Raw genomic sequence first — 144,179 nt, 5'->3', positions numbered from 1 at the left:
TTCCTCCATTCTGCTGCTGCACAGACATAAACATGACATTCATTTCTATAGACTCTCTCTCTGTGTCTCTCAGATCCACAGCAGCTCAAAACAACTAAGCATCCGAGTTTGTCAGCTAGCTTCTTTGTTCTCCCAAATGCTCGCCTTTTCCAAGAAATCGAGGCCGTCTGTTTAATAGCAGAACTCGACTTGTCACATGCGCAGATCTTCTCCTGTGGACCATCACATCAGATAGAATGAGATGACGTGATACCAGAATAGAATGTCGCAAAGCAGAGAAAAGCCCTTACTTGGCAGGGGGACACAATGCTCATTCATTCTATTGATAGTTCTAAATGAAGGCGGCATCACAGATTAAGCTTCCTGGGTTAGAATTACACCTAGTCTGTCTGTGTGCATTTTGCAAGTGGACTTTTTTCCACGGGTAGAAAAACTTCAGATGTAATTATGGACTCTGACCTAAGCTTTAAATCGCATATTAACCATAGATAGATAGATAGATAGATAGATAGATAGATAGATAGATAGATAGATAGATAGATAGATAGATAGATAGATAGATAGATAGATAGATAGATACTTTATTAATCCCAAGGGGAAATTCACATACTCCAGCAGCAGCATACTGATAAAGAAAATATTAAAGCGTGATAACAATGCAGGTATACAGACAGACAATAACTTTGAATAATGTTAACGTTTACCCCCTCCGGGTGGTATTGAAGAGTCGCATCGTGTGGGGGAGGAACGATCTCCTCAGTCTGTCTCTGTCTGGAGATGACACTGTTTAGTGGATGCAGTGGATTCTCCATTAGATGCAGTGGATTCTCCATTATTGACAGAAGCCTGCTCAGCGGCCGTCGCTCTGCCACAGATGTTAAACTGTCCAGCTCCATGCCAACAATAGAGCCTGCCTTCCTCACCAATCCAATCCAATTTATCATCCAGCTGCACTCCCAGGAATTTATAGGTTTGCACCCTCTGCACACAGTCACCTCTGATGATCACGGGGTCCATGAGGGGCCTGGTCCTCCTAAAATCCACCACCAGCTCCTTGGTTTTGCTGGTGTTCAGGTGTAGGTGGTTTGAGTAGCACCATTTAACAAAGTCCTTGATGAGGTTCCTATACTCCTCCTCCTGCCCACTCCTGATGCAGCCCCTGATAGCAGTGTCGTCAGCGAACTTTTGCACGTGGCAAGACTCCGAGTTGTATTGGAAGTCCAATGTATGTAGGCTGAACAGGACCCTAGAAAGTACAGTCCCCTGTGGCGCTCCTGTGTTGCTGACCACAATGTCAGACCTGCAGTTCCCGAGACGCACATACTGAGGTCTGTCTGTAGGATAGTCCACGATCCATGCAACCAGGTATGAATCTACTCCCATCTCTGTCAGCTTGTCCCTAAGGAGCAGAGGTTGGATGGTGTTGAAGGCACTAGAGAAGTCCAGAAACATAATTCTTACAGCACCACTGCCTCTGTCCAAGTGGGAGAGGGATCGGTGAGCATGTAGATGATGGCATCCTCCGCTCCCACCTTCTCCTGGTATGCGAACTGCAGAGGGTTGAGGGCGTGACGGACCTGTGGCCTCAGGTGGTGAAGCAGCAGCCGCTCCATGTTCTTCATCACATGCAACGTCAGAGTGACAGGCCGGAAGTCATTCAGCTCACTAGGATGTGATACCTTTGGGACTGGGGTGATGCAAGATGTTTTCCAAAGCCTCAGGACTCTCCCCTGTCCCAGGCTCAGGTTGAGTGGCTCACTGTAGAGGACTCCTCGGCCCTTAGCAGTCATGGCAATACTCCATTCGGACCCACTGCTTTGCTGGCACAAAGTCTCCACAGCTCTCTGCTTATCTGGGCTGCTGTAATTGACTCAAGCACACGCAGGTTAGGTGCATTGCCGATTCTAAATTGTCCCTAGTGTATGCTTGGTGTGTGTACCCTGCGGTGACTGGCGCCCTGCCCAGGGTTTGTTTCCTGCCTTGTGCCCTGTGTTGACTGGGATTGGCTCCAGCAGACCCCCGTAACCTTGTAGTTAGGATATAGTGGGTTGGAGAATGGATGGATGGATGGATACTACTAATGGTATATAAAGTCTTAAACAACCTTGCTCCTTTGTATATTTTGGAGTGTATGTCACCCTACATTCCATGTTACAACCTTTCTTCTCCATCTTAACTGGAGTTTTTTTCATTCTTTCTGGCCACCTGACCTTATCATTGGACTCACATCTACAGGTTTAAAAAAAGAAAAGAAAAACTAATTCAATATTTAAGGAGTATACTTCTCTATACTTCTCTTTTTTGTCCAGATGTGGACAAATTTGTTGGTCCCTTTACAACCCATTGAAAAAGTGCTGCATGCCTTCTGGAAAGTGATTACACGAAAAGCAATTGTCCCACGTATACCTGCATGATTTTGAGATGAGATCAAGTAAAGCAAAGCAAGAGTGAAAGAGATAAAGTATTGCTTACTCTACAAAGAGTGGCCTGGACACCAGAAAAGCTCATAAATAATTGGATTAGACACGTCACACATCACACATGTCTCTAATTGTGCAATCAGTCACTCAGCCTGTTTAAATGGAGAACAGTATTCACCACTGATATTTGGTATCACTGTGTGTCCCACAGGGAACATGGACCAGAGAAAGTGAAGGAGAGAATTGTCTGAGGAGATCAGTAAGATAATTATAGACAAGCATATTAAAGGCAAAGGCTGTAAGACCATCTCCAAGCAGTTTGATATTCCTGTGACAACAGTTACAAATATTATTAAGAAGTCCAAGATCCATGGGACTGTAGCCAACCTCCCTGGAAGCAGCTATGTCTGTTGCTACAAGTGGGCTTATTTTATGGATTAAAACTCCCACACCTCTGGTTTTCTTAGTACAGCTAGAATGAAAGATTTAACTGATCTGATTTCTTTTCAGTCCAAGCTGGTGCTTACATGTTAGGTAAGTGTCCTGTAAGAATACTATAATAATACTAATGATACTAAAAACTAAGTAAAAGCAGTAAGTTATTTTAAATTCAGTTTTAACACAAATTGTATATCTTTATTATGTTGTGATTGATACGCTATTCGATAAATTGACACAATTTTGGGGATAACATAAATAAGAGAAATAATAAATTTCTCTCTTTCCCTTCTCTTCCTGTCCATCTGCCCCTCCCCATCTAACCACTCTAAGTGAGGCTAAGACCGAACATCACAGAGACATAGTCCTCTGACATGACAACAGACAGCACATGCCCAAAACTCAAAGAATCCCTCCTGAAATAAAGAGTAAGCCAAGATATCAGCAGTTAGTCCTCAAATCTTCATAATAATACAGTCCAGGAAGAAGAAACCTAAGGTAAGATATGAAACAGTCTCTTAAAAAAAGTGTATTTAGTGTATTTAATGATATTCGAAAAGTTATATGGTAGTCAATTTTCAGGTTCTACTGTACATACATGAAGTTTGCATATTCTCCCCATATGTCTATGGACCAACTCTCGGTGCTGCAGTTTTCCCCCACAGTCCAAAGAGATGCAGGTTAGGTGGTCCAATGAAGCTAAATTGACCCTTGTGTGAGTAAGCGCATGTGTGATCCCCCTGTAATGGACTGGCACCCTTTCCAGGTGTTGTTACTGCTTTGATCCCTAATATTGCCAGGAAAGGCTGTAGCTTTCCCATGAGCCTCTCCTGGATAAGCGGGTTGGGAAGATGGATAGATATACTTGTTAATATATATTATACAGGGGGTCCTCGGGTTACGACACAGTTCTGTTCCTACAACAGTGATGTAACCCTAATTCTGGTGTAAGTCGAAACACACCCTAGCCTAAGTCACTTACCTATCCTAACACAGTTGTAAAAATCATAATCTAGAACACAAAAACAAGTAAGCCACAGAAAAAGGAAAATGACATAAATATACTGTACTGTACACTGTACTGTAGTAACAGAAAAAATGACAAAAAATGAGTGTAAAAAAAATTCCTTACCTTTATTCCTTCTGATCTCTTTACAATGTCTAATTTCACTTCCATCGTGATGGGTTTTCTCTTCTTCGAAGCACTAGCATCTGAAGACTCTGACTTTCGTTTAGGAGCCACGATAAGGGCCACAAAGTCGCCAAACAAAGCCACACAAACGGACCACTTCCTCCGCATGCAATAAAACTAGTTTGCCAACTCCCTCACTCATACGCTTCGTTACTGCGTATTCTTCCGCTGCGCGCAACCAAACTAATTTACCCTCGTAGTCTGTAAGTACAACGCTAACAGCATAAGCTGAAACACTCATGTCTCAATTTTGTTAAGTTTTTATGGGAGTGAGTGTTGTAAACTCAAAACGTTGTATGTCGAGACATTGTAACCCGAGGACTCCCTGTATACTTTATATATAGTTTGTTTATATCTGTTATGTTTTCATTGTATACTTTTTTATAGTGTTATCTAAAAGTAGCTGAAATGAAAGTAATTTGATGTAGATACAAAAACATGCACATGCATATACAAGCATGTGCGTATAAACATACAACACGTTGTGTATTCTCCCTTTCTATTAATTAATGCCTACACGTGAACTTAATCAAGCATAACTATAAGTACTGAATGTATTCTCACAATTGTATGCTATATTACTCTGTAAATATGCTATCATTGTTATATCAAATCCCAGTAAAGGAATGAAAAAGAAATGAAAATATTACTAAGATATTTAGATAAGAAGAAAAACAGTTGTATAAAACTTGACTGTGGAATAAACTGTGGAATAGTCCATAGAGTACTTGCATTTAAATTACATTTTAGTGATACTGCTGGAAATTGCCTAATGGATGTGTGTATATATACATGCATGTTTAAATAAATTATATATCTCAAAAACCACTCATGCAAAAATTTTGCAAATCAGAAGTCCTGGCCCCATGACTAAACAGAGTAGACTGCACAAATCCCAGTTAAATTAAAGAATTAGTTATCTCTGGACATAAGTCAAATGATTTTTTGAAGGATTTGGGGGTAAGCACTGGCCCAGGAATAAGAAACCTGGAGCCTGTGACAAGACAAACACAAAGCAACATGTTTAAAGAAAATAGGTCAATTTTTATCTTAAGTTATTATTGTACATATTGTACATCTTGACATTCAGGGTGGATATCACAGAAATTGTTCTCAGGTGTTCTGTCCTCACTGGGATGTGGTCGGCCAGCAGCTGTACACAACAGAAACAGATACATCATTTTCAGATGAAAATTGTAACATTAAGTAATGAAAATCAAAATTGGAATATCCACAGGCATATAAACAAAGAGACACACATAAAGGCACCAATCGACTTTTCTTGACTTATGAACATTGTAGAATCAGAATCTGAACCTAACTCAATAATTAATTTTTGGCCCAATCACCAGATTTCCACTTGCATGGGAGTAAAAGAAAATAAAGAAAAAAGTGTGGAATGGGGACAAACACATTTTATATTAAAAATTGCGCAAGTTATAAGCACAAGAACTAAATCAAGCTCTCTCACATTGCTGGGATTCTTCTTTGCAATCCACAGACACAACTTTACTCCTCATTTTGTGTTTTAAAGATTGTTGGAATCAATCTTTTTAGCTCTTGTTTAGCTTCATATGGAAAGGTAAAGATATAGGATTGGCTGTCAACCATTACTTTGGGTTTACCTGGAAAAAGAAGACCATATTTGATTTCATCCCCACATATTGGATGTTTGATGCTGTAAAATGCAGCCTGTTTTGCAGCATTTGTAGCAGAGAAATCTAAAAATAGACAGATTCATCAGTTGTTGATCTCCTTTTGTCTGAAGTGAATTATCAAGTTTTCTTTATCCTGTACTTTATCAGATCTAACTATGTTCAATTTCACACTGGCAATAGGCTGTTAGGACCTCAGTGTCAACTTTAAATTGCTCTCCAAATAGTTTAGAATTATGCTCATCATAAACAATGGAAAAAACAAAAACATCAGTTTAAGAAAAAGGAAGACCCTTCCTTTATTATCCAGATTATAGGATAATAATTGTCATCATTTAAATTCCTAAAGCAATCAGAATCACATGCTTTGTGCTTACAGTCCCTACTTTATAATGTCAGAGACAAAGTTTAATGCTGATTGACTGAATGTGCTACAATAGTCCTAGTACAACAGCTCTGATGTTGTTTCAGGATGAACAAACACCCAACAATCCCATATGGACAGAGTGGAAATGACAGGGGGAAAAATAGATCAAGCAATCAGGAGATAATTAGGCAATTTCTTATCTAAAATACAGAAACAGGTCAGAACCAAAAAAAACAAATCAAATCAACCAAAAAAACAAAAACAGAAACCAAACTTGTAATCAAAAAGTAAACAAAACCCTGACTTCCTAAAGAGACTTTTGTTTTACTTAACATTGTGAAAAGATTTTTACACTAAATGCATAATCCTGACAACTACAGTACAGAGAATGTGCCACCATCTTAAATAGTCACAATACAATCATATATCACATGACTTCCGTTTCAAGTAAAACTCACAAAGGTAATAACTGCTATAATTGCAATGACTGCACAGGGTGGCAGTAAGATGGAATCAGGAACAGAATACAATAGTAACAATGAGCCAAGGTCGAGACTGGGAGGATGAGATTCAAATAAACAACGGCCAGGATGTGAGTCAAAATCGTAAACTGAGAGATGTAGCATCAAAAAGAAGAATATTTCATGTAGCCTTAGTAAAAATCCATCCATTATCCAACCCGCTATATCCTAACTACAGGGTCACAGGAGCCAGCCCACTGCAGGGCACACACACACACACACAGCGGACGATTTAGAATTACCAATGCACCTAACCTGCGTGTCTTTGGACTGTGGGAGGAAACCGGAGCACCCAGAGGAAACCCACAGGGACACAGAGAGAACATTCAAACTCCACGCAGGGAGGACCCGGGAAGCGAACCCGGGGCTCCTAACTGCGAGGCAGCAGCGCTACCACTGCACCACCATGCCGCCCCTTAGTAACAATGCAAGACGTAAATCAAAATCAAAGAACAGAAAACAATTTGTAGACAGAGAGATATTTAACAATGATGGCACTATAATTTGAATTTTGGATTAGTTGTAAACTTGGACAGTAAAGGAGTGTATAACACTGGCCTTTATATCATTTTAATTACGCCATGCTTCACACACTCCCAGACATTTTGCCTAACAACAGCCTGACAACCCTGCATTACAAACAGCAAACAATGGTGGTGTCAATACTAAAATCAAAATGGTGCCTCAGTTAGACATTGTGACCTGTGGGGGGGTGTCACTGCACCCTCACCCCAAACCAAATGGCACCACCACAAGTCCAGGATTTGAATAATAATGTATTTTAGCAAATACCTACAAACAGGTTATTCTCAAGTGCACACACATAAGCACAATTCCTTCTCCTTTCTCTTGCTTCCTCTCCTTCATCCTCTCCTTCCACTCTTCCAGGTTAGCTTTGTCCTCCCAAATCTGACTCTCCAAATGGATGTGAGGTGACTCCTTTCTTATAAGACCAAGGACTACCTTTGGTGCCAGGGTGGAGCTCCTTTTTGGGAGCACCCTCTGGTGGCTCCCAGGGACCCCTGGCAAGGTTGTCCTTTGAGACTTCAGGTCCCATGAAACCCTACGGCATACAAATCAGGAGCCAAGCAGGAAAGTATTGTCACCTCCCCTGTTGGGGAATAAATGGTCCCAGTTCATCCACTATATCCCTACTGCTCTGACTGAGATAGGAATCATTAGCCATCCCGGCTGGGTTGCTTCTTTCATTATGGCCTCCTGGCAGGGTAAGACAACACTCTCCAACTCAGTCAGGACAGCGATCCTTCATTGTTGCAACTCACAATGTAGTTCAAAATGAAAATGTCCTAAATAAAAAAAGTGTCCACACTATAAAATTCTTTGACCTGTAAAAACCCCAAAATTTTAAAAGGCCAAGAAAAAAGCTGCAAAAAATAAATAAGCAAAAATAAAAAACAAACTTGAGATTATCATGACAACAACAATATGAAATCCATCCATCCATCCATTTTCCAACACGCTGAATCCAAACACAGGGTCACGGGGGTCTGCTGGAGCCAATCCCAGCCAACACAGGGCACAAGGCAGGAACCAATCCTGGGCAGGGTGCCAAACCACCACAGACAATATGAAATGAACTCGGAAACATAAGAAAATTACAAAATCCTAGGGATTTGTTTTGCTTTTCTATTTTTACAGTTGAGCTTTGCTTGTTAGCACATTTTGCATTTTTTTTATTTTTGCAGCACAGGTTTTGACACTTATGCTTCATCATTTCTATTTTCAGCATCAAGGCACTCATTTAAGCTCATTACAGTTCATCGACAATGGCTTGCATTTGACTGCAAAAAGTCGTTTAGGTGAAACAAGACTTTGCATACTTTTCATAAGGCTTTCGTACTAGTTTTCCTTTAACATATATTTTAATTCAGTTATTGTTGAGCCCGGGATTTTCCCCTGAATGGGGTTTAAATTCTTCTTTAATGTCTGTTTTGTTCAAACTTGATTCTTTCATTTACAGTATGTCAATAGTGCTATTTACTTAATTTCTGTGTATCTGTGCATCTTTTGTTATTTTCCATGTGTTTTGTGGATGGTTCCCCAAGAGGCATCACTGCCAGGGACTGTCCTCAGCCCTATTAAGGTTTTCCACAATTCCTGGCAGTTCATTCAAATGTACCAGGGAGTCAGTGAGTGTTTCTGTTTATGTTTATTGTGTTTTCTGGATTTTTGACTTTGCCTTGGATTACTACATTGGAACTGTCCTCTATGTCTTTTTGGGCTACACTGAGCTTCATGTTATTTAAGAGCATTTTCATTAAGAATAAATCTTTAATTTTATAAGGATTTTACATGGCCCCCTGTGTTACTAGCCGCGTTTTATTGGTGGATTTCCCCCTCTAGTGGGAATTTTTGGAACTGTTCAGGACGTCCATACTTAGGCACTCTTTAATGGCATTACAAAATGAACTGGTGCAGGGTTCAGGGTGAATTACAGTTTTTGAAAGAATCTTTAGTGAAGGTGCATGGATATTTCCGAAACCACTGTGAAGCCCTGAACACTGTCTTGCTCCCAATTGTTCGCTTGATCATGCTTATTTCACTTAATGGTAATGGAGAACAAATTGTTCGAACCCTCAGTATTTCTGGCAAGGATCAGTGACCTAGAAGATGACACATTTTTTGATTTGGATAATGATGTTGCTATGACCCGGAGTAATATACAGTACCTTTTAGAAAGAAAAAAGCTGACATAAAGTCCACCTGGCTATCTGCACTGCTGTGGCTAAACTAAGAAGCACCACCACCTGTGGCTGCAGACAACCAGCCACCCCTTGAGGAGGCACTTATGTTATGTTTCAGCCAGGGTTCCCAACCTGACTAGGGTTTTGTTTTGCTCAATTTTGATTCTTTTGTTTATGTTAATATTGTTCTTTAGCTAGTTTCTGTCTATCAGTTTATCTTTTGTTAACTTCCATGTGCTTTGTTGGGGGTTCCCCAAGAGCAGCGGTTCTCAAACTGTGGGGAAACTGTAGGTTCACAACCATAGTCAGCCGATGGTTCATGCAGGGAACAGTCACTGCTTATTTGCTGTGTCTGCATGTATTAAAGTGGTAGCTCCCATTTGACTAAAGACCCTGACTGTGCCTGTTTGAGTAAAATAAAGTTGGTTTTCCTAAAGCCTTTGAACTCAGCATATATATATATATATATATATATATATATATATATATATATATATATATATATATATATATATATATATATATATATATATATATATATATATATATATACATACATGATCACTGTAAATAAAATACTGTCTATAAAATTTGCATTTGTAAGAAGTATTATATGGTGTGTTGTTGCATTTCTCACTCAAACGTACACTGGGAGAGCATGCAAACTCCTGACAAATAATAAGCTAGGAGTCAAACCCAGGTCCTGAGAAATCGTAAAGCAGTGGAGGTATGCATGCTGGCACTGAGCACAGCTCACATTATCCATCCATTCATTTTCCAAACTGCTGAATCCAAACGCAGGGTCACGCTGGAGCCAATCCCAGGGCACAAGGCAGGAACCAATCCCAGGCAGGGTGCCAACCCACCGCAGGACACACACAAACACACCAAGCACACACTAGGGCCAATTTAGAATCGCCAGTCCACCTAACCTGCATGTCTTTGGACTGTGGGAGGAAACCGGAGCGCCCGGAGGAAACCCACGCACACACGGAGAGAACATGCAAACTCCACGCAGGGAGGACCCGGGAAGCGAAACCAGGTCCCCAGGTCTCCCAACTGCGAGGCAGCAGCGCTACCCACTGCGCCACCGTGCCGCCCCCAGCTCACATTATATATTCATTTATTTATTTATTAGTGTAATTTTAACATAACTGTAAAAAAGAGTGCATCATCTCCAGATAGTGCCATCAGACTTGAGTGGCCAGGCTAGCACAGCTGTTTGAAGTTATTTTTATCGTTCCTCTCAGTGGCTCAACACTCTGAACTCTAGAGAGTCGAAGGTTTGGGAAGAGACGTACGGCACAATCTGGCAGACTGCCACTTTTTACTAAACGCTTTTTTTTTCCTGAAGAGGAAGAGGAGGCAATGTGATTCCAACAGAGGCCGCCTCAGGAGACATGAAGGCAACAGTCAGATACCCAGTCTGACAGCAAGCTGTATTGAAACAGTTCAACAACACCACACCATTTCAAGCGAAAAAAACTTTGTGTAGAATGCTTTTGTCAGAGTGAGTAAAATTAAACATTATTAAAACAATCTTGGTGCCATTCTGCTGCACTGATTCATCCTATGTTGGAAATTAATTTGAGTTTGAAATAAAGCCATTCTGCACCTTTCAGTTTCTTGGTGTGATTTTGTTAGAGAACAGTGGTAGCGCTGCTGCCTCGCAGTTAGGAGACCCGGGTTCGCTTCCCGGGTCCACCCTGCGTGGAGTTTGCATGTTCTCCCCGTGTCTGCGTGGGTTTCCTCCGGGCGCTCCGGTTTCCTCCCACAGTCCAAAGACATGTGGATTGGTGATTCTAAATTGGCCCTAGCGTGTGCTTGGTGTGTGGGTGTGTTTGTGTGTGTCCTGCGGTGGGTTGGCACCCTGCCCGGGATTGGTTCCATGCCTTGTGCCCTGTGTTGGCTGGGATTGGCTCCAGCAGAACCCCGTGACCCTGTGTTCGGATTCAGCGGGTTGGAAAATGGATGGATGGATGGACTTTGTGCACGCATTCAAAAACATGACTAAATGTGAACTGAATTTGCACAAGCAGCAGTGGCAGATGCGGCGCCCTAAACCGCTGTGAAATTGCTATTCCAGATTCTTCTTAATGTTGCTTCATGAAAGATGAGGTTTTAATTATGGATGATGAAGCAAAGAAGCGAGGGCCAATTGCATGTTGTGATCCGCATAAATTCAACACATCTGTCAGTTCTGAATTGCCAGCTTGGTGCGTTTGTCACTAGCAGGGCAGTCAGATAATTAGTGTCACTCTGCTTAATCGGAGAATGGCAATCGTGAGACCCCCGCCGACAGTTTATTCCAGTGCCAAGTCAATGACTCTTCAAATGAAAATGATATTGATTCTAATTGCACATTCAGACTTGAAAGTATTCTTATTTCCATGCCCATTTCAATACTCAGGGTGCACACTAGTTAGTGCTGCTACCTCACAGCTCACACTTCCAAGAGACTGAGGTTGTATCATGGCATGACCACTGTGTGTGTATCTTGGGTCAAATCAGTTCATCTTTGTATGGCAATCACTGAGGGCAGATCAGTGTGTTCACAGTAAAAATATAAAATCCAGATTACTAATTATATAATACACACAAATAAAGATACATACTACTTTAAACACACAGCAAAACAAAGCAAATCCAAACTATCCATCCATCCATTATCCAACCTGCTATATCCTAATTACAGGGTCACAGGGGTCTGCTGGAGCCAATCTCAGCCAACACAGGGCGCAAGGCAGGAAACAAACCCTGGGCAGGGCGCCAGCCCACCGCAGGGTGCATACACACACACACACCCACTCACCAATAAAGGATTGTCAATGTACCTAACCTGCATGTCTTTGGACTGTGGGAGGAAACCCACGCAGACACAGGGAGAACTTGCAAACTCCACGCAGGGAGGACCCGGGAAGCAAACCCGGGTCTCCTAACTGCAAGGCAGCAGCGCTACCCACTGCGCCCACCGTGTCGCCAGATCCAAACTAAATTACTTTATATTAATGTTTTGTAAAATGCTCAGTATAGGCTGGGCACGATTTTGTCCTTGGAACCCCTATAGGTTTGCTTTTTTATATCCAGCAGGTGTTTTTATTTTCCTTTCCTCTTGAGCCATCTGACTATAGCATCAGACTTATCATTATAATTATTATAATCATTATTATGGGGAAGCTTTCATTTATGTTTCCTACCTGCATCACAGTACAAAGCACAAGTACAATTAATAAGCACAGCACACGGCACTTTGTCTCTTCTCTCTATTCAGTCTCTTCTGCCTCCACTCCTCTTCCCGCAAGCTTTGTCCTCCACCTTCTGACTCTGACTCCCAATGCAGAATGAGGCAGCTCCGTTAACTGAGCATCCAGAAATGCTCCGTGGCAGTAGTCCTGAAGAGAAGGGCTCCATCGTTCCACATGCACCTTCTGGCGGTGGCCACAGGCTTCAACAGGGTTTCAGCTTCCATGCGCCAAACCCATGGCACCATAGCAAGCTAGGGGGACTTCCCTCTGTCATCTCGGGGGAAGTATTGCCCCATGCTAGCTCTTTTTCCCAGTCCTTCGGGTGAAAGTCCTGGCTGTCTGTTATAGCTAATAGGAATTTAAGTCATGCTTACAGTAAGTGTTTCTCATTTTCAATTGCATATTTGTTTATTTAAATTGTGAAAGTTCGTATTTAATTATTTATTTTTCTGTTATTGAACTGTTTTCTTTTACTTCTTGTAAAGCATTTTGAGCTACATTTTCAGTGTGAAAACCTGCTGTACAAATAAATTTTGTTGTTTAACATAAATGGACTTTACCAGTGTATGCCCATTTACATTACTTTTGAGCAGGGAAAAATGGTAGAAATCACAAAAATTGTACAAAAACTTGATCAAAAGAGACAATAAAATAGATAACAGGAGCAAAAAAGAATTTTCCTAAAAGTAATCCAAAGCAAACAAGTCCCATAATGAAATGCACTAAAATAAATCGATAACTGCAAAATAAGTCAAGAATCAGAGCAAAACATCCAAGAAAACACAAAAAGTTACGAGACCCACCAAAATCTACCAGAGTGCATTCAGACACTCCTACGAAAGTGTAAGGGAACTTCACATCCCCACATGCCTTTATTGGCTGGGGGCAGTCCCTTAACAGTGATGGAAGGGTCCCCATCTCTTGGAGATCTACCCACAAAATAATAAGGTATGTCTGAGAACATAATTTCACAGACAGAAATACATAATTAGACAAATAATATAAATACATAACCCATAATATCATTAATTATAGGATTAAAAAGGAAAAAGGACATAAAAAAGAACTTTAAATATAAGGCAGAGGAGGAACCCTGGCCTAAATGTAACAGAAGGGGTGCTCAGAAGGAGAAATGAACAGCTATGGAAGGCCATTATCAGTAATGAAAGGGTGAGGCTAACAGCCTTTCAGTTTGATTCTTAAAAAGATGAAAGCTATGCTTGCATGCTGTTACTGTGTTCCTTTGTGAATGTAATGAGAACTCACCAAATTAAATCTGCTGTCAGTGAAATGGAGAAGGTCTTTGGCACAGTACTTCAATGCTGTCCAGACTTCACAGACCCCATTACAAAAAATAAAGTATGTGTACAACTTTGTTCTGCTTGGGTGACCTCTCATTTCTTGTCTCCTGTCTGCTCCCTCACTTTTATTTGCACTCATGTTGCTCATCCAGGCCTGTTGGCTTTATTCTGTGTTGTCCATTGTAGTTCAAGACCAACGCTGTATGACTAGATACAAAGGTCCATGGCAACAATGTTGAGGTGCTAGTGTTTGCCCAAGTGTAATTACCAATCTCTCTCACCCTTGATAAAGTTGCCAGGAATCATAGGTGAAGGCTTATGGAGGCAAGAGTATGGCAGAAGAACACATAGATCACATGTAGCTGACACAGAGCTTTGCACTCTTGCCTATATGGCTCTTGGTTAAGCTACTGCACTGCAACAATTTATTTCTTGTACAGTCCAAAATCACACAAGGAGTGCCACAATGGGCTTTAACAGGCCCTTTATTTTGAGAGCGCACCAGTCTTGATTCCCTAAGATGACAAGATAAAACTCCCAAAAAAAAACATTGTAGGGGGAAAAAAATGGAAGAAATCTTGGGAAAGGCAATTCAGAGAGAGACCACTTTCCAGGCAGGCTGTGCGTACAATAGGCTTTTTAAAAATGGGGTAAATACAGTACAATACACAAAACAGAACACAAGTAATTCTCTTCACAGATCTAGATGGCCAATCTGTCATTGCAACCTCAGGAATACAATACAATAGTTCAATAATAATAGCACAAGCTACAAAGCAAAATGCAAGAACAGATTATATTACATAAGGGGATTCAGATTTGTTCAGAGTCCTGGAGTCCTATTGTACACAATCTGACCTGAAGGGGTACTCCTGAACCAGTCCTGAACCCAGAATAGGTACCTTGGAGCGAAAAGTAATCCAACAATGCCATTATATTAACAAAATTATAACACAAGAAAGGGATAAAAACAGAAAGACGACACAAGAATTGAACCCCTATTTAAACAACTAGGATTCTTAACACACTTACTCAATACAGAGGCAACACAAAACACAAACTCATACTTTTTAACCTTACCTTTCATGTCTCATCCTTTCCCAAGATTTCTTCCATTTTTTTCCATAATAGGGTATTTTGGGAGTTTTTCTTTGTCTTCTTGGGGACTCAAGGCTGGGGGGCTGTCAAAAGTCAGGGCCTGTTAAAGCCCATTGCGGCACTTCTTGCATGATTTTGGGCTATACAAAAATAAATTGTATTGTGTTGTATCCTCCCTACCCCACTCTCATCTCCAAGTTTAACTGCAGACATACTCATGTTTGAACCCCCTCCCAGGCATATTCAACAAAGGACTTTCAGAACCTTGAGAACTCACAGGCCTATCCTTCTACAGTCTACCCCAGTAGCATCATTTGTCCCTGCAATCCAGAGCCCCAGTGTAAACTGTCCAGGGGACCATAGATTGTTTGCCTACTCCAATAGATAGGAAGGGAACAAGCATAACCTACAGGGCAACCATGCTGGCACCTGTCATACTGGGCAACTTCTGCATCATCAATTTGCACCCCCACTGCCCTTCCATTATCCTACCACCCCATGACTTCCATATAATCATGGAGCATAAGGGAGACAGCAGCTGTGTTTCATTGGCAGGGCTACAAGAGTTGCCAGTACCAGCATACAACTCACCATGTTGTCTTAAGACCCAAATCCCATTCTGGAGAGAGTAAAAAACCTGCAGTCCCAGTCCTGACCATTTAATTGCTCACAGCCATTAAAACAGATGATGACAATAACAGTATGACAACAACTGAGAAGAAGAATAAAACAGAGTCAGCATCACATACATTTATCAATCATTTAAAAATACAGTATTTTATAGCAGTAAGGCATCTGTTTTCACAAAAGATGAAAGAATTAATGTTATCAAAGCTGGGAGATACCTTCTGGAAGCCTGTGAAAGAAATGAAGTCACCGATCTTGGATAACAAATTGCGGAAGCTGCATTACTTTCCTGTACAAATAATGTAGTACTAGGGTGTTGTACCGTCTTAGCCATTATGAATGTAGAGAAAAGCCAAGCAAAATGACACCTTTTATTGGCTAACTAAAAAGATTACAATATGCAAGCTTTCGAGGCAACTCAGGCCCCTTCTTCAGGCTAGAAGGGGCCTGGGTTGCCTCTAAAGCTTGCATATTGTAATCTTTTTAGTTAGCCAATAAAAGGTGTCATTTTGCTTGGCTTTTCTGTACAAATAATAGTATTTTGTCCTGAACACTGGAACACCTGACCTCTGCCCCTCATACTCCAGCACCAAATCTGCATTTCCATCTCTGTAAAACACAAAAAATGAACATTAAGAAAAAAAAAACACAACTGCAGAAACTACAAGATGAAGAAATGTCAAAGGCCATGATGGTCTTCTTACAAACCCACACAACACAACATGAAAGACTTTTACCATTCAATACATCAGCGACATGTTGCATCAGCATATTTTAAAAAGTATATTTCTCAAAGATATTTTCTCATGTTATAAGATTAGGACATAAAGATCCACTGAGATCTATTTAGTTTTATTAGGCTTATCGATATACAGTACATGTTGTAGAGCTTAGTAGTTTACCACTAATACATCATACCAGTGAATTAGTGCCCTGATACTGCAATGAAAGTGAACTGAAAATAAAATTGAATACACACCCTAAATGCAAAATTAGTCAAAGTATGTACTAAAATGATCTCGGGGTTAATTTGAGGATCAAAGCATTTTTACAAACCTTATAAATTCTATGAAGTGTTCATATAATAATGCTACATGCTTAAATAAGACATAAAAAGGTAAGTTCTTAAAAGATGTGCCCACTTCCCTGCCAGCCTTAATTGCACCTTGAATGTAGCCCTTTCCAAATGAGATCGACTTGATAAGCACGACCTTCACAGACTGAACTCACTTATTTAGGATCCATCTACTCTGTAATTAGACAATGCAAGTGTCTTCTGACAAGAACTATAGTTTTTAATAGAATGCTTACAGCTCTTACAGTCCAATTAATCAATATGACAGTTTTCATCCAGTAGGCAGAGTGCCTAGGCTAGCACGCCTTAATTACTTATATTTTAATTTTCTGCAGAATGGTTCAATTACAGACTCTCATATCTTTTATGCTCTACTGGAGCATCACAGCTCCTGCAGGTCTTATTTCTTTCTCTGTTTATAACAGTAGGCATCAGGTACTGCACCTTTCTAACTACAGAAAATATTGTCACCTACAAAGGTTTGCTTCAATCACAGCTTAGTTCGATCATAATATTCTGGATATTGAAATTTGTGGCTTAGAGGGGCTTTTATCTTTTAATCAGCATGGATAATCTAGTAACACTTTAGAACAGAGCCTTTAAGAGCTAAGTTTAGTGTATCTGTTGCGAGGTAATACAAAGATTTTAAGGTCTTACAACAATGACAACAACAATTTATTTTTTAAATAACCAAAAATCACACAAGGAGTGCCGCAATGAGCTTTAACAGGCCTTGTTTTTTGACAGTTAGTGATTAATAGATGCACTAGTGGCAGCCATATTCTGAACTGTCATTGGCACTTTGCACATCTTGCTAAGATCAAACAAAGCATTTCTAAAGGTATTGTTACATAGTGGATACCCCTAAGCAACTCCAGTTAATGGAAGAAATCATACTTTTTGTGTTACGATGCCATTTCATATTTCACTTTTCTTTATCTTTTCTTGGCAATTTTTTAGCTTTTTCATAGCCTAGGTGAGATTTTGATAGTGACATTAGTTTTTTGTTTTGACATTTCTTTGCCTTTATTAAAATAATATTGTGCTGTTTTTGTTTTCCTATAGATACATATAAACATTTAGATAGATAGATAGATAGATAGATAGATAGATAGATAGATAGATAGATAGATAGATAGATAGATAGATAGATAGATAGATAGATAGATAGATAGATAGATAGATAGATAGATAGATAGATAGATAGATAGATAGATAGATAGATACTTTATTAATCCCAAGGGGAAATTCACAATTTTGTTTATGTTTCCTGTGAAAAGGCCTGGAATTGCTTGGGGTGCGAATCTTTGGAATGACAGGATAAAAGGTTGTCACAAATGCCTTGTCTCTATTCAAGATTGTGGATATTCTGTTTAAATGTTGGTTTGTTTTTTTTTGTAAAGAACCAGGAGAAAGCCATAAACCAGAGACATGCCAAGATTGGAAACCAGAAATCAAACTGATTTTACATCAGAACAAGGGCAAAGTAAGAATTAGATGAGAGTTCAGAAAAATAAATCTTAAGCTAGCACTAAAGAAACAAGTGCATATATTTTAACAGTGTTTATCCAATTTCAGATACAGTGTAAAAGACGCATTGAATTATATATGGTGACATCAATGATATCACCCACACCACAACCCCGGAGAATTCTGGAATCCATCTCTGTCATAAACATCAACACTTTTGCCAGAATATGCCAGTGTCCTCAAGAAAAACAAAATGGGATTGAGGCATAATGGTAAAAATAAGCAACTTTCTCAGGAAGGCTTGAATGATAAAATAAATGTCAAAAATAAATTCTGTTGGTATTAAATAATACATAAAAAATGTATAAATTGATCCAAACATGCTAAGGAGGTGCCAGTTCAATTACACAAAGTAAATCAATTAAAACAGCATGTAACTCCAAATACTTTAGTGCCTTAAAATGCTTTAGTTTCTTTGTTTTATGGTTAAGGATGTTCTTTCACATACATTAAAACATTAATTTTTGATTGACATTTACAGTTTGATAAAAGATTATTGAATTCCTGGTTTCAGATCTTGGAGTTCTTAATCCTTCTGATCCATGTCATTGCTCACTGCTAGTTTTTATCCCGAGCAATACAAATGTTTCCTCACTGCACATGGATCCATATTGGCTATGTGTAGCTACTGTATATGTAGGTGTATGCTGTTCCCATGTTTGCTTGGGTTTCCTCCTGAAGTCCATTCTGGCAAGTTTACTGGACATTCTAAATTGATGTGGCTTGTATGGTGTATCTGTCACCATAAACACCAGACACAACTTGGGAAAACATAGAGTTTATTCCAACAAAGGCTTTTTTACTATTTATTGTACCTTCTCCAGTAGGAAAATATTTCAGAAGATAGTTTACAAATTCAATGAAGCTACTGAAACTCAACTTTTTCCTTTTTCTCCTATCCAAGTGAGTGTTATCCTCATCAAATTCTGACTCCAGCTTGTTGGAGTTCTTTTTCAAGCTGGACCTGAGAGTACTTTCAAGAAGCCGTTTTGTGTCAGATAGAACGTTTATATGAGTCCAGCACTCCCCTCAAGCAGCACCCAATAACTTCATCAGGTCTACAATTCCCAATCAGCACTTTAGGTGTTCAAACAGAAATTAAGCCAAAGTGATTTTGCTGTTTGGTGCATGGGTGGTACACATGGCTTCTGGAGACAGTCCTCCACTGTCTGTCCATTATGTTGGCTTACCATTTGGAAAAGGGAACACTAAACATCCCAGGGTGAATTCCAGTCCAGTTGCATTATTTATCATATTGTTCTATGTATTTCCCATACTGGCATTTTATTGTTCTCTCTCTCCTGCTTGGAATTCCTTTCTTCAATAATAGAATCTGGGTCTTTGTGTCATTGTGGATAAAACAGGCTCCACAAATGGCTTAATGTAAGAGGAGAATAGATCCACAAAAAAACTGGACAACACAAGGGCTGCCACCCAGTCCATTCACTGTGCATGTAAAGTTTGTACATTTTATCACTGTTGTTTTTTACCTAATATCCTAAATATCACCTAATATTCATATGTTGTGTTAATCAGCAATTCTAAATTGGCCTTGTATGAATGAATGTGGGTGTGTGCATGACTCTATTCTGTGATGGACTGTCAAGAGTAACATTTGAAGAGTGTCAATGATTTAATGAGGGGGTTTAGTTGGATATTTCAAAAGTAATTGTTCAGTCCAGCAGGGAAATGTTTTACCACATTTGTGTTTTTTTGGTATTTTGTTCTGATTATTTTTTGGTTATTTTGCAATGTTAATGTTAGGCTGTTGTTATTTTCATATAATGTGCTTTGGTGTTCAAGTTATGTTATTTTAGTTTATGTTAGTTCTATAAGTTTAGTTTCTTGTTCTTTGTAGGTTGAGCCTTGGGGGCAGAGTTTGATTTTTTCATTCTATGTGAGCATTTTGTTCAGATTTTTTTACACTTATCCTGTTGCAAGAATTGATTTTGGGCATTGTGGGCTTATTTTGTTTGCTTTGGTTTGCCTTTAAAAGTAGGGTGCCTTAGAAATAGAGTGAGAAGCACAGACATCTGAGAGAGACTAGGAGTATAGCCATTTTCCTCTGCATCGAGAGGAACCAATTCAGGTGGTTCAGGCACCTGATACAGATGGCTCCCAGTCACCTCCCTTTGGAGCTTTTACAGGCATAACCAGTTAGGAGGAGACCCTGGGAAAGACCTAGGGCATGCTGGGAGGACTATACCAGATGGCCTGAGAACACCTTGGGATTTCACAGCTTGACTTGGTAAGTGTGGCTTGGGAAAGAGACATATGGGCTTCACTGCCAAGACTGTTGCCTCTGCAACCAGGTACCGGATAAGCAGTAGAAAATAAATGATTGAAGAAATGTTTTGGCTTTTTAGCTAGACCTTTTGAAATTCATTTTTTATTTTATTTTGCTCTTAATGAATATATTTTTATGACAAAATCTTCATTAAAATGAAGATAAAGTTGGGAGGCAATGCCTCATTTTATATTTTGAGAACCATCAAGACTCACAGGAGAAACTAATACTTGTTAGTGGAACAGTCAAGTTTTTCGAACTTTTTAATAGTAAAAAGTACAGGATGGTATCTCCCAGTTCACAATTCTGCCGAGGGGTAAGAGCATATCAAAGTGTTTCATGGAGTAAAAATAAAATGATAAGGCATTTTCATATAAATCAGTAGAGAAGACCTGGTCTAGTACTGAAAAATCCATGCTTGACTACTCCATCCCCCAACTGCTGTTTCGATTTTGAGTTACCCCACTAGTTGCATTTCTACTGTTTAATCTTTTAACTTACTAGGTGTGTAAGTGCGTGCTGTAAAAACCCAGAGGTCCTAGAAACTATTGAAATCTTCTGAAAAAAAACCTGAAATGTAGAGATGCCAGGTAATTGAAAGGAACTACTCTGGGCATCTCTCTCCTAGGAGGATTTGTTTTGCCAACGTGCTTGCATTGTTTATGCATTAGCGGCGGGAGGAAAAGTAAAAGGGATACCGTTTTGCTGATGTTAGCGGCTAAGCAACTTTGTCTTTCTTCGAGGTTTCGTTTAGCTGATGTGCTGTCCTCGCTTGTGTTATTAGTGGTTAAGTGAGTTTTCTGTTTCCTCTGAGGTGGAGCCCTTACCCCGACTCCACCTCTCATTTCTGGGCCAGACAGACACACACAGTTCCATGCGTAGACGTTTATATATAAGACAAGGGTTTTAACATAGATGCCACTATAAAGGAGTGAGCTAAAATAAACTGGAACATTAAATTTGCTTTTAGATACCCTTGTGCTTTCTTAACATTTTTGTTGGTCACTATTTGCAGTTGAAGTTCTGATGTAAAAATACACATTACTTGATAAAAATGCTTATGGTGTCAGTAACAAAACCTTAAGGAGGTACACACTATATTATAAACAGAGCAGCACCCCACTGGAGGAAGACACATTGATCAGTTCACATTAGACAGCATAATTTCACTTTTGCTATTATTTAAATTAATGAGTAAAACATTTTTATTATTTTAATGCAGTTTCTTTCTCGGACTGTCTGCCATTTTAAAGACAGAAGATGTGTGAAATAATGCCACAAGGAATAAATCTGTTTTTAGAAGTTTTTTTACATAAACATTGCTAATTTAAGTATAAGTATGAAGATCTTTGCCAACTGTAGCCATGGTTACCATGTCTATGACGTCAACTTAAATCTCAGTGGAGAATGAAAGTGATTTTTTCTTCTACCAGTTTTCCAGAAATGTCAGGCTTTGCTTAGAAGTAAGATTGTAGATCTTTTTATAACTTCCAATCATACTGATGAAAAATGTCTAAAAGCTGAAGCTGAATATGCGAAGAGGAGAAGAGAAGACAAGATTACTAAAATAGCATTTGTGAAAGCTTAAGGAAGTGCATGTATGCTGACTAGCTGAGAGTCTAAGGAAACTGAAATGCTATACATCATTAAAACTCTTGCCTAAATCTGAATAACGATAGCATATTTGAAAAAGCTACATCTATTATATGCACTTCGGTGAGAATTGTGCCACCTACTGTGTTGGTCCTAAAATTAGTAACAATTATTCCCCCGCTCTGTAGACAGTACAAATCACTAAATCTATCTATTATTGAAACCATTTAATCCAGGTTAGGGTCACTAGAAATAGAACCAATCCTAGCAGCATTGCACATGGACAGGGTGCCATTATATACTGTAGTAGTGAACATTCACGCACAAATCCACTCTTCTTTATATTGCCATACTCTCTCTTGCGTCTTCTTTGAACCTTTGCCTGACTGGGTTTACTGCCCCCTATTGTCCCCCACATTCCTGCAATGGCATACATGGAATATCTCTTTTGGAGAATCTGCTTGTCCCTTTTCTTGGAGGTTTCATGCAGTAATTACCTGTGTCACTTCACCCCCTGTTGACCTTTTGTCAACCAGGAACTTTTTCACAAGGCAATATCTAAGGACTGAGTGAGGAAAAAACAATTCACAAATTGAAATAAATGATGTCCAGTAACTTTAACTTTAGTCATACCAGAAGAAAATGCATTGGAGTTTCTTCCATTTCCAAACTCATGTCTGTTCTTAATTTTGAAAAATACCGCACTGTAGTTTTGTTGTACTTTGAACTTTAACACGTTAAATACTTTCAATATATATTTATCTACTCTATAAACATAAAGATTAGCGAAATTGCGCAATGATTTCATGTGATGTTTTCATGCAACGCTCATTTTTCTTCAAAACTGTACGTCATGTAGTGTACAGCTATATAATATGTTTTTTTCTTCTTCATTAGGAAAATACAACAATGATACTCTCGTGTCATTACAACCAATTTACCAGTGGACCGATAGTGAGCGAAGCTGGCTATCGAGCAGAGGCTGGGCCTCAGTAGGAGGCCATACTCCCCAGTCCAATTATAATATTAAAAAATATTTCAAAATAAACATGTCAAAGTCAATGAATTTTCTTCATAACTTACAATATAATGAAAAGTATCTGTTGCTAGTTCTGCTGATGCAGAAACATTAAAATTCAGTGACAATGAAGTACAATGAAGTACTGTACATGGTTGAGTGACAGTGCAGTAGACACAAGTTACTGAAAAAAGCAATAGCAATAAATTCAAATAATTATATAGTACAACAGTATCAAATTAAAAACAGAAATGCCTTGTGTTGACATAAATGTCCTGTACGGGTGGAAGAGATGCTCCAGTGATAATCTGTTTATCTTTCCTATGACCTCAACTTGCCAAGGACAATGCCTTGTTGTGACAGCCCTTCATGAAGAGAAATGGTTTTATAGAGATTGCATGCTAGAGCTGTGGAAGTTGAGACTAAGGTTCAAGGAATGATAACTATCAACTGACTCTAGCCATTTCTGTAAAGACATTATTTTCTTATTTCTACTAAACATTAATGTAAGCAATCTTTTATTCTTGAAACGTTCATTTATTTTCTAGGGTATAAATGCTTTTAAGGTGTTGATCCTTGTGTTTGCTTAAAGCCAGCAAGGGAGGCACATATGAATGCAATAGGTTGTCTTAGTCCTGGAAGCACACTGGAAAACGGGTCCTCTGAAACTAAGGTTGTTGGAGTCTCCTTCATTTAACAAGTCATTGTTATCAAGGTGCTATGTTATTGCTGATATTAGTATAAAACTGAGTTCATTAGGATGTTGCTTGGGAGTTCTGTAGGGACTTTTTCCACATACAAAAGGCGTGTGTTGGATTAATTAATAACTCTAAATTGCCCTAACCTGAGTTTAATGGTGTTTAAATAACATACTAATCCATACTACTCTAGTTTGAATAAGTGGGAAAAAAAAACAAAGATAGATTGATATAATGTTGAGGTGTTTCATGATGGTGGCTAGCGCTGACCCAATAGATTCTTGCATATTTCATCGCTCCTTTAGGCAGCTACCTATCCTTAAAAGGATGGCTTACAGTTGCTGAACGAGTTAGAATTCATGCAGCTGTGGCAGGTTTGCCTTTTAATAGGCTCGCCTGCAGCTGGCACTGAAGCTACTCATTTGCAGATGAAATGCAAGCTTATACCCCTACTGACTCAGTGATAAAATCATCCTCATAATGTCAAGTCCAGTCAAGTCATGTTTATTGTCATATGATGTGCAGTGTGAATTGTGGGACTTTATATACATAGGTGTATGCTTCTCTAAACAATTAAACAATTAATTCAGTTTGCCACATTTGGAGGAGGAGGAGGAAGAGGTTAGGAGCATGTGCACCCCCCACACAACGAACCAACTGGATTGGGACCCGAGTGCAGCGGGTGACACCTCAGCACCACACTGGAACAGTGTGAAGTTTTTTTACGGTGGCTGGAGTGCTAATCCTGACACCAAACCCCAAGTTTTCCCTACAAGTTGGAGGACCTGCTTGCAGGGCTGGATACAGATTAACATTATACCCAGGATGAAGCAGTTGCAGGTTAAGGGCCTTGCTCAAGGGTCCAACTGAGTAGAGTCACTTCACAGTTGGACTTCATTCAAATTCTAGGTACATCTAAAGAAGAATTACAGCAAACAGGATCACCTGGCCACAATTTGGAGTGCCACAGAAAAGTATTTGAATACTTCCATGAATGAAAGATTTCACTTTTTGACTTTTAATAAATTTGCAAACACTCCTGATATTATTGGTTATTGAGTGTTGATTAATGGGGAAAATGGAAAATGTATCCATTTAAAGTTAAATGTACAACCCAATGAACAGTGCTAAAAGTGAAGGGGTCTTAATACTTTCTGAATCCACTATATATACACATACAGGTATGTGTGTGTGTGTGTGTGAGAGAGAGAGAGAGAGACTGTGTGTGTTGCTGTGAAAATGTATTTGTTCCCTTCCTGATTCCCTCTATTTTTGCCTATTTATAACACTTGATTGCTTCTGATTTCCAAACAAATTTAGTATAATACATATGACAACCTGAGTAAACATAAATGATCATCTGATTTATTAAAGGAAAAAAGTTCACCAACATCTATATCACCCAGGTGACAATTCAATTTCCCCAGAAACTTAATAGTTAGTTATACCATCTTTAGCAGCAACTGCAAACAAGCACTTCCAGTAACAGGAGATCAGTCTTTCACATTGCTATGGAGAAATGTTGGCCCACTTTTCTCCACAGATGTGTTTCAATCCAGTCACATTGGAGGGTTTTCAACCATAAACTGCCATTTAAGGTCATGTCACAACATCCCAATATGGTTGAAGTCAGGACTTTGAATAGACCACTCCAAAAACCTTAATTTTGTTTTTCTTTTTTCAGCCATTCAGAGGTGAACTTGTCTTCTGCTTCAGATCATTGACCTGCTCCATAATCCTAGTGCTATTGAGCTTCACATCACAGACTTATGACCATGAATTCTCCTTCAGTATTTTCTGGTAGATACCTGAAATCGTGCTTCCCTCAACTATAGCAAGTTGCCCAGGTCCTGAAGCAGCAAAGCAACTGCACACCATCACAATGCTACCACCATGTTTGATAGTGTGCATAATGTTCTTATTGTGGAAAGCTGTGTTAATTTAATGCCAGATGTAGCAGGATACATTTCTTCCAAAAAAGATTCACTTTTGACTTATCAGTCCAAAGAACATCATTCCAAAAGTTTTGAGAGTAATTTAGGTGTTTTAAAGTTAGCCAGGTTTTTATGTTCTTCTTGTTTAGCAGTGGTTTTGGCCTTGGCTCTCTGGTTGCCATTTTTCCCATTGTCTTTCTAATGGTGGGATCATAAGCACTGATATTAACTGAGCTGACAGAGGCCTGCAGTTCCTTAGATGTCCATCTGGGTTCTTCAGACTTCCCACATGTGTTTTCTATGCACTGTTGCAGTAATTTGGCTAGGCTGGCCACTCCTGGGCAGATTTCCCACCATGCAAAGTTTTCTTATTTGGAGATGATGTCCACCAGAGTCCCGGGAGTTTTAAAGATTGCTTTGTAACCTTTTCCAGACTCTTATATTTCAGTTACCATTCCTTCTCAGGTCCTCTGGAATTTCTTTTGATTGAGGCATGGATTGCTTGTGCACATCTTGGATTTGTTAGATTCTTGAATAAACATGGTATTAAATGTAATAAAGCAGTATTCTGTTTTCTGATATTAGGATTTCAGTGAAGTTCGCAGCAGCACATTTAAAGTGATAGCATCCACAAGAAAATTGCATTGAGGTCAATCAATCTTTTAAAAATGTTTATTGTTTCAATTCTTACAGAGTGTTAAATCATAGAAGATGCACATTTCTGCCACTGAGCTCTAACCTAACTTTATGATTGTTGATTCACAAACCACAGAATCACTACTTTGGTAACTGTTCTATCACCAATTGCTGTGAAGTTTACGAAGCTTTATAGTGTAGCTAATCTGATCAATGAAAACTAGAACTTGAGACCAGAAGTGTGTACTGCATTCATAATCCATCTGCTCACTACTCATCAATGCTGATCTTCTGAATAGCAAAGGTTTCAGGTTTATACAGCAATAATTATGTATCAATGAGTTTTATCAAATAGTATCAGCTTAATACAAGTCGTAAAATGTAGTGTGATTTGAAAACTAAGGAAGCTGCCAAATGTGCAAATTTCATGCAATAATTGATTCTGAGGAAGTAGCTTTACCCACTTTGGTGCTCGGACTACATAAGTGTCCATTTTATAAGTTCATTTGAACTATAGATTTCTTCAGTATTAATTTGTTCATTTTCACAATCTGCTTATTTCAAATCAAGGTGACGGGGAAAGACGCCTAGCCCATTAGCATCAGACACAAGGTAGGGCACGCACGTATATTCACACTCATTCATAGAAAGTGAGGCACCATGCAACATAACACACATGTCTTTGTGATATGGAAGGAAAACTGAACATGAGATCTAAGTTTTGGTAAGAGTAAGAGTATGCAAGAGTAATGTTAGCCACTGCTGAATCTTGGCACACATTAAAACAAGCTGTTTTGGTTGTGGAAATATATCAAACACTGCATTTATTAAATAAGAAAAAAAGAAGGATTAAGTAACCAACTTCAGAGTAGGACATTAAAAAAGATAAGGTCATTCTGCTAATCCTATCTACTTAATTCTAACAAAATAACACTGAGCTGAGTTTTGACTGTCTGTAAAGTTCTACTGTCTACCACACTACTTGGTAGCTTATTCAATGTGTCCATGGTCCTCTCTGTGAAGAAAAACTTCCTAACATTTGTGCGAAATACCCTTTATAAATTTCCATTTGTGCCCCAGTGTTCTTGTTAAATTCATTTTAAAGTAACGGCCTGAATCCACTGTATTATTTCCTTTCATAATTTTAAGTGATTTAATCATGTCACCTGGAAGATGGAAAACTGACCATAGTACAGTGACATACACCAAAAGAGTCCTTATTAGGCTATACAATTTCTGCTGTTTTTCCATACACAATCAATGTAAGGCCGCCTCAGGTTCTCACCGCTTATTCTGCATATGGTTATGGTAGGAATATGCTAAGGGGGCAAGAAAAGACTTCCAGATCCTCAGCAGCTACTTCCAGCCTTGCCTAAGGAATTCCTAGATGATGCCAGGTAAACTGAGGGTGGTTATTTCAGCAGTGTGCCCTGGGCCTGTCCATGGGTCTTTTCCCAGTTGGCATTGCCTTGTACACCTTCTAAGGGAGTCACCAAGGAGGCATCTTAAGTACATGCTATTTTGCACTGTTTCAAAAATCAGATTCACTCTTCCAGTTTCCCAATCGTCTTACAGAGTCAAGTGCCCCGTTTCTATTATTCCATCTTATCTTCTGTGAGTCTCTATTTATTTAATGCCCTGGGAGTTTCCTCCTGCCTTCTTGAACCTGTAAAGTGTAAAGCAAAAGTTCCAGGGGTTCATGGAATGCAGAGCTCAGTGTCACTTATCTTCAGAGCAATATGCTGTACTGTTTGCATCAATGGCCACTTGTGTGTTGATACTGTGATATTTCTTATCACTTGGGGCAATGGCCTTAATATTGTGTCATGTGGAGCCTTTGGGATATCCTGTATATAAATCTGCGTATTCCCTCATTTGTTATAAGGGCTTTCAAAGTTTGGTGCAGAATCTAAGAAATGAATGGTTGTGACATACACATATCATCAATATGGCAAAGCTCCCATTTACACATAACGTTGCTTTTTACATTTTGATTGATAGCGCATGACTTCTCAGTATAGACGGACCGATTCCATAATGTACAAGATTGATTAGGAATATTGTTCCATCTCTGTAAAATCAGTACCTTTTTATGAGTTCATTATTATGCAGCATTTTCAAAACATTCAGCCTTTCCCAGGATGTGCATGTCGATCTCTGCCTGAACACCATCTTCTGGGAGATCCTAGCAAGTTAGGATAGCTTACAAGCTCTCCTAAATCCTAGTGAATTTAAGAGTACTTTCCCAAATTATGAAAATTGATAAAAATGTTTTTTCTCCTATTCCTTAGAGCAAGACCAGATTTAAATCACTGAAATTTTTTACCCAGGTAAGACCGTTTACCAACTCTGAGAGGATTGATAAATATAAGCACAGGGTAATATTCATGCCTACATTTCTAGAATTAGAAAGAGAAAGTGGTAAAAAACTGTTTCATTGTGTTCTTCTACAGCACCCATCTCCACCAAACACGAATACTTCCTCTAGCACTGACAGGTAGACAAGCATCCGACCATCAGGTTCAGATTAAGACCTTCAGTGGCCCTAAGCACTTAAAAGATTTTGGTGCCCCATAAATATGAGCTGCACTCACTCTCAGTGAAGAACTGAATGGGATGGCCTACATGACCAAGACAAGAATGATCACGTGTGCCTCGGGGGACTGCATAGTTTCTAACTATGTTGTATTCCCATGATTATATATAAATATACAGTATTATTAACCTTTGTTATTACTATTTTATTATTGTTATTATTATTAATAATGTATATATATGTATGTCATTGTTCACTTTCAGTGTCCTCCCTGCGTGGAGTTTGCATGTTCTCCCCGTGTCTGCGGGGGTTTCCTCTGGGTGCTCCAGTTTCCTCCCACAGTCCAAAGACATGCAGGTTAGGTGCATTGGCGATCCTAAATTGTCCCTAGTGTGTGCTTGGTGTGTGGGTGTGTGTGTGTGTGTGCCCTGCGGTGGGTTGGCGCCCTGCCAGGGATTTGTTCCTGCCTTGCGCCCTGTGTTGCTGGGATTGGCTCCAGCAGACCCACGTGACCCTGGGTTGGATAATGGATGGATTTTTTCATTTAATGTGGGAACTCCTTTTTGTGGAACCTGGTTCTGTTGCACCATTTGCAGTTTTGCAACATATGGTCCAGCAAGGAAAATTTCTGTGGTGCCCTCTTTCCTTGATGCCCTAAGCATGTGCTTATTTTGATTAATGGTTGATCCAGCACTGCCGACCATAAACAAGTAAACTGGACACTTACCGGCCGGGTACCGATCTGTGACATTCTAGAAATGGCTACTGTACTTGCACGAAGACAGCGCAATGTGTGCGCACGCGCACAAGAAGAGCCCGCCCTTTTAATTTCTGGCCGTGTATTGCGCGCTTTGAGTATTCCTTTTCTGTACGTGTGGGCTGAGATGAAGGGCAGTGGAGCGCGAAAAATATCTAGACATTTCAAAGGTGTTTTTTTTTTCTGGCGGCTCTGTGAATGAAATCCAGACTATTACAATGAAGAAGGTGTGTTGGGGGGTATCTCTTCTATCATAAATTTACATCTTCTTTGAAATATCTCCTGCGTGGTTAACATGCATATGATGTAAGGAAAGCAAGAAGACGCAGTGAGATTCACCAGTTATTTGAGGCCGGCTGGAAACACTGAGCCAAATTGTATGATAGTATTTAGTTAGTTAGTGTTGTAAATTCACAAATGATCACTTAATTATACTTTTATTTAATTTCTGAGAATTACAGTTACTGATGTAATGCTAAACAATTGCACTGGATGGTCACTCCGTTCACTGTACAGGTTGTAGCATATCAAGGGAAGCAGCTCACGTTGCCATTTAGACACACGACTGCAACATCTTTAAATTAATAAAACTCCGATGTGGAAGAGAGCATAGCCTGGGGCGTTGGGGATCGTAATTCCCGACGCCCGCACCAGCTACGTGTTTTTTGTTCAGATTTCTTAATTAAAAATCATTTGCTGCTTTAATGGAAACTGTTTGTGCGTGATCTTATTCTGAAAAATAACAAATTTGGTAACTGTGTATATTGTAGCGACCTCTGCACCAGGCTCGAAAAAAAGACGAAGTTAAAAAAAAACAGACGTAGTAAAGTCTCTCAAAAGTTTTACTTGAACAGTCAAGAAAAGAAACTCCAAACACCAAAAAAAAAAAACCTTCTAGCACTCTCTCCGCCTCTCCTCCCATCCCGGGTCCCGGTACCGCTCACAACGACCACCCCCACCCCCCCAAACCTAGCCGCATCAGTCAATACCCAGCTGTCAGTCTTCTGTGTTGTCCGCCCTCCCTCAATCGGATCTAACAGTCACACACACACAAAAAGAAAAGCCTTCAACGTGACTGGGACGCTATAATATTTTACTATTCTATTGGCTATAATTAAATGTCTTGTAACTAATTTTTATCAACCTTCAAAATAATCTGCAGTGTGCACAAAGCTTTTATTATGATGCAAACGTACACATTTAATTATTGTTGTTTTATCTGTTTTTATCTTGCCTTGCCTTTGTTTAAACTTTTTATGTTGCACTTTGAGATTTACTGCTAATGTAAAGTGCCCCTATAAATAAAATGCATTATTATTATTATTATTATTATTATTATTAAAGTAGGCTTCCTTGTAAAATTATGTACAGTTCATGTTTAATTTTTTAAGAAATAATATACAAATTATTGTGCATAAACTTAATTAGAGTTACATGAAGAAACTGAAATGCATAGAAAAAGAATAAAGGACTCTGCAGTAATAAAAACTGTGCATAGGTGCAGTAATTATGGTTGTAAATCTTAGTGTGTTATTAGTTTGTGCAAATTGTGGAAATTGGACTTTGAAATGAATATTGCAGTATCATTGAGAGAATCAAAAAAATAAAATTTCTCATAAATGATTTGTTCAAACAGGCATTGAAGGTGGTGGGGAGACAAAAGTATCTCATGAGGATCCAATTTTGATTTCACAGTCATATGGTTGGGGTTGGTTGTAGTGGTTGCGCTACTACCTTGCAACAAGCAGGCCGGTGTTCATGTCCTGGGTCTCCCCCAAGTGGAGTTTGCAACGACATTCAGATTAGGTAGACTGGAGGTGCTAAATTGGCCCTAGTATAAGTGTTCACCCTGCAATGGACTGACGCCTTGTCCAGAGATTGTTCCTGCCTTTTGCCGTATGCTTGCTATGATAGGCTCCAGCTTCCCCTCAAGCCTGGGCAGGATAAAGTGGATTTAGAAAATGGATCAGTTATTGGGCTATTACATTACATGAGAAATATAACTCAGCCCTTAACATATGATAAAAGTTTACTGTTTCTGGTAGCTTAGAATTGTCTTTGAATATGCTGCACTTCTGAAATTGAATTAAGCAGACTAACCATAGATGCCACATTGTAATTTTAGCTTTTGTCTTAAAACAGAATTACTTACAGAACAGATTAAGTATGGTTAATTATGTTTCTTACATTAATATTTATAACATTAGGTTATGTATTTGCATAATCATATTTTTATTAAGAAGTTCAGATTAGGGAAATCATTTTTTGCTGTTTTATTAATTTTACAATATAGTCTTTTATTTCCTCAACACATACATGTATTTTATGAGTCATCCATCCATTTATTTTCTAACCTACTTTAATCAATTCAAATGTTGAGGGTGCCTGGATGGACTGCCAGTGCACTGCATTCACCCACGTTCACTCATAGTTTAAATTTTCCTAACACATTTTACAATGTGGACCCAAAGAAACATCTGTGCAGACACAGGAGAAAATTCTACATCCACCTGGAGCTATGAGGCAGCAGTGCAAACTACTGTATCAACAAGCCATGCAATTTTGCAATTTTACAATATAGTAAAAATAAGTATTCTTTTAGTTTAGTGTTCAAGCAATAAGAAATACTTTACTTATATATTTACTGGTCAATGCTTGTTAAAACTAGTGTAACAAGGCTTATTTGTAATTTTTAAAATGCTTAAGGTTGTTGACTTAATTTCATACTTCCCAGGAATGCATGATCTCACCAGTTTATAAGGCATTTTAGTGAAAGATCACAACTTAAATCTCAAAATTCTCTTGAACTCAGCTTTGTTCAGAACACATGGTTCAGCATATAGAAAGCTGTATAGTATTGACAAAATATAATAGTAAAAAAATATCTATATGGATCTGTATAAAATCGTATATCACATGTGTAATGGGCAAAAAAAACAAACTGTCATAATGAACTTTGCATTAATTTTTGGTCATTTATTTTTAAGAAGTGTAATAAAGAGGGCATGTATTGATAAAAAGAATATAAATGCAGTGAGGACAGCAGGCCGGGGTGTTCAAAAAAACAGTTGGGTGGCTGTGAATGCCACAGAGCCTCCTGCATAAGTGTTGCTGGAATTTGCCTGCCCCCTTGTGTCCATAGAATGGAACAAAAAGAAGCCAATTCAGGAAGGAAAGCAAAAAACATCCACCTAGCATGGAAAGTTGATGGTCACTTCTTTCTGACTTAAAATTTAATGATCAGATTGTTAAATGATTGTATTGTCATTAGCTTTATCTACAAGTAGAATATAAAGAACAAAGATGTTTTAAGTGAAGTGCTTTTAGTATTTCTGCGATCAAGCTCATTAAATATTTGGCTATGTTCTGATAGATTTTTTATGATCTGTAGCCTCCACTCATCACCATGTAATAATTATTCATTTTTATTAGACCTGAAATCACATTACATTAAGTAAAACACAGCTCAATCAAAAATACAATTAGTGCACTTTTCAGAAAATTAACAGGCATTAGATCATATTCGGCACTTAACACCCCACCTTTACCCATTTCAGAGTTATATAAACAAAAAAAAACCATTATGAGACCCTTGTGTATATTAAAACACCAAATGAATGATAGAATAGATACCTGGCAGTCTGTATTACAGCAGCTTTAATGATTTCTTGCCAAATTTTGAAGACATTTTGCACAGTTCTTTATAAGGAAAGTTTCTTTTTTTCTACTTTTAACTGCAATAAGACATCACCTTTCAATTCAGTTATATGTTCATAGGGTTATTATTGTCGTGAGCACACCCCAAAAACTTTGTTTCCTTTACCAGAAAAATTGTCATTAACAGGTAAACATCCATCCATCCATCCTCCAACCCGCTATATCCTAACTACAGGGTCACAGGGGTTTGCTGGAGCCAATCCCAGCCAACACAGGGCACAAGGCAGGAAACAAACCCCGGGCAGGGTGCCAGCTCACCGCAGGGCAAACACACACCCACACCAAGCACACACAAGGGACAATTTAGAATCGCCAATGCACCTAACCTGCATGTCTTTGGACTGTGGGAGGAAACTGGAGCACCCAGAGGAAACCCACGCAGACACGGGGAGAACATGCAAACTCTGCGCAGGGAGGACCCAGAAAGCGAACCCGGGTCTCCTAAATGCGAGGCAGCAGCACTACCCACTGCGCCACTGTGCTGCCCACAACATGCAAACAGAATAAGGAAATTTCTGTTATACTGTATATATTAGAGTGTATGTCTGTTTCAGTTTAGTTCATTACAAAAATGATTGCTCAATACATACCACCATGTAGAGTGCTGTGTTAAAATTTTTCTGTATTGTTGTAAAAACCTTACAACAATGAAGCCAACAAGTGGCATAAGTGAGTGGCAGAGGAGTCAAATGTCTACATGGAAGGTGATTAAGGATTCTTCAGGATGAGCAAGATATGTTGTTGTGTAAGCAATATAATAATAGCCTGAATAGTATCCACACCAGCCTGGTATTCACTACATGCTCTAAGATCAGCATTTTGACATTTATAGTTTCCCTTATTTCTTCCTTGTCTGAACTGGCAGTAGTGTGGTATTGCACACAGGTTTTACATCATTTATGACTGACGAAGACAGCAGAAGCACAATTTCTGTACACCTTTTACTGAGTTCCATCACACTGTGGTTCCACTAATTTGCTATGTTGTTTTCTTCTTCAGCCTCTATCTTGGGGCTAGTTACAGATGTCCACAGGTATACAAGAAATATAGTCAATTGTGAATCTTCATATTCTAAATTTTCATGATGTAAATTCAACATGTTCTGTCTGACGACCAATGATTGTCACTACAGTCAGTGTAAGAAGTATCCCATTTTAAAAATATTTAATGACAAATGGGTGGGTTATGAAGCATGTAAATTACAAAGGATTTGATGTGCTACATTAGCTACAATTCCAAAAACCATTATTAATAGTGGAGAGCCTAGTCTAGTTCTGTGTTCTAATGTGCAGTAAATCAAAATTTATGTTGTTTACACAAATATAGGATTCTAGGATAGAATATAATAATGTGATCCAAGACTATACAGTATATACTACAGTACACTACAACCTTTCACAGAAATGCAAAAACACTGAAAAATACTGTAAAATAACTTGCATGTCTGTCATAATTCCTCATCTAGATAAGAGGAGACAAAAGTTTACTTGTGTTTCACATGCTTTGCTCTGGAACAAAATGTATGATCTTGGAAAAACAAGATTGCTGTCTTTTTATTTAGTAATAGTATAATTGTCAAAGGGCGGCTCAGTGGGTAGCGCTGCTGCCTTGCAGTTAGGAGACCTGGGTTCGCATGTTCTCCCCTTGTCTGCGTGGGTTTCCTCCGGGTACTCCGGTTTCTTCCCACAGTCTAAAGACATACAGGTTCGGTGCATTGGCGATTCTAACTTGACCCTTGTGTGTGTGTGTGTTTGCGCGCGCCCTGCGGTGTGCTGGCGCTCTGCCCAGGGTTTGTTTCCTGCCTTGAGCCCTGTGTTGGCTGGGTTTGGCTCCAGCAAACCCCCATGACCCTGTAGTTAGGATATAGCGGGTTGGATAATGGATGGATGGATGGATAATTGTCAAAGAATTTGTTTGTAGTAAAAACTGATCTGTATCTCACACAGGGTGATGCACTGACTTTTTTTTCTATTACTAGTGCAATGTAAAAATAATCTGCAATTTAAGATAGAAAAAGAGTACATATGGTTGGGTAAATTATCTTGGGAGATGGGCTACCCTTTGTGAAGCAATCTTATGAAAGGCAGTAGGGGTATATTTGCAGTAACGGCGCAAAGAGGAGACAGATATGAAAACAATTGTTCTTGGTAGAAAGATTGTGGATATAGGAAAGTGTGAGCTCCAGGCTTTCATCACATGAGCTACACCTAGTATTACTGTATAGCCTACAGGTAAAATAATGCAATTTTGAGAAGGCAGGCATGCCTTACATTAGAACTAGCTGCAGGGAAGTTTGTTTTACAAATTTGTATTGTTTTAATCTTGTGTGTTTAGACAAAAAAGAAAAAGACAGGCAATGTGTGATACTGGTTAAAGCTTTGGACTTTAAATCCTGGGGTTATGGGTTCAGATCTTGCAACTGACACTGTAAGACCCTGAGCAAGTCTCTTCATCTGCCTGTGCTCCAATTAGACAGTGAAATTAAACTACTTGTATCTCAATTGTTTGTAAGCTCCCTTGTTTAAGGGTGTCAGTCTAATAAGTAAATGGAATAAAGAGTTTTCAGTTTGGTGTCAACATCAGTGTGTATGCTACAGGGAAGTGAGTTATTACTTTACTGTGTATATTTACTTAATGTCTTTTTCTTTTATTCGTCCAATGCTGTATCTACCTTCTTTTCACACAGTGGCACAAAAAGCCTGCTTCTGTCATAATCGCTGAAACTTTGTATCTCTACAGTATGCAGAATTTTCCATGACAAGCAAACTCTTGCAACTGCAGTAGTATTAACCTTTACATGTGTAGTTAGATTATATTATCATTTTCCTCTGAATGATTTTTTTTTTTCTTTTTCAGAAACAATACAGAAGCTGAAAGCAACTTCAGGATGTCAACTTCAAGAGTCTGTGGGGAAAAATATGAACAGCTTCTATTATCACCAGTACAAGAGTTGCACTGGTGATAGGGGACATTTTTCATATTTGTGAACATGTACTAGAGTTGAGAGGAATAGTACATAGGCAACAGTCTTGACAGCACTCAGGTGGGTGTCATGTTGAGATAGGAGGGAATATAATAATAAAGATAAAATTTCTCCAATAGGTTATCAAAGACTGCGGTGGGTTGGCACCGTGCCCGGGATTGGTTCCTGCCTTGTGCCCTGTGTTGGCTGGGATTGGCTCCAGCAGACTCCCGTGACCCTGTGTTCGGATTCAGCGGGTTGGAAAATGGATGGATGGTTATCAAAGATTTAAACATTTTGAGGTAAAACAGCCTTGATACTATAGTCCTCTATACCTTAATATAATTATTACTTTTACATAAGCTACTGTGCATTGTACAATTTAAGTAGATGAATCTCACACTGTTCATATGAACAAGCTGGCATTTGCAGACCTTTCATTATATACAGTAAATTATTAAAATTGTCACTGGTGCTCTGTCCAAAATTACTTCCTGCCTTTCACCCAGTACTCTCAGATGAGACTTCAGCATCCGTGACCCCTATAGATTAAGTAGGTTTGATAATGAAGGGATAGACAGAAGAAAGGTCTGTACCTTATGCATCAGTAGGTAACCAAAATAATACTGTCTAAATTTAAATCTTTGGACAAAAAGACAGACATACAAAAAAAACAAAACAAAGCAAAGCCCCAAACATTTTAAAGTGGTAGTTTGTAAATTTTAACCTCATAAATGGAGCAAAGATATGTTCTCCAGTAGACATTCAGTAGGGAGCAGTGCAACACTGTGCATATACTGTATATTGAAGAGTTTTCAAATTCAACAGCAGAGGGTGTCATATAGCTGAAAAAGCCAGAAAAGCATGAAATTACTTGCATATTCCAGTACAAGAACCCAAACAGTTTTACACATTTTACAGTAACTTTACTCAACATATTTTCTTCTCATGGTATCATAAATATATTCAAGCTGCTACATATATGGAAAAACAGGGTAGCATCTATGAAACATTTTCATGAGGAAGGATCATGAATGTAAAGAATGTATCAGATAACATGTGACTCCAAAAGCTCTTTTTCCACAAAGGATACTGCTAGCTGGATGAGATTATGGTGTAGTGTAAGTACCTGTAGAAGTTGAGCATAACAGAAGGAATACCCTCCTGTCATTTATTAGCTTTTGTGTACCATCTAATACATTTTTTTAGTTAAGCTCCTATTATGTTTTGGTCTTGTCTTTTGCTTAATTTTTGAATTAGTATCTGACCTTGTGCTATTTTGATATGTTTACAATAATTCTTAGGATTCCGGACATAAATACATAAATCATTGTTTCACTTGCCTTGCCATATTCTGATCCACACTCCAAATTGACATCCAGGAAAAAAAAAACAAAATGGCAACAATACACTACAAAATAATTTACAATAACTGATAACAAAATGAATGATAATAATAAATGCAAAAATCATATTCAGTACTTCAAAAACATACTGTGATGTGACCATTAATAAAACCTGCTTAAATAAATATTACAAAATATGCCAATATATAAAATCGTAACAACCACATGCCTGTGCTGCTTCTAAAATGTTTTCATTTCAAGTAAGTTTACTGACGAATCCCGTTTGTCATCCAGCTGTAAGTCTCCTTAATAAAAAGCCATCTTTTATTAACAATATTACCAACCACTTTTCAGTAAGTTAATTTTTTTCTTGATTAATTTTTACAAGTTTTTTTGTTATTTTTATTTTATTTTTCACTTTTTATCATCTTGTTGATGACTCCAGTATATCATCAATTTCAGGTGTTGTATGTACAGATGCTTTCTTGATGCAGCTTTGTTGCTATGCTTGTGTTTATCGATGACTTATCAAATGCTATCTTATTTAAGGGTGATGGTCTTTATAAATCCCCACTAAAACTTAAAATATAAAGCAATGACTTTCTTGCAAAATAAGTTGAAAAATACTGATTGAGAACTCTTGACTTTGATTTCTGGTTTAGCCCTTTTACAAAAATTTGCTCATGAGATTGTTCCCCATGTGTCTGTAGATTACAATTTTTCATTAGCGTATACTAATTTCTGACATCTGGAATAAATGCCAACAATATAGAACAATGGAGTGATGTTGGCTTCACCACTTTAGTCATTTCTCCATGCTTCATGCTTACAAATGCTCTCCTTTTAAATGGAAAGAGAATCATGAGTACAGAAAAGCAGCCAATACTCAGCAAAGTGATAAGTCACAAAATAGCTGTGCTGCCAACATGATAAAATATGCAACAAATTAATAATAAGAGAAGAAAATATGGCACAACAAAGTTATATGTCAGCGTCAAAGTAAAGCAGATTTACCTGTAAATGAGGGGTCAGTAGTCCTGATTCTGGACAACCACAGTATTAAAGAACATGGATATATAAATCTCATAAGTATAGTCTTTGACAAGTATATTTGTATAATAAGCTGAAACATGTCTTCTGATATGTTTGTGTCAAATAGAAACACACACACCAAGGAAAACATGTGCAAGATATACAAAGGTTGGTATTTCATTAATTAATTATAGGAAACCATTCCATGTCCATGAAGTATGGAGTACTAGTGCTTTCATAAAAGAGTTATCTCTGTTTTTCTCCTAGTAGTTGATCTAGTGCTGCCAAGGCTGGGACTTAAGAGCTCTCTATGCAGTGTCATTCTTGGTTTCAGAAAAGTGGATAGTAGAACCAGTTCATAAAAAGTAACCACATAAATTATTGGTTTAATATTGCCATTTCTCAATGATTAAATGCTTTTGCGCAGCTTCACCCAGCACTATAGATCTACAGGTCAGGCTTACTGACCTCTAATGGTACAGTAGCCTTGTTGAGTCTGTCCACTCTTGTAAAGCCTGTGAGAACATATCTCTACATTAATTCAACCTGCTATGCCACCTTAATGATCATATTATATGTTATATTAGCCATAATGATACCTGAATAATTTATGCTATTTCTATATTATTCAGTATAATAAACACAGAAAAATAATTTAAGGATTCTAAATTCCCTGCTTTTCCATACAAGCTAGTCTTTTTCTCTTTAAATGCATACTTTTAGGCCAGATCCTCTAATTTTCTCCTTTGGCTGTTTTAGATTAAACACAAGTTAGACACTAGTACAAGATGCCACACAGTACGCCTGTGAAATGTTTTATTTTATAAACCTATTGAGGGAAATGAACAAATGAGCAAATGTAAATAGGTAACCTGTCAAAAATACAGTAGTTTTTTTTTTTTAAATAAAATTCTCAACGATACTACTTGGTAAAGAAAGCTAGAAATATGCAGTTCAATGAATAAATTATGCGTTGCACAGTGCCATTGGAGTGGCACAGTAGTGCTGTTGCCTCACAGTAAGGAGATCAAGGTTCATGTCCCTGGTCCTTCCTGTGTGGAGTTTGCATGTTTTTCCCATGTCTGCTACCTCAGGGTACTATGGTTTCCTCCCACAGTTCAAAGACCATGCTGGTTTTGTGGATTAGCGATACTAAATTGGCACTAGTGCCAGATGGGATAGGCTTCAGCACCCCTTGCGACCCTGTTCAGAACTACACAGGTTAGCAAATAACTGACTGACAATGCCATAGTTGCCATTAATCACCATTATGTATTTTCTGTAGCACTCTTCACTGAGTACAATCTCAGTCCTGACCCCTAGCCTGAATTTTAGACTATACTGCCAGACTATTTGCTGACCCACACTGCAGGAAAAATGTGCTGAAGCACTGCTTTGGTAACTGTTCTACCCCCATAGCCATCAGGGTTATGAAACAGTGTAAATATTAGCTCCACTGAACAGAAGGAAATAACACACACACCCTAGACTTTTTTCTTTTTATTTCTGTGAATTGCAAAAGGCTGTTTAGTTCATGAAATAAAAACTAGGCCAGATGTCCATTCCCATTTGTGTAATGCAAATGTCCACTTGTACATGCAGCAGCAAGGTTTAACAAAAGTAGCTGCCTAACAAATTGTTGTCATCGAGCTGCAACTTTATAACAGATTGATCAAACTTAAAAAACTTCTGTCATGGTGACAGAGGAGAAATTCATAGATGCAGGTACCACTTGTGACTTAATGAATCACTGACTGTAAGGAAGTTGATTTTGCCCACTTGGTGCTGTGATAGTATGACTGTGGCTCTGTTTAAGGTGGATTATGTTAAATAGTTCTTTGGAAATAAGAACACTTACTGTTTACAGTTGTGATAAAACACACAGAATATATTCTGTACGATTTAGATTAACCTTAACCTCTACTACTGAATACTGTATAGATTGAGTGTAAGTGAAATAAAATCTGTGTCAGATATTTTTTGTGGTTGTCTCCCAGTAACCCAGAACTAGTTTTGCATCCAAACCCATCAATTAATTGTGTGCAGCTGGGATGCTTTCCCCCTGTTTGCGAAAGTTTATTTCCAGGTTCTCCAGTGTACCTCCACATCCCAAAGACATGCAGAATATGTTAAAATGGGAAAATTTAGTGACAGATTAATTAAATATTGGAGTGTGCCCTACAATGAAATGGCCTCCTATTCAGGGCTAAATCTCATGTTATATGTAGCGCTGGCAGAATAGCAGTCAACACCTTACTGTATGACCCTCACAGAAAAATAGGGTACAGAAATGAATGGATAGATTTCTACTCTTTGACAGCTAGAGAGACTTCCAGATTCATTTTAGCTCACATTTAAATATTGCATTTTTCTTCTTTTCTTGGCTAAACTTAAATACACAAAGATGATTGTAAGACAATTTTGTTTTTAATATATAAACTCATATGCTTCCCACTGAATCTACACTTTTCTGTCCATGTACGCCTTGGCTGTTTTAAAAAGATAATAGACAACTTTGCTGAGTAATTACAGTTTTAAATGACAACAATAATTACTGCGATTATAAATGCTTTAAACTTTTTGTATTCAATTCAGTATAAGGATTTAATAACATAACAAGGGAATCCTCACTTGTACATTTTTGCCTTCTTGTTTCTTTTTTTTTATATTTATTTTGTCTTCAGAGCTTCAGTCTGCTTGCATTTAACTGACCCATTTTCATATTACCAGAAAATGACTACCCTAATCTAGGCGGCTAACTCCCGATTCTAAACCAAGAAAGTTACTGATTATTTCCCATTACTTTAATGATCGACAACTTTGAGGAAACAGGGAGACAACAAGAATAATTATTTATTTTTGTTGGAAAAGGAGAAACAGTAAGAGGCTGTATATCCGCTTACTCTTTCCCAATTGTTTCCCTTCACTATCACCTATGAGACACTCCCCAAGCTTCCATGTTTGACTTACTGTTAAAAACTTTCAAGCTTGCCTTCAGATCTGCCACTAAACAGCCATACTTATTCTTACCTTTAAAGGTGATTCCATGATAACCCCTCTATTTTTACAGATTGGTATCAGGAGCACAGTTTCAATTGTAAAAAGATGCTCAAACAATTAACAATGCACAATAAAATATAGGAATTTACATTTAACAAAAGGTTCAGGTCAATGATAAATAAATAGTCCAAGTGTTCCTTGACTAATTACCTGAAGTGGTAAGACTTAGTGACCAATAAACTCTGCAAGCAATGATCTCAGCATCTACAAGGAAATGTTGGAGGTAACACACTTCAAACAGATGCATTTATCCCAGACATTCATTGAAAAGTGGTATGGAGGACTATAATCAGGGTAGCAGAGGTCACAGTGAAGGTGCAGAGGCATATTCTACATATAGTGTACTTAATATGGAAATCACAGTAATACATGACTTAAAGATGAATTAAAGATGACATGGCAATGACACACAGAGAACAAGCATGCCACTCCTTTTTTGTGAGCTCTCATTGCCTTTATGTCACCATTTACTGTTTCAGTTCAGTTCATGTTTATTATCATATATACCATATATAGTTCAGTGAAATTGCTGCTAGATATAGTCATATTTCAGGCATGTCTGAGATGCAAAGACATGGCCCATGTCATACGCAACTGTCTCTGCATGTAAGCTAACTGGTGATACCCACTGCACTTACTGAATGCATTGGCAACCCCCTATTGGCAATGTTCCAAGACTCTCCTTCCTCAGATAAGTAAACACCATCAGTCTAGTCAATTGCCCATTTACCTGAAAATTCAAGCCCTTCTACATTTGATCTCCATTTTTCCAATAACAGGATTCTCAAAACTATTAAATGAGCATTTCATTTGAACAAATTTGGCAACACTTTTTCTGCCCTGCTTTTAGAGGAGAAGAGAGCTTTGGCTTAGCATTCTGAAAGAGAACGATGACAATATCTTCAGCCTGTTTCACTTCATCAAAAGATAAAAGCAATTTTCATTTTTCACTCCAAATTAAATATCATTTTTTATGTTATGTAGTACCTTTCACAGTTAGCACTCATCATAAGACATATCCAAAAATGTAAGTGATATAAATAATAATTGGAACAGTAAGATATATCAAAAGAGCATATGCTATGCATTCACAGTTGTGTAAGTAAAAGTGTTTCACCAAGATTTCAGATAGCAAAAGTAATAGGGTTTAGAAAGGAAGGTGTACTTTCATTTAATTTTCTTTTACAGGCTGTGGCTTATGTGCAATATGCTGGAAACAACACAATAACACTGCCCTGGTCCAGACAGCACTGATCACAGAGTAGGACAAAAACCTTGTGTCAGATCTCACATTTATTCTTTTGTCAGATTTGGTCTCCCAATACAGAAACACACACAATCATATAGCCACAGATGCACCAAAAACATGTACTAGGTATGTGCTCATGCATGCATTAATATCCACTTACCAAGTGGATATGTGTGTACATACACATTTATAGCATGTACCTACATATCTCCAGAAACACACAACACAAGGCTACACATGCTAATTCACAACTTACCAATGCTATAAAAATCTCTAACACTTAAAAAAAAAGTCCACACGAAGGACAAGCTCAAAATTCAATACAATCTGAATAAACTGCATATTGAATTAAAATGGGTATCCACATGCAGAAAAAGAAGAAAGCCAACAATACTTCAAATTAAGCTGTCCGTTTACACAGTGCTACACTATCCTTCCCCCAAAACTGACTCAAATATTGTTTTTATTTATGGCAATGATAAATGCAGCTTCACTCAATAATTCAGTTGATATTTTATGGTAGTTCATTCACTAATTCTAGAACTACAGTTAATGATCACACCAGTCTGTCTGTTGAGCAATATGATAACAAGTGTAAAGGTTTCTCTTCAAATTTTTCACTCACTTGCTGAAATTAAAGTGATTACTATAGCTGTGTTTCTGTTTGCATTTATCAGTACTCTAATGCTTTCTGGACTGTGTTTCATTGGGTGCTCTGATTTGCCTCCTACATACTAAGCACATGTTATATTAACTGGCAGTTATAACTGAAGTGGAATGAGTGTCAGCATGTGTGTGAGCGGAGTCTGCTTTGGACTAGTGCTTCAACTAGGCCTGTTTGGGTCTTGTGCCCAAACATAGTAAGATTTGTACTAGACCCTGTGATCCTAAAATAAAATTAAGTGGGTTCAGTTAATGCATGGGGTATTCTAATAGATCAGGTTAGCATTTTAGCTATTTTTTAACTACATTTTTATTTATTTTAAGGGAATGTTTGCTGTCTCTGTCATTGTGAATTTGTTAGAGATAAGGAGGATAGTCATGGACCTATTGTTGATAAGTTTGTTCAATAGTGCAATTGTTCTTTTTATGGCTAAACATCTCTTAAGGCATTTGATAGATTTTAAATGTTCCCCTCCTCTCACTTACTTAACAATGATAAAAGAGAAGTATGTAGAGACTAGGGAGCAGTACAAATATCTAAGAACAACCATTGATAATATATTGACCTTTGATCTTAATATTGAATAAATCCATAAGAAGGGACAGCAATGGCTGTTCTTTCTATTGAAGCTTAATTGTTTTAAAGTAGACAAAACTACAATAAGACTTTTTTGTAAGTCTCAAATCAGTTCTATTATCATTTATATGCTAGTTTGGGAACTTTCACATTTAAAACAAAACCTGGTTAAACAAAATTGTCAAAAGTATAAAATTATTGGTTTGTATCAGTTTTCTGTCACTGAGCAGTATCACAAACAAGTTGAAAGATGAACAACTTGATTCTGTCAGACAGTACCTATTCTGTATTTTTTAAGTTTCATTTATTGATAGTAAGCTGTATAAATTAGGTTTCCAAGAACCTGGAACAACAGAATTAGGAACTCTTTAATGCCAAGAGCTATAAGCATTTTGAGTTTAATTGCAGGGATCGTATTGAATTTTAATTTTTCATTTTATAATGTTAAAGTGCATCATTTGTACTTTAGAAATCAAACAGGAGGCAGTTTATTTGTAGATGAGCTGGACTGTGCTACATGATAAGCGCCTGCAAACTTACTAAAGTACAGCAGAGTTTTCCTGCAGGTTTGGGGATGCATTTCTGTAAATGGAGTAGGTGATGTGGTCAAAATAAATTGAGTTCTCAAAGTAGAGAAGTACTGGTAGATTCTTGTGCATCACATAATACCAAGAGGGAGGTGTCTGATCAGTGCCAAATCCATTCTGTAAAAGGACAATGACCACAAACACAGGACCACACTCAGTTAGGACTTCTGCAATAGATGACACAGCCTAAGAAGAACTCTGATGTCAACACCATCAAGGCTATCTACCTTGAGACATGTAAGCAAGCAGGACAAAGTAGTCTGCGCAAGAACTGTGGCAGACCTTTTTTTTAAAAAAAAAACTACATAATAGTGTACCACAATAGTGCATTTTTACTTTACCAAATGTTTTGTATGTGCCTAAGATGTTTGCATATCACTATAAACTATCTGTCTATCTATCTATCTATCTATCTATCTATCTATCTATCTATCTATCTATCTATCTATCTATCTATCTATAACTGCCTTCCTTAGACTTCTGCCAAAAAGACTGTGTTGGGACCTAATTTTTCAAAGGCATTAATAAAGCTAAGCCAAGAGAATAATGTAAATTAAATTGTAATTTACATTTTCAGAGACACCAGTAGAAATTTAAGACTGGTGCCAGGTAAGCTAGGACAATTGCTACAAGCAAAAGTTGACAACTTTTAAAATTTATCTGGATGAGATTTTGGGACAAGTTAGGTATTAACTAGCCATAATTGACCAAATGCTTCCCACTTATTTGTCAAACTTCTAATTTTGGGAAAATCTACACATTTCATTTGTATAGGGTGGTCCAGATCTAACTATGCAATGTTTAATGCAATGCAAAGCAATAATTGCATAATTAGATCTGGACCACCCTGTATAGTTTTCCATGGTTACATCATGGATGTAATAATAACAGTATAAACACTCTTTAAAAAGAATCACCTAAAGACAGATGACAGATTTTAGTAAGTTAAGTGAATCTGTAAACAACTTGGATACACATGATGAAATAAAGAATCTCAAGACTATGTGAGTGCAATTCCGAAAATATGTACTTCCTGTTATCATTACACATTCACATCTGCCAGAGAAAGAAGAAAGGATCGTTGGTACTCTCAGCTGCTGATTTTTGAAATGGAATACAAGATGCTACCTTTCACCCTTGTATGTGAAAGTGAGAACACAGTTCTGTTGCCTGGCACCAGAATGAATATTTAAAGAGTTCAATATATCTCTCTGAAAACAGCTTCAAAACTGTTCCTCTGTATAGTTTTCTGTCCATACTAATTTCTATAGCCTAAAAAATGACTGGTGTTTGTCATTATTCATTAGATTTTAAAATGACATAGAAATAAATAGATGTTGTGGTTTGCGTTGCTGCCTACTAGCTCCTGAATGCTAAACTCCTAGCCAAGTCATTGTGTATTTGGAATTTGCACATTCTCCTAATGTCTACATAGGCTTTCTGCTGAAGACCCAAACATATGGGTGCTAGATTAATTGACAGTTATTAGTTGGTGCCCATAACCCATTGGCTGTCTGCTGTAATGAATTAGATTAGACAGGTTTAAAAAGAATGTGCTCATTATGTTTATAATTAGAAATGAAACCAGATTTCTTTTTTGTTTATACAAACTTAATATATTAATTCAAACGTTTGCTGACAAATTACTAACTTTCAGTTCTAAAATGTGTATATAAATGAATACATAATGATGTAAGTACAGTTTTGTTTTTTAGTCTCCGGAGAAAGTGAAAAATTCTATTCATCTGTGGTCGACTGCTCAGCATTTTAAAGACCAGAATATCCACTAGGAACTTCCATTAGAGTAAATTCCATTCTGCTGACAATTATTCATTGCCTAGGGATCTATTATTGTTTGATAACCTATTCTGTAAGAGGGAGTGGGGGTGGGGCAATTTATAGTCCATTCAGATTTTCATATGCACTGTACTTTGATATTTGAGTGAGAGATGTTTGACACAACATGTAACCGAAACCGCATTGGTTACAAGAGAAAGTCACTATATAGCGCCATGCATAGTGCAACGTGGATTTTTTTAATATCCCAGCTGCGCCTCTGGAGACCTGGTAACGGCACGGGAATGAAGTCCGCAAAAAACAATCTATAAATACCTCTTGTGTCAGCTCCGCGAACAGGCATTATAATCCACTCCAGGGCTGCTGTAAGCCGGCTAAATTCTTAGAGGGGGTGAAGAGTAAGGTTCACTTTGGAGACTGACGAAAGAATTGTTTGCCACTGTCTCGTGCCCCCCACCCTTTTTTAAAAAAAATATTCATTCTTCCGGAAATTATATGGGTTTTCCTCAAGGTTATCTTGTTTCTTACCCACATACCAACCACATGCAGGTTAGGTGATTTGGCAACCTAAATTACTCGGGAAATGAGTGTGGGGTGTTTGTGAGTGTTTATTTGCAATTCGTCCAGGGGTAGTTTTTGCCTCCCTGCATCCCTTTGTACAGAAGTTAAAAATAGTTGGTTATTTGTTGCCGTTATAACCTTCTGTGCACTATAGTCTTGTGTTGAATAAGTTGTTTCTGACAAAAGATGGATACATGGTATTTTCTAAATATTCTGTAAGGACATTGCAATAAATAAATAATGATTTTAATCGAATCGATTTTTAATGTACTGTTATGCAGTTAATAGTCTAGTGGATTTAAAATTTACTACCGTAAGGGACAGTTTTTAGTGAAGAATTTTATGAAATGATTTGCCGACATATTTGCATTCCATATTGGTGGCAGACCGTAAACGATTTTAAAGTTATGATTAAGATTTAAGACGTACTATACCGCTCTATAGCTCGGAGTCCAAAACTAAACCGTTATCGCATACTTAAATGATAAGTTAAGATAAACTCTTTGAACGGTAACTGCTCTAAAACATGACGAAATTTTGGTCAACATTATTTCGCTTAAACTTCAGAGATTTTTCTGTTAACAAAATCATTTCTAATGAGAATTACATGTCAAATATGGCGTATGCTTATAAAAAATACATCAGTAATATTACTGAAAAATGGAATATTTTTCTGGGTGGGCTTACTGTACAGTACATGGGTAGATTACTGCTTCTTGTTCACATGGATTTTCTCAGCTGTCTGTTTGCTGTTAGTTTGGTTGGCCAATATTCCTAACGGTGTAAGTGTGAATGCTATTCATTAAATTGTCATGTCTTCCTGGACTGGTTTTTGCCCAATGCCAGCTGTTGTGGGAAATCTTCTGGTTCACCAGGTCTGTGTGTGCTAGGCAAATTCCCTATCAATTAAAGTCACCGTTCGTGCAGTGTTCAATTCAAACATTAATGTACGTATAAATTACAACAATACTAACTGCTTGAACTGGAAAAAGGCTGGTTAGGAGTAATGGATGGAATTGACTTCAGAATGAGTTGGCTGTTCTGACAGTCTGCGGGTACCTCCAGTAAAGTCAAGTACAACTCGACATTGGTCTTCAGGTATGGAGCATATGTCATGACTGTATCTCCCATCCAAGCGCATTTACATTCCATCTTGTCTTTATTCGCATCCCTGACTCCCACTAAACTGCTAAAGTGTTCTGTTAAATAAGTGAGCAAAATTCGCCTATGCGTTTGTCTACTTAGTGATTGCATCTGCCATCTCTATCACTGAATTTACCTGTAAGAGTTACTTCACTAATCTGACAGAAAATATTTTAAGCAGGTCCGCGAACAGGTACAAAGTAAATTAAAATAATTGGCTGCTATTTCTCCTCTTGTATTTTCCAGTGGGCACGCTTGCATTGATTCTTAATTTTTTACCTAAACTGCGTGACTTACGTGGGCATTATCGCAAATACGGTTGTGGCATTTGGCTAAGGTGATTGTGGCATTACGATACTTCCATCTGACTCTGAGCGCTTCTCTCTCTCTCTCTCTCTCTCTCTCTCTCTCTCTCTCTCTCTCTCTCTCTCTCTCTCTCTCTCTTTCCTCATTTAGACGCGATAAGCCCCTCTCTTATTTTCTCCCAATTCCTTGCCGGCCGGCTGCGGTGTGCACGCTGCTGATAACTTCTATCCCCGCACTACAGACTCATCAAACCCGTCAATACTCAAACAAAACGGAGAAGGTTGCATGTCAGTGAGCACGATCGCCCTTAGTTTCTTAAGCTGGTCAGGGGACCCGAGTGTAAACTGGGGAGGAGTTCAGAGGCCCAGTGTACGTGTCTTTTTTTTTAAGTCCATGAGAAACACAGTCTTGAAAAGGTACACATCACCAAACGCCACTTTGCATTGGTGTCACAGAGAAAGACAGGGCACGAGTGCAAGCATAAAAGACAATGGGAAGCATCGCTCGGGAAGTGCCGGTAAATCCGGCTGAAGGTGATAGCGAGTGTAACTTCAGAACCCTGCCTGATACTGGTCATGTGGATTTACGAACTTTGAAACGGGATTATCACCACAGGTAACGCTTATTATTACATTAATTATTTTCAGGGATTTTTGCAAAGAATATTATTCTTTCAATGCACAGGCAACTCGTGGCTCTATAATGGTTTGGACCGATTTTTCTTTTTGTAAGTGTTCATACGCTAAGATGAATTCATATAAGTGCGTTAAATGTGTATATGCATTTGAATGGTAATAAGACGTGTAAATGTTTGAAATTTTGTTTTGCGGTTAATTTTGCTAATCTTCCTTTAGAAGCTTTCATCAACCAGTGGTTTAAGGATTCATTGATGCTTTTAGACAATGTATATGCCATAGCATCCTAAATATACGACTACTTGTGTCAGTAGAAGTGATAACTTTGTCTACTAAACCTTATATTATCTTCCTTGGAGAGACAGAATATTTTAACAGATTAATATTTGTGGCAGGGTTGCACAGTGACACAATGATTACCTGAAGGAAACTTGTTTGAAAACCGTTTGAATGTTTCAAATCAAATTTTCTCCAGGCACTGTAATGTTCTGTCATATTTACATGGTGATATATTAGATTAATTGTTTAATCTAAATTACCCCAGTGTTCCGTTTGCCCTGTAATGGACTGGAGTTTTATCCAGTGCTGGCTCCTGCTTTGCACCAGATAACTCAGTAAAAGGTTCTGGTGCCCTGTGATGCTCTTGGGTGATTGATTAATTTTAAGAAATTAAAGAGATTTTATGAAAAAGGAATCATTTTACAAAAGTGAATATCTACTTATCAGGCGCCTGTATCATCTTGAATATTAGCATAAGTTCAGTAAACACATCAAAGCATGACTTGTAAAGCCATTGCCAAATTGAAAGCTGTCACAAGAGGAGATCTGGATGCTCCTGTGGCCAGCAGACACACAGCTCTGCACTTTAGTGCAATCAGATCAGATAAAATCACCTTATAGTTCTAGCAAAATTGCAATATATTATGACTGGAACTGTGTTATGTCCCATTTTGAAGAAAACTTATTTCATTTTGTCTTCTTTGAACTTCAATTAAGTACATTAAAGCAATGAGAATAACACAGGTTATATAATTGAGAAGAGGCCATTTGGTTCATCAAGGTTTTAAGGTTAAGTATTGGTGCCACTGCTCTGGCTCCAAGTTGTTTGCCTGCCTATGGAAAAGTCACCTCAAATAAAGGAGCCCTGGAATCATCGGGTAGAAGGGTCCTATCATCAGACGGGCCCAGCACCAACTTCTTGTCTTCTCAAAGAGAGGGAGACTGTCTAAAAACAGGGCCTGTTAAAGCACACTGGGGCATTATTTTTGTGATTTTGGGCTATGCAAGAAATAAATTACTGTTGTTGTTCTTATTGTTGTAATAGTCTGTTCATAAAAACTTCAGTATCACTACCTCTTTCCTTACAGGATATATGCTATGTTTGGTTCACAAATATTACTAATATTAACAGTAATTATGAAGTTTGTCAGTATGATAAAGATTCTTCATTAGAGTATGGTCTACAGGGAAGTTTAGTAAAATATTTACTGGAAGAATTCAGGACTACACAGCCATCATACAATCTTTATTATTTTTATCAACTTTGCCATTTCAAAGAACTTTATATCTATAAAGTACAGTTTACATAAAAGTATAAAGTTGAAAACACACAGGTTGATTTTTTAGTGTCACTTAGTGAATCATTCAGAGGCGGAGAATGAGCCTGACCGTGTTTTCCAATCAAACTCCAAGCATAAGGTTTCAGTTCCTCTCACTAACACCTAGATGCAACTGCCAGTAGACCCTTATGGAAATATCTATAAGAGATTAATCAGAAGGATGCATTTGTTTTGTTGCACTGCAAAGCAGACAATGTGGCAATCAACATGTTAATGTCACTGCCATAAAGGTGTTGGCCTTGCACATAGATTAAACAATGCTGAGGATTCTGCATGTGCTAAAGGTATTGTGCAGTGGTTACCAGGCTTGATCCTATGGATTAATGCAATTTTTTATTGGCAATCAAGGGGTACAGTTTGGTCATCAGAGTTCAATATCTGCTCGATATTGGACAGCATTTCTGATATTCTGAACTCTTATTTTCACCACTCTGCCTTTTGTCACACCAGAAATATGCAACAGATTTATTTTTAATTTAGATTCTTTTAGCACATATCTGGGTTACTTTTAAACACCACAGTGACCTTTTGTCTTTTCCACTATGTTTTCTTGTTAAAATTTTAATCTTGCAATTATTTTAAAATAATTCCTTAACCCATTTTATCCTGATCATTGGTAGCTACAGTCTATCTAACCCAGTAGCCATATCAAGGCACACTTTCTCTTGCAAAGATAACTTTTAGTTTTTTTGATGGGGTGGCGAGGGGTAATCAGAAAAACACAATCGGAATTTCCACAGCATATTGACTGGGTTAGAATCTCAACCTAGGACCATGGAGCTGTGATTCTACAACACTAAACGATCCAATCTACCACCATGCTATCCATTGTAAAAATATATTTATATATATTCAAGTCATTGCTTGATAATCAGCACCCAATTGGCAACAATAGTAAGTTTTTTTGTACTTTTTGGTTGTAATTATTATTCAGTTTTATGTACAGTATGCACTGTGTTAACTGTCATTTTTAATGAAAACTGATTTGGCTAGCAAAACTATTTGAAATATATAGTATTTAAAATTAATGACTGTGCAATAAAAGCCGTGATTAAAATGCTGTACATACTGTTGATCCATTTCCTGATCCTGCTTTTCCATTACAGAGTTATGGGAAGCTGCAGTTTTTTTTATAATAGGAAAACAAGTCACATAGCAACCCTGGATATACTCACTTATAGGTTGGCCATATAGATAACCCCTACACATATAGGTAAGGATATGCAAACTATACACTAAAATCAAACTTGTACACCAGTGCCGCATTATAAAAAGCCAAATCTTTGTAAATGTTTGACTCTGGAGTGACAGCAGAAATAAAAGTTAATCTAAGTACACATGGGGTTTAATTCAAGGTCAGAATCAGCTTTTAATTAGGAAATTACTTCTAACCAAAACCTGCTGTCTTAGTAAGGCCCTTCAGCAAGTATTGAGAACCATTAGTATAATGTAACAAATTTGTCTTCTGTGCTTTCAATAGTTTATATACATATTTATTGACAATGTTTATATAAAAAAATGTATCACCACAGTCTTCATTTCCATTCCATTTTCCTGGTGAGGGTCACAGTGGAAAGAGTGGGAATTGATTGCACAGGCCATCCATTTCCAAGCAACCTCTTACAGAGAGTTCCTTGTCTCTTCCAGGCTGCAATAATCCTTCCAACATGTTCTAATGTTTGCTGACAAGTTTCTGGTGGCCCAGTGACCCACGTAGGCTGGCTAGGCTTAAAATATAAAAGCTCTGTTGGAAGGGCCATGTGGGACTTACAAAGCAAAGTGTGGAGGTTGTGGGCAATGTCAGTCAGATGACAAGCAAAAGTGGAATGGATTTATTTGCATGTAAATGCATTGGATGCAATTCACTGTTTCAGTTTTTAACAGCTATGCATCCTTACTTCAACTGCCCAGCTCTGCTTCAACATAATGAAAGAGAGAGAGAGACAAGAAAAATAACAAAATCTGTAATCTCATTGCATCAGACTCACAGATCTTGAACCCATGTCTGTCAGTTGGAGGAAGGGGTTTTCACTTTCCTGTAGCCAAGTGCTCCAAAAAATTCCAAATCTTACTTCCCACCTTACCTCTCTCTTCCTCTCGCTATTTGAGCACTTGAATCACCACCTAGCTCAGTAAGTCTGTAGACTTGACACAGCTTTAAACCACCTCAGAGTCACTTCTCTCCAAGGTCTGGTATTACTCCTGGGGTCAGGATCAATTCCACGTTTTGTAAAAGGGACATCAGAATGGAGCTCACACCAACAAACTGTGGTGTCTCTGCCCCCTTAATCTTCAGGTGGCGCAGTGGTAGTGCTGCTGCTTTGCAGTAAGGAGAATGTGGGTTTGCTTCCCCGGTCCTCCCTGTGTGGAGAGTAGTGAGAAAAGCGCTATATAAATGTAAAGAATTATTACTTTTTGCGGAATCTTCTCTTGCTGTCTGCCCGTTTTTCCTGCTCTTACTACAACCCTGAACTGTGCATTCTGTTTTAAATGGCCAACGTCATTAAGCCAATTTGATTCAACTAACCTCTGAGGGTTCTACCAATCCCAGATGGGATAGCTGTACTGTCACCTGGAATCCCTAAAGAAAACTATTCAAAGTGGTTGTCAAAGTTATAAGGATTCCCACCACTTGGTGTTCACATGGTCTTGTAGAGTAGCACTCCAGTTGCCAGCCAGAAATTTTACATTTTGGAGGTTGGGGTTTCCTTCTGCACCAATCAACTGTCCAATACTCATCTGTGCCAGTCAACTGCTTTATATTTCCTTCAACCAAGCTACCAGTCATAATAATGTCAAAAAGCACTCCATAGTTATATATTGAGTTGGAGATCACTAGGGAGTGACAGTGACAGACTAAAATAAAAAAGCACATCATTATGAAAGATAATGACCCATAAATAAAGCAGAGTGCAAACCAAAATGTAATTCAGCAGAAAGAAGTAATTACATTCAGGCCAGAGGTTTCTGTTCACATTGAGAATTTTAGAAATTAGTGTTAATAGCACAAAGCCCATTTGTTTTGTTATTTAAAATAAAGTATCCAGAGAGTTTAAATTCTGTGCTAGATTATCTGGTTAGAACACTGTGTGACTCATCTCATCTTGTTCACTTGTGTGTTTAATATCGGATAACTAAATGTCTGGGAAGCTTGATTTTGGATGATTTAGCCTGTGCTAAAGATATGTAAACTGAATATGCAGAAAAACCAGCATCCAACAAAGAAAAGGCCCACCATGAATTGACTTTATAAGCACACATCATTGTCTTCTAATATGTTATTCTACCTTTCTCACTGAGAAGTACTGTCTTATCTTGCAATGCTTGAAGTATACAGAGCTGCACAACAAAAGTGAACAAGGGTCCTGTAGTGCAAGACGGGAGGTCTGGATGGGTGGGGTTAGGGAAGAGATCTGCTGACCAGGGTTATCAGCAAAGACCCATACAGAGTATCTCTGAACAAGCCCAAGAATGTGTCATTCACTGTTCATAAAGAGAAATTTACCATTTTAATAAGCATACTTAGTAAACACATCTTTTAAAATATAATCGTGGATGGTTATAGTGATTTTTGAAATCTGTCACCAGGAAGATGGCGCCAGATACTCCATCCTAATTCTGGCAGCTAAGGGGAGTTATTCAGGCGGCTCCAGGTCAGTTTGATGTTTCATTTGACTTTCATTCATTCATTCATGCATTTATTTGTCATACCCAGTTATTCTGTTTCAAGGTTTTTGGAGTCATCTAATATTTTCAACAATTTTATGCAGAGAACATTTGTGTCAGATGCCATCATAAACATAACCCATTGTCTACTGCCTAAATTCTACCTTATTTGATAGTGGATCAAGTACACTATACAGTAAAATATGCTTATTTTGTTCTTAAGATAACTAATGTTTTCTTGGAAAACAAAATGCCCATTTTTTCCAAAAATCACACTGCTAAGGTTCATAAAGGTTTAAACAATTTGTATTGTTTATCCTAGTCGGCACAATCAATCAGCTAGGCTACTGTATAATCAATAATAACATGTAATCTAAAACAAATTGTTTTCAAGGCAAGAAGTGGAGGCAAGTATTAGTTGACAGCTGCCATACAGTAATCTTAGCTGCTAGGATATGGTTCAAAACTAGTTCTGACCTAAATTTCCCTCCATGGTTGTGCACCTCATCACCTTTAGTCCATTGTCTCGCCAGATTATTCTCAGCTTGCTTCATTACTGTGCCTTCTCTCTCTTGACCCCGCAAACAGGATCTCTACTTCTCACTGCTTGCTCCCAAGCTGTGGATGAGGTTTCCCCTCACCTTGAAAACATCTCCCAGTATACTGATCTCCCAGTGTCTTTGAATGTGATATCTTGAAACTGCCAATAGTCATTCTCGACATAATGTATGATAGTATTTTTTAAATTAATCTTTGTTCAAATTATATACTATATGTTATTGTTTACAGTTTGCTCCTTTCCTGCATATTCCTTATGTTTACTTCATTATTACACTCCTTGAACTCCACCAGAGATTATTATCTCAATTATCTGTTAAGTCTGTACCTTCTTGCAAAGTTGTTTATTTTGTTGTATATACAAGTATTGAAATTTTTAAGTGATGCAACGTTGACTTTACAGCTTTCAGATCACCAACCCAATTTGTACATTCTCTTCATGTCTGCATGGATATTTCTTAAGTGCTCCAGTTTTCTTATACATCCAAGTTGCATATAGGTTAGATTAAAATTGGTGACTTTAAATTGGCTCCATGTTAGTGAGTGTGGTTGCATATGTTAGTACACCCTGCATTGGACTGGTACCCCTTCTAGAGCTAATTTCTGTCTTATACCTGATGCAGACGGTAGAGGTGGTGATTTTCATACAACGAGAATTGGAATAAGTAGGATCAGAAAATGGATAGATAGAAAAACTGATAACACTTGGATATAGATGTGCTAAATAAACAATAATAATATGTTGGGAGCTGTATAAAAAAATGGTTTAATTTTTTTTTTCTATTCATGAGCACACAGATTTGATTTTTTTATTTCTTACTTTCCAAGTATTGTACTTAAAATGCAGCTAGTGATTATCCCACATTGGCACAGTAGATATAAATCAGTCTGCTTTTAGTCATGTAATACATTCTGGGATTGAATGTCATTTAGCCCTTCATCTTTTGTTATTTATCTTTTCCAGGGTGTTTGTTAACCGAAGTCTGACTCTGGAAAAAATCAAATGCTATGGATTTGACATGGATTACACAATAGCAGGTAAGATGTTCTGCCCAGGAGAGTTCTGTATTTAGCAACATGCAATTCATTACCAACATTCATAGAGTGACTTCCAAAATATAGTCAGACTGATGTAAAATATTACTTTTATTTAAAGATTTCTCCAAGAGCAATATCACCAACTAAATTAAATTTATAATATGTACCAAAACAGACAGAGCAGAAGTATATGTCAAAACATGAGAACTTTGCATACTATACTTACATTTACCTTATTTCTTGGTTTCTTCATTGTTTAACTCAAAAGGCTGGCATCTTGCTGCCTAGAAAATCTAAGCGTGAGTCTAAGACTTCATTGGCCCTCTTCTTATTTGCTGACACTCTGAGCATTGCAATAATTATAAAACAAACCCAGTAACTCATTGCAAAATGGAGTGTCATTTTCTGCCTGTAGGAAGGAAAACGGTCAGGATCTAAGATACAAGTTACACCTTTCCCTTTTAATAATGCCTTTTGTCAATATATATTATAACCACTAAAAGCTTTCATTTTATATAGCACCTTCCTATTCTAAATGCTAAATCAAAGCACTTTACAAGTGTAAGTTATAGTACAAAGTGTTTCAAAGTAATTGTACTAGTTGGAGCATAGAGTCAATCAATGGAAGACAGACACTAAACCAGCAAACTTGTTTTAAGATCTACTGGGCCACACACCAACAGTAGAAAACAGAATTTGAGAGAAGGTAGCTTTGATAAGCTCAAAAAAATAAAAATGTACCAGTAGTTGTAGTATTATTACATGTGCAGAGTGCAGTGAAGATTTTGCTTGTAAATTCCAAAAAGAGACTCTGCTCTGTTGGGCCCTTGAGCAAGGCCCTTAACCTGCAATTGCTGAGTGCTTTGAGTAGTGAGAAAAGCACTAAATAAATGCAAAGAATTATTGTTGCAACTAACATGAGCTGGGTGTAATCAACTTAGTGGCATTGACTTCATCCTACTGAATCTGACAGAGTCAAATAGGTTATCATCCTGATTAATCAGTCAAGGTTTGATTGTATTTAGGATTCTTCTTTCCCCTTGTATTGTTACAGAGGAGGTACTGCTTATCCAAGTCGGCACAAGCCATTCAGTTGAATATAATATCAGAAAATATGCATGTGGATTAATGTAAATAGTGTTAAACATGCGTATTTTAATAGAAACAATACATTGACTAAATTCAGAAGAAAAATGTTGTCTTTTGACATTTTCACCCTACAGAGTTCGACATCTTTTCCAAGTGAACATGACTGAACTATGTGAGCCTAATGACTAAACATAAATGACAAATAGTATTGAAATATAATCTGTGGCGAAGGTGAACCTTGCATGGATTTATTTTCTGCCTTCTCAGTGTCATTAAATAATTATGAAGTCTTGTGGACTGCTACACTGTCTTTTCTACCTCATCTCAGTTTACAGGTTAAAGAGAAATAACAGATGCTGAAATAAAATTTAAGAGATGAATTAATGCTGTGTTTCAGATGAACAGTGTAAATATCTCAGCTTCACACACATCTGGATCAGAGCCCCACTTATATCATGTAGGAGCCATATACTGCCATTTAATAGCCATAGAAGCTGTCCCAGCGTTTTCTGTAAAGAAACTGAGGCATTTGATTTAAGCTTGTCACACAAGAAAATATACAGAAGTACAGTTGATAGATTAAATAGATCAGTCAATTAATTTTTATATAGCACCACACATATACACAAATATAGGCAATGTCTCAATAAACATTGAATCTGGTTTCCTGAATCCATTGACAATGTAGTATCCACTAGGATAATAGTGTTTCCTCATTTGAATACACTCCCACTATACTTCAGATTAGGTGGACAGGTACAGTAAGATCTGGAAATTTTGCCAGGTCACTAAAAGGAAAGAGGGTACACTGAAAGTATGTAGTGTCATTAATTTGTTCTCCTTCGTACCACAGCCATGCCAGTTTTCATTGTAGATGAATAAATTATGCCCCAGTTGGTGTATTATTCACAAGATTGTTAATCTGCCTGCCCATTTATACTTTACCAAACAAGCTTAATCAAGTCCAGGGTCACAACAACCTTAGCCTGTTACAGCGGCACTAGGCAGAAGGCAGAAACTAGCTATAAAAATTACACCAGTTCATTGTAGAGCATGATGGTGCGAACACCAATGCTATCACTCACATATAGAAAATTTGGAGTCACCATTTAACTTAACTTGCATGTCTTTGGGATGGGAGAGATAAAGTAGAGTACCAGGAAAATAACCTATGCAAATATGGGTTCAAAAAAGCAAACTCCACAAAGATAGCGAGGCAAACTAGGATTCAGCCAAGGACTTTGGAGCTGTGAGGAAGTACTGGTAAACACAGGACTATCAAGGACAACAACAGCAAAACGCTAATGTTAAATTATTACTTAAAAGTGAATATGTGCAACCAGGGCTTTGCAGTTACATACTTTCTTAATGTTCATCTAAGACTACCTCCATTTCTTTCTTTCTACAATTAAAAAATATAAGCAACCCTTTTTTAATCTTGGATGGGGTGGCTTTGAGATGAAGCTCATCCTGGGAGCAATGGCTACATTGACAGAAAACAACCTTGAACTGAATAGGACATTAGTCCTTTATAAGACACTTTTTCTTGTGCATACACCAACAAAGAAGCAATTTAGAGTTGGTAATCGACAAAAGAGCCTGCAAGCTCAACACAGAACCCTCCATATTCAGCAATCTAAAAGTATGACAAACATTATCAAGCAGCATGTTTTAAATAACCAGTGCCAAGTATGACAATGGTTATCCAGTTATTGGATGGCAGTGAGAAAGGCTAGTTTCTTATTGATATTATTCAAAAACAGTAATTTGAAGGGCATTTTGTTTTTGAACAATAATATTGACAGAAGCGGAACCTTTCAGCTTGGTGAATGGACAGGATAGGGTTAATTACATGCCAGTCATTTTGAATCTCTTTATTTCATGTGAGTCTGCTTCTTTTATGCAGGCCTGGTAAAACTATGTTTAACTTCAGGTTGTCACTGAAGTAAATTACATATTGAGCCTGGGATTGAGGGGTAAAAATATATCCCTTTACTGCAGAATGTCTTCATTTCCTAATTGCTGACAAACCTATGAAATGCAAATCCTTTTTGTAGTTACATTATTTTTCCTCTGTGTATTTTTTCTATTTCATATGAGACTCAGTCCATGTTAAATTGTATGTCTGTCTTTTTCTATTCTAGTGTACAAGTCACCTGATTACGAAGAACTTTGCTTTGAGCTGCTTCTAGACCGTCTTGTGTCAATTGGATATCCTCATGAAATTCTGGAGTACAAATATGACCCCAGTTTTCCAACCAGGTAAGTTCTCTCGTTTTTGCTGTTTTTGTCTGTGATTGGTTATTTGGTTTGGTAATGGATATAGCTGATATGGGAGTACTGGACAAGAATGACAGAATATGTGACCTGTTGCTGAAATGTTCACCTATACTTCATTGTGTAACACTTCAGCTCTTATAGGTGGTGCATATAAAAATATGTATTAGGTTTTGCTGTTTTTTGTTGTTCTCTCTATCGGAAGGGACTGGCAAGGAGATATTAAGTAATGAGAAGTTGTGATGAATCCAATAAATTATAGGGATTGGACACATTTATTCTAGAGTGCCTAAGGAGCGTAGTGAGAGCATATATAAACCCTTAAGGAGTATATTTCAAAATTAACTGAGGAATTTGTTAAGGACTGGAAGATAGTATAAATTACCTCATTATTTAAAAAGGGTGAATGGGTGGATCCAAGTGTCTGTAGGGCTGTAAACCTAAAACGCGTCATGACTAAGTTAATGGAAATAATTATTAAGGAAAATATTGGGTATTTCATGACAAAAACTGGTGTGTTTGTGAGCAGCCATAATGGGTTTCAGATGAGGAAGGTCATGTTTTACCATCATGCTAGAGTTCTATGAGGAAGCATGCAAAGGATATGATCAGGGAGATGTATATGATATAATTTATCTTGATTTTCAGAAAGTTATAACATGCCTCAAACAATGGTATCAAAGTGTTGTGATGCAAGGAATATTATCAGAATCTGATGATGTTAAAAGTGGTATCCTTCAGGGGTCAGTGCTGGAGCTGCTGCTCTTTTTAGTAATATATATATATAAATGATCTACAGAGAAATATAAATAACAAGCCGGTTAATATTGCAGATAAAACCAATCTAGGTTGAAAAGTAGATAATATAGAATCAGCTGAACAATAGCTGAGGCAATTGTACAAAATGCAGGTTTGCTCAGATTTGCCTCTTCCCTTCATTCATTGATCCAGAGTCCTATATTTAATTCAGAAGCTCAGTCCAATGTGAATTGTATTTTCTGTTTATGATTTGCGCTGATTTTTCAAAAAGTATCCATTTAACAATATTTCAACAAAAATGTATGTGTTTTGCACATTTCCAGCATACGACTGGATAAATGACTTGTGGATTATGCAATAGTAGTTTTTTTTTCTTCACATGGAGGTTTTCTATGTTGTTTACCAATGTACATCATTGGTCACCATTGCTTTATATCATAACTTTTTAATATCTTCATTCTGCATGAAATCATGAGATTAAATTTTTTTTCTTGGTCATCACTACAAACTACATGGGGTAAGTAAGGTAAGTAACTTACTAAAAATATAATTTTAGGGGAAGTAATCATTTAAAATGAGTTCTTCAACAAGAATATGAGGACATAGATGGAAACTCAAAAAGGGTAAATTTCACAAAAAAAAACATAGGCACATGGCATTAATTACAATTAAAAGTATAGTGTTAGAGAGTAGGAATTTATTAATATTCAAAACTTGTATTGATATTATTTTGGAGAAATTAGGCGAATAAGATTGGCAAGCTTTTGTTGGGCTGAATGGCTTGTTCTTGTCAAACAATTTCTATTTTTTTAAACTTCACTTTAGTATACAATATGTGAAGTAGAAGGCTGAAAAAGATAATCAGTTGAGCTGTATAATCACTAATTCACCAATTTATTATTAAACCCATCCAGTTTGTGGGAAGACGTTGAAATCCAGAAGAAAAGCCACGTGAATAAGGAGAGAGCATTAACCGTGCCACCATGCTTTCCCTTGATCTGTTCGAATAATGTATTCATAGTGTTGTTATGGTAGAAAGCTCTATTTTACAAAAGGAGAATCACTTTTATATCTATTCCTTTTAAGTTTTTTTGGTCTATAGACTTGTTGCTAGAAAGGCTCTCTCTCTCTATCTTTACCTCTCTCTCTCTCTAATTGAGGATAAAGTATGTGGATCTTGAGAATAAAAAATCAAGTTTAGCCTGATATTCCTTGTTGTACTAAGGAATTGGTTCCAATGTTATGTCATATAACACTAAAGGAAATCCTAAAAGTTGGAGCCAAAAAAGATTGGCAAAAACTTTCTGTTCCCATAGAAACAGCTAAATTAACACAGCAATATAACGGTGGGGAATTTGTTTGCCAACTGAACTGGAAAATGTTTTTGAGGAACTCCATCAGTCAATCCATTGTGCTGCCTCACTCATTTCTGTCTGTCTTCAGCCGGGATAAAATAAATATACATTTGTAGTTCAAGAAAGTTAATTTAACATATAACCCGGAGAAACTGTCATGGCTTAAAAGTTTAAAAAATACCGAAGCACAATTGTCTGCCTACTGGTTAGACCCTTGGAAGAAAATTTTATCCTATTTATATAGACATACACACACATATGCATACACACAATATCACGTTTTACACTTTAGTATAAATTGCTGTGCCTCAGACAATAAAAAAATCTTCTGTTTTAATCCTGTCAATCTATAGATGTATACCTTTGTGAGCCTACATAATTCTAGGATTAGGTCTCAGGCAGTTCTGATGTTTAAAATACTCTCTGTTACACATATAGTTGTCTCTGGGATTTGCAAGCCTGCAGAGTGACAACTGCATAAAAATTAAGTTTAGTTCAATGTAGAGTAGTCCCCATCATATTAGTTAACACCTGCCTCATTAAACTAAAAGTGTTTCTATTTTTCAAATACTTTGGAATCCTTCTCTCTATTTTCTTACCCATCTATCCAGGTAAGAGGCTTCCGGAAGCATCTGTCCTTGCAGCACAAGGTAGAAAGTATGAATTCACTCTAGATAAAGTGCCAGTCCATTACAGGACACAAGCACTCACACCCTCATCTATTCATAGGGTGTCAGTTTAGAGTTTTCATTTAAGCTAACTTGCATGTTTTAGGGTGTGGAAGGAAAATCAGAACACCCTGAGGAAAACTCATGCAGATATGTGAAAGACATGGTAAATCATTGGTTGTAGCAAAATTCCCGAGTTCTGGTTAATTTTTTAGCAAATATCTATCTATCTATCTATCTATCTATCTATCTATCTATCTATCTATCTATCTATCTATCTATCTACTTTTCCCAGTGATATGTATTTTCAGTCCAAGAGGCCAGAAGATGCAATGTCCCTGTCCATCTCTCTTTTACATAAAGGCACTGTTAGTCTTTACACATTTACAAATGACACAACTGAATTTACTAAATGTGGCATTGTAACGATAATTAAGTGTTTTCCTTCTTTATAACTATTTATTTAGCATATACCATTCTTCAAGGCAGCATTCACAAATTAGAACAAGTGTGAGTGTTCATCAGGAAAAACACAACAAACAATACAGAACAAAAAACTCAGATAAATAAATAAATAATGTGTAAATATCTAGATCCATGGCTAGATGAAAATTAGCAGTTAAAAACAGTTGGTGGACAATAATTGTGAGTATGGGTGAGACCTGAATTTATACTTTGTAGTTTGGAATGCCACTTGAGTGCTAAAGTTGAGAGCAGAAGGTAAAGGAATAATGTATTATATTAAACTTAACTTGAGACTAATTGCAGAAAAAATACAGGTAACCTAAATATTTTTGTATTAAGTAGTATTGTTTTTAACAAGGCATATCACATCAGGAGCTAAGACAAAGACTTTGTGCAAAACTACACGTTAGCTGAGGTTGTTAAATAAGCATTGAAAAGGCTCAACACTGTGATAGTAACAAAATTGAAATCAAATATATAACAGTCATTTTCTGTTGTCGTTAGTGTGAAATGAAACAGCTTTTGGATGCTATGATGAATACTTAGCATATAACAACAGGAATTCGGAGATCTTGAGTTAGAAAATGAACAGAGATGAGATCAATAAGAGATCAATACTTTTAGGGTGCTGGAGAAGTATTTAAAAATCTATTCTTAGTAAAATTGTTGATTCAAAAGCAGATTAGTGAAAAGGAATCTGCTCTGCAGTACGTTTAAAAAGCAGTAGACCTTCCATTTTACTATATAAAAATACAAATAGGTTGATTCTGGCAGCGATATGTAAAATTAAACTGTAAAATACCTTAATATTTTAAAAATTTTGCAATTCTCTTTTGTCCTTTTTTAATGTCCTTTTTTTAATGAAAAAATCCAGAATATTCATCAGTCTTTCTGTACGGATTCCTCCAATACTTCATTTGAATTTCACCCACCAACCCACCCATTTTCCTCTTTTCAGCTTCCTGCTTTCTCAGAAATCTCAGATCTTGTCTGCAAGTCTAAGCCATCCACCTGTCAGTTGGACCCCCTCCCTAAAGTTCTGGTCAAAGCCTGCCTCCCCTCTCTGGTCCCCCTTATCTCTGCTATAATCCACTCTTCTCTCACTACTGGTACTGTTCCTTCATCTTTTAAAACTGCTGCAATAACCCCAATACTGAAAAAACCTGGTGCCGATCCGACTAATTTCAGTAATTTTCGTCCTATTTCTAATCTACCCTTCATTTCCAAAATTCTTGAAAAAACAGTGGCTATTCAACTTCATTCTCATTTATCTCAAAAATAATTTGTATGAACAGTTCCAGTCTGGCTTTCGTCCCCTCCACAGTACAGAAACGGCACTTATAAAAATTACTAATGACCTCCTTATGGCAGCTGATTCTGGTTAATTACTATTCTCATCCTCCTTTGACACTATTTGTCACACTACTCTTCTCAATAGATTATCTTCGATTGACATTACCCACACTCCACTAGATTGGTTCAGATCCTATCTCTCAGGGCGCACTCAGTTTGTTCAGCTTAAAACTTTCACATCCCAACCCACCGCTGTTACTTCAGGTGTGCCCCAGGGTTCTGTCCTGGGGCCCCTCCTTTTCATTATTTCATTTCATTTTTTTAAATATATATATATTGTAAACTTTAGGTGATTTAGTCTTCTTAAATTTACAGCAGTAGTAATGACTTAGAATCACATCTTCTAAGGGTGTCTTGAAAAAGTAAGATGATTTGTTCTGTCCCTAGCCTACTACTGTCTCCCTAATTTAAAGGCAATGAGAAAACAGCCATGCTAATAAATCCCTAATTGCTCAGCTTTCAGTGACAGTTAACTAACAACCCGCCAAATTTCCAACAGATGAATGGGGTCTATTTTAGGTAGACAGTCAGATATGACTTGAAGTGTCATAGATGGTGCCTGATGCCCTCCATATGACCCCAATAGGATTTTGTGATGCACTTGCTCACTGACTGTCTTACAATAGGGAAAACTGACATAACTCCCCTCTTGATCTTCATGTTAGATATTTTTAGGAGATTCTCAGTGCTCTGATAAACTCATGATCTAATATTTGGCTCATCTTGACTGTGTGCCTGAACAGCAGGCCTTGCTTTAAGCTCCCAGATCCCTGTGCCAACTCCTCATTGGGCTTCTCAGTGTCTCATTGTGAAATATGACTGGTATTTATCAGGCTGCCTTTCTGTATGTCTGGATGCCTTTTGCACAGTTATTCATTTTTTTCTATTTGGCTTACTTACTTTGTGTTTAGATGTACATTTATATGTATTAAGGCAAATGATGACCTGTATGATTTTTGCCATAGTCTTCTTATGTGTTCTCCACTGTTCTGTTTAGAAATTATGTATGAGTATGATAGGACAAAAGGAGAACATTGTGATGACAGTCAAAAATTTTTCTTCTATGACTTCATTGCATGTAGCTCGGCACCTGATTCCCTCTCTGAAGCCTCCTTCACTGATTCTGATATTCAAGATCTCCTTTTATTAATTATTATTTCTAGCCTGCAGCAGGTGTTTTTTAGGTATAATTCAGTCTCCTGTATTGTGTCTTTAGGGGATTGGTGTTTGACACTCTCTATGGGAACCTGCTGAAAGTGGACGCCCATGGGAACATCTTGGTGTGCACACATGGCTTCCGTTTCCTCAAAGGGTAAGATAAATATTGTTAGTGGGCAAAGCAAAGGGAAGAGATGTAATGGATGGCTGCATGGAAGTGAGGACATTTCTGACATAATGACAATTAATGTGCTTCCCTAAAAAATACAGCATGTGCACATCTACACTCACTCACGAGGCCTGTTTACAGTTACTAATTAACACATGGGAGCAGCACACTGATGGCTAGTAAGCGGAATATAGATCACTGTCTGATATTGATATTGTTTTCTGTTTTTCAGCATATTCATTGAAGCCCATTCCATTAGGATTTAAGATATTAATATTTATTTCTTGGGGATCACATGTTTTGACTGTCATGATGGTGGGAGTCTATCTCAGCTAAATTTGGTAAAAAGCAAGAATCAAACTAAATAGGGTGCCATTCTCTCACAGGGCTCACTCACATATGCACCCATATTCTCTCATATATACCCTGTTTGGACTGGTTAGTTAACCTAAGATCCCCATCTTTGGGATGTGGAAGGAAAACTGAAGCACCTGAAAAAGAAAAGCGGACACAGTCACATTCTCAGTCCATATTTCCCAGTATAAGTCTCTCCTTGACCTCTGAATGGGCCAACTACTGTTTTGGTTTGGTAAGCCAATCATCCAGCAATATGTGAATTCAGTCTTGGTGACTCTGGGTGAATCTTGTTTGTTGTAATCCCAGTAATCAGCACTGCCCTATTAAGGAGGACATATTGTTAAATGGCCTGTGACTGACAGGCCAAGCAGCTGGCTGAGAGCTGGCCACAAGTGTCACTGAGAGTGGAGAAAAAGTCATGTCTCTCTCACTGCCTTGTACTGAGAAAGATTAGGTATCCGTAGAAATCTCAAGTGTGATAGGCGGGTGGGATGGGGGTTGGAGACAACAAGAGAAAAGTAATACGATCTCAACATAGTTCATTTCACATGCTATTGCAGTCAAGCTGAAGTGGCATGTTCTTTGAACCCAGAGATGCTGTCTCACTGACAGATGCCTCCAATTTATAACAGGAACAAGTGAAGGACTGATTTTAGTTATTTGGCACAAACTTTGAATATTTAACTGGTCTTCAACACAAAAGCTTTAGACCACTATTATAACTTTAATTTTACTTCTATCATCCATACACACTTTGCATCTAAAAGTATTCACTTCTTGAAATGTACATTTCAAAAATTCTTTTTTTTATTATCTGAGAAGAATCTATTAGTGTTGTCCTCAAATAATTCACTATACTGCTAAATGCCTGGACATTAGTTTCTCAAAGTGATTGCTAAATATCTTGCTAAACATCAAGCAAAACTCTACATGTTTGCTACAGTTGTCATTGTATCTATCAACTGCCTCTTAGTTTCAAATGCCTAACACCTCACGAATATTCTTTATTTTCAGACAAGAGATTCGGGACTATTATCCCAATAAGTTCATCCAGAGAGATAACACAGATCGATTCTACATCCTTAATACTCTCTTCAACCTCTCAGGTAGGCTTGTGTGAATTAAACAGTGAATATTTGTTTATTCTGAACACTTACTTTAACACAAAGGTTTAACACTGTTGCCTGAATTATTGCCAGAACAAATCCTCATTTACCAGAACAAATTCTCATTACCAAGTTTGATCTGTTATTAACATTATCTAGTTAGATCTTAGTTAGCTTTGTTACTCATTATCATATCTTATTACAGTGGATGTTTATGGAGTCACTTACTATAATTACATTTGATGTTTGTTAGGGGTCCTATGCCTATGCCTTATAATATCTTATGACTGAATGTTTTCAGGAATCTTTGCTTCCTAGTGGTTGTCCCCCAAATGAATCAATGAACTGTTTTTTTCATATTGTGCCTCATCACAAAACACTTTATAAAGTAAAAAAGAGACACTGTAAAGGCAAATAACAAGGCTAATTTTAAGCTGATTAATGTACAAGAAATGCAGTTGGAAAATTTTCAGACATGAAAAGGTCTGGCAAATATCCTGCCAAAACACAGAAATGTACTTAGGACAGTAAAACATACATCTTTCTTTACCTGTGTATTTTCCTAAAAATGTCTTTGATTTTTTTATTCTGAAAACTTTTACTGCATGCATTGATTGCGATTCCCATACATTTATTTGTTTTTTACCACATATATGTGAATACCTGTAACTTACAATAAGTGGATCATAAACACTTCAGTTTCTGGTGATTTCAGCCAGTTCTCTGCAGATGTCTTGGTTTGCTGATAATTTCTGCCAGTTATACCCAGATGCCTTTCATTGCCAAGTAATCCTGCCAATTATCACTAGATGTGTTTGGCTGAATTTTGTTAATGGCTGATGACTCTTACAAACCTAGTTAGCAACTTCTATGTCTGAATGTCAGTAAGGACTTTGTACTGTTTTTTGTAAGTATTTTTGCTGCCTTGCATTAATGTTGACCTTTAGGAGCCCAAATCTAACTACTGATCCATTAATTAATTCACGGTCTATATACAGCAATTACACAGTCAAATGGGCAGGCTCAGGGCAAACTGTGCCTAAAATGAGAGGACGTTAAATATATTTGAGATGGTTGGGAGGGTTAGTAGGGTGAGAAAAGTAGCCTATGAAGTTTTAAAAAGTAAAATGCATGTAAGTATAAATTAAGAGAGGTAAACTAAGAGAGAACATAAAGTACAAAGGAATCAAATACCACAAGACATTCTGCTGCCACAGGGCCTGGTGGTGCAAATAATTTGCCATTTTCTATTGGGTAAGAAATCTTCTCCACTTTACCACTTTCTAATAGCATCACAAAATATATTCTGTTACATGTCCTCTTTTCTTCATTATGTTATCTTAATTTTTTTTATCTGTCTGCCTCCCTACCAGATCAACTCTTGTCCCAACTCACCTTCTGAGTCTATGATCAGTTACCTCCTAGCAGGAAGTGGTCTTATAATACCTAATCTGGAGTTATTCTTAGGCTGTACTCTATGTTACATCTGCAGGTAGAGACAGGCCTGTAAAGGTTTTTGGGACACCAGAGTACAGTAATTTCTGGCAACACTTTGTATTGTTGCACTCCTAAACCCCTATATACATGTAAAGGTGTCAGGCACAACATATATTTCCCAAATGCCTGCCCTCACTTCCTCTGTGGTGCATACTGTCTGCTATCTAGCATTCTTTAAGAATCTACCTGGCTTCCTTTTAGTCCATTAGGCTCTCTCTCTGTCTCCCCCTCTCTCTATTTTTCTTCTTTCTCCACGCCCAGCCCCCCAATCCTGGTGCTTCTAAAGAATTCCTTTTCTGGCTACTTTCTGAACATAAAGAGTTTACCAATCCCTCATGACAGTTCCTGTTCACTCACACTGGCCTGTGTGTGTGGGGTTTATTGTCTCCAAATTGTTCTCATCATTTTTTCTCAGCCCTTTGTCAAAACAGACCCCTTCTGCTCGTGGTAACCTGTTATAATCCAAGCAATTCCTTATGCATAAACTTTCAAATACAGTATGTACATTTTAGTCTTTTGAAAAAGCAGCAATATATTTCACTGGATTACCCAATTTCACAGATTTTCTTCTTGTCTTTACAGAAACCTACCTCTATGCTTGCCTTGTGAACTTCTTCACCAACTGCTCCAGATATGTCAAGTAAGATATTGTCCTGACTCCCAAATGTATTACCATCAGCAGGGAAAAGGGTATATGAGAGATGTGTGTTTATATGTGCTCTGTTAATTTGAGATTTCTTACACATTCTGTCTCTCTCATCACAGTGAGAACTATTTTTAACAACTATTTTTTAACCCTAAAGCATTGCCTTTAAAAGACTTAAACAACATAGCAGGACAGGGCAATCGGTTGCATGGTGTTTTGAGTTACCTGATGTACCTGATTAACCTAATACACATTATAAAGGAACACCAGAGTACTTACTTACTACTTGGGTCCTCCTGTGCCTTTCAGCACATTGGGCAATAACTTGGCACCATCTTTTCTGATTAGTTGCTACTCCTTCAGCATCTTGCCAAGCAATGTTGATTTGTTTCAGGTCATCATGGAATGTTCTGTGCCACGTGAGCTTTGGCCTTCCTTGTTTCCCTATCCATTCCAGTGGAATCCATTTCGTGGCCGTCTTTGAATGGTGGTATTCGGGGAGATGCAGGATGTGGCCAGTCAGCCTCATTCGCCATTACGCAATAATTTCAGACAGTCAACGTGCCTTTGCCCTACTCCAGACCTTTTTGTTGGTAATGTGGTCACACCAGCTTATCTTCAAAATCTGCCTCTGGCATCTCTAGTGGAACACATTCATCTTCTTATCAGTTCTGACTGTACACTTCCATGTTTCACTGGCATAGATGGCTGATGGTAGAACAATGTTATTATAGAGTTTCATATCAATGGTAATAAAATAAGTGAGCATAAAATCAAGCACACAGCCATGCAATGTTGACAAACATTTAGTTGTGATGGTCAGGTGTCCAAAATATACCTCTTTGAGGCTCAATAGGCTTCTAAGTGTTTTAAGCCTTGTAGGTGCAACAACACAACTATTCTACCTGGCACTCACAATTATAGCAGATAAAAATTTAATGAAATATTTAATATATCCAGGACTGTCAATTCTAGCTTGATTACTAGAATTCACCATTCTAATGACTTTTTAACTAAAAGTTTCTTTTTTTTTCTTCCTAGTCACTCTAAAGGATTTAAACATGGAGATCTGTTCATGTCCTTTTGCAGTATGTTCCAAGATGTCAGAGATGCTATGAACTACCTACATGACTCTGTGAGGACCTGTCATTCACCTGCAGCATTTTTTTCTAGAGTGATCTTGAGTGTGTGTGCAAAGAGGCTTGTATCTCCAAGTTTGTACAGACACAAGAAGAACTTGCAAACATTCTCATGTTGCATATACTGTAAATGAACTACTTTTATTAGATGTGACTGACACAACTGATCGTTGTGACAGAGAGTGGCCACATGGTGTATGTTGGTCACACTTACAAGTGAGAATTTCACTGTACTCTGTACACTTGAAAGGAATAACTCAAACAATGGAAAGAAAAACAATTATGAGTAGGTAGAAGTGAATGTGCGTGAGTATATTTATGTATTTGTGAATGAATTTTGGCTAAGAGAGGCCATTTGGTCCTGGAATTCTTAGGTAAGTAACCTGAAGACTTTGGACAATTGGCTCTAGATGTGTTACATGGTAGATAATTTAAACTCTCAGAGATCAGTAGTTCAGTGCCATCTGAAAATTAATACAGATAGGTCCAATACTTGGACCAAAAATTTTAATTAAGTCATAAATTATTATTATTATAGGTACACAAACAAATACCTAGGAGCCATGATACAGGTGATTTTTTTTTAAATATAAAGATTATGCTGTCCCTGGGATGAATTTCACATAGCAGCAGATTATTAACCATAGTCTTGGCATTTTTTGAAGGTAAAGTCACATACAAATTAAAAAAATCAATGATATTTAAGAAGGCTAATTATCTTGAAATAGTTTTGAAGACAAACAACCTGCATTCTGCCTTTGTGTACCATTAAAAAAGGGAATTTATATTCTCAATACCCTTCTTCACCTTGTATAAATGTGCTGCATGTTTGTGTAGATGTATTCAAGATAATTTAGTTTTCAAACAGTCTAAGCATTTTGTTAAGATCCGCTTCACAATGTGTATTTGTGCAGATTATTTTTATTGGTGGAGGTGAGTGTGTGGTTAAAGGCAGAGCTTGTCTTAAAGGTGTATTTCCAAATCTTACAATTCTTTCATCTCTTTCATTAGAACATCTTGAAAGAAAAGACAGCAGAAGACCTGAACCGGTACCTTATTAAAGATGTAAGTGCTCTTATAAGGGCTTATTTCACAGGAGTTCTGTAATTGCATTAACTGTCTTAATGAAGGGTGATTACATTTTTAAATTGCTAAACTAGGACATGGGAGGATAGTGAAAGAATATAACTAGGAGTATTTCTTACAACTACTGTACTATTCCTGGCCAAGGGAGATGTAGGTCAGAAAATGAACATGACTTAATCTAAATTGCCAACAGGGCATGGCTTTAAGACAATCTTTTTCACATTGATGCAATCAAGGCACCCAGAAAAGAATAACACAGGTTGAAATATGAGCCAGAATAACATTTTTACTGGACACTGATACACTCAGCTCCAAATCAGTATTATCCCTGAAAAGTGCCTGACAAAAGTTAATCACAAACTGGGAGCACAAGAATGTTTGTGGGGAGCTAACCAGTAATAGTTTTCCTTAGAGAGAGATAAATTCTGCATTGTTTTTCAGCCCCGCCTGCCTCTTTTGCTTAGTCGCATGAAAGAAGTTGCAAAAGTCTTTCTGGCAACCAATAGTGATTACTCCTACACAAATGTGAGTAACTGATAAACATTATGAGAAAACTAGATAAATATCACCTCACATGATTATGACAATGATGGTGATACTCTTGCTTTTATCTTCTCAGGCCATTATGAATTTCCTGTTTGACCATCCAGACTCATCAAATGTGAGTTGATTAATGTGATGATCATGAAATGTTTGGAAGAAGATTTCTGGCTTAGGAACATAATGCTATGGAAAAATTTAGCAGTACACTATCACAAGACGCAATGGATATAGAGAATATACTGATGAGAGTGTTGAGAAAGGAGATGTATAGATTTTGTTAAAAGAACTGGAGTTACAATGTGAAATTATATATAATACCACAATATAAATACAAGATAAAATTAATAGTAAAGTGAATTTCAGAATATAGTAACTGAACCAGAGACAGCAGGTAAACATGCCAAAAACACAGCACTATGCATTAGATATAGACGGTTAATTCCAAAGTACAGTAAAGAAGTTGCCAATTTTCTTCATCTAAATTTTCTTACATTCATTTGTAAACTAAGTAAAAAACAACATTATATAAAGTTATAGAGGCAGTGAGTATTATATATGCAATGAATAGAAAGTATCTGGGTAGGAGTAATATTCTGGACAACCTTCACCACCCTCTGTGGGGCTTTATGATCTTAATCAAGCAGGTCCCATACTGGGATTTTATGCAGCCAGTGAGAATAATAATAATTCATTACATTTATATAGCACTTTTCTCAGTACTCAAAGCTCTATCCACACAGGGAGGAACCAGGAAGCGAACCCACAATCTTCCACAGTCTCCTTACTGCAAAGCAGAAGCACTACCACTGCGCCACCCATGAGAACTCTACTCTCATACCACATCCACTTCAGAACAGGCCTTCCACCTGAATCTAAGCATGTTTGAACTTGGCCAGTACTTGGATGTGAGACCAACCAGGAAAAGCTTGGGTTGCTGCTGGAAGAGGTGTTGGTGAGGTCACCCTGTGGTCTGAATGTGGATCCCAATACACCAGTGCAGTGACAGGGACACTGTGTTGAGAAAATGACTCCATGCTTTGGGTGAGACGTAAAATCAAGGTCCTGACTCTCTGTGGTCATAAAAAATCACTGGGCATCCTTTGTAAAGAGTAGGGTGTTTTCCGAAATCCTTTCTAAACTACTCACCATAGCCTAGTCATTCTGGTGCTTTAATCATTCCCTGCCTGTAATTGGCTAAGTATCTCTCACCCCCTTCACCACTTAACAGCTGATGTGTGGTGAGCATACTGGCACAAATTAGCTGCCATTGCAACATCCAGGTGAATGCTGCATATTAGTGGTAGTTGAAGTGGTTCCTCACTCACTATGTAAAGCACTATATTTGTGAACAGTAGGGGGTGCCACTGAACCCCCAAACCTCAGATACACAAGGCCGAACACAATTCCAGGTTCAATAAAATGGATTTTTAATCCACACAACTCAATTACGACTATTATTGTAGCCAATATAAAAACTTAATTGTTCACTCTATCTCTTCTCTCTCTATTTCTCTCTCACTCCTTCTCTCGACCAGTGAATTTCTGAAGTATGGCGGCAGGCTGTCCGAGGTATAGCGGCAGGCTCCTTTTAAGATGGACCTAGGTGTACTTCCGGTGGGACATCATGGCTTGTTGGAAGTATTTCCTGGTCATCAGGAAACCAGGGAGGTCCTCCCCTGGTAGTGCTCTGTATCATCACCCAAGGACTCCTACAGGGCTTCACTTCTTGACTCCAGTTCCCATGCAGCCCTGTGGGTGTCCAAACCGGGACTACTTGCACGGAACACTGACACCTATTAATTTGAGGGATCAACTGCTCCTGGCTTCCAGCACTCATGAGTCCATCCTTTCTTCCAGAATCCCAGTCAGGAAGGGAATTATAAGGTGTCCCAGCCGGTTAGTGTCTGCAGCCTTCCATTATGGCTTCCCAATCGGGTAAAAAATCCTCTTCGATCCTGGCCAGGATACCCATCCATCCTCCTGGGCATTTGCAATGTAAAGAATTAATTAATTACTGTGCACCTATAGAAGTTAGTGACAACAGATGAAAAAAAGGTGCTTTCCTCACACGTCTAAAGAAGTTGAAGGATTAGTGAGCTTTCTTGACAACAGTTGTGCTTGCTTCAGTTCAACAATAATGGTCACTCCACTCTGACCCACTCAAAAGCATCCCCTCCAGTGCTGAGGGGAGTGTGGTCTTCCTTCTGCTTCATGATATATATGATGAGCCCCTTGTTTGTTTGTTTGTTTGTTTGTTTGTTTGTTTGTTTTATTTTTTTGACATTAAGGGTGAGTCATCAGATAAACCTCTATTCTGTAAGCTGTCTCATCTTTGTTAGCGATTAGGCCTACAATGGTGGTGTCATCAGCAAATTTAATGATGGAGCTGCAGTTGTATGTGGTGTAAGTGCCATGGTGGATGGACACGAGTCTTGACTGGGATAGAAGGTGAATTCTTGCCAAGGTGTTAGGCCATAACAGAAGGGCAGCATGAGAGGAGGCTCATCCTGGCTGGAATCATAATTGATTCCTATCCAATTTGAAATAAAAGAATATGTGGGGCCATGGCTCAAAAAGTACCAGAAGCAGTCTTCCTTGAATGGATGAATCAGAGTCAGGTGCAGAGGACAAAACTCGACTGGAGGAGAGGAAGATACTGTGTTCATTGGTGCTTGTGGTGTGTACTTGCTGGAAAAAGGAAGTATTGTAAATAAAAAACATTTAATTGCACCAGGGACTGTCTTGGTGTAATTGTGTCTGGGGTTAAGGGGTTCAGTGACACCTTGTGGAGGTCACAATGGTCTGGAACCCCTGCAGATTTTATTTTTTTCAGCTGTCTGGAGTTTTTTTTTTGTTTTTTCTGTCCTCCCTGGCCATCGGACCTTACTCTTATTGTATGTTAATTAATGTTGACTTATTTTAATTCTTACTTTGTCTTTTATTTTTCTTTTCTTCATTATGTAAAGCACTTTGAGCTATATGTTTTGTATGAAAATGTGCTATATAAATAAATGTTGTTGTTGTACACAGTCAGAGGTAAACAAGAAGTACAGAAATGAGCTAAGCACAGTGCCTTTTGCTGACAGTGTAGCACAGGGGTGCCCAATGCGTCGATCGCGATCCACCAGTAGATCGCAAAGGTAGTGCAGGTAGATCGCGTTTCATTCAAAAAAAATTTGTTTTTTTAAACATCAGTCTATCATATATCCTCCCTATGGCATTTGCCACTTGATTGACATACAGGGCGGTCAGTCTGAGATCTCTTTTCTTCTAACACACTGGTCATCCCGCACGCACGATCAAACACGCGAGCTGCTGCAGAACTCCGGCTGTGATCTAGTTAGCCTTCCAATTTATATCGACTAAAGAAGGGATTTAAAAAAAATTTGTTTGGGGAGGGTATGGGCTGGATGTGGAATTGGAAGAGGGTTTTTTTCCTCACAATGTCGCAATCGAAGTGCGTTTGTCTGATCTGTCAATCTATCATTGCTATTCCAAAGAAGGAAAATGTGGAAAGGCACTTTCGAACTGTTCATAAAAACTACGGAACTGACTTCCTTCCAAAAAGCGATCTGAGAAAGAGAAAGGAGAGGGAACTAAAATCGCAGTTAATCGGACAGCCATCATTTTTCACATTCAGCTGAAGTCTGGGGCTCTTGGACAGTTTTGGAACTTACTCACAGCGGCAAAGTACCTAAACATGAGGAAATGTGCTACCTCCTTGACTGCATTATTTGGCTCTACTTATTTATGCGAGTTAGCCTTTTCCCACATGAAGATTATTAAATCCAAATACTGTAGTGACCATAAATGTATTGAATTGTTATTGAGCCATAAAAGTTATTCAGTTATGCAAGGTACGACAACATATATGTATAAAGTATACTCAGTATGTATACTATATATATATATATATATATATATATATATATATATATATATATATATATATATATATATATATATATATATATATACACAGCATTTTTAATGTAGGTAGATCATTTCGACCTGGTCATTTTAAAAGTAGCTCGCAAGCCGAAAAAGTGTGGGCACCCCTGGTGTAGAAGATGTGATCCTGCCAATCCACACCTACTGAGGTTTGTTGGTTTAGAATGTCCAGTTTTAGAGAGCATTGTTAAAGGCTTAATTAAGGTGTTTGGCCTCCTTTGACAAACCTACCAGTAGATATGCTTAATGACCATATAAACTGGATTTTTTATTTTACCTTGCTATAGTAAGACACTAGCAAGAAACATGGTGACTGATATGGTCATGTGTGTAGTATGACCTGGCCACACGTGCTGAGCCACAAGCTCATAGAAAAACGCTAAGCGAAATAACCTAGAGACTATGATTTTTTTTTGCTTTAATATTAGTTGAAGGAAATGCAGATACTTGTTTTACATAATCCAAGTAAATCTGGATGAGCAAAACCTTATCTAAACACTGGAACATTTTGTAGGCTGGGGTAGAATGAAGGTCCAAAGGGATTCATTTTAAGGAATCTGAGTTGTCTCTGGACAAGTGTCCTTTCTCTGTTTATAAATCTTCGCATTTAAACATAATTTTTAAGGTAAGAAACAACATGCACTCACCTTTTAAGGTACTATATTGACTTTTTTACCAAAGGTAATTAAATAGAAATATGGCTATCATTTCAAAGCTGTCAATGGATTACGGCATTTAAATGTACAAAAATAACACTGTTTTAGTTAAGCAGCTTCAAAAAATGGATAGAATTAATTGTTCAACAAAAATTAGCAAGGATCAAGTTTCCTGGTGCAAAACCTTTAGAACTGCTCCTCTGTTTTTAATATCTCATGTTGGCCATTTGTGTAAATATTTGTGTGCAATTTTATTTTTGCCAACTGTTCCACACAGCATTGCTACAACTGCAGGTGAAATCCACTTAAAGCCCCCCTCATAGTATTGATTTGGAGTGAGGCTTTGACTCTGTCTTTCCATAACTGTTTTTTAGCTATTCAATTTTGTGTTCAGTCAGATTTTGGTATCAATGTCCTGTGGCAGGATCAATTTTCAGTCCAACTTCAGTTTGACAAAATAACTCCCATTTTTACAATTATTTTCAGCTACTTTGTGGATTTTGGTAATCTTAGTTATAGCAAGCTTCCCAAGCCCAACAGCAACAATCAACAAAATCACTTTATCTTTGACGAGTGTCACTGGACTACAAATTGTTGTAGGAGGTTTTTTCTACACACACATTATTTTTAGCAAATGTACTAATTTTTGTTCTTTTTTAGATCAGTGGTTTCTCCATTCTTGAACTTCTTTTTAGATCAGTTTTGATTAATCACTTTGTGAAAAATGATTTATGCAATTTGACACATATAGTGTGCAAGAAATGTCTGTGATCCTTTAATTGTGAACTGGGGGTCCTGGGGGATTTTTTAGCATGCTTTACTTGGTGGACTTCAAAACATTACATATTGAATCTACTTCAAGATAATCTTTGGTATTGTGGAATGAGGTGAAAAAGTAGGATTTAAAATTGAGTATTAGGAAATTCTCGCATAATGTAAAACCAATAGGGAATTATGTTAAAATATGTCACATCATTTTCTAACTCACTTAATCCAGCAGGTTCACAGGATAGGAGACTAATCTCAGCCAGGATAGGGCGCACGACAGGAACACACCCTAAACAGGACACCAGTCCATCACAAGGTCTAAAAATATTAAGAATAGACATACAGCACATATCTGAAAATGTGAAATGGCAATAGAGTGGACTTAATGAAAAGTAGACAGACAGTGATGTGTAGTATAAAAAAGTAACATCGGCAGAAAGGATCATAAAAGAATATCGGATAGTAAAAATAATTGATCATTTAGAATATGCAAGTGCAATTGGCCTGTAACAATTTCCCATCATTGGAGTGGGGATGTGCTTTGAAATTGGCCAAGCAATGATACTATTTAATAGGAAGACATTATTTCACTTAAACATCAACTACACAACACCAAACCCACTGTTTGATCCTTAATAAGATACTTAGCCTGCCTGGTTATCAATTGTAAACAGTCACTTTGGGTAACAACATCTGGCAAAAGTTAAATAATAACACTAATAATAACATTGATATAGATGTCCATATTTAGGAACTGTTCAACATCACTCTCTGTAGATACACCATAAATGATGGAGTGAATTACTTTGCTTTTAGGAATGTACTACACTGACGTTTTCATCTAATCCTCCTTCTTTACTGCCAACACAGGCTGATGTTCCCAAAACATCCTGGATGTCATACTTTGATCTCATTGTTGTGGATGCAAGGAAGCCACTGTTTTTTGGGGAAGGGACTGTACTGCGACAGGTAGACACGGTAAGATTTTAATAAAAACCTGAAACTCTTACTGGGAAGAGCCCAGCAGATGCTTTAAAAATTCCTAATCTTTTTGGGACTCCCCTGAGAACTTAAGTAAAACTTGTGCTTACTGAAAGCAAAATAACTTGTTATGATTTCTTATACTTTCTTGAAAATGTCAACTATATTTTGCTGCTCCTAAAATTTTCCTTGATATTGTTATCCATTAAAAGTGAAGTACTACTCACCATATTATATTTATGACTGTGTCACCTTTTAAATATTTATGGCTCGTCAGTCTGAAAAAACTTAAAACTTGAAACCATCATCTGTTTATTCAACTGGAATAAGATTGCCAGTGGTATTACAGTACCCTCTAGTGGCCAACTAGCAAAAGTGTTATTTTCGTGATTAAATCAATCTTCATTTTAAATAACACCGTGTAACGTGAATAATATCACAAACACTGTCCAAAGTAATTAAGAATGTTACAAATCAAGATAAATCATTACATGCACACAAGAGCAGATATAAAAGATGGCACAGAGTCCCATAATATGGGAATTTCCTTTGAAAGGGTGAAAGATAATAAGAAAATTACATGTAAGCATCTTTTAACATGTAATATATAAAATTTACACCTTTATCGTCACCTTTAATATACATAAGTTACTACAATGGATGGATTTTTATAAGTGATTATTTTATTCTAAGTGGTTGTAAGATGAAACGGCAGCTCTTCACTTGAGATCAGCCTGCTATTAGTTAACATATTTTTACAGTTTGCTGTTTAAAATTTGTATATTCTGAGTGGTTTTGTATATTTCTGACTGTTGTTAATATGTGTAGGGCCCTGTAACACTGTCGTTTCCCCTTGAAATACTGTTGATGATTTCTGTTTTCCCTATTGCAGTATACTGGGAAACTGCGCATTGGAATGTACACCGGGGGTCTGGAACATGGCACAGTGTATTCTGGAGGTATAATTTAATCTCTTATGGAATAGCAAATACAAATTATATCAGAGCATTATGTAAGTGGCTTAGTGAAATATCAAAACAAAATAAAAAATCCAGTCACTTTAAAAAAGAGCTTAGTCTGGACTCTAAACAATGGCCCACCAGATATTTTGAATTTTCCTTTTGTGGGTTAAACATACCATATCAAACTGAAATTGCAGATGGGTAAATGAAGTAAGAACATAGGTGTTATAAGAACATACAATTGAGGGGTAAATGGTCTAAGATGCAGTGATTGCTGAAGAAAAATTTGGCCATAATCGAAATAAGCAATCAAAAGGAGGCTTTGCTGCACAAAATATGATGTAAGCTGACAGTAGGTCTAAACTGAAATCGGACATCTGGTCCACAACATACAATTGCCGTCCCTGGCAGCTTCCATAACTGAAACTTTGTTATGTTTCAGCAGGTAACTTTCCAGTACTTTCAGCTCTTTCAGAGAGATTTTGGCCTTCACTGTTTCCATTTATTTACAAATCAGGCGACTAAGGAATAAGACATGAACAATAGAAGAAAATCTTAGATTAGCTTTTAATACTGATTTAATTTCTTGAAACAAACAGTTGTAAAGGCACTAATTTAATATCATCAAACAAGAGCTTCTTCTGCAGCAGGAACAATGGGTAGTTTCTTGTCTGAGATTCAAGATCTGTTTCTCTAGCTGTGTCTAGCTGATTTGGTACAGAGTAAAGGCCCTAAGGCTCAATTGCCAAGGCAGTACTCAGCTGTTAATTAATAAAGACACATTAGAGTAGCAGCAATATGATAAAGTAGTTCTCCCTTTATTACCATTTTAATTAAATTTTATTTATGACATTTGCCCAACAAGTGATCCAGCTCCACATATGGCCCACTTGCTTCTCTTTTTTATGGTACCCAAATTTTTGGTCAACAGATGCTAATTTACTTTTACAGTTTCTCTCTGGATATTTACATCTTAAAAGGCCTTGATCTGCAACTCATATAGCGTGTTGTATTTACAGTACAAATAAAAAATACATCTCATGTGTGTATAAGTACCTGCTAAATCTGACATACTAACTATTGATTATATTTTTGTCATACAACATCTACGTGATGATCATTGGAACATCAGGGTTGCAGATTCAAAAGAAAGAGAACTTATACTATTAGCATAAATCTGTATGGTACAGAGTCACACAAATATACTTATTTACAGAGACAGTGGTGCTGTTACTCACTTTCAAACATATATTCTATCAGGCTTATGTAGAGTTTCTAGTTTTTGAACAAAAATGTTCCCTCTTGCCTAGCACATACATACACATTATAAATTTAATATCATATACCCATCAAATTTTGTTGTGAACTGGTGTCTTCAGTTACAGTTCTATTGGCACAGTCATGATGATCCAAACTAGAACATGACTCCCATCTACACTGACCAATGCTCTGAATATACTTTAACAACTATAAAATCATATGATGTTGGAGCTTTTCCTGACAACAGTCTGCACAAAGCAATAATCAGATCTGCATGGGATGTATGCCCATAGTCAAAGACTAATGCACTTACTGAAAATTACACACATTATTTTTTTAGCTTATTAGTTAACTTAATATTCATCTATGTATCCATCAATTATGTTAACCTGCTTATTCCAATACAGGGGGCTAAAAACATGAACCACCTGTAATTGAAGACATTACTCCATCAAAAGGAACACTCACAAAGATACACATACTACACCGGTTTAGAGTCACCTATTAATTTAGTTGCCATCCAGCTTAACCTGCATGTGACTGAATTATGGGAGTATCATAAGGAAAATTTTCTGTGAATAAACTATTATTGGAATCTTGTCTTCAGGAACTGTCAAGCAAAAGCACTAGCCACCATGTTGACCTTAACATAAAATATTCACATTCATATTTAACAATTTTTTATGTACAGGCTCTTCAGATATTATTTGTGACCTGCTGGGAATGAAGGGTAAAGATATTTTGTATGTGGGTGATCACATTTTTGGAGACATCCTCAAATCTAAGAAACGACAAGGCTGGAAGACTTGCTTAATAGTTCCTGAACTAGCCAAGGAGCTTCAAGTATGGGCTGAGAAGAGCAGTGAGTATGTGATGCCTTTTCAAAGATTTATCTAACCAACAGCTAACCTGCTGATTGGGTTCCAGGTGGTGGCCTGAAAGGGAACTGAGAATTTACCCAGGCCTTCTAATCATTCACTGAAGGCCTAAGAAAAAAAATTACATTTATTTACTGACACGCTAAAGTACTAAACAGCAAAAAATGTTCAACTTATATTTTTATTTCTTAGACTGGTATAATTAAGCTTTATGTCTTATGATTTATTTAGCTTAATAAAAATAATACTTCATGTTAAGTGACTTGAAAATAGTTGTAACCAAGGATTTTGTTTTATTTGTCTTATTTGTCCCAGGAGAGACCAGTCCAGCAATTGCTCAGAGCTCCTGTTTAGGTCTTCAGTGTCTTTCCCATTACAGTTCACCATTCACTCTACTAAAGTTCTCATGTTAGTATACCAAGTAAATGACTAGTCAAAATGTCTCTCCAGACCACTCAGTCACATTTTAGACAAATGATCATACAAGGCAATATTTAATTTTAGCCATTAGCAATCTTGACAGAAGAGAGTTCTGTGTAATCAGTAAACATTTTGTAAAGGGATTAAAGATAATATGCCTCCAAAAAAGAGTATGGAGATATGGAAATCTAAGATTAGGACAGAGGCTGTTTTGTTGAAGCAAACATAATTCTAACTTTCTTTATTTCAGGTGTATTTGAAGAACTAAAGAATCTGGACATTTACTTGGCTGAGCTTTATAAGTATGTTATGACATATGTTTGAATTTGGCATTTGTCATCATTTGTGTGACCGTCAAAATTTACCAGCATGTATGGTAGCTCAAGAACTAAAGTAACAGCCTGTTAATGCCCTGTTTCTTATCTAAAAAAATTTTTAAAAATGTTCTCCATAAATCTTCATTTAGTACAATAGATATTTTCATTTTACTGATTTTATCATTAGTCAGACACATTTACAGTAAACATCTGGATACAAATTAAATGTTAACTGTAACATCTGTTCAGGTTAGCATCATACTGTAAACAATCAAATCAATCAAAATGCTACCTGCCACAAGGTAGTATAAGTTTGAATGCAGTATCATTTTATCCATTTTGAATAGCAGTGTATAAATGCTCTATCAAATTACAACCTAGTAATCCTGTAAAATTACAGAGCTTACTGGTTTACAACCCTCATAAAGAATACCTGTCCACGGTCCTCATAACTTAAAGCAGTTTAAATATATAATGAAGTCTGCAAAGAGGTGGCATTTATTGAAGTTTTTTTTATTAGACTTATTAATAGGATTTACTGCTTACCTCTTTTTTTGATATTACTGGTTATTTTCATATTATGCAGTCTGCATGTATGTTAGCATTTTTTGGCGGACATTTCCTATGAATATGAGTAGCTGGAATAAAGAGTCTGTATGCACACTGAAACTGAAAAAGTTCTTATATCCACACCGAATAACAGTTTGTTTTGTGACTTTTGTTAAATGAACTGGACTTATGTTTAGCTAATAAACCACTGATCTTGGTCTTCTGCATTACAATCCATTGTGCTTCAGGTTTCATTTTTTGATCCACTCAGTGCTAAATTTTGCAGCTCTCCTAAGAGGAAACAATTGTAGTTAATGTGCAACTGTGCACACATAAAACCTTCAGGTATTTTTGGAGTTGATGTAGATCACATTTTAATATAACCTCAGTTTATATCATTTAGTAGCATTTAATGTGATTGCATTTGATCTAAACTGAAGTGTTGAAAACAAGTCTATTCATTAGCAGGTCATCTAACCAGTAAAGTTAAGAGTTGCAGATATAACATTTTAAGTCCTCAAAACCAGACATATTAACAACATTACAGAAAATCTTTGAATAAATATTGTTAGAACCAGCTTACGTGCAAGGCTTAAAACACAAATGTAATTTAAAATATTCCAAAAAAGTGAAAGGTTGCACAACACCGTAACGGTTATTGCTGCTACCTCAACATTCCATGTACCTAGATTCAAATTTCAGCCTGATTTCTCTGTGTTGACTTTATAGGTTCTCCTCCTGTCTGCATGAGTTTACTGTCAACTCCAATTTCTTCCTGTATCCCAAAGGCATGCAGGTTGGGTGTGTGAGTGGGTGAACCATGCAGGGGATTGGCACTACATACAGGGCTGCTTTCAGCTTGTACCTGATAACATAAAGCTAGATTTTTCCTCTAATGAAAATACCATTGGAAATTACAGGGTTAAAAAATTGATGCATGATAATGTTGGATATTTGAACTATTTATTTTCATTTTTAGTGGACTTAGGAAACAAATCAATCTTTGATGTTTACCTTATACACTATTCTATTTAATACTGCTTCATGGGACATTCCATGCAACACTACAGAGAAACAGATTTTTAATAAATGAAAGTTATCTCTAATATGATTTGGTATGTATCTTAAGTATTTTTATTGTCTGAACGTCTGTTATAAAAAGGACTTAGTTAGCAAACAACTCCAAAAGAAAAAAAAATAACTTAGGCAAGGTTTGTCAGGCTTTATAGGTTATTGACTTTTCAAATTTTTCTTTTTTAGCATGAAAATAGCCTTCATTTATAATTTTATCTTATTCTCATTTGCTATGTAAAGGACTTTCTGCATTATATGCAATAAAATGAAGATATTGTATGAAATTAAACAAAATGATGATAAATTGATTAAGTACTTAATTTTTAGGTACAAATGCTATGTTTTAAATTTTAGAGTCAGAAGTAAAGTCCTGCAAAGACAGTCATTTAAATAACCGTGTATGTGCATGTGTGGCCATGTATTTCTATCAGCTAAGCGTAGGTGCTAGTAAGATATCTCCAGAAAGGTATTTCTTTAAAAAAAAAAAAAATTATTATAAAAATATAGCAAAATTAGCTTTTTATAAAAAAGTATTAAAATTTGACTCACTTGCAGATATTTGTTCTGTTTTGTCATTTTTCTCTTTCTTTAAGCCTCCATGGCAGATACTTACATGTGTGCCAGTTATTCTCCATTTAAATTTCAGGAATCTGGACAGCAGCAGCAGAAATTGTCCAAACATCAGCAATATACAGGACCAAATAAAGGTAATTTGATCTGTTTGAACTTGGGAATTCTTGCATAGTCCCCATGACCACCTTGATTTAATCTATTTTTTTTCATGTTGAAGATTTCATGGGCTATGCCTAATACATTCATCATTTCATGGTTTTGTTCTTTTGGCTCTTTCACAACTTCCTCAACTGCTAAGAGAGTGTTTCTATACTAAGAGCAACAATAGCAATCCACTGTAACACCCATACAGGCAACATATGAGATGATACATTACAGTGTGCTGACCAATCGGCCTTCAATCATTTAGCCCCATCAAACTTATTGAGCTGCTTGTACAACAGAATTCTTGGTGTACTGCTGTGGCAGTATGAGTATAGCGATGTCATTATAATCTGATCTAATCTGTTTATCACCTTTTGATGGTGAGTCTGATATGTATCATTATAGTTGTGAGTGGAAGCATAAGTAGCATGCAAACCAAATTACCTGCCTATCTGTCTATGCAGTTATCTTGTTATATTTTTAGTGTATAATGAACCAGTTCCTCAGAGTATATTGTACAAGTAACACTGTTGGTCCACAATTAGTGTCTCATGCAGGCACACACACTGAGTTGGTGGATTGCACATTATGTTAAGGTACATTTTTATAGTGGTTCTGTGTCAGTGAGTGTGGCCTACACTGGTATTCCATCCCAATTTGGTTTCTGTTTTATACTCAGTACTGCAAGAACAGACTGACATAATGGATAAAATAGGTTAAAAAAGTTGATTGGTATCAAGTCCCAGGTTGTATTAGAATGCTATTCTTAATACAAAACTTTAGTTTTTAATGTGTTATCTTAAGTTATCTTCTTTGCTGCTGCATTAAGTATGTACAGTTTGCGGTCAAGTATGTCTTAACAACAATTACCAAATTTACACTAGTTGCTTGAAACTTGAGTCAGAGATGAAACTAACAAATGCCTATGTATGGAAGTGAGCTTGAATTGCTGGGGTTATAAAGTCTCAATTGTTGAATCTCCCGCTAAAATTTCTCAGTAAATTTATTCTCTCTGTTTCATCTGCAGAAAGTGACCCATGAAATGGACATGTGCTATGGAAAGATGGGCAGTCTGTTGCGCTGTGGCTCTCGTCAGACATTGTTTGCCAGCCAGATCATGCGATATGCAGATTTGTACGCCGCTTCCTGCCTCAATCTCCTCTACTACCCATTCAGCTATCTTTTCCGAGCACCCCCTGTGTTGGTGAGTTCTTTCCACTCTTTCATGATCTTGTATCTCAGTTCTTAAAATGCACTTTAATCAGAAAAACTACTATTAGTCAGTTACTTCCTTCGTGAAAAAATATAAGAAACTAAAAATTAAGTTCACACATACTGTCATGTGTACATAGTTCTTACTTGCATAATTCCTCTGACTAGCAAGAGTGAAACAACACCAACAAGAAGGTACACCCATCCACAGAAAAAACAGCATTCATGGAGAACAACATAAATACAATTATATAATATACTAGCATAGCGAAATAACAGCTTGTTAAGACTGGTTAAATGATACAATAATAAGTTCTTCTGCTTCGATCACGCTGTGCATTTACAAAACTCTGTTTACCAAATATATCTTACATTCCCCTATTTTTGTATATCTTGTTTCCTTTTGTCATCAAATGTTTGAGCCCTTACATCCATCTTCCTTTGTGCTTTGTGTCAGACTTTCCAGTCCTGTTGTGGACGCCATATAACTTGATGCACGGTTTACTATTTTATGCTGGCCACTTGTCTTTGTTAATTGGACATTCTCACCCTGTTGTGGATGCTGTATGACATGCCCGGCCAAGGGTACAGATGCCAGATGGACTTTCTCATTGCTTTATACAGTATATATAGATCTATATATATGTACTGACAACTAGGGGGTGCGTCAGAGCTGTGAACATCAGACACAACTACCACAGACACAGTTACAGGTTAAAACAATGATATTTTATGTTATAAAAGTACCTTAACATGTTCTTTAACTCAGTCCAGCACAATACAAATATACTAAATGCTTTTCTGTCTCCTTCCACACCTCTTTAGCGAGCATTGTCCTCTTCCTGCCAATTAGGATGCCAGTCAATCCTCTATGGCACTCACAGTATTTTGGTTTTAATAATTGTAAGGCAGCACATGTTATATGTTTTCCTGAACAGAAGGCAGCTGGGTGCCAGTAATATTCTGTACTGATTTCACCAACCTCTGCAGTGTTTTATGATCCTGAGCCGAACAGTTGCCATACCAGGAAGTTATACCACTAGTGTGGATGGACTAAGAGAAAATAAAAGGCATTGGTGTGCTTTCTTGAAAATAGCCAAAATATATAGTGCCCACCTCAGTTTATCAATGATGGGAACTCCAAGAAATTTAAAGCTGAACATGCTGTCAACAACATCCCTTCTAGGCAGATGGAATATGGTTTGCTTTCTGAAGTCTCCTTGATTTTGCTGATATTAAGGATGACATTTTTGTTCTGGGGTCACTATGTTGGCAGGTGACTCTCAGTGTCTGTGTTAGGAATCAGTGAAGAGGCTGTGATCAGATTAGTTTAGACTTTGTTAACCCCATGGGGAAATTCAGATACAAACAGCAGTAGAAACATAAAAAACAAGGATACAAACTCACGGGACAGAGAATACAGCTAGTCAATCGATAGGTAAATAAATAAAAATAAACTTAACTTAATGCTACCAGTATGCATATGCTGGAGTCTGTTGGCACAGAAGACCAGTTGCATAAGGTCATCTTTTATGTTAAAACTTTGTTAAATGTAGAGGTGTAGAATATAAATGGACCTTTGGCATAGCAGTAACAGGATGTTCCAGTATGGTATGAAATGCATGGGATATGACATCCTCTGTGGATCAGTAGTGACGATATGTAAACTGGAGTTGGTCCAGACAATACTATACAGTATATTCAGACAGTTCTGGGTTTTTTTTCTTAGACACAGGAATAATTGCCTTTTTGAGGCAAGGAGACTCTGCAAAATATGAAAGACATCAGTCAATTGGTCACTTCAGGTGCCTTGAATTTCTGTCCGGACCTGATGGTTTATTGACTTTAATTGACTTAAAATCTTCCTTAAATCTTCAGCATTTCATATCCCTTCAAAGGTTTGCATGAATCATTACTACATCAATACTTGGTCTGTAGTTTATTCACGTATAGCAGTGTTTCTTATAATACAGGCGACAGCACAAATTGTGTTGCAGACATATTTATGTAGTAAAGTTAATCTAGTTCAAGCACAATTTCTGCAATAAACTGTTTCCATTTAGCATACTTTATTCCTGTAGTACGCACAATCCAGAAAACAAGGACATTGTAATAAAAAGGGAATAGTGAATATCCCCATGAAACCCACAAAAATAAATTATATTGAAGTGCAATGAAGTGCTCCAGTGAGTGCGGTTGTAGCCTCACTTACAATAGTTCTCTGTTCAGTTCCTGCCAGGGTTGTCTTCTGCATGATATATAGTCATGAGATCCCCCCACAGTCTTAGGTTTCTTTCCACAGGCCTAAATAATATTTTTTTTCAGCTGCAATAATATGTGCGTGTGTGTGTGTGCGTGTGTGTGTGTGTGTGTGTGTATGTATATGTATGTATGTAGGGGGCACAGAGCTCCCCAAACACCCGGCACAACAGTCGCAGACATAAGTTTTAGCACACATGTTTTATTTTTTCTTCATGGGAAACGCCTTCCCGTTTCCCACCTTTAAAACACAGTTCACAAGCACCATACACAGTACAAAGCACATTTTTCTTCTTTTTCCTCTCATCTTTCCCTCTCTCTTATTCTTTCCATCTCTACTCCCCGTGGCAAGATTTGTCCACCTCCTCCCAACTCTGTGAGTAGTGGCAGCTAACTCCTTTCATAGGGCACCCGGAAGTGCTCCAGGTGCTCCACAACCTTCTTCCAGCATCACTTCAGGTGTGGTGGAAGCGCTGCCACAAAGGGCTCAGCCATACCCGCAGCACCCCCTGGAGGCACCCAGGGAACCCAACAAGACTGCTCATAACTCCAACTCCCAGCGTACCCTTTGGGAATCCGTGGTTCTGCAGCAAACCAGGGAGATTGCCCTCTAGCATCCCAATGAAGATAATGCCCCAAATGTACTCTCTCCCTCGGTCCTTCCACCCAGCTGGCGTCCCGGCTGGGTAATGGCCCTGGCCATCCGTCACAGTTTCTCTCCACAATAAATGTTTAGTCCTGGGGTACTTACAATAGATATAGACAAGTATGTGTGTGTGTGTGTGTGTGTGTGTGTGTGTGTTTGTGTTTGTTCAATGTCCTACATACACCTGAAACATTTACCCTGTGACTGTTGCTGCTGGAATGTATGCTAGCTCTTCCACAGCTCTGAACCTGCTGATCAATAAAGCAAATTGATCAATACATCCAAATATAAAATGTGATTTTTGAAGTCTTGTGTCAGGGCAGTAACTTAAATGGTCATCTCCTTCAAGAAGCCTGCATAGAGTAATATAAGCATTAATATATTATACTCAAGCGCATATCCAAGGACTGACACAGTTTTTCGTGCTAATGTCTTAGGTACCTGAGTTTAGTTCCAAGCCTGTGCAGAGTTCTCATTCTTGTCATGTTCATGTAAATTTTCCCCAGCTACTGTGGTAATCACTCTCATCTCACATTTATGTGTATTAGGCTAACTGAGGACATTAAACTGACATGATATAAATGAGTAAGTGGGAGTGTGCTGCAGTGAAACGTCTTCCCATCCATAATTAGTTCGACCTTACAGTCAGTATTGCTAATACAGATTCAATATACATTTAACCCTGGTATAGAAAAAGAGTTTAGAAAATGGATGTCAAAATGTATTTTGTTTTCAAAACGAATACCCATAAATCCATTCAGCTGTCCTGTTACAGAATCCATGTTATCTCATTTTAGGTTTGCCTAAAGCTGGAGCCTATTCTTTTGTTGAAAATGACAGAACATGGTCAAAAAGCTTAAGACGTAGATAATAATGACTGTATGTTATACTAAGTGGGACAGAGTACATAGTAAGAATTCAACTGAATCGACAGATTCCAAAAGTCATTGCCACACATGTTTTATCTTAAGGTAACATTGTTTAGAATTTAGAAAACTGAGATGTGCAGCTTAATCTGACGTGTACATAGCTATTCATTTCCTAAATTCATTTTAGACATATAGTAACATTGATACAGCTGTAGTATATCTTTTAAAGTCAATAGGCAATCTAGCAGTATGTCGGTGGACTTTAGCAGTACCTTTGAAACACATAAATCACAGTTCTTGAAAAAACAGTTGTAATTGTGATACAGTGAAATGAAGAATATGCAGGAAAAATAAATGTTTGATTGAGTAATCATAATTTACATGTATGGTTAATATGGTTATGGTTGAAATGCTTTTGTGTGCTTGCTGCATACCAGTAGGTTCTCATTGAGTCTGCATCAGTTTTCTTCAGGTGTTCCTGTTTCCCTTAGAATCCAAGACAAGCCAGTTACAATAAGTGCCAAATTCACAGTAGCCATTTGTGAAAGTGCCCTTTGTGGCCTGTGTAAGGTTGGTTTCTACCTTGTGCCTGAGGCTGCTGGGATAATCTGTGACCCAGTGTAATCTTATATTGGAGTTAAAGGATTGTGAAAATCAATATCTTAAATTGTGTAATTGAGTAATCTCTAACAGGGGTCAAATAAAATGGTGTGAACATAAAATTATAGAAATGGGTTCAGAAAAATGAATAAATGATGTAGCTGATATTTCCATTGTACCTCTAAAGGAAATACTTCAGACATAGAAAAAGTAATGTGTTCTCTCACTCTTGCCCTTTTTTGTGATTTTTCAGATGCCACATGAGTCTACTGTTGACCACTTCCCTTTGGACTTAACCATGACTCCAACCGATCACATAGTCTGTCTTGCAGCAGAGGTAAAAAGGGTCAGGGGGTAAAACTTATAAGGCTTGGTAATGACAATACTATACTTTGGAAACTGCCACATGCTATAGCCGGGGTCCTTAATTACAGTCCTGGAGGGCCACATTGGCTGCAGGTTTTCATTCCAGTCAGTTTCGTAACTAAAAGCTAGACTTAGCAGATAATGAAATTTATATTTATTATATTGCTTTAACTCTTCCAAGTCAAATCTTTAATGTATTTTAGATCTTAATAATAATAATAACTTTATTTGTATAGCACTTCTCAATCCAGGCAGCACAAAGTACTTCACATGGAATGTGGAAAACACAAAATAAAATAAATTTAAACTCCAAAAAATTAAATAAGTAGAAATAAAATTAAATTACAACAGCAGATAAACTTATTAAAAGCAATAAAATATAATCACCTAACAAAATTAATGTAACAACTAACAAGTCATCGCACAAGCAGATAAAAATTAAGAAGCATGTACATTAAGAAGTGCTATGTGATAAAAATGTTTTTAAATGAGACTTAAAAATTCCTATAAAATCAGCTGATCTAATGTTCAGTGGTAAGCTGTTCCAAAGTCTAGAGGCCATCACAGAAAATGCTTTGTCACCTTCAGTCTTTAGTCTAGACATTGGAACAACAATTAGGCCTTGGTCTGACAACCTTAGGGGTCTCATTGTTTGATACGGTGTCAGAAATTCTATAAAACAAACGTGAGCAAAACCATGCAAAGCCTTAAAAGTAATCAATAAAAGTTTAAAATTAATTTATAGTGAATTGGAAGCCAGTGAAGTAATGCTAAAATTTCAGAAATGTGATCTAGTAAGATGTCTAGTTGTAGCATTCTACACCACATGAAGCTGAGCAAGAGACAAGATGTTCAACGTAGAAAATATGGCATTACGATAATCAAGATGAGATGTGATAAAAGCATGAATAATCCTTTCAGTGCCTTCAAATTATAATGCAGCCCTGACCTTGGGAATATTTCTTAATTGGCAAAAACATAACTATACCTCTTTCATTTTCTGAGAACATTATTCATGTTTTGTGGTCCGGAACAGATTTGTACCTCTTAGTCCTTCATTTATCCTTCAACACAAATACTCTATGATGCGTATAAACAGGTTTACATGGAGGCACTTTAGCTGGAGACCTGGGGCCTCATGTATAAACGGTGCATGCGCACAAAAATGTTGCATAAGCCCGTTTCCACATTCACATCGAATGTATAAAACCTAAACTTGCCGTAAAGCCACGCACATTTTCACGCCAGCTAAATGCTTGGCATACGCAAGTTCTCCATTTGGTTTTGCAAACTGCCGGCACCCAGCATCAAAGCAGTGCTTTTGTTCAAGTGTGGTTTCCCTTTCTTTTTCAGATGCACATCCCTGACGCGGCTTTATCAAATAAACTAATAAAAAATATGTGGTTAATTTCAGTGTATGGCATCTAATTGTAATGAACCTGTAACAATATAATGGTCCACGGAATGGCCAAACTATTCCAAATACCATAGCTGCTTTAGCGTTGTTTCTCTCAATGCACCACTCAGAGTATTTATCCCACTGTATCTGAGTGTGGAATCATAGCTCTACAGCAGCTGATCGGAAAGAGAATTTTCGGTATACAGCATCAAGCACACGCTGCCTCATCCATGCTGTCAAACGCTTCAGAGCCTTTCCTGTACTGACCTCGCGGTTCAGAAACAGTTTCATCCCAAGAACTATAAACGCACTCAATCAGTCCATCAAGTGCTCCTTGTAGAATTGTTTGTACTTATTTGTACAATCACCTCACTGTAAACTTGCAATACAGTTATAATGTTGCACAACCTGAGCCACTTTATAAAGAGCGTATTTACATATGATGACAATATCATTTTTAAGATGAAATGCAGCAAAATATGTTTATTACATTATACAGATAAACTGTTAACATCATTTAAATAATCTATATTGTTAATAATTTAACATGTGAGGACACGGTGGCGCAGCGCTACCGACAATCTGGTGCCCCGTTCAGAGATTGTTCCTGCCTTGCGCTGCATGCTTGCTGGGAATGGCGTGATCCTGGATGGATAGATGGATGGAATAATTAAACATGTACTACAAAGATATTTTAATGTTCCTTAAAAGTTTTGCAGAATCGGAGTTCTAAGCTTACAGATGGCTTAACGTCTATTACAGAGCTGATTGTGCGGCGATTGGTTACTTAGAGAAAGAAAAGGAAGTGCAGGAATTGGGGGTTAGTACGTTTGAAAGAGACAGTACTGTTGCAATAAATTATTTCATCAAAGGTCACGCACGGCGCAGCAAGCATCTTGCGGGAGGCAGAAACAATATCTGGATGGGGCGCCAGTTCGTCACTATCACTGTGCCACCGTGTTCCCATGTTTAATAACATGCTTTAACTCCTATCATCATGAAAATGATATCAAGTATACATCTCAGTATTTTAATTATTCAGAGAGTTGTAATATCACGAATGTAATGGATTCTGTGTCCTGTCAGAAGAAGAGAAAGCCCGGAAGCACGTAGTGATTCACACACATAGAGCACATAGAAGAACACATACAAAACAAAGCATTTAACGTGCTACTTTAGTTACTGGGATTTGAGAAACTAGTAAATTAAACGATTTAAAGATAAAGTTTATGAAAACAAACTATGTGATTAAAGTGGAAATTTCAAGATTAAAGTTGACATTTCAGGCTTTTTTCTCAGTGTCCCTATTTTTGTTTCTTTTATCTGTACCCTAATAAGCTTTCATACGACACTCAGTCACGGCAACTTTGATATCTGACAACTTCTTTTTTATTTCGGGCACTGTGCAACTTTGTGAACTTGAACTTTTGAGTTTCTCCGTCACTCTGTCACTCAGTCAACTTCCTTTGTTGTTTATGCCACTGTTAAAACCAACAAATGGTACGTTTTTCCTTGCCTCCACTTGGTATTCACTGAAATTCTTCTATTTTCCCCTGTGCTTTTGCCATTGCCTTTTCACAGAATGCTGAGCTTAAGGGCTATTTATACGGATTTACATATTCAAAGAGGCATAATTCTGGGAGGAGTTTGGGAGTGGCAGCCGACACGTGCACGTGTGTTACTTTTCACACTGACCAGGATTTATGAAGCGGAAGAACATGGAAGTTGGCGAATGCACAGATTTATGTATCTGGATTTTTTTGTGCGTATGCATATTTCCGCTTTTGTCCTTACGCCATGTTTTAGTGTGAATTCTACACACAGCGTAATGCATGAGGCCCCTGGTAGTTTCTTTGTCATTTGCACCTTATTATTAACTGATGGCTAGTTAATACAACTATTAAAATATAAACTATACAACAATTTAAATCTAAATGTAGCTCTTTAAAACTAAAATAGGCAATTAAGGGTTCTGAAACATAACAAGCGAGTTAACGAAAACTAACACCCCCCCCCCCCCCGAAAAAAACATATTGGTTTAGCAGTAAATAAATGGATTCTAATTAAGAAAATGGTTAAAGCAAAAACCTGCAGCCACTGCAACCCTCCAGAATGTAATTGAGTAGCCCTGTGCTGTAGGTATTATTTTCTTAAAGAGTGTTAACCAATCAAAATAAAAGTAGGCAGTGAAAAAACAAAACAAAATAAATGTTAATACATGCCGAAAGGACAGAGATGCCACCCATTACATAAAATGTAGTATATCTTTTGACAAAGACTATGATTTCCATCCATCCATATATCCAATCACTAAACCTGCTTAATCCAATTTGTTGTTCCAGGACTTTTATCTATAATTAATTATTAAAATGTGTGACTCATTATAACTAAAGATTTTTTTCCATTCTGAAGTTCAGTAATGTAACCAAAATTCTTACAATTTTGACTTTTTTAGGAAAATCCAGTATAAAAAATCTAAGATACAGAAATGTGAAGTATTGCCATCTAGTGGAAGAACTTAGATCTAATGCAGACATCCCACAGTCTCATTCTGGAGGGCACAGATTTTTACTGCAATACATTTCTTAGTTTGAGGCTAATAAACCCTGTTATTTAACTCAATTGATAATATTATACAGTTTGTTTATCTAGAGACATTTGCCCACATTTTTAGAACTAAAGAAATAATGTTTTTCTATTGTATTGAAAACGATGGATCAGCATCTACAACCAAGCTGGTTGGTTAGCTGATGGCCTCCGTAATGCTGTATTTCCACCTCATTGGTAATGTACATCTGGTTAGAAATACAAGAAGCAAATAAAAAAGTTGGAATGCAGCTCTTTAAGAGTTAAAAACCAATCAAGTGTTCTTAATCTGAGTGACTAATAAAAGAAGAGAGAACTATCAAATCCACACATCATAGCTATATGTTTATTTATCCAGATTATTTAGTTTTGGTGACAATTGTTATGAATGGCAAAGCTGTGATTCCATGAATATAGTGGAGCACACTAGTGTGTGGATATTTCACTTAAACATTAATAGCAGACTGTGAATGAGTGGATATGGTCAAATTCTAGCCTGACTGTGCATTGTAGTTCAATGGACTGTGGAGGTCGACTATTTGGTGAAGTTTAGCCAAAGTCACAGATCTTCTTCCAGTTTGACTACATCCTGACTGCAGAAATTGACCATGAATGCGTGGACATTACATCACCAAGCTCACACCAACACAGTTGCATTCTCAATTTTATAAGATGACCCCACTCCCCCCACTTGAACTAGAAGACCAAGACAGCAAACTCCATACAGACAACACCCCAAATGGAAATAAAACTTAAGTAAAAGTACTGAAAAGAAGCAATGCCTCCAGCTGTGAGATTTTGTCATCTGGTTTCAATGAAATTTAAAGTAAAACTTGACAAATACTGCCATAATACAAATGTTCACAAATTATCCTTTGAGGAACACCTATGACATGCCTTTCTTCATTTAGACCAAGGTTAGACAAACCTATGGGCAGAACTGACATGGTTCTTGCTTTGATCACTCTTACAGTTAACAGTTGTAACTACAAGGGGTGCCACTGAACCCCAGCTTTACTCTCAAATAAAGGGTTTAATGGAGCCCCAACACCTTCTCCACAAGAATAACAGAAACAAAACACACCAAGCACAGCTCTCCTTCCTCCTCCAAGAGTGTAGTCCACTGCAATCCAACTCTGACTTCAATCCAAATGAGTCAGTGGGCTTTCTTTTAAGTCTGACCTAGGAATTGCTTCCAGTCTCTTGTCCCAGTCAACCGGAGCAATTCTGGGTCGTGCGGAAACCAGGGCAGTCCACCACCCAACATCGCCATCTGGCAGACCCCGAAGATTTCAACCCTGCTGGCGTCCTAATCAGGTTTAGCCCTGAGGAACACAGCCACCTGCCATGTGGGAGAATGACCTACTCCTGGTGAGTCCATTCTCCCAGTCAATCTGTTATGGCCTATCCATTCTGGTATGAAACGTTCCATTATCCTGGCCACTATGCCTTTTCTTCTTCCTGGGCCTCCACTCAGTGTATCAGAGTAAAACAGATGTACAATGTTGTTTTGTTTTTTCCAGACATACCATTTTCTTTCCACATCTCAGAGACATGCATGTTAGAGTAGTTGAAGGGCACTAAATTGATGAGTGTGTGCACTGGACCAGTATCACATCCAGGGTTGGTTCCTTGTACGCAATCCTGCCTCAATATGCTTTCGTTTCCAAGACTATGAGATAGATAAAGTGGTTTCAGAAAATGAATACATAAGTGGGTGGAGACTTTTGGTCTTTCAGAAAATATTACCACTTATTTCTGTTCATGCAATAGCACTGCTTTTAGAGGTTAGTCTAGTGAAGTGGACTGACAGCCTGCCAAACCTGATGCCAAATGTCCTTTCAGATGAGCAGGTTTGGGTGAAAATGATCATTTTGTGAAATTAATTTATACTTATAATTCAACCAATATCCACTCATCCTGCGGTGGGTTGGCACCCTGCCCAGGATTGGTTCCTGCCTTGTGTCTTGTGTTGGCTGGGATTGGCTCCAGCAGACCCCCCGTGACCCTGTGTTCGGATTCAGTGGGTTGGAAAATGGATGGATGGAGTACTGCTGTCTGATAGCGAGGGAGCCCTGAGTGTTGGCTTAGGCACAGCTTGCGAAGAGTTTGCATGCTCTTCCCTGTGTCTTGTGTTTTCTTTTCAAATGCATGCATACATGTTATGTTAATGGCTGACTCTTAGCTGGCTTAGTGTAGGATGGCACATGAGAGTGGCCAGCATTGCTACCCACTCTATACCCAGTGCTGCCAGCATAGGTGCTGGTGTAGCGGCTTTAAAATGGTTGCTGATGCTTTGAAGGAAGACAGACACACCAATATCCAGATTCTGCCGTTTATTCTAAACTAGCAAAATACCCGCGCTTCGTAGCGGAGAAGTAGTGTGTTAAAGAGGTTATGTAAACATATATATACATATACATATATATCTACATATACACATATCTACATATACATATATATACATTACATATACACATCCACATATACATATACAAATTTACACATCTACATATATATATACATATGTACATATATATACATATAAATATATACATATCTACATATATATATACAGTGAGTACGGAAAGTATTCAGACCCCCTTCAATTTTTCACTCTTTGTTATATTGCAGCCATTTGCTAAAATCATTTAAATTAATTTTTTCCCTCATTAATGTACACACAGCACCCCATATTGACAGACAAAAAAAGAATTTTTGAAATTGTTGCAGATTTATTAAAAAAGAAAAACTGAAATATCACATGGTCCTAAGTATTTAGACCCTTTGCTCAGTATTTAGTAGAAGCACCCTTTTGAGCTAATACAGCCATGAGTCTTCTTGGGGAAAGATGCAACAAGTTTTTCACACCTGGATTTGGGGATCCTCTGCCATTCCTCCTTGCAGATCCTCTCCAGTTCTGTCAGGTTGGATGGTAAACGTTGGTGGACAGCCATTTTTAGGTCTCTCCAGAGATGCTCAATTGGGTTTAAGTCAGGGCTCTGGCTGGGCGATTCAAGAACAGTCACAGAGTTGTTGTGAAGCCACTCCTTCGTTATTTTAGCTGTGTGCTTAGGGTCATTGTCTTGTTGGAAGGTAAACCTTCGGCCCAGTCTGAGGTCCTTAGCACTCTGGAGAAGGTTTTTGTCCAGGATATCCCTGTACTTGGCCGCATTCATCTGTCCCTCAATTGCAACCAGTCGTCCTGTCCCTGCAGCTGAAAAACACCCCCACAGCATGATGCTGCCACCGCCATGCTTCACTGTGGGGACTGTATTGGACAAGTGATGAGCAGTGCCTGGTTGTCTCCACACATACCGCTTAGAATTAAGGCCAAAAAGTTCTATCTTGGTCTCATCAGACCAGAGAATCTTATTTCTCACCATCTCAGAGTCCTTCAGGTGTCTTTTAGCAAACTCCATGCGGGCTGTCATGTGTCTTGCACTGAGGAGAGGCTTCCGACACTTGTCCCACTTCCTAATCACTTGTCCAATACAGTCCCCACAGTGAAGCATGGCGGTGGCAGCATCATGCTGTGGGGGTGTTTTTCAGCTGCAGGGACAGGACGACTGGTTGCAATCGAGGGAAAGATGAATGCGGCCAAGTACAGGGATATCCTGGACAAAAACCTTCTCCAGAGTGCTAAGGACCTCAGACTGGGCCGAAGGTTTACCTTCCAACAAGACAATGACCCTAAGCACACAGCTAAAATAACGAAGGAGTGGCTTCACAACAACTCTGTGACTGTTCTTGAATCGCCCAGCCAGAGCCCTGAATTAAACCCAATTGAGCATCTCTGGAGATACCTAAAAATGGCTGTCCACCAACGTTTACCATCCAACCTGACAGAACTGGAGAGGATCTGCAAGGAGGAATGGCAGAGGATTCCCAAATCCAGGTGTGAAAAACTTGTTGCATCTTTCCCAAGAAGACTCATGGCTGTATTAGCTCAAAAGGGTGCTTCTACTAAATACTGAGTAAAGGGTCTGAATACTTAGGACCATGTGATATTTCAGTTTTTCTTTTTTAATAAATCTGCAACAATTTCAAAAATTCTTTTTTTTGTCTGTCAATATGGGGTGCTGTGTGTACATTAATGAGGAAAAAAATTAATTTAAATGATTTTAGCAAATGGCTGCAATATAACAAAGAGTGAAAAATTGAAGGGGGTCTGAATACTTTCCGTACCCACTGTATACACATATATATACATATGCACATATATATATATATATATAAATATAGACATACATACATACATTCACATATATATATATATATATATATATATATATATATATATATATATATACCTGTTTAATGCTAAAAACAAGAAATCGACAGCCGAAACACGAAACGCAGTTTATAGTATTCCATGCAATTCTTGCTCAGCTGTATACATAGGACAAACGTCAAAAAAAATCTCAACACGTGTACAGGAACATCGCAACGCCGTCAGAAGAAAGGACGCACTATCTTTCATATATGCACATACTAAATCGACAGGACACACATTCAACTGGGACAACGTGAAAGTAAAATTTAAGGCCAGTACAAAAAGCGCCAGAGAGTTGGCCGAGTCTTGGCTATCAGATGAAAATGCCATCAACAGACACTTGGACATAAACCCAGCATATGCCAACTTAAGAAGGACATATGCACTTTAATTTAACGAGACACCCCCCCCCCCTTTGATCATACTGACTTAGCCACCTCCACCCACCCCCCACTGAATGTGTTGCTATATATTGCCTTTGATTCTTGTAAGTCTAAGCATTATCCTCTGATGAAGACCCCTGACAGGGGTTGAAAGCTCAGGAATAAAACTATTTTATGATACGTGATTCGTTTTTTCTCCCTTTGTGGATCTCCAACTGCAAATATGCAAACCGTATCACAGACCTTCTCTTCCATATATATATATATATATATATATATATATAATTATATATATATATATACATATATAATTATATATATATACATATCTACTTATATATATATATATATATATATATATATATATATATATATATATATATATATATTCACAGCATTCGCAGTCTGAATCACAATCTGATTGTATGGGTGGTTACCTACCAGGTAACGCTTGTGGTTGGCCAGCAAGTCAGCTAACATCCGCCACGGTGCCTTCAGTTGTGAGAAGCAGATCATAGAATGGTTGAAAATAGTTTACTGTCAAATAATGCAAAGAGTACGCGACACGTGTTTCGCCCTAATTCTTGGCTCATCAGGCGTACACACTCACTGCACTCCCTTACGTGAATCGAACCTCGGACGTCAGCGCTAGAGGCGAAGCCCCTAACATTGCGCCACAGCGTGTGGTTCATTTATTTGACAGCATGTAGATCGGGGTAATTACATTCACGGCATTCGTAGTCTGAATCACAATCTGATTGTATGGGTGGTTACCTACCAGGTAACGCTTATGGTTGGCCAGCAAGTCAGCTAACATCAGCCACGGTGCCTTCAGTTGCGAGAAGCAGATCATAGAATGGTTGAAAATAGTTTACTGTCAAATAATGCAAAGAGTACGCGACACGTGTTTCGCCCTAATTCTTGGCTCATCAGGCGTACACACTCACTGCACTCCCTTACGGGAATCGAACCTCGGACATCAGCGCTAGAGGGGCTTCGCAGCAGTGAAGTATTGCTTTTAAATTTTAATTAAGAAGAAAAGAAAACCTTTTTAAATTGAGGGAAAATATACCAATAACAATTTGTTAAGGATCTGTTTTTTTGTGAAGCTGCCTTTACACAGCCTGTCCGCTGTTTTATAAACGAACGCCATATAAGGCCGTCCTTTCTCCTTGCTTAGCGGTTCTGTATTGTTTTATTGTTCGTTTATTACGATTGTTATAGTTCTCTCTGTATACCACGTTGTCAGTTCAGCACTCCAGTTGTAATATGACCAAGTCGTGCAAGCTTACTGTTGAGAATGCAACGTATAGTTGTACAGGAGAAAAGCAATCTTGCCAAACTTAATTTAAACTTACGGTTTACACCGTGCTTTGTTTCCGCCTTAGCTGCACTTATGAATATACTTGTATGCGTCACTCGCTCGCTTCTTATTGTTTCGCTGCCTTCTCAATTGTGTAATGAATGTTTTCTTCAGGGGCGGCACGGTGGCGCAGTGGTAGCGCTGCTGCCTCGCAGTTAGGAGACCCGGGTTCGCTTCCCGGGTCCTCCCTGCGTGGAGTTTGCATGTTCTCCTCGTGTCTGCGTGGGTTTCCTCCGGGCACTCCGGTTTCCTCCCACAGTCCAAAGACATGCAGGTTAGGTGGATTGGCGATTCTAAATTGGCCCGTGGGTGTGTTTGTGTGTGTCCTGCGGTGGGTTGGCACCCTGCCTGTGATTGGTTCCCTGCCTTGTGCCCTGTGTTGGCTGGGATTGGCTCCAGCAGACCCCCGTGACCCTGTATTCGGATTCAGCGGGTTGGAAAATGGATGGATGGATGTTTTCTTCAGCGCTCTTTGGGGCTCTTCCTTGTTTTTTACGTACTGCATTCACAGTCAGTTCATGTGATTACGTGGGAGGCATGATGACGCGATACGCAACCCCGCCTCCCAAGGCCAGCGAGCTGCAGTCCATTACAGTATATGGACAAAAAAGAGGTTCCAGTTATGACTGTTACGCTTTGAATTTTGAAATGAAACCTGCCTAACCTTTGTAAGTAAGCTGTAAGGAATGAGCCTGCCAAATTTCAGCCTTCCACCTACACGGGAAGTTGGAGAATTAGTGATGAGTGAGTGAGTGAGTGAGTCAGTGAGTGAGTGAGTGAGTGAGTCAGTGAGGGCTTTGCCTTTTATTAGTATAGAAGACAAGCAGTAAGGGGCACAGTCGACACACACAGCGACAGGCGCTCTCTCAGTCTCCTGTAACAGCGTCATCTAGCTTTTGCCAGGAGTCTGCTGTTACGCTACATGTGCGTCCTATGGGTGTTTCATTAATTAAAGCCCCGCCTGCTACAACAGGAAAACAGGAACTATTATACAAAAGATACACTGATTGCATTCATATTAATCAAAATTCACAATATACCAAACAAAAACATTTCAGTATTAAAAAAAAATAGTTTTGAGAATGTTCACTAAAATAACACATAATAAACTGACTCAGCCAAACTGGCTTCCCACCCAAGATAAGCAGGTTAGGAAATGGATGGATGAATGAAGCTACATTTCCTCACATCATCATGGGATCTGGTACAAAAACACAGTTTTTAATAAGACTGAGATTCATACTGCCATCTTGTTTTAAAGGTGGAAACAGGGAAATAAGTAGTACAAATAATAATTTTCATTTCTTTCTCTTTGTGTTTATTCTCCTTATAATCAGAAGCAGAACCAAAATGAACAAGAAAGCAGTGAGGAAGAGAAATAAGGCATGTCAAGACAAAGACAAACTGAAAAAAACAACACAAATGTTAAAATAACCGGCAAACAGAAATCCTCCCTTTTCCAAAGAGTCCTACTTTATTTGTCTTTTGGCTTTCTCCTCAGCATTATGGATTGATGTAGACCATTCAGCAAATACTTGATCACCAGCATTTCAGCTAAGGAAGATGAATTTCAGTATGAATTTTATTTCTAAAGACAGACTATTTCAAGCTTTTACCACCCAGTCTGCCATTTTTCTGAATCAGAAATGGCAGAATCTTTAATCCGGTTTACAACAAACATGTTTCATTTTTTCTTGGTTAACACAGCTACACTCACTCAGGCAGATTACACTGCAGGTAGGCAGCGAGTTTGCCTTGTTAGGACTACTCATGATGATCACTAACTGGAGTGTGCCTTCGTATCTTCAAAGTGGGCTTGCACCCTCTCCAAATTCGTTTCTGGCTCCGTGTCTCATATTGTCAGGATGGACTTCAGTCCTCTGCGGCATTAAAACTGGAATCAGTGGAGATACTAAATGAACTGGACAGATGAATAGAGCGATATTTTCCAGAACTTAATAGACTTACTCATGCATCTTGAAAATGCAATGAATTGATATGCTGAAGAATTAACTAGAATTAATTAACTAGAAAGTCAGTTACCGTACATGTAGACTTTCACTGTTACTCTAGTTCAGTTGTGCACCTCCATTACATTTAACAGTTATTTTAAGCCACGTTCACAAGTGGTGACTTTCAGACTTGTTCTTTATTTATTCAGAGCTGTGTTTGTCAGTAGTGAATCTGTCAAAAACAAGAAATGCAACATAACATACTGTACAATAGTTGCTTTTGTGTTTAGTAAAAAAAAAATAGTGTTGCTGCCACGCAGTCCCTGGGCTTGAACCCCATTGTGGTCACTTTCAACGTGGAGTTCATGCCAGTGTAGGTTTGCTTACTCCAGTTTTCCTCTTCCAAAGACTGATAACACCTTCCAGGATTTTGCCCTGCCTTGTGCCCGATGCTGGCATGACAGTCTCCAATACTCCATGGCCCCATAATTAGAAAGGTTTAGAAATGTACTGACTGAATGAATGATAATAAAGTGAACACATTTGTGAATTAAGAGGGGGAATAAACTATCAAAAGTGAATGAATAGTTTTAACAATTTTAGCTTTCTTCGTAAGAACAGTCTGACTGAAAATATTGAGCTCAGCTATCGTTATACAGTGTAAGTTTAAGGGTTTTTTGTGTTTTTTTTTTTTTAAAGTAATGTGGTTAACCTTTCACTTACTAAGATATCAAACTTGGCTAACATTTAGGTCATCGGTGTTTATTGAGATTCCTAAACCAGGGCAATGATGCAAAAAAGAAGAAATTGATTAAATTCCCAAGGCAGAAGCAATTAAACTAAACAATGATAAAATCCATGAATGCCTAAAATGTTTACATTCTTATGCCCAATCTTGACTTTCTGCCTTTAGCATTTAGCCCATTGCAGTCTCCATGTTAAGATTAGGGGTCTTTTGAACATGGTGCTGTGTTTGTGCGTATTGTTATATCGAAAATATAATTGAATAAAATATTAGACATACCATGAGAGCACTCCAGTTGGTAAAAACCCTGGTTGTAAAGCACTATTGGTGCATGAAATGAATCCAACAAATAAAAAGTGTGTTCAGGTGCACCACGTGTGGTATTGAAAGGACAGGAGGAGCTGTTTAGATTAGAGTACACAGAATTAAAGAAAGGAATCAAATGAAACTTCAAGTACTGCAGCTAAACCCGTACTTCTAAAGGGGCCTCTGCTGAGGCAGCTGGAAAGTGCCTACCTATATGGTCCTCTGGCCTTACGCGTGGACTTTTGCGACCTTTTGACTTGGATCTCTGCTATGCACGTGTAAAACAAACAGCACAATGCTCCAAAGTCTATTGTGGGATAAGCAAAGACAGGCTGAGTTGTCTGGAGCCTTTTATTATTATCTGAGGAGTGACAGATTAGCTGCTTCTGCCTCGTTTTATGTATTCAGTTATCCTAAAGTGCTAACTAAGATTCTAAAGAATTTATAGGTGCATAGTGATATTGGTATATTTTTACAATGTTAAATGTCTACTGCAGTTGTGTGTTTTATTAGTCTTTTCAAATTATTTACTGATGTTTTTCTTTATCATTGTATATATTTCCTAAATCTACTTTTGAATAAAATGTTTTACCTGGACCTGGCTGTTTGGCTTTTCTTTACAATCTTTTTGCGGTGGTGCAGGTGGCAGGCACTGCTACCCCATAGACAGAACATCACGAGTTTGACGCCTCCACTTCTTCACTATGTGGAGTTTACAAGCTCTTCCTGTTATTTTTCAAGATACTTTGCTTACACATCCTAAAGATTTGTGTTATTTGCGATTCTAAGCTGACCATGTGTACCTTTGTGCATGAAGAAGTCTGTTAACAAATAATGGTAACATGGAAGCCAGGGACTTCATGTTTCTTGCCTTTTTATGCCTTTAGTTTTTAATTTGTACTGTAGGTAGGATCACATATTGTCTATCTGGGCCACGAGAACACATTTCTTCAAATACAGTTTTGGTAGCACCCACCTTATGTTCAGGATATAGAGAAACACCAACGTCCCGTCACATGACACAAATGGACATTGAATGGATTGAGATGCACAACAGCGATATAAACTGTACACCACATCCATTAGGTACATGAAATGACCACTTATTGTGAGATTCTGGTGTGGCTTCTGTGAAAGCATTTTCCATTATCATCAAAACACCAAATGATGGCATTTTACATGAAAGAAAGATCTTGCATGTGCTATTCATGGCCCCCTGCTACCATATGGAATGGGCATGAGCCTCGGGTATTGTGTGTCTCATGGGCTTAGGCTTGCAGGGACATGCAGGGTTGTTGGAGAAGTTCTTGAAGGACACCCCCATGAGTTTACAAAGCCATTCCTAACCTCAGAGGTTATCTCCAGGCAGCGCCTAGAATGAGGCATGTTGGGAGATGAGTCATGACAAGGAACATAAAGGAGTGTTTGTGTATTTATACCAATAGATGTGCAAGTTTGTCGTGTGCCTGTGACAAGGCCATTAAATGTGCTTTTACTGCACTTCTTATGTGCATAGTAAATATGATGAAAATATAAGATATTTTGGAAGGATGCTTTATAAACTGTGATTTTAAGTACATCTGAGTGTGATTTGAAATCATATGTTGATGACCACACTGAAATTTGAATCTGGAGCAAGAATGAGCAGAGTAAGTTTTCCCCAGGGCTACTGCCAGGTACAACTCAGACAATGGCAAGTTTTTCATAAAACAATACGAACAAACATAATAAAATAGAGGAGAAGAGAAGGCCGTGTCCTTCACACTGAATGCAAATGTTTTATATTTAAAATACTTACTGTAAGTTCATATTGTATTCGCAAAGCCATGCATTAATTAGAATGAGTGTGGCGTGAGATGGGCTGGCACCCCATTCACAGCTGAATTTATGCCTTAAACCCAATCAATTGCATTAAGCAGCCCGGGCAGTGGATAATTTTAAATTTGATTTTAGCCTAATAATACAATTGGTAAATATTCAAGAAGGTGCTAGCTAATACAGTATAATAATCTCAAACCTGTTTAGACAGATAGATAGATAGATAGATAGATAGATAGATAGATAGATAGATAGATAGATAGATAGATAGATAGATAGATAGATAGATAGATAGATAGATAGATAGATAGATAGATAGATAGATAGATAAATACTTTATTAATCCCAAGGGGAAATTCACAGTGATCAATAAAAAAGAGAAAAATAAAAGTAGAAAAATAAAGTCGTTTAATCTAATTTAGGGTCAAAGGGCGCTGGAGCCATACGCTAGCCAGTCCACACACACAGGGGCCACTTTAGAATCACCAGTTAGCACAACCTGCAAGTCTTTGGTGATGTGGAAGAAAACCCACAGAGACACAGGGAGGAAGGCTTGGTAAAGAGGGCTGGTTCTCCTTTTACTCCCACCCAGGGGGAGGTTTCCTGCTGACAACATGACATATAGTAAGGCAGGGTGGTCCCATAAAAATACTGCAAGCAACAGAAAGAGAAACATGAAAGAAATCATAGAGCAAATACACGTGTCAGAGTATAAGACCAGGGGCTAGAGGCAGCAGACTTTGTCATGCCAGGTGAAATGTCTAAGGGGGCAGCAGGGCAACAGAGATTGAAAAAGAAAAGCACCCTGGGAAGATGTAGAAGATCCAGGGATGCTAAAGACCAATAGGCCCAATAGATTATAGGGATTACAAAAACCTTTGAAGAGCAGAACTGGGAAAATGGCTGGGGCCAACACGATTGAAATAAAATTTGACTGTAGCCCTATTCGGACGGGACAAGTTTTACCCAAGACTGTTGGGAGCAGACGCTGATAGCGCTTTGCTGCACCCACCACACAATGAGCCACCTGGATTGGGACCCGAGTCTAGCGTAGGTGGGCTAAAATAATTATAACCGGAGGACCTGTCAGGACTCTTCACGGACTGCACATTCATGTCTCAATACAAAATACGGGGACAATTTACCTTCTGTAAAAAATAACGGCGGGCTAACCTAGTCCCGTGCCAATCAATAAAACCACCAAGTTACAGAGATACTCCATTAGTAATTACTTTACCCAGTGCCTGAAGTGGAAATAAAAGAATTGTTGGTAGGGAATCCCCTCGGAGGTACAAAGGCGCACTGATATTCACAAATTATATCAAAACAATTGGGGGCAGGGTCCCCCTTGTAGGTGCAAACACACATATTAGTTGTTATTTTGTTATAAATAAATACTAACACTAATGTGGTCTGAACTGACGGTATGCATACATTAACTACCATTACTCATTGGGAAAGAACGGCGAAATTCTGGTACGGAGTACTGGTGCATACCGGCCCACCTCAAGCCCACCTTCTGGGTGTCAGTCAGTCATTGTCCAACCCGCTATATCCTAACTACAGGGTCACAGGGGTCTGCTGGAGCCAATCCCAGCCAACACAGGGTGCAAGGCAGGACAAATCCCAAGGCAGGGCGCTAGCCCACTTCAGGGCACACACACACACACACACACACACACCAAGCACACACTAAGGACAATTTAGGATCACCAATGCACCTAACCTGCATGTCTTTGGACTGTGGGAGGAAACTGGAGCGCCCGGAGGAAACCTACGCAGGCATGAGGAGAACATGCAAACTCCACGGGAAGTGAACCCAGGCCTCCTAACTGTAATGACTACATTAAACATTTTAACAATATGGAAAGTTACATTGGTCTTTGCTTCCTGTTTTGCTTTGCTGAATGCAAATATAATTTTGGATTGACGGTATTCACATAGGAAGTTGGACCGACATGAAATGAATTTTTCATGAATTTAACACATTGCATTATTTGAATTGAGCTAAACATGTTTTGCTGATTTTTTAAAATAATTTTATTTTAATTTGAATAACCAGAACATTACAATGGCATTCTCCTTGATCAAACATATAACGACACAACAGATGCAACCATTTACTTCAAAATAACTAGAAAAAGAACAAAGGAAAACAGAGAGACAAAGGGGGACAAAAACAAAGCAAACCCACCCTGATGTCTGTTTGTACTTCACCTCTCCTTTCAGTGTCTAACAATGGCCAGCCAGCACTGACGGATCCCACTTGCCGTGATACCGCGTTTCCATTGTTGTGAGTTCCTGGTGAGACCTAACAACACGTACGTCACTGACAGCAACAAGATAAGCAGGGAAAAGTCCAAGCGTGACTGCAGGAAAGGAATCTTTAGTGATGCGTTGCTCTCAATGGCTTTGTATGCTTGAAGCAGTTTGGTGCTTTGCACCTGCCAAGAAAATTCTCAACAACACCCTTGAACGCCTTCCTTGAGATTTCCTTCAGTCCCACTAGCAGACCTTCAAACCTCTTGTCGTTGATAACATGTCTGATTTGCGGGCTTCCATAATCTTAGCATTAGTTGTTCATTGAAGCATCTGTCTAAAATATCAAAATCAGAATATGGAGCCAATATAGGAAATACTTCAAGACTGAGAAGCTTTTATCTGTGGCACCTCTGCATGATAACCACCTTTTTCCACCCTCTCAAACATATGCAGTTTTTAATGTCTGGAAAACATACAGGATTAAATCACTTAGAGATCTGTACATAGACAACATTTTGGCATCCTACGAACAAATTTAACTTTCCAGTAACACATTTCTTTCACTACCTCCAAACTGAAACTTTGTCAAACAGAACCTGCCCGATTTTCCCCATCTCCTACCTAACTCTATGCTGGAAAAAATATTGCTCATTCTCAAGGACTCAGACAGCATTTCTGCAATATATAAAATCATTTTACAGTCCCTCCCTTTCAAAGATCCCAGAGTACAGTGGGAAAAGGATCTCTCACTCAACACGTCAGAAAAGGAGTGGAAGGTAGCAATGCACGGAATTCACTTGAGCTCCATATCCGCAAAGCATTCAATTATTCAACTCAAAATCATCTGTCTTGTTTAAAATTGTTCAAAATGTTTCCACAACAAGACCCAACCTGCAAACACTGCAATCGAGCTCCAGCCTCACTAGGCCACATGTTTTGGGCCTGCACCAAATTAACATCATTCTGGACCAAATCTTTAATTGTCTTTCAGACAGCCTTGGTGTCCCAGTACCGTCTAACCCACTAACAGCTGTGTTTGGTGGACTCCCAGATGTGCTTAAAGTGGAGAAGGACAAACTGTGATCGCCTTCACTACACTATTGGCACGCAGACTTATTTTGCTAAACTGGAAGAATCCTAACTCTCCTCTTTTAAGTCAGTGGGTAACTGATGTTTTATATTTGAAATTGGAAAAAAATCAAATTCTCGCTTAAAGGATCTGTGCAGAAATTTTTCAAACCCTGGCAGGATCTAATCAATAACATTTTAGATTAAGCATTTAAATTGAGGAAGCAGATTCTATTCCCTTTTTTATTTTATTTATTTATTTACAGTAATCCCTCCTCCATCGCGGGGGTTGCGTTCCAGAGCCACCCGCGAAATAAGAAAATCCGCGAAGTAGAAACCATATGTTTATATGGTTATTTTTATATTGTCATGCTTGGGTCACAGATTTGCGCAGAAACACAGGAGGTTGTAGAGAGACAGGAACGTTATTCAAACACTGCAAACAAACATTTGACTCTTTTTCAAAAGTTTAAACTGTGCTCCATGACAAGACAGAGATGACAGTTCCGTCTCACAATTAAAAGAATGCAAACATATCTTCCTCTTCAAAGGAGTGCGTGTCAGGAGCAGTGACTGTCACAGAGATAGAGAGAAAAGCAAACAAATCAATAGGGCTGTTTGGCTTAAGTATGCGAAGCACCGCGGCACAAAGCTGTTGAAGGCGGCAGCTCACACCCCCTCCGTCAGGAGCAGAGAAAGAGAAAGAGAGAGAGAGACAGATAAAAACAAGCAAGCAAAAATCAATACGTGCCCTTCGAGCTTTTAAGTATGTGAAGCACTGTGCAGCATGTCGTTTCAGGAAGCAGCTGCACAAAAGATAGCAACGTGAAGATAATCTTTCAGCATTTTTAGACGAGCGTCCGTATCGTCTAGGTGTGCGAACAGCCCCCCTGCTCAATCCCCCTACATCAGGATCAGAGAAAGTCAGCGCAAGAGAGAGAGAAAAGTAAGCTGGGTAGCTTCTCAGCCATCTGCCAATAGCGTCCCTTGTATGAAATCAACTGGGCAAACCAACTGAGGAAGCATGTACAAGAAATTAAAAGACCCATTGTCCACAGAAATCCACGAACCAGCAAAAAATCCACGATATATATTTAGATATGCTTACATATAAAATCCGCAATAGAGTGAAGCCGCGAAAGGCGAAGCGCGATACAGCGAGGGATTACTGTACTTATTTTTTCCTACTATTAAAGTTTTACTCCATTGGCCTAGCTCTCTTTCTCATGGGTGGGAGCTGACTTGACTTTGACTTAGTTCTGTAAAATTTGACATGCTTGTATGGAATGTTATTTGCTTTTAATAAAATCAATAAAATAAAAATATCTAATTCCTTCTTGTTCATCACTTTTTCATGAAAATTTTCATCAGTCCAAATTTTAAATAAATAGCAGGCAAAAATGCCATTGTTGGCTTCTGAGCCACACTTTTCCTGCCCTGGAACCAAATGGCCAGGTCTTTTGAAGTAATGAGACTCTTTAATTATAATTCTTTACATTTCTATTGCACTTTTCTCACAACTCGATGCACTTTCCACAGTAAGTGGAGAGCCACTTCAATCATCACTAATGTGTAGCATCCACCTGGATGATGCAATGGCAGCCGTTTTTGCACCAGTACACTCAACAAATATGAGCTACTAGGTGGTGAACTGGTGAGAGAAAGCCGGTTAGAGACAGGGGATGAATGAGGGGCCAGAATGACTAGGCCGTGGAGAGAAACGTAGCCTGCACATTGGAATATAAACCTTGCTTTTCACGAAGACTGCAGAGAGTCAGGACCACGTTTTTATGTCACATCCAAAGGACAAAACCATTTTTATAGCACAGTGTCCCCATCACTGCACTGGGGCATTGGGATCACATTCAGACCACTGGGTAACCAACCCCCCAAGCTGGCCTCACCAACCCCTCTTCCAGCAGCAGCCCAAGCCTTTTCCTAGATGTGAGTACTGCCCAGGACCTTTAGAACATCTCATTCACAAATGAAACAACGGTACTCGGCGTATCCACTACTTCAGATCACCACTGATGTCCCAGTTGTAGCTGTAGTTGTTGTACTATATACGTATAATCACGGTTTGAGTTCCCCACCATAACTGTAAAGCCCCTTTTTCAGCAGCCATTCCCTCAGTACCCTAATGGTCAACTCTCTTAGCTTATCCTCAGTCATTTTAAATGTTAATTGGTTATTAGAGAAACCTTTGTAATGTGAATGTGAATAATAAGTTACAATTTCAGGAAGTACACTATTGGCTCTGTTTTTAAGTCAATTTAATGATTTGACAGCACAAGTGTGACAGATAGGGGGCACTGTCGTCCCCTTGAACCCTCAGACCACTCGTCAGACACCAGATAAAAGTCCAAAATATTATTTATTATAATAATAAGTGCACAAAGCACTCTCCACTTCACAATACTTCAATAAATCAATAATAAGCACAATACACTAATCAATACAATCCTCCACTCCCAGTAGCTCAGTCACCCTTCCTCCCAACTTGGCTCACTGCTGGGATCTCCCACAGTCCTTTTATAGTCCATGACCCGGAAGTGCTTCTGATCCCCCCCAGTCCATGTGATTCTTAGCACTTCCGGGTCAGATCAAAACTCTTTTCTTCAGCGCGGAAGTATATCATCCCTTCCTTTCCCGTGATTGGGAAGTCCTTCCGGGATATATGGAAAGTACAAGTTCCTGGGCCTCCCTGCAGCGTCCCCTGGCGGCCCCCACAGTATCCAGCAGGGCTGTGAAGAAAAACTCCAAAGTCCATCATGCCCTGCTGGAATTCAGGGCACCTCCATGTTGCTGGGAGGGCTCCATCTGGCGGCGTGGGGGTATTGGCCGGGATGAACAGCCGGCCATATACCACACAAGATATCACGTTTTATTACAAGCATGAACAATTCTGGTTGTGTCCAAACTGTTGACTGGTAGTCCATGTCCACATTATATTTTTCACATGTCTGTAAGAGTCACACACCATGTCAAACGATGAACATTTTGTGTCACTAGTGAAATCAACAGCATGGCTCACAGCATCTAGTCACATAAATATCTTTATACAAAAAATGCTAAGGTCTGGAAGTCATTACTCGCAAACTAATGGGGATAGAAACTTGACCATGGTCTTAATCAAAACATTGTGACCCGATATGTTCTGGAAAAAACTATTTAAGAAGTGACAACGTGGAAGCCATGACTTGTGGTCATGTGTTTACAGGAAAGTGATGAAGAACCACCATAATAGCAAAAAGAAACAGAACAGCAGTGGCATCTGCTGTTCTCGTCTGACACGGGTAAATTGACCGTAGGACAAGCGTGTTTTTCTGGTTTCAGTTGTCCGCGGACAAGTGCAATTTTCTGGAGAAAAAAGAATTATATGTGCTGTGCAGGGCACATTTTTACCACTACTTTCAAATTTTAAACATTTGGGTATGTACTTCGTGCGGAAACAGTCTACTTAGGCATGTTCTTCATGTCTTCAATATTGTTTACAAAATGACGGCTGATTTTTCAAAGGGGAAGCACTCTTATGGTCTTACACAAGTATTTTGCCCTACTATTTACACGCTTGAAGATGCGGTCATTTTTTTTCATGCCAACATTGCGATGTAATCTGATGATTTTTCATTATAAATCGATAACTTTTATATATCATTGATAAAATTCATTGTTTCTACATAAAAATGCGGTCATTTTACTTATAATGCAAATGTTTTCACCACATAACAAAGCTTGTTAGGCAGTTAATCTTTCCTGAAATTTGCGAATTCGCGTAGGTTGTGATATATTGAGGAGTTAAGAAATTTATTGCGTGACAACATCAATTTTGATGAGCTGTCTGTAGATCGTTTTTGATTAGAGAATTTTTCATATAAAACAAGTTGGTTTCGCACTGTTAGTTTATTAAAAATAAAACATGTCAAAATCTTTTCAGTCATGAGTGACTCAAGCACTGACTCATCAGTAATAGACCAAGAAGGTATACTACTGAGGTACGTTCATCCAGAAACGTTTGATCCTTACACAGCCATGGCTAGCATTGAGAATTTAGAAAATGCCAGAGCAGATGGTGTTGTTGCTGCCATAAAAAATGGTTTGTCAAAATGTGGCATTGATATTGAAAATATTGGAGACAATGACCCAAAGCTTGTGTGCATTAATCTTGATGGTGCAGCAGTTAATCTTGGAGCTAAAAATGGTGTTGTCAGAAAGCTCAGTGATTGTGTAAGTAACAAAGTTCTTGTTACACACTGTGTGGCACATAAACTGGAGTTAGGTGTACTTGATGCTGGAAAAGACGTAGGCTATCTGAAAAAGTCTGAAGACACCATTAAGCGCATCTGCAAGTTTTATTCTTTTTCACCAAAGAGACGAAGTGAGCTGCAAAATCTTGCGTCAATTTTGAATGAAACCTTTCTTATGCATTCAGAAATAAAAGCCATCAGATGGGTATCATCAAAGTCCAGAGCACTGAAAGCCGTTAGCCAGGATTTACATGTAACTGTTACCCACATGGAACTGATACTCTCCACATCAAACAAGGCAGATGAAATGGGGCAGGATAAAGCCATCCTACATGACCTCAAGCAAGTAAAATTTATTAAGTATCCACATCTGATGATGGATGTACTTTCTGCTATTGCAGCCACCTCAACTCTTTTCCAGAGCAAAGACTTGCTGATATTTGTAGTTAAGGAGTTCATTGACACCTTGTACACCAGATTGCATGCTATGACAAAGGAGCCAGGAGAAAAGTTTTATAACCTGTTTGACAAGGAGTCTAGTACATTTGATGGATACTTAAAGCTGTCTGGTGGTTTCAGAGATTTTCGTGAAGACAGAGATGTTCATGATCTCCTGGAAAGCATGGTTCAGTATATACTTACCAGATTCTCTGACCTTGATAAGCCTCCTGTGTCAGTTATGAGGGTGTTTGATTTCAGAATCTGGCCACACACTATCTGAACTGAGCACTTATGGAAACTATGAAATCAAGAACTTGTGTCAGCAGTATAGAGGAAGTTAAACATGCACCATCTGAATGGCAAGCACTTAAAGTGCAGATATCAATGCAACGGCAGTACCATCCACTTGCTGTCTATACCTCAGTTCTGCAGAGGAAGGAAGAGTCTCTGAAGAATGTTAGTGTGCTGATCTCACTGTTTCTTACAGTTTCTCCTTCCACAGCTTCTTGTGAGAGATTATTCTCCAGTATGAATTTAGTAAAGAGTTCTCTAAGAGCACGCCTGACTCAGGAAAACCTTCAAAACCTGATGTGCATTGTTGTTGATGGCAAACCTTTAGAAGAGTTTGACCCACTATCAGCTTTTGAATTCTGGCTGTCATCTGGCAACAGGCACATCACTCATAAAAAACCTGAAAAGTCATCAGCGTCCACTTCTCCAGGACCATCAGTCCAGGAACTAAGCAGTTCAGCTCAAGCAGAAATGAACAGCATTCAGCCCATGCTGTCTGAGATGGTAAAGATTCTTGGGGGAGAAGATGTTGCAAGACAAAAGCTGAAGAACACGGCAGAAAATGAATCAGGACAGTGTTCTGTTATGTAACTGTAATATGTGAAACAGAACCAGTGTAGCTATAATGAAGGCATTGTTTATTAGTGAGTTAAAATGATAAGGGAATCTTTTATATAATGTTCTAGAGCAAGGTGGCAAAATACTACTCCCTGAAAGAACTTTTTTTAGTTTTAAAATGGAAAGCAGTTTTGGTATCAATAAAAGAGATTAGAAAAAAAAACTATTCTTTACTTTTGTTATTTCTTAATGGGCAAGTGAATTTAACTGGCGGACAAGTGGATTTTCTAAGTTTACTTGTCCGTGGACAAGTAGAAAACAATTTGATTTCCACACCCCTGTGCTGAGTGTTGAGCACACTGCAGGAGATTAAGTGAAGAGAACATGAAAGAACAAGAAGACAAGACGCTAAAGGACACAGACAAGCAAGACATAATCCTGAAAAGTGCCCGATATATTCTGGCAATTTAAAAAAATGTAGGTGATAGCTAGGGCGGTACAGTGGCGCAGTGCCAGTGCCGCTGCCTCACAGTAAAGAGACCAGCGTTAGTGTCCCAGGTCCTCTCTGCCTGGAGTCAGCATGTTCTCCCCATGACTGGGTGGGTTTACTCCCACAGTCCAAATACATGCAAGTTAGGTGGATTGGTGATACTAAATTGTCCCTAGTGTGTGGTTGGAGTGTGTATAATACTTCCTAATACTTCTGGGGGATTTCAATATACATATGGATAATATCAATGTCCCTATTACTAGAGACTTTATATCCTGCCTTGAGAGTTTGGGATTCCAGCAGCATACTGATGTTCCCACTCATTCCAAAGGACATATCTTGGACTTGATTTGCTGTTCTGAAGTTACCCCGTTTGATTGTACTGCAGATGAACTCCCCATAACTGATCGTTTTCTTATTTCATTCAATGTTAAACTTGCACTTTCCAACACTAAGCTTTCCCGTCTCATATCTTTCCATAATATTAAGAATATTAACTTAGACTCTCTTTCCTCTAGTATTGATTCCCTTATGGACATTCATAATTTATCCACTCCTGAAGAACTGGTCTCACACTATAACACTGGACTTAATGGTATTCTAAACTCTGTCGCTTCATTAAACACTAGATCTGTTTCTTTCTCCTTTTCTGCTCCCTGGTTCACGCCTGAACTTCGGCCTTTGAAACCCAAAGTCCGGCAACTTGAACGGTTATATAAAAAAACTGGACTCTTTGTTCACAAAGAGATGTCCAAAAATCATATACTTTATTAAAAGGACTGTATTGCTCAAACTAAATCTAACTATTATACTCTCATGATTTCCTCCAATGAAGGAAACACCAAGTCATTGTTTTCACTACTTAACAATATCACACAAAACCTGGATTCTTAACCTTCTCACCTTTACTCAACTGAATTTTACAATTCCCTTATGTCCTTTTTTAATGAAAAAATCCAGAAGATTCATCAGTCTCTCTGTACGGATTCCTCCAGTACTTCATTTGAATTTCACCCACCAACCCACCCATTTTCCTCTTTTCAGCTTCCTGCTTTCTCAGAAATCTCAGATCTTGTCTGCAAGTCTAAGCCATCCACCTGTCAGTTGGACCCCCTCCCTAAAGTTCTGGTCAAAGCCTGCCTCCCCTCTCTGGTCCCCCTTATCTCTGCTATAATCCACTCTTCTCTCACTACTAGTACTGTTCCTTCATCTTTTAAAACTGCTGCAATAACCCCAATACTGAAAAAACCTGGTGCCGATCCGACTAATTTCAGTGATTTTATTTCCTATATCTAATCTACCCTTCATTTCCAAAATTCTTGAAAAAACAGTGGCTATTCAACTTCATTCTCATTTATCTCAACAATAATCTGTATGAACAGTTCCAGTCTGGTTTTCGTCCCCTCCACAGTACAGAAACGGCACTTATAAAAATGACTAACGACCTCCTTATGGCAGCTGATTCTGGTTTAATTGCTATTCTCATCCTCCTTGATCTGAGTGCACCCTTTGACACTATTTGTCACACTACTCTTCTCAATAGTTTATCTTCAATTGGCATTACCCACACTCCACTACATTGGTTCAGATCCTACCTCTCAGGCCGCACTCAGTTTGTTCAGCTTAAAACTTTCACATCCCAACCCACCGCTGTTACTTCAGGTGTGCCCCAGGGTTCTGTCCAGATGCTCCTCCTTTTCATTATTTACCTCCTTCCCTTTGGTAATATCTTTTGTAAATATAACATTAGCTTCCACTGTTATGCTGATGACACCCAGCTCTATCTCACTAGCAAGCCTACTGCTTCCTTTCCACCCTCCTCACTTATTGATTGCATAGCAGAAATCGAATCCTGGTTTTCTTCAAATTTTCTTAAATTAAATAGTGACAAAACTGAGGTTCTCCTCATTGGTACAAAATCAACATTATCCAAAACTGATCATTTTTCATTTGTTATTGATAATTCCTCTGTCTCCCCTTCCCCACAGATTAAGAGTCTGGGTGTCATCCTTGACAGTACTTTATCTTTTCAGTCCCACATCAGTAATGTCTCCAGGTCTGCATATTTCCACTTGCGTAACATTAATCGTAACCACCCCTCCCTCACTCCCCACACCACTGCTATCCTTGTTCATAGCCTTGTCACTTCTCGTCTGGATTATTGCAATTCCCTTTTCTTTGGTCTTTATCACAAATCTCTTTATAAGCTTCAACTGGTCCAGAATTCAGCTGCCCGCATCATCACTAGAACCCCCTCTATTCACCATATCACTCCTGTCTTGCAGCAACTTCATTGGCTTCCAGTTCAGTTCCGAATTCAATTCAAAATTCTCCTACTAACTTTTAAGGCTATCTACAAACTTGACCCTCCATATCTGGCTGACCTCCTCCATGTTGCCATTTCCTCCCATACCCTTCGATCCTCTTCCTCCATCCACTTGACTGTCCCCTTCGTCTGTCTTACCACTATGGGGAGCAGAGCATTCAGTTGCTGTGCTCACCGGCTTTGGAACTCACTACCATCTGAGCTTAGAAATATTGAATCATTTTCACTTTTCAAATCTAAACTTAAAACTCATTTGTTTAAGACTGCTTTTTCTCTTTGATTACAATTGCTCTGTCTGATTTTAACTTTTGTATTTTACTTATTGTTTATAATCTGTGTTTTGTCTATTGTTCGATGTCCTTGAGTGTTTAGAAAGGCACCTACAAATATTATAATAATAATAATAATAATACATTTTATTTATGTGTTCATTATGCGATAGTCCAGGGTTTGCTCCTGCCTTGCGCCCTATGCTGGCTGGGATAGGCTCCAGCACACCCTGTGACCCTGTTCAGGACAGAGTGGGTTAGAAAATAGGAAAAAATAAATAAAAAAGGTTACGGCAACCTGGTAGTCCAAAAAAGTTATTGAAATAAAAGCACTGACCCCACAAGACCATCAATTGATAATCCCCCTGGACATACAAGTTCTGGATTGTGTTTATTGATCATCGCCTTTCAAACTTTATTAAACATAAATAAAGGATGGCAAAGTGAACTGTGGTCGTGCGCTTATGGCAAACTGATCAAAAAACAAGTAACGGCCACCATAACCACAGAGAGAAAAAGCAGAGCAGTGCTATCTGCTAAACATCAAGTACATCACAGAAGGTGAATAAGAGACCAAAAATGGGAAAGAATAAGATGACAAAATGCTGAAGCTGACAGACAAGCAAGCAGTAATCCTGAATATCGGGCAACTAAGCAGCGGACAAACATGATGGCCGATAGGCATGCATGACAAAGGGTAGGAAACAGAATGCAAGAACGACAAATGGACAGAAATGCACATCAACAATGAAGACCTCATGAAAGCATTGCTTTTTCATCTCTACAACGTTTCCTTTGAAGACCACTACTTAGTAAAGTTACATCAGTAATGTGAGCAATGGCAGACTTTATTTTTTCATGTTGAAAACAAAAGAATACGCTGCCAAAACAGAAAGGCTTTAATGAGCCTCCAGAATTAATAAATCACATTAGTAGAGGCATAGCAGTTAAGACTTTGGACATTGGCCCTTGCTATTAACACGGTGTGACCATGAGTAAATCACTTCACCTGCTTGTGAGGCAATTGCAAAAATAGAAATGTGACCAATTACTGTATACCTAAAATGTTGTTAAGTCGCGTTGGATAAAGAAAAAATGCAAATGTATATCTACAGGAACCATATACAAAACAACAGCTCCTTATTTTTAACTTGGTTTGTATTTGCATTTTATTTTAGGACTGTAGGTCCACGTGTTTCACTTAAATATAAATATAGTTCTTTTGCTGAACAGCACGTAGATTTTACCATAATCGATGCCAAGACCTTGACACCTTCAAATCCATGAAAAGCCCTTTGTGTGAAGTTTGCATTTTCTCCATTTGCTTGTTCGAGTTTCTTGCGGTCCGGAGCGATTGAGGGAGCCTTCGTCGCTTAGTGTGCCATTATACTGAGTGAACTCGTTCAAAAACGGATGGATTTTCTAGCTCTCTGTGCCCATCCATGCAAAATACAATACATGTCTTCATGAAAACATAAAGTGGAACTTCTATCTTATTTACGCACGAGATAACAGAAAACACACGCGAGAAGACGAACAAATCAAATGTCTTCCTACCTACTACAGTTTCTCTGAAAGGCGCGTGCGTAAACTGTCTGTTAGCGGAGTTGAGTCGCCACGGCGGTTGTGGCAACGGGCATGCGCAGGCAGATCTTCGCTGCCACTTCGTTTTGCTGAGACGCATGCTCAGTACTGTCTTAATTCTCGGCCCGCCCTCCCTCTCCTCCGGTTGTCAATGGCAGAACTCTGCAGGATGTCATTAATGTTGCAGGTTGCTCTGTTTACAGTTAGTCTCAGCATTTCCAACGCACTCTATTTTCACATTGGGGAAACTGAAAAGAAATGCTTCATAGAAGAAATTCCAGACGAAACAATGGTAATAGGTAAGTTGTTCGTTGTCCCGATCCCGGCGGCCTACCTGTATACCATACTCACAAGCTTTCTGTGGCAGACGTGTCACTATTGTAACGTTAGTCAGCAAGTTAAGGATTCATTAAAACATTTGCGCAGCCCTACGTGTTCCATGAATAATGAACTTCACTGAAATACCATCTTAAAGCCGCGACACAATAAAGGTTCATGTTTAGCACGGAGTTTCATACCATATTAAAATTGATAAATCATCATATTAATTTTTGTATACATGGTGCTGTAATAAGCGGCGGCATCATGGCGTAGTTGTTAGCAACACTACACCAGAATTCTAAAACTCAGGGATGGAATCCTTGAGCGGAGTTTGCAAGTTCTAGCCAAGTTTTTTCAGCTTGTTAAACAGGTACTTTGGTTTTCCTCCAAAGTCCCAGAGATGTTGTATGATTGAATTAATGGACAACTCAAAAAGACCACAGACACCTCCCAATCCCATGAGTGAATGTGGGTGTCGGGTAATGTTAATTTGCCCAGTCCATTGTCTGATAATTCGCAATGCCCATGCAGACGCTGTCAGGATCCGCCTTCAGAATTTAGACAAGAAGATTTGAAAGGTTGCTTTGGAACTGCCTGATGCCATGTTGCTGTTGACGTTCTCGTACTGATATTATAAATAATCACAACTGAATTGCTTCCTGAAGTTTATAAATTATCTAGACTGACTCATTTCCTTTTGTAAAAAAAAAGTACATTGTTAACAATACATTTCAGATTTTCAGCCCTGTCATTTAATTTCTCACATTATTGTCTAACCATTTTGTGTCACTTGACAATACACTTGTAGGCCACAGTGTCTGCGGACTTTCATTAATCCCAAATTCTTAATCGGTGTCTGAGCGGCTGAGTGAGCGCCAATTACCATGTGTTGACCTATTTGTGCTTCCATGATAGATGGCAATTGAAATATTTACCTTTAATATTAAAATACAATTTTAATTTGCACCACTTTATTCTGGTTTTTTAATAAAATTAGTAACACTTCTTTTTAACATTTGGTATAAATGACCACAATTTCATATTTGAATCAGTAATCTCTTGTCACACTCCCCTGTCATTTTTCCTTAAAATAATTCTCCACCTAAAAATGGTATATTTTTTATATGTTTCTTTCCCCTGGTATTTTGTAGTGGTGGCAGAGAACAATTTTAATATACCTACCATTGCTATATCCCATACATTATGGTGTCATGAAATGAGGGGACAGTGTATTAAAAACGTTGTAATTTTTACTTGGTGAGACCAAAATGCATGAAAATATTCCTAAAGTCTGCAATGTGCACTTTAATCATGTCTGAATTGTTTGATTTGCAATTGTAAATTGTGGAGCAGAGGGGTAAATCAAGGAAAAATGTGTCTCACAATAATATTAAATATTACAGAAGAAAATGCTTATTTTTTCACAATGTAATAAATTAATAGCTGTGCATCACAAAACAGCTTAAAGAACATGATTATGTCCAACCATTTTTGTTCTACACTCACTGAGCAAATTATTATGCACACAAATTCTAATAAAGAAAAGGGCCTCCTTTTGCCCTCAAAACAGTTTCAGTTCTTTGTGGCGTGGATTCCACGAGATATCGAACATTCGTTTGAGATGCTGGTCCATGTTGAGATGATTGCGTCACACTATTTCTGCAGATTTGTCAGCTGCACATTCATGTTGCAAATCTTCTGTTCTACTAAGTGCTAAAGAAGTTTTTAATTCATCTCTAAGTTAAATAGGAGTAAAAGTGAAAACCAGAAAGATAATAACAAGTCTTGCACAACTGACACAAAATGATCACACTGGGATCTGTTGCTTTCATATTAGCAAAGTGTTGTGTCAGCTTCCAAACCAGTTGTCAAAATTTCCAGTTTCTCTATTTCTGAATTAAGCTGTTGTATTCCATTATGGAGTAAAACTGCTTGTGTTTTCCTGTTTGTATGTTAGCCATGTTTGTGGGCAAGAGTTAATTAGTTAATACGGTTGATTTGGAAGTGTAGTCTTTAGGATTTGGCTTGAACAAGACTTGAAGGGCTTGGGTGGCATGCTGTTTGAAGATACATTTATTTAAAGCCAAAAAACAGTTCCTTTTTTAATGGAGAGACTTTTAAGATACAAGCTTCCCACTGTCTTTGAGGAATTAAACTGCTTGCAGTCAGCAGAGATTGTGCAAGGGCAATAATTATTTATTCTGAGAGAATCTTAAAATTGGAGAGTGAGGCAGAAGCAAGTCGGAATGGTATATACAAAGTTCACCGATACTCGTGTTTTACAAAGGTTGAACAATCTGTGGATCTTATAAAAATGTGAAAAATTTCATAAACGGGTATTGCACTTTTTTGTAGTGCTAGTTTAGAACAAAACAGACACGTACAAGAGACTGCTTGAGCTGCCTAGGATATTACAGACTCTCAATTTTACATCTGCATGATGTAAGAGAAAAATGGACTACTACATTTATGTTTTAAAAATGGGATATACGCAACACCCATGAAGGGAGATGCAGTGTCATACATAATTATTTTTCATTTTTTCTTCTGGCTTTTCATTGTATAAAGATATTAACACAGAGTTCTCCAATAATAGGGTACACAATAAGCTTCAGATGTGGTGATGCATTATGGCACTTTACACCCTGGATGTAGTTTGCTACTGGTCACTTGTTAAAACGTGCTAAAGTCACAATCTTCTTCTTCTTCTTCTTTCAGCTGCTCCTGTTAGGGGTTGCCACAGCGGATCATCTTCTTCCATATCTTTCTGTCCTCTGTTTCTTGTTCTGTTATACCCATCACCTGCATGTCCTCTGTCACCACATCCATAAACCTTCTCTTAGGCCTTCCTCTTTTCCTCTTGCCTGGCAGCTCTATCCTTAGCATACTTCTTCCCAATATACCCTCCTCAACCTGCTCCCTACTATCGCTACAGATCACAGTGTCATCAGCGAACATCATAGTCCACGGGGACTCCTGTCTAATCTCGTCTGTCAACATGTACATCACCATTGCAAATAAGAAAGGGCTCAGAGCCGATCCCTGATGTAATCCCACCTCCAACTTGAATGCATCCGTCACTCCTACCACAGACCTCACCATTGTCACACTTCCCTCGTACATATCCTGTACCACTCTTATGTACTTCTCTGCCACGCCCGATTACCTCATACAGTACCACAGCTCCTATCGAGGCACCCTGTCATATGCTTTCTCCAGGACCACAAAGATGCAATGCAACTCCTTCTGGCCTTCTCTAAACTTCTCCATCAACATCCTCGGAGCAAACATTGTATCTGTGGTGCTCTTTCTTGGCATGAAACCCTCACTTCTTAACCTAGCCTCCACTACTCTTTGCCATAACTTCATGCTGTGGCTCATCAGTTTTATTCCTCTGTAGTTACTGCAGCCCTGCACATCCCCCTTATTGTTAAATATCGGCACCAGTACATTTCTTCTCCAGTCCTCAGGCATCCTCTCACTTTCCAAGATTCCATTACACAATCTGGTTAAAAACTCCACTGCCATCTCTCCTAAACACCTCCATGCTTCCATAGGTATGTCATCTGGACCAACATCCTTTCCATTTTTCATCCTCTTCATAGCTGCCCTTACTTCCTCCTTGCTAATCTGTTGAATTTCCTGATTCACTGTCTCCACATCATCCAACCTCTTTTCTCTCTCTCGTTCTCTTCATTCATCAGCCACTCAAAGTACTTTCCATCTGCTCAACACACTGTCCTTGCTTGTGAGTACGTTTCCATCTTTATCCTTTATCACCCTAACCTGCTGCACATCTTTCCCAGCTCGGTCCCTCTATCTAGCCAATCGGTACAGGTCCTTTTCTCCCTCCTTAGTGTCCTTCCTCTCATACAGCTCATCATACGCCTTTTCTTTAGCCTTCGCCACCTCTCTCTTCACCTTGCGCCTTATCTCCTTGTATTCTTGTCTACTTTCTGCATCTCTGACTATCCCACTTCTTCCTCGCCATCCTCTTCCTCTGTATACTTTCTTGTATTTCCTCATTCCACCACCAGGTTTCCTTTTCCTCCTTCCTCTTTCCAGATGTCACACCAAGCACCGTTCTTGCTGTCACCCTTACTACATCTGCTGTAGTTTCCCAGCTGTCTGGTAATTCTTCATTGCCACCCAGTGCCTGTCTCACCTCCTCCCTAAACTCAACCTTGCAGTCTTCCTTTTTCAACTTCCAGCATTTGATCCTTGGCTCTGCCCTCACTCTCTTCCTCTCCTTGATCTCCAACGTCATCCTACAGGCCACCATCCTATGCTGCTTAACTACACTTTCCCCTGCCACCACTTTGCAGGCTTCAATCTCCTTCAGATCAACTCTTCTGCATAGGATATAATCTACCTGTGTACATCTTCCTCCACTCTTATGTAACCCTTTGTTCCTCCCTCTTCTTAAAATACATATTCACCACAGCCATGTCCATCCTTTCGGCAAAATCCACTATCCTCTGACCTTCTTCATTCCTCTCCTTGACACCATACCCACCCATCACCTCCTTGTCTCCACTGTTCCCTTCACCAACATGCCCATTGAAATCCGCTCCAATCACCACATTCTGTCCCCTGTTCATCACTTCATCCAACTCACTCCAAAAATGTTCTTTCTCACCCATTGCACACCCAACTTGCGGTGCATATGCACTAACAACATTCATCATCACACCTCCAATTTCCAGCTTCATAATCATTACTCTGTCCGACACTCTTTTAACCTCCAAAACACTCTTGACATACTGTTCCTTCAGAATAACTCCTTCCCCATTTCTCCTCCCATCAATACCATGATAGAACAATTTGAATCCACCTCCAATCTACCTGGCCTTACTCCCCTTCCATTTAGTCTCTTGCACGCACAATATATCAACCTTCCTTCTCTACATCATATCTGCTAACTGTCTCCTCTTACCAGTCATACTGCCAACATTCAAAGTTCCTACCCTCAGTTCCACTCTCTTTACTTTCCTCCTCTCCACCTGCCTCCGGACACGTCTCCCCCCTCTTCTTCTCCTTCTTCTTCTTCGGCCAACATTAGCCCAATTTCTGGCAGCACATTTTTGGCTAACAGTACTGGTGGCAGTCGTTATTAATCCGGGGCTAGACCAATCCAGTATGAAAATTTCTATTGTTGTCCGCATATTGATTTGGCAAAATTTTACACCGGATGCCCTTCCTGACATAACCCTCCCCATTTATCTGGGCTTGGGACCGGCGCAAAGAAACACACTGGTTTGTGCATCCCCTGTGGCTGGGTTGTGCTAAAGTCACAATGTTTGTATTAAATCAAAGCAACTTTTATTTGTCACATACAATTATAAACAGTATAATGTGTAGTGAAATGCTTAGCTACTAGACTCGAAGAATATGTAAAACATTAAACAATGAAACCAGTAAGTATAATAACAGCATAAATAATAAATAATAGAATTAGAATTAGCAAAAGGGCATTGCGTAGCTCCAGGCACTGTCCTGATGCTGATCCTCCGTCATCCTCAGCTGGTCTTCAGGCAGCAGTAGCGTTCACTGACCACAGCACACCACAGCACAGAGAGGGGGCCGTTGTTGGAGTGGCTGGTATTCTGATCGTTTTCTTTGCCCTGGTGTGACATCACACGGTATAGATGTTGTGGAAGTTGGAGAGTGCACACCCAGTGATGCGTTTAGCTGACTGTACCAGCTCTCTGCAGCTCCTTGGGGTCCTGCTGCTGGGGGTTTCCAAACCTGGTAGTAAAACCTCCTGTCAGAGTACGTCTCAAGGATAGACTACACATATTTTAAAAAATGAAATGAGCCCACTATGATTTAACAGAGTTGTATTATTTAAATCTAAAATCCAAAAATCCATCCATCCATTTTCCAACCTGTTGAATCCGAACACAGGGTCACGGGGGTCTGCTGGAGCCAATCCCAGCCAACACAGGGCACAAGGCAGAGAACCAGTCCCGGGCAGGGTGCCAACCCACCGCAGAAATCCAAAAATTGAATTACAAAAGTATTTTGCTATGGAAATTCCCCTTTACCTACCTACAGAGATTATCTTCTTAGGCTGTATTCATCACTAATTAATACTTAAATATATTAATGTATTTCTCAATAGGATATTTAAAAGTCTAATTATCTCTCTAGTATGTAAAAAAATCCTAGGATGAGACAAGACGTTTTTCAAGTCACGCCCTCCTCTCAATCATATTTAGCCATGCAGACGGTACTCTCACCTCTCATTCGTGTGAATGTTTTGGACAGACACAGTTTCTGCTCTCTCAGCTCTTATAAATTTTAATGTTTTCCTCACTTTAAGTTCACAATTAAAGAAGACGTATTATGCCCAAATCTTATTGAAGAATTTCATCCCGAAGGGTTATCAACAGAAAAAAATGAGTACACGGGCAATCCTAGCACTGAGAAACATTGAAGTCAAACGAATTAATGCCATAAATGACAATCGGTTACACAGCAAATTAGTTAAATGCGTATCAATAGACTATGCTGAAACAGTTGGTGGTGATCGTGCAAAAGATGAAACATCAAAACTTACAATATCCTGAAGAATATCTACAACTGTTAACACCGTCCGGTCTTCCACCGCAAAAACTTACTGTACTGAAAGATGGATGCATCCAAGATCATCTTCAGGGGATAACATTAGACAACAAAGGAGATCTTGATATGCCATTCGTATTAAAACATTAACATGTTCCCATTAGAATAGCTTTTGCAAAGACAATTAAGAAATCTCAGAGCCAAACATTCGAAAAAGTCGTTTAATTTAATGGAGAGAAAGAAACGAAATTCAATCAAGGGCAGTTATACATTTCGTTGTCACGATGATGGTCCAAACACAGAATCAAAATTCAATACGATATTGATGAAAATGTAATTCAAAAAATTGTTTTTACTGAAGTTTTACAGTAAAAGTGTAAGTTTAAAAAGTATTTGCATGTTAATTTCAAAGCCAAACAGAACAAAATTGTATTACACAACGAATAACTCTTAACGAAACATGAAACATAACCTACTTACAAATTATTACGTTTTACTATTTTTTAATATGTTTAATTACTCATTGTAATGTAAAATAGTTAGTTCTGTTATGCATATGTAACAATTCCCATGAAAATAACAATCTATTTAAATTGTACTTCCGTATCCCCATACATGACAGGCTGAACTGCAAAGAGGCTAACGTGTAGCGCAGGCCCGGAGGTTGGCAAGCGAAGCGAGCAGGTGGCAAAACCACCTAGTTATCTTAAAATTTGACAGAACTAATCGATCGGAAATTCTGCAATATTTTGTCAATTGTTAGAATTATATTAAATTGAAATGCCACACATGCTTGAAAAGCTCATTATTTTAAGCTTTTATGTACTGTATATATTAATTAGTGCTCATAATAGTTTATGCCTAGAACTAGTTATGACTCAAAATCGTGCTTTGTGCAGAGGAGCAACAGTATGCATTTTCATTCAAATAAAGTGTCATGTGAATAAGTTAAAATTTCAGTGGTGGTGAATGCCAAAAGTTCACTTCTTAGCACAGAGTTAAGAGACTGGTTTACCATAAATGCAGGCCATGGAAAGCTAAGTCATCTATAAGAGTCTTCTATTTCACCATTTTTAATTATACCCTCCATTCTGTTGTAAATGTGTGGGGTGCTGGTAACAGTTATGTTTCATCCCAACATCCTGAAACCTACTTAATCAAGTTCAGCATCAAGGGGAGCAAGAACCTATCCCATAAGAATTAAACCCGATTAATTGTTATTTATGTTTTCAACTAATGACATCATCAGTCCACCAATTTTCCATCCTGTTTATCTGTTAGAAGTAAGGCTACCTGTGAAAACACACACAGGCAGAAAGTTGTGGTGGCAGGATGGAAAATTAAATGTAAATTCCTGAAGCTTTAAGGTAGCTGTGCTAACCAGTGCTTCATATTCTCCTGTAAATGTAAGTGTATTACATTGTTGTAGAACACTGATGTGACCTGATTTTTGTTAATATTATTTTTGCATAGTGTTTCAGAATTATTTTGTATTTACTTTACTTCCATTTTCGGCAATGTATTCTAAACATTTGCAATGTCCTTTGGAATATTAAAAATTGTACATGACCAAGTGGGGTGACCATTCAGTCTGTCGAGCTCATTTGGTTATCTAATCGCTAAAATTTTCTAATGTACCATCCAGGCATTCGTATTGACCTCTGTTTCACTCAGTAGTTTGTTTACACTACATATGATTTTTTTTTTGTTTCTTAAAGTGCTTAAACTTAATTATATTAATGTCTACGTAAAATTTCAGCAGGGTTAACTTGATGTATTTGAGAAAGCAATTGTATTTTTATATTTTACTAAGCAATCATAACACTGAGAAAAATGTGTACCATAATCCTAAAAAGAATTGTTTAGTTTCAATATGCTGTTTTATCTACAGGAAAATATCGGACTCAGCTGTGGGATAAACAGAGCTCTGCTTTCTTACCATCTACACCGGGATTGGGAATGCATGTGGAAGTGAAAGATCCAGATTCCAAGGTCTGTACTTTCCTTCACGTGTCTTGCTAGAACAGTGTCTCCAGTGTTTCTAATGATTTTTTCTGTCCTGTATATTTCTATCCTTATCTGATTATTTTTTGTAAAGATGCAGTAGAAGAGAAGCTGAAAATGTTTTGGGAAAAGCTTTCAATATACATATTTATAATGGGTTTTATATTTTATCTGTAAGTATTAAAAATATAGAATTCATACAGTATTCCTGGATATACAACATAATTAATTTTATTTCATGAAGTCTAACTTATTTTTTTCATAGTTACTTTGATAGTAGGTTAAAACCTTATTAGTTCATCTTGCCCTTTTTCAATGATGCTACTTATTCTTACTCCACTAAACTGTCTTAGGAGAGCAATGAGCAGTCATGTTATTGAAAAAATACAGTTTTGTTGTAGCATTACTTATGTTCTTAAATGTACTTAATTCAAATAATTATTTAATTTTAAATGTAAAATTAAATAATAATTTAATCTTAAATGTACTTGATTCAAATAATTATTTTGTTCTTTATTACAGGTAGTCCTGTCAAGACAGTATGGATCAGAGGGCAGATTTACTTTCACCTCACATACCCCAGGAGAACATCAAATCTGTCTGCACTCTAATTCCACAAGAATGACACTGTTTGCTGGGGGAAAGCTGGTAAATATGAGAACAGTTTTAATTATTGTGCATCACCACATATATAACTGTCAACTACATGCTTTTGGAATTGTGGTATTATGCCGAAGATTTTTGTTATGTAATTAGTAAGTTGTAATCTGCATTGCAGGAAATATAGTTGGTTTCCAAAAATAAAAAAAAATACAATAAAAATTAAATTTATAATTAAGGAGAAGAAAATGAGAAAATTTCACCCGTCTGTTCATCATCATATTTGTGCACTAAAAGTTAGAAAATGGGTGGTGGGTTGTATATTAGTCTGCACAATGGGAAGGAGGTAAATATTATTATACAACAAAAACAGAACACCCTGAAGTGAAGGTGATAAGTGCCTGAATTCCTGCTCTGGGTTGCGTGAGCCTTAGTTTTCACTCAGATCAAAAATACAATACAATTTATTTTTGTAGAGCCCAAAATCACCGATTATTTTTACTGGTTACTTGATTGACAAACAATAGCTCTACAGGATGGGAAACCTAACTTTGAAACCCTTAAATTATTAGATTTTTTTTTTAATAGAATATTTAAGAGCAAAATGCATAACTTCCATATATTAACAGTATACTGCATATAAAATAGTCCACTTTACTGAAAGGAATGTTTTTTTTAAGTGCATAAGCTGTAACATCTCTGATTCCATGTAAGTACTGCCTCTGCCTATTCAAAGAACTGCTTCACGGCTTCTGCAAGTTCACATGATATAGCCGCTCACTTGGTCGCTGATTGGGTTGTCTTACCAAATAATCGACGAGCTCTTTCCTCTCCTTAACTTCATACGGAGTAATTTAGAATGGGAGGTAGGAATCAACACCATGACCCGATCCCCTGGTTGGAATTCCTGAAGAGTCGTGCCACGATCATAATAGTGGGCCTGTGCTGCTTGCGCCTCCTCCATGTGATTTTTTTTTAAAACAGGTCGAATTTTCCCGAATTGATTGCGTAATTTCCTGATATATTCTAGTATATTGGTAAAGGGAAGAGCCTCTCCTTCTGTTTCCTTAAGAGGCATTAGCTCTCTGGAAATGTGTTCTTTTCAATTGCGGTGTTTTTTAATTAACCTGAATTTAAATAATTATAAATAAAAAAGGTATTATCCCCACCCCTCATGCAATAAGACAGTTAAAATATTACACGAGAAGCATAAAGGATAATGTAACTCTTTACTGATGGGTTCACGTGGTATTACAAACGGGAAGCTTATGACAGACATATCAAGCATGTGGGAGACTTGACCTACGCAGTCTTGTTATCTTTCGTCTCCACGCTGAAAGGATTTTAACCGGACAGAAGACATAATCTTCTGCCCGGCCTCAGACAGAAGACATACTCTTCCGCCCGAAAGCTTCAAAGTGTTGGCTGTAAGTGTCCATCCTTATATACTGGTTGCTTCATGTGCAGGTTCTTTGCTCCGGATCCAAACAAGGACAGGACAGGACTCAAACCCCACCTTCAAACATACAGGAATAGCCTACATACAGTTCTCATTCTCCCAACAAGGAAAGAGGTTTTTATGCTGACACAAGACAGAAATATACTAGTCTGTCTTTAGGCTGACTATTCAATTCTCCAGCTGTCTGTGGCTCTCTATAGTCCTGTGTTTGGCTCGGAAATTCTGACTGCTGATACTGTGCCCCTGTGTACCTGTATGAATGAATCCATAACAGTGGGCACAGAGAACAGTGACATTAAACTTAATAAAAAAACACATAGTATAACACCTTCCCATCCTTCTTTTAAAACATCCAATATTCCTCGGGGTTGTCATCCATATAACAATTCAAAAGGAGAGAACCCCGTAGAGGCTTGTACTCTTTGCCTATCGGGATGTCCCATGAGGGGGAGGAGCTAGTCCCAGTTCCTTCTATCCTCACTTACCACCTTGCGCAGCATTTGCTTGAGAGTCTGATTAAACCTTTTGACAAGACCATCGGTTTGAGGATAATACACCGCGGTCTTTAAGTGCTTTATTTTAAGTAACTTGTCTGTTTCCTTGAATGTCTCCAAGGTAAAGGGCATCCCTTGGTCTGTAAGGACTTCTTCAGGGATCCTGACACGTGCAAAGACCCCTGCTAGTTCCTGTGCGATAGCTTTACACATGGCAGAGTGCAGTGGAACCGCTTCTGGGTATCGGGTAGCATAATCTACGAGGACTAGTATATATTTATGTCCTCGGGCTGAGGGCTCCAGAGGTCCTACTATATCGACCTCAATCAAGGAAAAGGGAATGAGAGGAGCATGGTCCCTCCTAGGAATTTGCTGCAGTTGACACTCTGGGCAAGACATACAAAAGTGGCAAACCTCCTCATTAATTCCCAGCCAATAAAATCAGAGCTTGATTCGCTCCAAAGTCTTTTCGGTGCCTAAATGGCCTCCCAGGAGGTGGGCATGCACCAACTCACAAACCTGCCATCGGTTGGTCTGTGGGATTAGCAACAACTTCCTCACCCCGCCCTCACATTCAGCTACACAATATAACAGATCATTCTCTAGTACAAAGTGAGGGCCACATGGCATGGGCTGATGAGTGCGCTGCACATTGACAAGGACGACTGCATTTTTTGAGAATTTCAGGGAGTCGTCATTCCATTGCTCCCTTTTAAAGGAAGCCGGTGACTCTCTAAACTGAAAATGTATTTCGGAGAGAGGGTCCGGTCTGACTTGGAGGGGCGGGAAATCCTCCCGACTTGTCAAGGCCCGGGTTGATGACATGTTTAACTGCGACGGCCCAGGTGTTTCCCCGTCCTCCTCACGGCCTTCCATAGTTCTCTCCTCCGGCTGGTTACACAGCGTGGAAGCATCCCGAGTCGGTTTATTCCCTTCTATCACTAGGCCTACATGAGCACAGGGAGCAGTTAACGGTACACTGCATTTATTGTCAGACCAGTCCTGCCCAAGGATCACGGGAGAAGGTGGGTGTGGGTGGACCACCACTGGGAGCTTTTTTACCAACCCTTCGTAGTTAATGACACATATGGCGGTTATATAGATACGAGTTACCCTGTGTATACATCAGATACTGGTCTTTTTAATCATCCACTGTCGCGGTAATACATAATGGCAATCAACAATGGAGATGTTGCTGGCTGTAACTCGGAAACCGTTCACAAGTACTACTCCCGTATGACCAACTGCTAGGGGGTTCGTAAGTGCACACAACTGATCTCTCCCCTTCCACCCGCATTCCTCCATGGGCCCAGGCAAGCGGCTCAGCCCGCACCCCGGGGACATCAGAACAGGCTTCAGCTTATATTGTGGGACATAGTCCCTACAGGGTCTGCTAAAGGGCCGTTCTGCTCTCACAGATTGTGAGGCTGGCTTAATTGCCGTCAGGTGTTCTATCAACTTGTCCATTGAAAAGAAGTCCCCCCAGACCGGCTGGGCGAAATTAGTGGGAAGACCTTTAGTCAAAATGAAGCAGGCAACCTGCTACACAATTTGTATAGTATTTCATTCAAATGGCCGCAGCCATTGTGCCACTAGCTCCCAAAGAGCATAAGCTTGCTCCCTGGCTGATCTTTCCAGATCGTACTCCAAGGTTTGTAAAACTTTTACCTGCTGGTCTGGGGATAGCCCATATGTCTCTGGGATCTTAGCCCCAATGGGCAGCTCAGCTCTCTCATCTGAGAGAACATAATAAGCCCTTTTCGTTTCACCCTCAGGAACCAGCCCACGCCAGTGGGTCTCCTCCACATTCTCCCTCTGTAGGACTAGGGGTTCGTTTCCTATTGGTGGGAGCGAAGCCTACACCGCGTCACTCCGGACCGCTGGGCACACCGCCCACCCAGAAACACGGACCCGGTACTTTCATACCTGAATATATACAAGGTTCCCTCCCGGTTTCTTCTGGGAAATAACCATCCTGTCGACTACGCCACTGTAACAAAAATGAGTTGGAGACATCATAAAGAGTTGGGGCAGCCACCCGTATATTTTCTCGGCTGCAAAAGTCACCTTTTATGGTAGCACGGTGTGCCTACAACAGAGTCCAAAACAACTGCCTGTACTGAGGCAAGATGGCAGTTTTAAAGGCCCGGAGGGGAAATGACATCATCAGTGCAGGAACTGGGAGTGGCATCCTCGTGCCCAGAAGTGACGTCATCATCGGGCCCAGCAACAGGCGGGATTTACCGGGAAAGGTCTGTACAGTTAGTACACTCCGCCACCCCCTGGCCTGGCGTAAAATTACTATTGTTTAGGCCCTTCAGCTGTTTCCCATGCGCACGTGTGTGACACAACTGTGGTTTATGCTTTAGAGATATTTTAGGTTTATGATCTTGTTCTTCTTAATCATTTTGAGTTTATTGATTTTATTTCACCAGTGAAACAAAGTGTTCCCACATAATTACGTACTTATTATATGTTGTTTGCTTCAGGGGCATAACTTGGCAATAAATTCTAGACCTTGGCTCTGTTTTTGTAAAGAAGCACTCTTTGTTGTCAGTTACAAATCATGTTATGTTTTAATTTCTGTTGATGTTGCCAAATGCGCATTGATTGAAGTACAGTATATTCAGTCACACCTTCTCCCTGTGTCTGTACTGCTTTGGTTTGGGTACTGCAGGTTTCTCTACCAAAATTCCAGTGATGTGCAGGTTAATTCAAGTTTATCAGTTACTCTAAATTGGCCTTGTCACATTAAAGTGATATTTGGCTCACATGTACTTCACAATTATCTATTTTTTTTTTTTATTAAAAAAAATCCTTATTCTATCGGGGCCAACCAATTTGCATTCTCAATTTGAATTGATTTTCAAGACTGCTGTATATTTTCTAAAATAATACATTTATTGTAAGAGTTAGTTATGTATTCTGTACTAGAATAACAATGAAAGAACAAAGAAATTCAAAATCTGGCAGTTAACCAAGCAAGTAGAAGATTATTCTATACATCACATCGTGGGGTTTCGCAGAATATTTCCACATAATAAGCTCTTCATGTGACCTGTATTTATTTCTGTAACATTAAACTTTCATGGTAAATCAAATGTACTTTTGTATTGCATAAACATTTTTTTTAATTTCAGAGAGTTCATCTGGATATTCAAGTTGGTGAACACACCAACGACTACCCCGAGATTGCAGCCAAAGACAAGCTCACGGAGCTTCAGCTTCGAGTCCGGCAGCTCTTGGATCAGGTGGAGCAAATACAGAAGGAGCAGAATTACCAGAGGGTAAGGCTCTGGGGGACACTTTGGGACACTGAGAAGGTGTCTTGGTTTACTTTATTTAAAAAAAATTAGCTCTCTTTATTTGTACAGATTGCACAGTTTACTAAAAGTTGCATATCAATTCTTTAAAGATGTTGTGATCTTTATTAAAACTGCAACATTATAAAAGCAGTGTATACATAGACTAGAAAAAAAAACAGAAGTAAATCTCTTTATTTAATTATCTTTTTAAAAAAAGAAGAGAACGATTTAGTCTGGGTTAGAAAGTAGACAATAAGCAATGTGGGTGGGTTCTAATGTATCATGGCCTCACTTAGTTCAGTGGCTCTGTCTCTTCACAGTGGTATTACAGACTTAAGTCTATGGTGTTAATGGACAGAGTGGGCCGTTCAGGAGCAACTCAGCAAAAAGACAACTCAGTGAAAACACAAGTGGGTGAAAGGACAACTTGGCAACATCCTTTACCAGTTAGGTTCAAAGAGATTTTTTAATGATATTTAAATGACAACGTAGGGCGCCGGAAAATCCCCAGAATCACCTGCTTTATGAGTGTCCCAATACGTTGAGAGTAAAGATATTCCTTAAGCCGTACTTGCAGGTCACCTTTTGTATTCTAAATATCGTTATCATATGATTACAATCAATAGAATTTATATAAAGGATTAACAATTTTGGTTGCAGAAGATAATGTAAGATAGAGTTTGTTCCATATGCAGAATAAAGTTTGTTCGTCAATTATATAAATGTATTTTCAACATTTTAAATCACATTGTCATTTAAATATGCAGTGGAACCTCTGTTCACGACCGTAATTCGTTCCAAAACTCTGGTCGTAAACCGAAGCAATTTCCCCCATAGGATTGTATGTAAATACAATTAATCCGTTCCAGACCATATGAAATGTATGTAAATATATTTTTTTTTAAAGATTTTTAAGCACAAATATAGTTAATTACACCATAGAATGCACATTGTAATAGTACACTAAATGTAAAAACATTGAATAACACTGAGAAAACCTTGAACAACAGAGAAAACTAACATTGCAAGAGTTCGCGCTAATGGCCTTACAACCTGATCGCTGTAAACACTTTTTTTAATGAGTTTTAAGCACAGAGGGGAAAAAAGGAACATTTGAACAAATCTGAACTTTATTTAAAAACCAACCACAAGCAACCAAGATAGTAACATCGCAGGAGTTCACGCTAATAGCCGTACAAGCCGATGACTGTAAACACTTTTTTTTTTTTTTTTTTTTTTTTTAAATGAGTTTTAAGCACAGGGAAAAAAAAAATGAACATTTGAAAAATCTGTAAACTTAATAGACAACCAAGAAAAGTAACATTGCAACAATTCACGCTATGAACCTAAAAATGAAAATTTGAAAAATCTGTAATACTGTACAAAAAACTAACCATAAACCACCAAGAAAACTAACCTTGCATGAGTCGAGTTCTGGCATGAAGCGAGGAGGAACTGGGTGGAGAGGAGGTTACAGTGCTTAGAAGCCATGGTTAACTGCAAAAGCACACGAAATGCTGTAGTTTCTCCTTGGGATTAATAAAGTATATCTATCTATCTATCTAGAGCACAAAGAGTTCACAGGTAAAGCATGCACGTCTGACTGAGAACAATGACCAGGGAGAGGCTGAACATGTGCTTAAATACACTAATCGGCGAGTATGAACTGGAAGGGAAATGAAATAGAGCACAAAGAGTTCACAGCAAAAGCACGCACGCATGTGCAAGCATGCACGTCTGACCAAGAACAATGCAACACGTGCAGAAATCATCAGCGCGCACAAACCGAAAGGGAAACTGGCTTGTTCGTAAACCAAGTTGTACGTGTACCGAGACGTTTGTGAACCGAGGTTCCACTGTAATTAAAAAATCTCTTTTAACCTAACTTGTAAAGGATGTCGCAGAGTTGTATTTCCCCAAGTTGTTTCTTCGCCAAATTGTCTTTTACCGACTTGTCTTTTCGCTGACTTCTCTTTCACCAAGTTGTCCTTTTGCCAAGTTGTCTTTCGCCGAGTTGACTGTCACCCAGTTGCCACTGAACCAAGTGGGCTGCCTTGTAAAATCTGTTTGCCTCGAAGAAAGAAATAGTTGTTTACATTTTTCTTTTGAATTTATAGATGTAAAGCTTGTGTCAAGTATAAAAATCGAAAATGCTTTGACTTAAATGGTTTAATTTTCTTCATAATGACCAAGAGGCTACAAAAACTGTTAATGCACCACTAAAAATAAAGAAGTTTGTACCTGGCTGCACACTGGGCTTTCTAAAACAAACAAAAAAAATAAATTATAAATTGTGGGATCAGTGGTCCTGAAGACATGTCATGCAATGTTTTTGCTTTTCTAGGTTTGCCTCCAAGTTAGTGGTGGTCTTCAAGTCTAGGTTTGTAACTCCAGCAGCTTTCTTCTTGATGTGTATTTACCAGAGCGCAGGTTTATCTATAACTGGAGAAAAAGGTGTTACTTTTACACTGCATCTTGATGAGCTAACACTCCAGGTGTCCATGTTGGTCCCTGCTTTTCTAATGCTGTTGGGGTGGGCTTCCACATCCTACAGTCCTGAAATGGAATGAGCAGATTTAGAGGTGGTGAATCAACAGCATTTCTTTGTAGCTCTTGTAGCATTTTTCAGTTTGTTTTTGCCATTACCTTGCTCTTTCTTTGAATCCTAAAAGCTACAAATACTAGCACAGTAGATTTATTATAAGAGAGTGTGGTTTACATTTTGCTTTATATGGTGATGACAATTTTGACTATAGTTGGAAAGTTTCCTGATAATGCACTGCTTTACAAATGCTGTGTACTTCTATTTGCACAAATAATGCATACACTAAAATCTAAACTATATTTTTAGCACCTTTTTAATTTTAGCACGCTTTTACTTTTGCTCTAGCTCAGTATGATTTTAAAGCTGGTAATTCAACAGACAAGCCTGAGAGAAAATATAAAGTAAAAACTGCAAACTGAAGGCATACTTTTAAAAAAGTAACAATGCAAATAGATAAAGATGGATGCACCACAGTGACCATTGCAGAGATTACTGAATGAGTTCACTGCTATACCTGAACCAGTGCTTGAAGTGGGCTGGTACTCCCTAATGGCACTTCTCCATTTTGCTGCTTTCCGAGAATGTTTCAAATCAGCTGGTCCACGCCAGTAAGTATGTAGTGTCGGTACTTCACACAAACTCTCAGTACTACGGTGCCACTCGGGTTAACCAGCTGCTATCTCCTGCGAGGGGCACCAGCCTCCCTCTCTCACGCCAAGCTTAGCCCCATCCACCCCCAACTCCCTTTCCTCCCGTCTCCAGCCTGAAATCTCTCCATCTCCTAGCTTATATTTGTACAAGTTGGGAATGCAATTCTTGAAATTACTATGTAATGGAAATGGATTTCTGGCAATGTAATAGTGATCTGTGCCTCTGTATTGGCATCTTCACTTTGAATGGAGATGTGCAAAGATTGCTTATGAACTTTTTTTTTTTTGTCTCCATAGTACCGAGAGGAGCGCTTCAGGATGACCAGCGAAAGTACGAACCAGAGAGTTTTATGGTGGTCGATTGCTCAGACAATTATCCTTATCATCACTGGAATCTGGCAGATGAGACATCTGAAGAGCTTTTTTGAGGCAAAGAAGTTGGTCTGAGTTAGAGCTCTGCCATTTCAACATCCTTTACTTGAAGGAGTTCTCATTGACATTTATTATAAAATGAGATTTGCAGAAAATCAAGTTATCTTTTTTTTTTTCTCTTGACAATAAAATGTTGCACTGGGATAAAGTGGGTTGGGGAAATTGGGTTGTGTGGTGTGTCACTGAAGTACTTTTTGACATGAACTGAAAAATCTTTCCTTCTGGCGTAATGTGCAAGAGGGATTCTACAACAGTGCCATCTTGCTCTGGTCCTACACCACTGCAGTCATCCAGATGCAAGTAGGAGAAGAATGCACTCAGACTCTAGCCGTCAATTAGAGAACCCTGGGAACTTGTGGCTCGATGCACCTTTCTAATCTCTTCATTCATTTTAAATTAAGTCTCTAGGCTGCTGTAAAACTGTTTGTTGTAAGTTAGGATAATGTCTGAAAATTGGGAATAGTGGGAAAGCTGCTAATGGACCACCTCAACAAATTTATATTGTTCCATGCATATTTTTTGTTCACAATTGCACAAATATGTGTACTTTAATCTAATAGATACTCAATTTTCAGTGTTCATTTCCCTATTAAATCTGTGTATTTCTACGGGAAAATGACTTTATTTTAAAACTTTTTTTTTTCCTCACAAAGACAGGGATTATATGGTATTAGTTTGGCGTATCTGCTATTTTAAAGCCGGGTGTGGTGAAAGTGTAGTAGGGTATAAGTTACTGTGTACTGATTAATATTTGGCACATCTCAAGTGAGCCCCGGTGACTTGAATGAAGCTTTGACATCCTCTTTTTATGTCAGAAGTACAATATTGTTAACGTCTTTCTTTTTTGTCGTGGAAAGCTAAGGTGACTAAGGAGGTTTAAAATGGGATCTGTAGTGTTTAATGTTCACATTAATTTAAGGAACTCTAAAGCTTGAATTTGTAGCGGTGTGTGTGTTTTTTGTTTTGTTTTTTTTTTAAGTTGACTAAAGCCTTTTCTTTAAATTACTAAATCACATTGCCATTTTATTTGATGGTAGATTTCTTACCACCATACATTTATGTAAAATCTTAAATACAGTAGCTGGTATCCTAGCTGTAAAAGATTAGAAAATAATTGCAGGTAACTGTTTTCACTGAGGAGGCATTTTAATTTTACTTATGGATGCATTTATCAGTTTTACAAAAGATTATACCAAGCTGTTATTTTTGGTCGCAATACAAGCATTTCCTTTAATTTTCCATAAAGTTTTTTGAACTTTAACATATTTAGTTTCTGCATCCAGAATGTGTTTGGTTTTTATTTCCCTTTTTTTTAAGTATGAAGCATACTTTTATTTATTTGTTTACAGGGTATATTTTGTTGGGAGTATTAAAACTGACTTAAATTAGGTACTAATCGTGTCTGTTTTTATTTTATCATATTGAGTTATAACACATTCAGTTACAGATATCATTTCACTCCTAATTGCCTGGTGATTTCCAAAACAATGAGATCTGCTGGAACTCACAAATGAATTAGAAAAATCTAGCGCTGTTCCAGTTTAAATAACACAGTATTCTTAAACTCAGGTAATTTAATTTTGGAGTCTGTCAGTCGGTCATTAACCAACCCACTATATCCTAACACAGGGTTACAGGTGTCTGCTGGAGCCAATCCCAGCCAACAAGGCAGGAGCAAACCCCGGGCAGGGCGCCAGTCCACACCAAGCACACACTATGGACAATTTAGGATTGTCAATGCACCTGACCTGCATGACTTTGTGGGAGGAAAGCGGAGAACGTGCAAACTCCACGCAGGGAGGATCCAGGAAGCGATCCCAGGTCTCCTTACTGCGAGGCAGCAGCGCTGCCACTGCGCCAACGTGCCGCCCTAATTCGGAGTCTGTCCTGGCAGAATTAGGTGACCGGAAGACGCCTGCCTTCGAAGGGGTATCAGTCCATCACAGAGCATGCGTATGCGCGCACCACATACACACAGCGCGTCATTTTAGAATTGTAAGTCAACCTACCATACGCGTCTTTGGGATGTCAGAGAAAAACCTACACAGACCCAAGAAGAACGGACATACTCCTCACACGAATACGAGGGTACATTCTGAAGAGTCAATAATGCATTATCACAGGGAATCGAAGAAATGTCTCATGGAAGAGTTTGTATTGCTCTTATGTCGATTGGATTTCTTTTCAGTAGTGATGGGCAAACCAGCTGAATTTGCTTCGTCCCAAATTCAGCAAAATCACAGAAACATTTGCAGACCTCGCCGAACTCTACGAAATTCATTGACGTCAATGGGGAAGGAGGAACTGAACTTGTTTTGAGTGGATTATAATGGAGTACTGTAATGGTCACTTAAGCATCCCTGAGTGCTACGGCGAAGGCTGCAGACTACACAAGACAAATTATTGTGTTATCTGCGCTGTGAGGCAGCAGTCCTGACCACTACAGATACTGACGGAACGAAAACCACAAATGAAATACAACAAACGGCCACAAACTAGGAAAGAGTGAATAAAATAGAGAGCATTGCGCTCACAGAGTTCCAATCGTGGGGCACAAGAAGCGGTAGTGTGAGTCTAACACGTTCCATTGTTTGAAGTTAGGACGCCTCGCACAGCAAAAACGTCATTCTTGTTTCCGATGTATCTGTGCAGATCTTTCTTAGTCCATCAAGAAGAAAGAAACGCTTTATAAATCGTAACAAATGTTTTTACTATCTCACAGAATACCATGTGTTTTCTGACGGGGGGGGGGGGGGGGGGCTTGTTTTAAGATGTTGGGCACATGGCTAATTTGAATGCTAGTTAAGCGGTGCTGTGCTGACAGCGCACATGAATCAATGATATACAAACAGTGGCAGTACTCGTCACTTTTTTTCTTTTTTTTAACGCATGCAATATGCAGATCTGGAAGTGTTTCTCAACTTTTACCTTTATAGGTTCACTGACGTGACAGCGCTAAATAAAACGAGTGCGGAGCAAAAATATGGCACAGTTCTGTCGAGCGCTTTGGTGACTTGGAAGAGGCTGGTTTCAGCATATCTCAGTAGCTAAAACAATTTGTTTTCTTTTTCTTTTTTCCTGTGTTTGCAACCCAGCGATTGACACATTTGCAAGGATCTTACAGTAGACACGCGTGAAAGTTGTGCGCATGGCTGCTACTGTTCTGTGATGTCACGCTGGCTTCGCAAGGAATTGTGGGGTGCTTGAAAAGAAAACAGTTCACTTAAGCAGCTGCACAGTGAATTATTTGCTGAACAAGGTCACCTGCGAACACCACGGAAGCTCTTAACCGAACAGTGAAAAAAAATATGGGATAACCCTTATCTCGTACGTACGGGATACTTTTACGTACGTAGGAGATGATTTCACGTTCGTACTTGGACGGCTGGGCTTTTATTTATTAAAGGAGTGTGGGATGGTTGGAGATGGGTTTAACTGCAACATGCAATACGTATGATGTACGTCAGGTAATGCCCACAATATCAGTCACGAAATGGCCATCGCATACCCCGTTACACTATGGTTAAGAGTAGGCTTGTGGGAGGGTAAGGGTTTGGGTACGTGCTTTATGTTTACAGATATTCGTCTGCACAGTAGTACGGAGCACCTGAGGAGATAGGGTGTTTTTTTTCTTCCTGGGAAACAATTCGTTGCGTACAACTTACTATCTCGTGCCCACCACTTACCATAGCCTGCGCACCAGGTACTTTAAGGTCGCACCGGCCAATACTGCGTGTGCACCTCATACATTCAGATGAGCACCAAATGCCATCGCGTGCTACTGTACATCATTTTCTGGAAACAGGACATATCAGTGAACAGTCTGATGTTTTACTCACACAGTTACAGTCACAGAAATGGATATTGGCAAGTTTATAAAAGCAGGCTATGCATTCTAGCTCACATCATTAAATCCGCGAAGCAGCACCGCTAACAACTGCACTAATTTATAGTAAAGGAAATGACATTAGTTAGCCATCTACGTACTAGCCCGCAGCTTCTTATTCACACAAGTTACGAAAGGAATTCATATTTCACGTATTGAGTACATGTTAAGTTTACGCAGTCCAATGTGGGTTCACTAATTTAATTCTCTGGTAAACTTATCTACACCAATGAAGTGTGGGATTTAACGTGCGTCTAAAGAGTTAAATCCAAATCGGGCCACTTTAACTCCCACCGTTTTCAGACAAGAAATATACCCTTGTTAAAAAGCCAAACTTGAATATCCTAGTCAAATCCACTGGCAAACCTGGCACACTGGGTCATCTCTTGCACTGTGCAAAACGAACTGCAATCTTTAAAGACTCAGCAGAGATCTAAATCGTGTTGCGGCAGATTTTTATTGTCACGTTTTTGACAAGATGGATCCGTACGAGATAAGGGGTATCCCATCATTTTTTTCACTGTGCGGTTCAGAGCTTCCGTAGAACACAGCATATTCGCAGCAAACAGTGTAATAACACCCGTTATCATAAACACAGTGCACCTCAAGACGTATCCTGCTGACTTGCAGGATAATAAAAGTTAATTTAAAGTATCATTTTAGCTAGGAACGTAGTCTAAACCTTGTTGAACAAGCAGACGTGCTGTATATCAACATGTAAAGTGTTACGCTCCAGTCTTTGTGAGAGTTTGTTAAAAAATAATTTTAAAACTTTAAAAAGTAGAACAGCGAATTCAAATTCCAAAACAGGGAAGTACCAGAGACATTACACAAATACCTTTAGATAGATAGATAGATACTTTATTAATCCCAAGGGGAAATTCACATACTCCGGCAGCAGCATACTTATACAAAAACAATATTAAATTAAACAGTAATAAAAATGCAGGTAAAAAAAGACAATAACTTTGAATAATGTTAACGTTTGACCCCCCCCCCCCCCCCCCCCCGGGTGGAATTGAAGAGTCGCATAGTGTGGGGGAGTAATGATCTCCTCAGTCTGTCAGTGGAGCAGGACATTGACAGCAGTCTGTCGCTGAAGCTGCTCCTCTGTCTGGAGATGACACTGTTTAGTGGATTCTTTAGGTGTATTTGTTTATTTCTTGTGTAAAAGTTCATAGTTGCACTTCAAATTTAAATACGGTAAAGCAGATGTTAATATTTAAACGGCAATGCTTTAAATTCGACTGTAGTAATGTTTTCAGGATGACAAGCTTATTTTCACATATTATTTAACATTTCATAAAATTATACTTCAATGTAAGAAGAGGCTGACAAGTGCATTCTACAGAAAATATTGAATAATTAATTTTTAAAAAGTTCAATTTGCCCAGTTATGTGTATGTGTTCTACATACAGTAGAAAATCACAGGTGCTATCCATACTGTACATTAGTTGTGCAGAAGAGTTCAAACTGTCCAGACAGCCGCTTCAGGTTCCCGTGTGTGTGCAGATGATCGACTGCCTTTCACGGTTTGTCGAGGCCACTTGCTTACTCAAAAAGGCTCAGCACCAGCACAGGCCCTTTCTCCTGAGGAGACCAAAGGGCTTTGGTGTGAACTTCTACCGCTCTATTGGAAGTATCATGATCGGGTGCATCCCAGTGTGGTTTGGTTACCTGACTTGCCAGGATCACAAAGTACTCCGAGGACCCGGCAGTACAGCTCCTGAAATCTTTGGGTCTGACCTTCCTTCCACAGCTTCATACCATCTACTCAACCAGATGTCTTGAGGGGATCTGAATCCAATCCTTTATCTATTCATTTCTGCCTTCTGAAGAGTCACACCACTCGCTCCATCCGCTTCAGGGACAGCTTCTTTCTGCTGGCCATAAGGTAACTGAACTCCTGTAACCTGATCCTACCTGCCATGTACTGCGTACTGTGCCCTCCTGCTGATGTATGTGTAATTGTATGCTATATTCTGTAATTATTTGCACAATTATTGTATTTATAAACTTTAAATTCTGCTGCTCTTATTTATTTATCATATTTATTCATACTTCTTAATCGCCGCAACTGTGGGACAAGCATTTAGCCATGCTCTCGCTATGTATTTGACCAGGGGTCCCCAACCCCCAGGCCACGAGAGAACTGCCGGCAACAGAGACTCATTCAGTGAAGGGCTACAGCAAAATGGCTGCCCCCTTCACTGAGGACACTTTTCAGAACGCTGGGCGGGTGGGGCTTTACAGCGGCGCAGACAGAAGAGAGAGACCGAGGTGACAGAGTATTACAACAAAGTATTTTTATGGTCCCGACAGTTTCCCCATATGACACGCGTCTATAGAAATCTCGTTACTACGAAGAACATTCAGCAGATGCTTTCATTACAACGAAGTGACCTTGAAATGCTTGAATGAATCATCCACAGAGCAGTTAGTTCTGTGGTCGCAGCTCAGTTGTGCACAACGACCCCCCAAACAGAAACATTGTAAAAAAATTATTTCATCAAACTTTTCTCGTAGTTTTTTTTTTGTTGTTTTTGTTTTTGGTGGTTTTCAGTGATACCTTTTGCTTATTGCTCCTCAACATTTGAAAAACATCTATTGGCATTTAACTCATTGTCACCCTCCTATAGAAACGGCTCTGATGCGTCTCTCCACCAAAGCAAACAGAAAAGATCTCGATGGGATATGCAAGGAACGTTGTAAATGCAGGGCACAGTATTACTTGGCCACTAACCTGGCCACGACCCTGCCTGACTGCTGTGTCTGTGTATAAGTGAGTGGCAGATCACGCTCCAATAAATAACCCTGCTGTTCCTGTTTCAAGCTGAATAAAGCTGGTTTTGCTAAAGTACTGAGACTCAGTCTCGTGTTTTGGGGACATGGGCTTATAGCGTGACCCCGATCTTTTAGGATTCGCTCCTGTGACGCTTCACTGCAACACTGTGAGCCTGCTGTTGCTCTGCCCTGGCAATGGACAAACAATCTTATGCGGCAATAGAACAAAAGAGTTCAGAAACCTCACAATGTGAACAGGCATACAGGTACTATTTGGCACCCCACCTTTGCCCACTCTGCAGACTCAGTATCCAGCCGGGCTGGAGGAGCCTGGGGAGGAAAATCTGAGGCAGTAGTGGAGCAGCAGCACGTGGGGCAGAGGCAGAAGATACCCGTTGTTTAAGTTGGCAGATAAAGTGGCTGCATTCAAAGCCAAAGTTGATTTATGGGGCCGACGAGTGAACAT

The 144,179-nt window shown here is 38.4% G+C and overlaps 2 protein-coding genes across 5 annotated transcripts; both read left to right on the top strand.

Moving 5' to 3' along the window:
- The first annotated feature begins 48,754 nt into the window (after window positions 1-48,754).
- Window positions 48,755-103,908, top strand: LOC114652324 (cytosolic purine 5'-nucleotidase-like). Of its 4 annotated transcripts, none has more exons than XM_051931790.1 (19): window positions 48,755-49,248; window positions 56,076-56,149; window positions 59,383-59,500; window positions 65,332-65,427; window positions 66,814-66,905; window positions 68,985-69,042; window positions 70,090-70,183; window positions 71,199-71,252; window positions 71,715-71,798; window positions 71,893-71,934; window positions 78,062-78,169; window positions 79,065-79,131; window positions 81,086-81,256; window positions 81,588-81,680; window positions 81,943-81,994; window positions 84,279-84,339; window positions 85,377-85,553; window positions 90,189-90,272; window positions 101,649-103,908. In XM_051931790.1, the coding sequence occupies exons 1-19, from the start codon at window positions 49,124-49,126 to the stop codon at window positions 101,688-101,690; spliced, it is 1,692 nt and encodes a 563-aa protein (XP_051787750.1). In that variant the 5' UTR covers window positions 48,755-49,123; the 3' UTR covers window positions 101,691-103,908. The 4 variants fall into 4 exon arrangements, with proteins under 4 accessions (XP_051787750.1, XP_051787746.1, XP_051787759.1 ...); XM_051931786.1 differs by having other exon boundaries at window positions 48,757-49,248; window positions 101,646-103,908; XM_051931797.1 differs by lacking the exon at window positions 81,588-81,680 and having other exon boundaries at window positions 48,762-49,248; window positions 101,646-103,908.
- A 14,861-nt stretch (window positions 103,909-118,769) lies between these two features.
- On the top strand, window positions 118,770-138,250 carry LOC114650399 (transmembrane emp24 domain-containing protein 4-like). Its single transcript, XM_028800001.2, has 5 exons — window positions 118,770-118,964; window positions 127,445-127,545; window positions 128,080-128,205; window positions 133,251-133,397; window positions 136,908-138,250. Exons 1-5 carry the CDS (start codon window positions 118,817-118,819, stop codon window positions 137,055-137,057), a joined length of 672 nt encoding a protein of 223 aa, XP_028655834.1. The 5' UTR covers window positions 118,770-118,816; the 3' UTR covers window positions 137,058-138,250.
- Window positions 138,251-144,179: the final 5,929 nt, after the last annotated feature.

This window comes from Erpetoichthys calabaricus, chromosome 1 (genome assembly GCF_900747795.2).
Source record: "Erpetoichthys calabaricus chromosome 1, fErpCal1.3, whole genome shotgun sequence".
In the NCBI taxonomy this organism is placed as follows: domain Eukaryota; kingdom Metazoa; phylum Chordata; class Cladistia; order Polypteriformes; family Polypteridae; genus Erpetoichthys; species Erpetoichthys calabaricus.
The sequence above is the reverse complement of the archived record's forward strand: the minus strand, read 5'-3'. Positions and strand labels throughout refer to the sequence as shown.

Bases quoted from the DNA above. Each gene is read 5' to 3' on its own strand.
- LOC114652324 (XM_051931786.1), top strand. From the start codon at position 49,124: ATGGGAAGCATCGCTCGGGAAGTGCCGGTAAATCCGGCTGAAGGTGAT. The intron at 71,935-78,061 runs GTGAGTTGATTA...CTGCCAACACAG, and splicing joins ACCATCCAGACTCATCAAAT to GCTGATGTTCCCAAAACATC. The intron at 81,995-84,278 runs GTATGTTATGAC...TTTAAATTTCAG, and splicing joins TACTTGGCTGAGCTTTATAA to GAATCTGGACAGCAGCAGCA.
- LOC114650399 (XM_028800001.2), top strand. From the start codon at position 118,817: ATGGCAGAACTCTGCAGGATGTCATTAATGTTGCAGGTTGCTCTGTTT. The intron at 127,546-128,079 runs GTCTGTACTTTC...TCTTTATTACAG, and splicing joins TGAAAGATCCAGATTCCAAG to GTAGTCCTGTCAAGACAGTA. The intron at 128,206-133,250 runs GTAAATATGAGA...TTTTAATTTCAG, and splicing joins TGTTTGCTGGGGGAAAGCTG to AGAGTTCATCTGGATATTCA.